General features: G+C 46.4%; 1 protein-coding gene across 1 annotated transcript; it reads right to left on the minus strand.

The window, feature by feature from the left end:
• Positions 1-2244: 2244 nt before the first annotated feature.
• On the minus strand, positions 2245-61494 carry LOC123356423 (scavenger receptor cysteine-rich type 1 protein M130-like). The gene is made up of 16 exons (XM_044999672.1): positions 61454-61494; positions 49407-49727; positions 38791-39105; positions 36839-37153; positions 33357-33674; positions 27522-27845; positions 26743-27045; positions 20964-21026; positions 20566-20877; positions 20184-20219; positions 19685-19822; positions 18719-18799; positions 15518-15601; positions 11669-11758; positions 8835-8987; positions 2245-2369 (listed from the first exon to the last, which is right to left on the minus strand). Exons 2-16 carry the CDS (start codon positions 49669-49671, stop codon positions 2245-2247), a joined length of 2922 nt encoding a protein of 973 aa, XP_044855607.1. The 5' UTR covers positions 49672-49727; positions 61454-61494.
• Positions 61495-114709: the final 53215 nt, after the last annotated feature.

Consider the following 114709-nt stretch of genomic DNA (forward strand, 5'->3'; position numbering starts at 1 on the left):
GTCCCCCACACCACAGGACCCAACTGTCATAGGCTTGAAGGTGCTGTGACCTGTTGCCTGGGATGGGTGACAAAACAACTTTTTGCCTCTGCTTATATCTTCTCAAAGTCCATTGACCCTGCTTCAAGAGGTAGGGAGGCTTTCTGAGGGCAGGTCTACACTATGGGGGAAAATCGATATAAGATACGCAACTTTAGCTATGTGAATAATGTAGCTGAAGTCGAAGTATCTGATATCGAATTACTTACCGTCCTCACGGCGCGGGATCGACGTCCACGGCTCCCCATGTCGACTCCGCTACCGCCGTTCGCGTTGGTGGAGTTACGGAGTCGACATGAGCGCGTTCGGGGATCGATATATTGCGTCTAGATGAGACGTGATATATCGATCCCCGAGAAATCGATTGCTACCCGCCGATACTGCAGGTAGTGAAGACATACCCTGAGAGTGTAGCCTCCATCCCCCATCAAGATGGTTAATTGGTCAATTCCCCCATGATGGCTTTGTCTACCTTGCTTGTAAATGTCCATTTCATTGTCTTAGGTCACACCTTGCTTAATTTACACTGGAGACACAGGCAAGCTGCAAAAACACATTCCTTTGTTTGAGAAAGGCAGCGCTTAGGCACAGTCTGCCTAACACATTTTAGAAATACATTTCCAGCACACATCTCAATTTCTTTATACAGCACCTGTACATACATCATGCCATTATATTAATGAGCAGCATGTTAGCAGTTTGCATAGAACATCTTACACAACACATTTTAGATACAGATTATATGAGTGAATGGGGACAATGAGTGTGTCTGGCCTCATGAGAGTTCTGGTATGGTGTGCCCTCTCTCTACTGGCTCCCTGGATCACAGGATGGAGGCAGAATGAACACACATGATGAAAGACAATAATGTCACTTAATTAAGGGCCTTCATTTTAGGTTTTTATTTTGTTTGAAATTTCTGGGGAATGCCTCAGTGTTTATCTCAAAAATTAAAAAAGGGCAGAAAATCAGTAGAAAAAATTAACTTGGCAGTTTTCTGGGGAAATATCAGGGAAATATGACTCTCTTCTCCTAGGATTTTTTTTGTCTATTTGTTTTTTAACTGTCAAGCCCCCCTCACCCTCTGTATGTTCTGAAATGTAAGCAGATACAGTTTTTTGTTTTCTACCCATTTTATCATATCATAACTACCTTTATTTTGCTTTGACTGCTGATGACAATCTGCACTGTAAAGCTGGTATTCTGTATGTGGTGTGTGGTGGGTGTGGGATTGACACCAGTACATACACCACCACTCAAGTTGTTCCAGTGCTTTTGACCTGGCTTCCCACTCTGGAAGGAGAGACGGTGGCATGGTAACCTGGGTCATCCAGGTTACCAAGCTACCATTTCTCCTAGAGCAGGGAGATGAAGTTCCAGCACATCTAAAATTTGGGTAAAAATTGTTAAAAACGGAATAACGATTTTTGTAAAACTCAGCAAATGTTTATTAAAAAATCAGTATAAACCAAAGATGAAGGTCCTTATACTTAATGCACTACTGAAAGATGCTCCAATGCTACAGTAATGGGCATGGTATATGAATTTGTATAGAGGAGAAGAGAAGAGGATGGGACGGGGGTATCTTTTAGCTGCTATCTAATTGTGTGTGTGCATTAAGGTTCCTATAAATAATGTCCATTTATCCTCCTGGATTTTAAAGGAAAGTCTGGAGTTTGGATGGCAAGTTAGGGCCATCTCTGAAGTTAGGATTATTCTGTTGCTGGGTTTTTAACCATTACCACACAAGGGACGGAATGTTCATTCTCCATCCAGCACCCTATTGAGCAACCTGAGGTGACATTTTGCAATTATTATTTTTTGGTGGTTCAGACTCCATCTCACTCTCTTACGATCCCTTATGCACCTTGTGAGAGAAGCATCATTCCTGGAATAAACTTTTAAAAAGGGTTCAATATGAAAAAGCAAAAATTCATGATGAAGAAAATATTAGGAATAAAAAAGCAGGACAAGTTCCAGGCAATCTGATCAATGAGAAATTACAGGGAAAGTCACAGACTCTGTCTCAGTCACACTTATATTTCTTGCAACTACATAAAACCCCAATATAAAAGGTGACTGAACTAGATCTATGGCAGGGACTATCTCTGATGCCCCCATACTCAGTTAGCATTTAAGAGAGAAAGAGTCTAATCATACAGCATTTACATCCTCACATGATATTTGATTGGAACTCAGTGATACTTATATTGATGTCTCAGGGATGCCAGCTTCAATGTCATCATAATCTGGGTCTCCAGGAGGCAGGAATGGGCTGTCTCTCTCAGTCCCTGAGGCCCCCTCATTTCTTAGGGAGTGCAGATTCCAATCTGAAAACATCAAAGGAGGCACATTACAGCCAATATATCTATTCTACACCTGTGTGCACTCACCTAACATGGGTGAGCATCCTATAGTATGGGCTGTGAATTATCCCCTCTGTTCCTCTGATTGGGATTCTGCCAAGTTTAATCCATTATGTCCCATAAAGAAAACATCTGGGAGTAGATTCTCTCCATGTTGAGAGCTGCTAGGTGCAGGGGAGAGATAGCTCAGTGGTTTGAACATTGGCCTGTTAAACCCAGGGTTGTGAGTTCAGCCCTTGAGGGAGCCACTTAGGGTAGGGAACTGGGGCAAAACCAGTATTTGGTCCTGCTAGTGAAGGCAGGGGACTGGACTCAGGGTCCCTTCCAGCTCTAGGAGATAAGATATCTCTATAATTAAGGTGTGGGAATGCCAGTGACTTGGTGACAACTCCTTGATGCTTCAGTAGAGGCTGCTCTAACTCCCGATGGTTGGCATAGTCCCTAAGGGGACATGTGCCAGGTGAGACTGGGTTGGGAGGAACATAATAAGAACATAAGAAAGGCTGTACCGGGTCAGACCAAAGGTCCATCTAGCCCAGTATCTGTCTAACGACAGTGGCCAATGCCAGGTGCCCCTGGGGGAGTGAACCTAACAGGCAATGATCAAGTGATCTCTCTCCTGCCATCCATCTCCATCCTCTGACGAACAGAGGCTAGGGACACCATTCTTACCCATCCTGGCTAATAGCCATTTATGGACTTAGCCACCATGAATTTATCCAGTCCCCTTTTAAACATTGTTATAGTCCTAGCCTTCACAACCTCCTCAGGTAAGGAGTTCCACAAGTTGACTGTGCACTGCGTGAAGAAGAACTTCCTTTTATTTGTTTTAAACCTGCTGCCTATTAATTTCATTTGGTGACCCCTAGTTCTTGTATTATGGGAATAAGTAAATAACTTTTCCTTATCCACTTTCTCAACATCACTCATGATTTTATATACCTCTATCATGTCCCCCCTTAGTCTTCTCTTTTCCAAACTGAAGAGTCCTAGCCTCTTTAATCTTTCCTCATATGGGACCCTCTCTAAACCCCTAATCATTTTAGTTGCCCTTTTCTGAACCTTTTCTAGTGCTAGAATATCTTTTTTGAGGTGAGGAGACCACATCTGAACACAGTATTCGAGATGTGGGCGTACCATGGATTTATATAAGGGCAATAATATATTCTCAGTCTTATTCTCTATCCCCTTTTTAATGATTCCTAACATCCTGTTTGCTTTTTTGACCGCCTCTGCACACTGCATGGACATCTTCAGAGAACTATCCACGATAACTCCAAGATCTTTTTCCTGACTCGTTGTAGCTAAATTAGCCCCCATCATGTTGTATGTATAGTTGGGGTTATTTTTTACAATGTGCATTACTTTACATTTATCCACATTAAATTTCATTTGCCATTTTGTTGCCCAATCACTTAGTTTTGTGAGATCTTTTTGAAGTTCTTCACAATCTGCTTTGGTCTTAACTATCTTGAGTAGTTTAGTATCATCTGCAAACTTTGCCACCTCACTGTTTACCCCTTTCTCCAGATCATTTATGAATAAATTGAATAGGATTGGTCCTAGGACTGACCCTTGGGGAACACCACTAGTTACCCCTCTCCATTCTGAGAATTTACCATTAATTCCTACCCTTTGTTCCCTGTCTTTTAACCAGTTCTCAATCCATGAAAGGACCTTCCCTTTTATCCCATGACAGCTTAATTTACGTAAGAGCCTTTGGTGAGGGACCTTGTCAAAGGCTTTCTGGAAATCTAAGTACACTACGTCCACCGGATCCCCCTTGTCCACATGTTTGTTGACCCCTTCAAAGAACTCTAATAGATTAGTAAGACACGATTTCCCTTTACAGAAACCATGTTGACTATTGCTCAAGAGTTTATGTTTTTCTATGTGTCTGACAATTTTATTTTTTACTATTGTTTCAACTAATTTGCCCGGTACCGACGTTAGACTTACCGGTCTGTAATTGCCGGGATCACCCCTAGAGCCCTTTTTAAATATTGGCGTTACATTAGCTAACTTCCAGTCATTGGGTACCGAAGCCGATTTAAAGGACAGGTTACAAACCTTAGTTAATAGTTCCGCAACTTCACATTTGAGTTCTTTCAGAACTCTTGGGTGAATGCCATCTGGTCCCGGTGACTTGTTAATGTTGAGTTTATCAATTAATTCCAAAACCTCCTCTAGTGACACTTCAATCTGTGACAGTTTCTCAGATTTGTCACCTACAAAAGCCAGCTCAGGTTTGGGAATCTCCCTAACATCCTCAGCCATGAAGACTGAAGCAAAGAATCCATTTAGTTTCTCCGCAATGACTTTATCATCTTTAAGCGCTCCTTTTGTATTTTCATCGTCAAGGGGCCCCACTGGTTGTTTAGCAGACTTCCTGCTTCTGATGTACTTAAAAAACATTTTATTATTACCTTTGGAGTTTTTGGCTAGCCGTTCTTCAAACTCCTCTTTGGCTTTTCTTATTACACTCTTGCACTTAAGTTGGCAGTGTTTGTGCTCCTTTCTATTTGCCTCACTAGGATTTGACTTCCACTTTTTAAAGGAAGTCTTTTTATCTCTCACAGCTTCTTTTACATAGTTGTTAAGCCACGGTGGCTCTTTTTTAGTTCTTTTACTGTTTTTCTTAATTTGGGGTATACATTGAAGTTGGGCCTCTATTATGGTGTCTTTAAAAAGGGCCCACGCAACTTGCAGGGATTTCACTTTACTCACTGTACCTTTTAACTTTTGTCTAACTAACCCCCTCATTTTTGTATAGTTCCCCCTTTTGAAATTAAGGGCCACAGTGTTGGGCAGTTGAGGTGTTCTTCCCACCACAGGGATGTTGAACGCTATTGTATTATGGTCACTATTTCCAAGCGGTCCTGCTATAGTTACCTCTTGGACTAGCTCCTGCGCTCCACTCAGGATTAAATCTAGAGTCGCCTCTCCCCTTGTGGGTTCCCGTACCAGCTGCTCCATGAAGCAGTCATTTAAAGTATCGAGAAATTTTATCTCTGCATTTCGTCCTGAAGTGAAATGTTCCCAGTCAATATGGGGATAATTGAAATCCCCCACTATTATTGGGTTCTTAATTTTGATAGCCTCTCTAATTTCCCTTAGCATTTCATCATCACTATTACTGTCCTGGTCAGGTGGTCGATAATAGATCCCTACTGTTATATTTTTACTAGAGCATGACATTTCTATCCATAGAGACTCTATGGAACCTGTGGATTCGCTTAAGATTTTAACTTCATTTGAATCTACACTTTCTTTAACATATAGTGCCACTCCTCCCCCTGCACGGCCTGTTCTGTCCTTCCGATATATTTTGTACCCTGGAACGATTGTGTCCCATTGATTGCTCTCAGTCCACCAGGTTTCTGTGATGCCTATTATATCTATATCCTCCTTTATCACAAGGCACTCTAGTTCACCCATCTTATTATTTAGACTTCTGGCATTTGTGTACAAGCACTTTAAAAACTTGTCCCTGTTTATTAGCCTGCCTTTTTCTGATGTGCCAGATTCTTTTTTATGTGACTGTTTATCATCTGATCCAGCCCTTACATTATACTTCTCATTATATATTCCTCTGCTCCTGACTATAACCTGGAGATTCTCTATCATCAGACTCTCCCCTAAGAGAAGCCTGTGTCCGATCCACACGCTCCTCTGCAGCAGTCGGCTTTCCCCCATCTCCTAGTTTAAAAACTGCTCTACAACCTTTTTAATGTTTAGTGCCAGCAGTCTGGTTCCACTTTGGTTTAGGTGGAGCCCATCTCTCCTGTATAGGCTCCTCCCATCCCAGAAGTTTCCCCAGTTCCTAATGAACGTGAACCCCTCCTCTCTACACCATCGTCTCATCCACGCGTTGAGACCCTGAAGCTCTGCCTGCCTACCTGGCCCTGCGCGTGGAACTGGGAGCATTTCTGAAAATGCCACCATAGAGGTCCTGGATTTCAGTCTCTTCCCTAGCAGCCTAAATTTGGCTTCCAGGACATCTCTCCTACCCTTCCCTATGTCATTGGTACCTACATGTACCACGACCACCGGCTCCTCCCCAGCACTACACATAAGTCTATCTAGGAGAGGAGCAGGGCAGGGCCCCTACCCCAGGGGACATGCAGGAGCAAGGAACCCAAAAGGGGAGGATGTCATAGAGTTCATCCTGCCCACACATTTGCATGTTATTCTCATCAAGTACAATGAAATGCACATTTCATCCCAACCCACTATTCCTCTGAGGTGCAAAGTGGGAGCTCAGGTACAATTGGGTCCATATGCATTTTGAAGACAGTGATTTCAAACCTGAAGCCAGGCCACTAACTAACCCCATTGCAGGGCCCTGCTCTTCCCATTACCATCCAGGGCACTGCCACCTTGTTTGGGCCCTGATCCTGCAAATCCATTCATGTAACTTTGCTGATCTGGACAGTCCCACTGAAGTTGGCACTAGGGTGGGGCTTGCAGGGGCTATAGCCACCCCAAAATTTGTCTTAGTATCCCCATAACCACCCAGTTGACTAGTTCTGAAGGCAGAGTGGAGAGAGTGGTGGCTGCTGGCTGGGTGCCCAGCTCCAGCAGCAGCAGGCAAGTAAGCCCGGGCCGGGTGCCGGGGTGCCCAACAGCAGCCCCCAGCCCATGTCCCTGCCTGCCGAGATGCCTCATCCAGGGCAGGTGGACAGTCCAGGGCTCCTCACAGTGGCCTAGACTGACCTGCTCTGGCCCAGGCTCCTAGGCCCCACCCCCCAAGGGCTCTGTTAGCCTGGAGCCAGGTCCCTCTGCCTGGACAGCTTTTAATAGCTGCAATCAGCCAGTGCCTGTCATTGCCTGGCTCTGGCTTCCAGCCTGCAACCTGGGCAGGGGGCAGGGCCACAGAGGGGGGTGGGACCTCAGGGTGAGGAGGAGCACAGCCCCCCCACCCCTCCCCATTTTCTGTCTGGCCCACCTCAGTCCCCTCACCAGGAAGAGGCTGGTGTCACCCTTGAGTCAGTGAGAATATTCATGTGATGAGAGTGACAAGTGGGCTCCAGTGTTTGCAGGATTAGGGCCTTAGCTAGGGATCATCATTTAACAGTGTTTAGCGGAACTCAGGGTGGGGATACAGCTGAGAAGGTTAGTTTAACAATAGCTGTATTTTAGTGAAGTGACAGTGACCTCTAGTGGTCAGTAGAGGCTGTTCCAGGTTATTTGCTCAGCAACCCTTTCAGCAATTTCTATCTCAAATGTGTCCATGCACAGAGCTCTACAAGGAGAGGAGACTCCTCACAACCATCGCTTTGGCCAGCGACACTTCTTTGCTGCATAACCCACATCCCTCCCCAGAGATTGTTCCTGTGGGTCACTGGGAAACACAGATATTTCCAGCACTGCCATCTCCAAGTGTTTGGAAATCGGGAGTAAGGCTTCAAATATTATGAGATTGGCTTAAAAATCTTGAGATTCAAACAAACATTTTGGTGTCCTTTTGGTTTCTGTTTGTCTTCTGGTTCCTAAGCCTTTAGGTTAAACTTGGTTCATGATCCGAGGCTTCTTTCTGCAACCATGAGGGCTAGAAAACTTCCTTTCTTAAACTGAAAGCTGAGATTCCATGTAACCATCTAAGTCTAGGAGCTGAGTCTTTTAGCAAATATCGGGAAAGTCTACACTAGAAACTTAAGATGGCCTATTTTAGGTCACTTACGCCACCACAGTAATTCCTGCAATGGTTCATGTACACACTGCCCTCCTTCTGCCCGTTGTGTGGGTCCTCACCAAGAGCTCTTCCACGGACTTAAGAGGGGAAGTGTAGGGGGTTGAGAGCCGTGCAGCTCCCCGTGAGGAGCCTGGCTACCCCATATCTCTTGGCTCCCCTCTGCTGTGAGCCAGATCCCCGCTCCCTGCTGCCAGGAGTGTGGCTGGCCCCCTGGGTTCCTGGTGTGGAGCTCTGTGCCCGTAGTCTGGGTGGCTCTGTGCCTGTAGTCCCAGGCAGCAGCCCAGCTGGGAGTGGGGAGCCAGGCAGATGCAGCCGGGCTGGGAGTAGGGAGCAGGGGACCCTGGCAGGCACCGCCCAGCTCTGAGTGGGGAACAGGGTGAGTGTAGCCTGGTTGGGAGCCCACTCCCAACCCTCTTTTTTGTTAATTTCATGGCTCTAGCATGCATCCATGAAATTGACAAGAATGACAGCCAACAGCTGATGTAAGTAAGGCAGTGTCTACACAGACATTTTGTCACCCTAACTGCACTGACATAAGCCCCAGGCCTCTCGTGGGGGTGGAGTTATGATGTTGGTGTAGTAGGGCACTTACATCAGCAGGAGCAAGGTTGTAGTGTGTACAGTGTCAGAATTAGGTCAATGTAAGCTGCCTTACAAGTCTGTAGTGTAGACCAAGCTATAATGAGACTAGCAATCAAACTGCAAGAATTGCAACAGGGCTTTTCCCCACTCACCTCTCTGTAAATCCCTGTTCCTGTCACTCTCCCGAGGGGCTAAAGTAACTTCTCGGGCACACTGCCCTGAACCAGGATCATCTTCAGGGTCAAAAACTTCTCTGACATCGTCATAACTATCCCCAGGGACATCTCCAGGCAAGGCATGGCCCTCTGAAACAGAGAAGAGACCTTCCACTGAATAGAGAAATATATTTTACACCAGGTAAGAAGGGCCCTGAGGTCCCACAATGATAAGAGATCAAAAGTTCCCTTCTCCCCTGCAACCTCAGTGTCAGAGGAATTTTATACAGGTCACATTTATTTGACACATTTTAAGGACTTGATGTGTCTGTAAATTGCTAGACAGAACCTAAAGCAGAAACCCAGGTGGGGATGTGGGAGATCTGGAAAGAGGTGGCTGGGGGTAGGGTCTATGTCAGAGGAAGATTTCTTCACTGTAATTTGTTGTTATACTAATTATATATCAATTAGTAATTAGTAACAGATAAATGACACTTTAATTTGTTCTATCACCCATTTCGTACATTTTCAAATATGGTAAAAATCTTGTTTTGTTCCATTTCCCTGAACTAGTCTGGCCCATAAACCACCCTCAATCTGCAGTCTCTGGAAGTTGCATCACCAGTTCAGGACAAGATATGGGTATGTGTGTGAAATCTGTACATCCCTTCTCCTATATCACAGTGCATGTGAAACTCACATCTAGATCAGTGGACTCAGCACAGGCAGGAATGGTGGAGAGGGACCGTTACCGCCGATTAGAGGGCTGAGCTCAGAGAGATTGTCCCCTAATATTGTGAGTAACGTTAGTGCATATGAAAGTGAGGGCCAGGAATCAGTGACTAGAATCGGGCAGCATGAGCAGGGGGAGAACAAGCTTCTCCTAGAGTCATGAGGGTGAACAACCTCCTTCTAGAGTCACACTGGTTGGCTAATGTGCCTCTATTCCGACCTGCTTTGCTACTTCTTGGTCCTCTCAGTGCATCTCTGGACTAAACCAGTGCACACAGCCATGCTTTATGGGAGAAGAGTTTGTCAAAGAGCTGCTTGCAGAAGGCTTGATCCTGTGAAGTGCTGAGCACTCTGAGCTCCCATTGATTAACATAAGAACATAAGAAAGGCCGTACCAGGTCAGACGAAAGGTCCATCTAGCCCAGTATCTGTCTACTGACAGTGGCCAATGCCAGGTGCCCCAGAGGGAGTGAACCTAACAGGCAATGATCAAGTGATCTCTCTCCTGCCATCCATCTCCATCCTCTGACAAACAGAGGCTAGGGACACCATTCTTACCCATCCTGGCTAATAGCCATTTATGGACTTAGCCTCCATGAATTTATCCAGTCCCCTTTTAAACATTGTTATAGTCCTAGCCTTCACAACCTCCTCAGGTAAGGAGTTCCACAAGTTGACTGTGCGCTGCGTGAAGAAGAACTTCCTTTTATTTGTTTTAAACCTGCTGCCTATTAATTTCATTTGGTGACCCCTAGTTCTTGTATTATGGGAATAAGTACATAACTTTTCCTTATCCACTTTCTCAACATCACTCATGATTTTATATATCTCTACCATGTCCCCCCTTAGTCTTCTCTTTTCCAAGCTGAAGAGTCCTAGCCTCTTTAATCTTTCCTCGTATGGGACCCTCTCTAAACCCCTAATCATTTTAGTTGCCCTTTTCTGAACCTTTTCTAGTGCTAGAATATCTTTTTTGAGGTGAGGAGACCACATCTGTACCAGTATTCGAGATGTGGGCGTACCATGGATTTATATAAGGGCAATAATATATTCTCAGTCTTATTCTCTATCCCCTTTTTAATGATTCCTAACATCCTGTTTGCTTTTTTGACTGCTCCTGCACACTGCATGGACGTCTTCAGAGAACTATCCACCATGACTCCAAGATCTCTTTCCTGATTAGTTGTAGCTAAATTAGCCCCCATCATACTGTATATATAGTTGGGGTTATTTTTTCCGATGTTCATTACTTTACATTTAACCACATTAAATTTCATTTGCCATTTTGTTGCCCAATCACTTAGTTTTGTGAGATCTTTTTGAAGTTCTTCACAATCTGCTTTGGTCTTAACTATCTTGAGTAGTTTAGTATCATCTGCAAACTTTGCCACCTCACTGTTTACCCCTTTCTCCAGATCATTTATGAATAAATTGAATAGGATTGGTCCTAGGACTGACCCTTGGGGAACACCACTAGTTACCCCTCTCCATTCTGAGAATTTACCATTAATTCCTACCCTTTGTTCCTTGTCCTTTAACCAGTTCTCGATCCATGAAAGGACCTTCCCTTTTATCCCATGACAGCTTAATTTACGTAAGAGCCTTTGGTGAGGGACCTTGTCAAAGGCTTTCTGGAAATCTAAGTACACTATGTCCACCGGATCCCCCTTGTCCACATGTTTGTTGACCCCTTCAAAGAACTCTAATAGATTAGTAAGACACGATTTCCCTTTACAGAAACCATGTTGACTATCGCTCAAGAGTTTATGTTTTTCTATGTGTCTGACAATTTTATTTTTTACTATTGTTTTAACTAATTTGCCCGGTACTGACGTTAGACTTACCGGTCTGTAATTGCCGGGATCACCCCTAGAGCCCTTTTTAAATATTGGTGTTACATTAGCTAACTTCCGGTCATTGGGTACCGAAGCCGATTTAAAGGACAGGTTACAAACCTTAGTTAGATTGCAGCAGGACTGAAGATGCTCAGCACCTTACAAGAGCAAACCCATAAAGCACAATTTTTGTCTCTACAAAGACAATATTATTAGCTTTTTCCTGGACTAACGTTGCTCCCAGAAGGCAGATTCACTCCTCACCTTGGTTGTCTGGAGTCTGGGGGTCATCATTCAATGCAGGCTCCTCCACGTTATCGTAATCCAACTGAGGCCCCTCAGGGGAAGCTCCCTCTGGAACAGCAAACACAACACTCAGCTCCCTCTGAACACACCCAGTTCCTGAGCAGGTTTCTAGTTCCCCATTAAGTGCCTATTGCATTGGAGTCCAGGCTATTTATCCTGGCATTTGTAGGAGAAGTCACAGGGTGATTAAGGAGAAAAGGGAAAGTCATGGACATTCTGTAAACTAGGAGTGGTGTCACTGTGACAGATTCCCCCCAGGGTGCCACCTGGAACTGGGGTACTACTGAGCCCTCTGACTCACCTGCCTGGGCTCCGTCTCACACTGTGTTGCTGTGACAAGCTGCAGACCCACTCCCAGTCCTACAATTCCACCAGCATTCACACAGGTAGGGACACACCCAGCTGCAGTTACATGCAGGCTCTCTGACCAGCCACTGTATGAACCAGCTGTGACGGTACCTCCCATAAGGCTTTATGGAAATATGCTTAGAATATGTTTTATGCTACATAAGCCAAGTAACATATCTCTGTAAGGGTTATGATCTACTGAATCTATTTATCCTATTTGTATGCATGTATCATTTTTGTATTCGAAGTTATGAATGTTATGAATGTTGGCTGTGTACTGGCTTGGTTTCTAAATAACCTTAGTACAGCATTTGCTCAGTTCCTGGAGAAAGGAATGTTGAAATTAAGTACCTAATCAAGAAACACTTAAAAGACAATGGATCTTGGAATGCTCCAATCCACATAAGAAGTCTACTTGAGGATGTTCAAGGTAGATTTTAAACAATGGATGCTACCTGTAAAAACTGTGAGTCATGCATGAACATGTGACTTGCCCAGGTGACTCCTAAACTCCATCTTGGAGCTGGACTTTGCATTGGAGTGAGGAGGGGGTCTCCACCCACAAGAGAAAGTCTATTTAAACCCTGGGGAGACCCCTCCATTTTGTCTTCAGCTGGCTAGAAGAGGAGCCGTCATGAAGAACCCCCTAACTACCACCTGAGCTGGAACAAGAGCTGTACCGGGGAAAGAATTGTGCCCGGGCCTGGAAGGGGTCCAGTCTGAGAAAAAAATTACTAAAGCATCTCTGAGGGTGAGATTATCTGTATTCAGTTTGATTAGACATAGATTTGTGCATTTTATTTTATTTTGCTTGGTGACTTACTTTGTTCTGTCCGTTACTACTTGGAACCACTTACATCCTACTTTCTGTATTTAATAAAATCACTTTTTACTTATTAATTAACTCAGAGTATGCATTAATACCTGGGGGAGCAAACAACTGTGCATCTCTCTCTATCAGTGTTATAGAGGGCGAACAATTTATGGGTTTACCCTGCATAAGCTTTATACAGGGTAAAATGGATTTATGTGGGTTTAGACCCATTGGGAGTTGAGCATCTGGGTGTTAAAGACAAGAATACTTTTGTGAGCTGTTTTCAGGTAAACCTGCAGCTTTTGGGGGAAGTAATTCAGACCGTGGGTCTGTGTTGGAGCAGATGGGAGTGTGTGGCTCAGCAAGACAGGGTGCTGGGGCCCCGAGCTGGCAGGGAAGGCAGGGGTAGAAGTAGTCTGGGCACATCGGGTGGCAGCTCCCAAGGGGGTTTATGTGATCCAACCCATCACACCAACAATAGAGAGACTACAACCAAAACAACTGCCAGCTTCCCAGTCTAGGACCCCAGAGCTGTATCGTCCTGCCCTGGTTAAAACCCCGACCAGTATTAATTTATTATCCAGTTTGCCTCCCCCTCAATGTGCAGAGGAAATGCAACAGCCTTTTCTCCTTGAGCTAAGATTTCCAAGCACTTCATTCCAACTCACTCATTTAGATAAAGAAAAAACAAGTTTACTAACTACAAAAGATAGATTTTAAGTGATTATATGGGATAACAAACAGATCAAATCAGATTACCTAGCAAATAAACAAAAATGCAAACTAAGCTTAACATACTAGAACAGGGATAGGCAATCTATGGCATGCATGCCAAAGGCAGCACACAAGTTGATTTTCAGTGGCACTCACACTGCCCGGGTCCTTGCCACCAGTCTGGGGGGCTCTGCATTTTAATTTAATTTTAAATGAAGCTTCTTAAACATTTTTAAAACCTTGTTTACTTTACGTACAATAGTTTAGTTATTTATGATAGACTTATAGAAAGAGACCTTCTAAAAATGTTAAAATGTATTACAGGCACGCAAAACCTTACATTAGCATGAACAAATGAAGACTCGCCACACCGCTTCTGAAAGGTTGCCGATCCCTGTACTAGAAGGATAGGATTTGACTTAACAATCTCTCATCCTGACTGATGATACAAGCAGGATAGCAGATTCTCAAGGTACAAGCTGCACTTGCTTTCCAGCTAGGAATCCCCAGGTTTTCATACACAGGCTAGAGATCCCTTTAGCCTGGGTCCAGCTCTTCCCCCAGTTCAGTCTTTTGTTCCTTTAGGAGTCTGCTTGTGTCAGGAGTGAAGAACCATGGAAGAACCATGTCACTTCTTGCCTGATACAGATTTAGCATATGGCAGGAGCCATATGTTTTAATCTTGGTTCCCAGGCCAGTTTGTGGAAAAATACTGACATCCCAAAATGGAGTCCAGTGTCACAGAAGAATCCCATGCACTGCTACAGACTAGGGACCGAATGGCTAGGAAGCAGTTCTGCAGAAAAGGACCTAGGGGTTACAGTGGACGAGAAGCTGGATATGAGTCAACAGTGTGCCCTTGTTGCCAAGAAGGCTAATAGCATTTTGGGCTGTATAAGTAGGGGCATTGCCAGCAGATCCAGGGACATGATCATTCCCCTCTATTCGACATTGGTGAGGCCTCATCTGGAGTACTGTGTCCAGTTTTGGGCCCCACACTACAAGAAGGATGTGGAAAAATTGGAGAAAGTCCAGCGGAGGGCAACAAAAATGTTTAGGGGCTAGAGCACATGACTTATGAGGAGAGACTGAGGGAACTGGGATTGTTTAGTCTGCAGAAGAGAAGAATGAGGGGTGATTTGATAGCTGCTTTCAACTACCTGAAAGGGGGTTCCAAAGAGGATGGCTCTAGACTGTTCTCAGTGGTAGCAGATGACAGAACAAGGAGTAATGGTCTCAAGTTGCAGTGGGGGAGGTTTAGGTTGGCTATTAGGAAAAACTTGTTCACTAGGAGGGTGGTGAAGCACTGGAATGGGTTACCTAGGGAGGTGGTGGAATCTCCTTCCTTAGAGATTTTTAAGGTCAGGCTTGACAAAGCCCTGGTTGAGATGATGTAGTTGGGAATTGGTCCTGCTTTGAGCAGGAGGTTGGACTAGATGACCTCCTGAGGTCCCTTCCAACCCTGATGATTCTATGATTCTAACTGAACTATATAAACATGGTGTAAAGTCTCCTAGTTTATATGGGCTACATTGTGATTTGGGCTTGTGTTCATGCCATAGAAGCAGATGGGTAAGACCATGGGCACAGATTAGGGTTTTGTTTAATGTTCAGTGCCAGATGTGAAATTCAGATTTTTCTATTGCAAGCAAATATTCCTGAGCCCCATTCCTTGCAGGTCCTCCCGCGGGGGAGGGTACCATGAACTGTACACAGGAAGGGCCAGAATTTGATCACATATTTCCATCACAGGGTTCATCAGAAATATTTGAAAGTCTGATTAAATCTGATCCCACCAGAAGGGATACAATCAGTGCTGGGCCATGAAATCGAGTGAAGGGAAATGACGGCCTTTACAGAAAGTGCCGTGGAAATTAAATTCTCCACCCAGATTTGAGTCTTTGTCTTTGTATGCCACCTTACCCCATTACCTTGTTCTGATCCAGAATCGTTTCCCCCTTCACTGTCCCCGGTGTAATACTGCAGTTTCATCACTGAGTCCTCTGCATAGGAGACTGGAGAGACAACAAATGAGATGTTATCACAGTGAGAACAGCTAAACTGACTGCTGGCTGATGCACCCGGGTCCTAGATCAGGATTTACAGCATCCATATATTCTAGGTATAGCTCTTCAACAGTTAAAGTGCAGCTTGTGGAGAAACTACGGTCTAACACAAGTTGTAGCTAAAATTAATATTAACACCATTTTTTTTTAAAAGCTATACAAATTGGTGAAAGAATTTCAAAATTGGTTTTTGCTCCTACTGAGTGAACCTGATAGTGTGAGAGTGAGATTGATAGAAAGAGAAGCTCTCACTCATATGTGTATTATATCAGGAAATTGCATCAGTCTGTATTCAAAAGTTGTGCTGTGTGGACCTCAGGTGCTCGTGATCTCCCTGCATTCCACAGGGATGTGTTTACTGTTCATACGTCACATTTGAATAGTTTTAGATTTAAGTTTTAACCCTACGTTAATTTTGTGGATAACAATGACATCTTCAGATTGTAAGAAACACAAGCAAGAAGAAAAAAAACAAAGTTTGAAGTCAGAATGGGAGGAAGATTTTGATTCACTGTTAAAGATGGCAAACCCCTGGGCCTTATCTGCAGTGCATTGCTCGGTCACTACAAAGCAAGCAACTTGAAAAGTCGTTATGAAATGAATCACAATAAATTTTCATCTAAATACCCTTCTGAATCAGAATTAAGGAAAAACAAGCTAGACACATTAAAAATACACCTAAACAGTCAACAGACACTACTTTCAGCGTTCAGTAAAGAAACTGACACAACGACCAAAGCTAGTTTTGTTATAGCATGGAATAGCACACATGCTCACTTGTGTGAACCCCTGTATAGTGCAAATGATTGGTTAGTGTTTTTGCATAGCTATGTTTTAAGTAAAATAATTGGTTAAGGCATAGATAAGAGAAATCCTTATTTTAACTACATAATGAGGGTCAAAAGACAAGCTTGTTGGAACTGAACTCTAGGATACAGCTCAAGACCTTTTAACCCTGCAGACCAGACCATGCAGAAGCCAGCGCACAGATGCCATGACCCTGACTGGCCATCAGGAGACGTCCGTCTGTTTTATTGGAACTGGAGAGCATACGATGCTTGGTGTGTGTATTCTGTTGATTTGTTGCTAATTGTTAATAAATTATTGTACATGTTTAAGGATATTGACTGTGTTCTGAATCCATCTGGAATGGTGTTAGCTCTGAGCCCACGGAAGGATAAAGTTGGGTCCCTTATGCCCTGAGTACCCATGAGGATCAGGGGAGCCCTATATTACGCTCTGACTATCCATGAGGATGGTAGGGGCGGAGTCATAAATTGTACAGGTAACACCACTTCTTAAAGCAAAATACTCCCTCTTCCCCTGTCATGAATATATGGGGAAGGGCAGCAACCTTTATGTATGCAGTAGCATAAAATCTCTCCTTGGCAGCTGTACTGGATTCCCTTATCTGTAAAGGGTTAAGCAGTTCAAATAACCTAGTTGGCACCTGACCAGAAGGACCAATAAAGAAAGAAGATACTTTCAAAGCTGGGGGGGAAGGATTTGTTTGTTGTTCTCTCTCCAGACAGAGGAAGAAGACAAGCAGGTACAATATCACCTGAAATATATACCAGGAATAATCCATCTAAAACCACAGAAACTGTGAGGACGGCAAGGAGATGTGTTAGGTTATTTCTTGTTTTGGCTTGTGAATTTCACTATGCTACAGAGGTAGTTTCATTCCTGTTTTTGTAACTGTGAAGCTGAGCCCAGAGGGGAATCCTCTGTGTTTTAAATCTTTTTATTACCCTGTAAAGTTACCTTCCATCCTGATTTTGCAGATGTGATTCTTTTACTTTTTCTTTACAATAAAAGATCTTCTTTTAAGAATCTGATTGATTTCAAGGTCCTAAAGACAAAGGGTCTGGTTGAGCTCATGTTGCTAAGTCAACTGGTTGGTATTTTAGTCTCAAGCCTCCCCAGGAATGGGGGTGAAGGGGCTTGTGGGGATATATGGCGGCGGGATAGGGACTCCAAGTGATCCTTCCCTGAATTTTTGTGTAAATCACTTGGTGGTGGCAGCAATATACCGTCCAAGGACAAGGAAAGAAATGTGTGCCTTGGAGAAGTTTTAACCTAAACTGGTAGAATACAAGCTTAGGGGGTCTTTCATGCAGGTCCCCACATCTGTACCCCAGAGTTCAGAGTTGGAGGGGAACCCTGACATCCCACCTTGTTGAAAGATTAGGCCCCTCGCCTCCCAGGATCACAGCCTGTGACCAACTGGATGCACTTACCATGCTCAAGAGAGCCTCACAATGTCCTAAACTGAGAGTAGCAACTGATTGATATTGAGTCAAAATGGCACAAAGGTTGAAAGGGCCGTGACTCAAAGTTACCCACATCTCCTGGGCTGATCTCTGTGATCCCAGGGCAGGAGGGAGCCAACCCAGCAGACCAGAGGCTGCGGTGGGAGGGGGGCACAGAACATCCCCTGCTCCAGCAGTTTTCAAAAGATGCTATAGCCTGGGCCCAGAGACAGTCACTTTGCTGACCCACAATTAGTTACACTCCAAGGCTACAAGATGGGCAGACGGGACTGGCTGTCCTGAGAATGGGGTCTAGCAGAGTCCGCTGGGGAGGGGACTCACCTGACCAGATGTGGATTACTGTTTTGTGGGGCCCTGAGCCAGAGCAAGCGGGAGTCCCTCTCCACTCTTTCTATCAGTAGTCCCCTGCCCCTGCATCTGGCGCTCCTGCCGAGAAGCAGGGTCAGGTTGTGGGGGCTTCTCCCTCTCCCTGGGAGGAGTGCTGGGCATGCAAACAGGGTGAGGCACGCCCCACACCCTGATCCCACTCCCTGGAAAGAGAGGCAGGCGGAGCAGGTCAGGGTGTGGGAGCACTGATTTTTCCAGGGCCCCCGAATTGGCTGGGGACCCTACACACAGGCCCCATTGGTCCAGTGGCTAATCCATCACTGCACCTATATGAGTTCAGTAACTGGTCTTTCCACAAGCCCAACGCCCACAGCAGTCCAGGGTTCACAGAGCTGGTGGCTGAGGATATCTAGCTGTGGGTCATGGCCTCAAGATGGAAAGCTCAGTAGGAATGAGACACACATACCTGAGTGACCCAATATCTGCTTCTCTCCCATCAGGTTATAATCAATCTCCTCATACACGGGATCTGAGGGTCTTGTGGCATCTGAAAAAAAAGGACAGTGTTTGCATAGGGTCATAGAAACTATAGATAGGAAACCCTATTAGATCATCCAGCCCTGAGCCCTGGGGCCAGTCCAGGACCGATCCCTACAGCACTTTCCCAATGCTCAGTCCAGCCTACATTTGAATGTGCCAGGTGACGGAGACCACGTCCCTTTCCACAACAACCCTTTGATGATGGTTCCCATGGGCTAATTCCCTGTCACAAGTGTCTCCTCATATATAGCCTAAAAATTTCCATTATACATTCATCTCATTAATCTTTGTTATTCTCTCTGGTATCACTTGAAATAATTCCTCTCCCAAACTGATGTTTACAGCTATGAGCAAAACAGCACTTATATATATATATACTTAGTACTTCTACACATGCTGCCTAGGGACTGTGTGGGCATTAACTAGTGAATGTTTTTGTGCTTTTTAAAAAATGAAAAATGCCAAATATTGGAATTGTCTTTGATTTTTTGACAATTATCACCCAAGCTCTTTTCCAGCATTTCTTCTTCCTTGAACCCTCCCTCCTACTGAGTCTCTCTGTTCAGTGTCCTCCCTCACACGCACTTTCTTGTACTTTCCCCTAACGTGATCTCTATTTTTTGCCAATATTTACCATCTCTCTAATCCCCTATTTTATTATTTCTCTGTCACCACTGCTCTCAAATTCACCCAGGTTAGTGTCATCTGAAAGTGTTATTGCTCTCCTGGTTATTTCTACAGCCAGATCATCAATGACAATATTAAATAAGACAGGACTTAGCATAGACCTGAGGTCTCCTCACAGCTCTGCCAATGCCCACAGCTCTCCACAGCTGCAGCTCCCCCTGCTACTGCAGAGACATTTCAGACAGTGACACTAATCAGGACCCACCTCTGTGCTGTGCCCTGGCCCTCTGCACCTGCACAACCAGAATGATTAACAGCAGACAGAGAAGGACCCCCAGGATAATGCAGATGACAACCGGCACCGTGACTCTCCCACTGTCGGTCAGAGGGCGGCGTGGGGGAGCTGGATGGAAATGAACATGCAACAGGGAGAGATTAATCTATGAGAGTCAGGGGGGCCCAGAGGAGCTCACCAGTGTCTGACTGAACCATCTAGGAAACAGGGTAATGGGCTGGGACACAGTCTGTGCACCATGGGCGCAGCTCACAGGATGCTGCTTAAATCATAGCCCTGGTAGCTAGAACCAATAGACAGGAATTATCCTGCTCAACATGGCCTGCAGCTCCCACCCGGGTGTCATTCACCCTTAGATTTCACACTCTGTGTAAAGAAGCTCATTTTCTCAGGCTGGAGGTTCCAGCTCATCCCCCTGTGAGCCTGGCACTAGGTAAATTTAACCCTTGATTGGAAGAGAATGTGTTACCTGTTGTAGCTGGTGAAGCTGTTGTTTCTGTCACACCTGCAAGGGGAAAAAGAAGGAGAGCTGGAGTGTGGAGTGAGGGGATGGTGACATGCTGTTACATGATTGTTCCTCTGACTCCCCATGTGCCTCTGCACATCACCTACATTTCACCCATGATATCTTCCTCAGAGCAGCACAGGCTTAGTGGCTTAGCCTGTGCTGGATAAAGGAAGTGACATGATCTGATGCCATAGCACATTAGAATACAAGAAGTCCCAACACATCCCATCCATTAAGGAAAAAGGAGGCCTGGTCTGTGGGCAGGAATGGGGACCCAGCTGCTGTGACACTTGCTCCCTCTTAAAAATTATATAATAAAGCAGAAACATCTCCTGTCACTTACCCGAGCAATTCACAGCAGCATCTTCCTTATGATCACAGTTACTCTCACCCCATGGCATGGCAGGACAGTCCCAGAGAGATGACTCTGTCCCTCTGCAGTTCACCTTCTCCACCCAGATGGGACCAGTCCCCTCGCCAAATGCAGTCTCGCCTGAGGCAGATACAGCAGATCCACAGCCCAGTTGTTTACACACAACGTTAGCATCTGCCATGTCCCAGCCGTCATCACAAACTGTTCCCCAGGAACCACGGTACCAAACCTCCACTCTGCCCGAGCATCCATTTCCTCCCATGACGCGTAACTTCTCCTGGCCTGGAAATGCAGAAACCTCACATGTTACTGGGACAGCTGGGAATGTCCTTAGGGACTGAGGAGGCGACACAGAGAGGCAGAGATACCTGTGCAGCTCGTAGAGTTCAGGCATTCAGCAAATGGATTCTGAGATGGTTTCCCTCTCCTACCTGTGGAGATAAAATGCTGAGGTGAATGGACTGGGCGCATGTGTGCTGCAGCACTTTATAAATTGTCCAAAACTAAAATCTGGTAATTTCGATAATTAGCTCTTCCAGTGTTTCTCTAGATTTTGAAGTCTTTGATCAGTTCCCAGCTGGCATGCATGTGTCTTTATGTAACTGGCAGGACAGTATATCTAAGGGTTTGTCTACACTTGAAATGCTACAATGGCACAGCTGCACCACTTCAGGTAATAACAAAATGTTTTTTAAGTACATCAGAAGCAGGAAACCTGCTAAACAAACAGTGGGGCCCCTGGACGATTGAGATACAAAAGGAGCACTTAAAGACGATAAAGTCATTGCGATGAATTCTTTGCTTCAGTCTTCACGGATGAGGATGTTAGGGAGATTTCCCAACCTGAGCCATCCTTTGTGGGTGACAAATCTGAGGAATTGTCACAGATTGAAGTGTCACTAGAGGAGGTTTTGAAATTAATTGATAAACTTAACAGTAACAAGTCACCAGGACCAGATGGCATTCACCCAAGAGTTCTGAAAGAACTTAAATGTGAAATTGCGGAACTATTAACTATGGTTTGTAACCTGTCCTTTAAGTCAGCTTCTGTACCCGATGACTGGAAGATAGCTAATGTCACGCTAATATTTAAAAAGGGCTCTAGAGGTGATCCCAGCAATTACAGACCGGTAAGTCTAACGTTGGTACTGGGCAAATTAGTTGAAACAATAGTAAAGAATAAAATTGTCAGACACATAGAAGAACATAAATTGTTGGGAAAAGTCAACATGGTTTCTGTAAAGGGAAATCGTGTCTTACTAATCTATTAGAGTTCCTTGAAGGGGTCAACAAACATGTGGACAAGGGGGATCCAGTGGACATATTGTACTTAGATGTCCAGAAAGCCTTTGACAAGGTCCCTCACCAAAGGCTCTTATGTAAATTAAGTTGTCATGGGATAAGAGGGAAGATCCTTTCATGGATTGAGAACTGGTTAAAAGACAAGGAACAAAGGGTAGGAATAAATGGTAAATTTTCAGAATGGAGAGGGGTAACTAGTGGTGTTCCCCAAGAATCAGTCCTAGGACCAATCCTATTCAATTTATTCATAAATGATCTGGAGAAAGGCGTAAACAGTGAGGTGGCAAAGTTTGCAGATGATACTAAACTGCTCAAGATAGTTAAGACCAAAACAGACTATGAGTCGGCAATGTGATGTGGCCGTTAAAAAAGCTAATGCGGTCTTGGGATGCATTAGGCGAGGTATTTCTAGTAGAGATAAGGAGGTGCTAGTCCCGTTATACAAGGCGTTGGTGAGACCTCATTTGGAGTACTGTGTGCAGTTTTGGTCTCCCATGTTTAAGAAGGATGAATTCAAACTGGAACGGGTACAAAGAAGGGCCACTAGAATGATCCGAGGAATGGAAAGCCTGTCGTATGAAAAGAGACTTGAGGAGCTCAGTTTGTTTTCCTTAACCAAAAGAAGGTTGAGAGGAGATATGATTGCTCTCTTTAAATATATCAGAGGGATAAATACCAGGGAGGGAGAGGAATTATTTCAGCTCAGTACTAATGTGGACACGAGAACAAATGGATATAAATTGGCAATCGGGAAGTTTAGGCTTGAAATTAGACGAAGATTTCTAACCATCAGGGGAGTGAAATTCTGGAACAGCCTACCGAGGGAAACAGTGGGGGTGAAGGACCTCTCTGGCTTTAAGTTTAAGCTTGATAAGTTTATGGAGGGTTTGATAGGATAACACTATTTAGTCAATAGGTCAATAACATGCCTTCACTGGTAATTAGTACCGAGGGTCAATGTTGGGATAGTGAAAGTCTTTTTCCCGAGTATCTGGCTGGAGAGTCTTGCCCGCATGCTCGGGGTTCAACTGATCGCCATATTTGGGGTCGGGAAGGAATTTTCCTCCAGGGTAGATTGGCAGTGGCCCTGGAGGTTTTTCGCCTTCCTCCGCAGCATGGGGCAGGGGTCGCTTGCTGGAGGATTACCTGCTACTTGAAGTCTTTAAACCAGGATTTGGGGACTGCAACAGCTGAGTCAAGGGAGAGAATTATTTCAAGAGTGGGTGGGTCAGCTTTTGTGGCCTGCATTTTGCGGGAGGTCAGACTAGATGATCATAATGGTCCCTTCTGATCTTAAGTTCTATGAACTTCAAAAAGATCTCACAAAACTAAAAGCAGCAAAGAATCCTGTGGCACCTTATAGACTAACAGACGTTTTGGAGCATGAGCTTTCGTGGGTGAATACCCACTTCGTCGGATGCAAGACTAAGTGATTGGGCAACAAAATGGCAAATGAAATTTAATGGGGATAAATGTAAAGTAATGAACATCGGAAAAAATAACCCCAACTATATATACAGTATGATGGGGGCTAATTTAGCTACAACTAATCAGGAAAGAGATCTTGGAGTCATGGTGGATAGTTCTCTGAAGACGTCCATGCAGTGTGCAGGAGCAGTCAAAAAAGCAAACAGGATGTTAGGAATCATTTAAAAAGGGATAGAGAGTAAGACAGGGAATATCTTATTGCCCTTATATAAATCCATAGTACGCCCACATCTTGAATACTGCATACAGATGTGGTCTCCTTATCTCAAAAAAGATATACTGGCACTAGAAAAGGTTCAGAAAAGGGCAACTAAAATGATTAGGGGTTTGGAACGGGTCCCATATGAGGAGAGATTTAAGAGGCTAGGACTTTTCAGCTTGGAAAAGAGGAGACTGGGGGGGATATGACAGAGGCATATAAAATCATGAGTGGAGTGGAGAAAGTTAATAAGGAAAAGTTATTTACTTTTTCCCATAATACAAGAACTAGAGGCCACCAAATGAAATTAATGGGCAGCAGGTTTAAAACAAATAAAAGGAGGTTCTTCTTCACACAGCGCACAGTCAACCTGTGGAACTCCTTGCCTGAGAAGGTTGTGAAGGCTAGGACTATAACAGTGTTAAAAAAGAACTAGATAAATTCATGGAGATTAAGTCCATTAATGGCTATTAGCCAGGATGGGTAAGGAATGGTGTCCCTAGCCTCTGTTTGTCAGAGGGTGGAGCTGGATGGCAGGAGAGAGGTCACTTGATCATTACCTGTTAGGTTCACTCCCTCTGGGGGCACCTGGCATTAGCCACTGTCGGTAGACCTTTGGGCGGACCCAGTATGGCCATTTTTGTGTTCATATGTTCAGTGTAGACACTAACTGTGCAGAAGGGAGGGGTTCTCAGTGTAGGTAATCCACATCCCCGACCTAGTGCTGTTTACATGGGATTTAGGTTGGCTTAATGACATCGCTCGGGGGTGTGGATTTCCCCTGCACAAATTAGCCGGGTCGACATAATTTTCTAGTGTAGACCAGCCTGGAATTTACTCCAGTTCCCCACTCAGACAGCATCATTGAATCCCCTGCACGGTGAATGGAATGTAAACAGACACATGAATTGAAATGCACCCTCACCCCTGCAGGAACCAATAGAAGAGGATTGTTAATTTTAAGAACAGCCTATATAGGAGTTGCAGGTCTGTACCTTCCTACACTGAGAGGCAGTGTATTGATACTGGTTATGGCACTAGACTAGGACTTAAAAGACCTGTGTTCTATCTTTGTCCCTGCCCTCAATCTGCTGTGTGACCTTGGGCAAGTTATTTCATCTCCATGTCCCTCTGCATCTCCTCCCATCTGTCTCGGCTGTAAACTTCTTATGGCAGTGCCTTTCTCAGTCTGTGTTATTACAATGCCTGGTGCATTGAGGCCTTGGGGACTTTAGGTGTTACAGTAATATAAATAATGCTTCAGACACGGATCTGTCGATGGACTTCACAGCCCAGACCTCTGATCATTATTCCCAGGAAGATTTTTAACCATAAAGCCACACTACTGCTGTTCTTTAGTCTACTCCTGAGGGAATTCTGCACCAAAATATTAAAAATTCTGCGCACAATATTTTAAAATTCTGCAAATTTTATTTGTCAAAATAACACTATATAATCATGCCAGTTTCAATTATTTTGGTAATTTATTTCAAAATATCTGTCAGCAAGTATGTCTGTAACAATACAGACACACAAAGATTCCCCCAGGAGTAGTGAGTTAAAGAAACCCTTATGACAACCCAGTTCCGGTTTCTCTGCCCCCTCGCCGCCCCCCAGACATTAACTGGGAGGCTAGACACCCACAACCCCTCTCCCCTTGGGCCCGCCACAGCCCTCCCCCAGCTAATACACCCAAACCCCCTACCACCCAGAGCCCAGCCGCAGGGGTCTCCTGGCCCAGATACCCGGACCTTCTCCCCCCCAAGCCCAGCCACAGTGGCCCCCCTTGCCAAGATACCCGCTCCCTCCCCACAGAGCTCAGCCATGCCCCCCCACAGCCCAGACACCTGCCCCTCCCTACCCTTCAGAGCCCAGGGATCCAGAGGGAGAAACAGCCTGATGCTCAGTCCCAGGATTGTGTGGAGTTTCCTATGTGCTGACATCTCCTTCCCTCAGAGTGTGCTGGGAACTGCAGCTCCTGGGAACTCTCTAGCTCCCTTCCCCTCCCGCCAGTAGTGTCTTCTATGTGCGAGCTGGGCTTTGCTGTGTCCAGTGGTCTCTAGTGGTGGCCAGCAGCACTGCAACCCATTTCTGCGGGGGGAAAGCCAATGCTGTATGCATAACATTAATTTCTGCAAAATTCTGCATTGTGCAGTGGTGCAGAATTTGCCCAGGAGTATTTAGTGGATAACTCTTACTGGATCTCACTAGGGGACTGATCCAATACCCATGGAAGTCAACAGGTGAAAAAGGTGGTCTTGAGGTTAAGGCATTGGCCTAGATTTGCAAGTCATTTGCCGCCAATGCCTTGTTATACTACAGACTCCTTGAGACAGTTTTTATGTCTGTTCTCTATCTATAAAATGGGGTCCATAATGCTTTCTGGAAAGCAGTGTTCTTGTGTGGGTGACACTTGAGTTTGCCACAGTAGACAGCAGGATTCTGATCCCAGTTTTTTTTCATACTCCACTGAAGTGGAGTATGAAACACTGCCTACTCACATTGGCAGTGAAGGGCTTGATTTGTTAATAGTGTTTACGTACCTACACGAGAAGATTTCTGAGAGCAGATAGCTTTTTAATCTAGTACACAAAGGCCTAACACGATCCAGTGGCTGCAAGGGGAAGCTAGACAAATTCAGAACAGTTTTTTTTAACAGTCACCATAATTAACCATTGAAACATTTTACCAAAGGCTGTGGTGGATTCTCCGTTACTTTAAGTCTTTAATTCAAGATGGGAGGTTTTTCTAAAAGACATGCTGTAGCTAAACCAGAATGTATAGGCTAGATGCAGAAATTACTCGTTAATACTCTATGGCCTGCAAGATTAGATTATTTTAGCAGGCTCTTCAGACCTTAAAATCTACAATTTGATTACTTCACTGGGTGTTGGATTAGGTCATAACTGATCATTCTGTGTAATGTGTATTTTTTAATAATTGATTTCCATGTTTGTTATTAACAGACTACATTCCTATCTCTATAACCTCAGAAACTGAAAATAAATTTGTGCCATTGCTGAGTATGTTAAAAGAATATAACTATTTATTTCATAAAATATAGTGAAAATATAAAATACCATAATTGTATCAAAACCAGTCAGCAAGTTAGACTTGTGTTTTGAGTGTTTATATAGTACAAATAGTTTACTATTTACCTTCACAAGAGATGTGGGTTTCTTGTCGTCTGTTACATGACTGCTGATTCCATGGATCTGACGGGCATTCCCACAGGGAACCGTGCTGCTTATCGCACCGAATACCATCCACCCAAGTGGGGCCAGAGCCTATTCCGTATGTAACATCTTTTTCAAGAATCCCACTGTCTCCGCAGTCCAAATGGTTGCATATAAGTGCCCTGGTGGCTTCATCCATAGGACTGTTGCAAACACTGCCCCATGTCCCATTGTAGAAAATTTCCAGCCGCCCAGCACAGTCACTGTCGCTCACCAGCCTCAGATCTGTGAACTCTAGAAGGAAATGCAGAAGTTGACTGTGACATTTTCTGATTCTGAAACACAATGTGGTTTGAAGGCTGAATCCCTGAGATTGCTAACAAACCTTCACATTCTTCTACAAAAGCAAGATTAATTTCATGAGTCAGAGAGACTTTTCTGGAGACCAGTGACAGACATATTAACAATGGAATTGTTATTTAAAATACATCATTCACCAACAGTTACACACAGTGTTACCCAACATCCATAATTTAATACATGTTCTAAAGCTAAGGTAATAATGCAATATTTCCAGTACCCCTTGATATTAACTGTTGTCAGTGTAGACTTTTTAATGGTGACCATTTCAGGTGGATAGATCAGGAAGAAAGACAGAGAAAGGGAAAGGGAGATAAACTTTCTGTTATCCTCATCTCTCTCCTCAAACACCCATATACTTCATTAAATCCCCTGGTAACCAAACTCATGAGATCATTCACAGAACAGACCTGAGCAGAGAACTCCTGCGTCCTCTTTATGTCTGCAGTTGTGCTGGTCCCAGCCCCCGGAAGGACACTCCCAGAGATCAGATTCATTCCCAGAGCAGTTCACATCATCCAGCCAGATCTGCCCAGATCCTTGCCCATAATGAGCAGAGACAGTTGCATTGATGGCACGTCCACATCCCAGTTGATTGCAAACAACATTAGAGTCTGGAAGGTCCCAGGAATCATCACAGACTGTTCCCCAAGTGCCATTGTAATAAATCTCCACTCTCCCAGCACAGCGACCTGGCCCATTCACCAGCCTGATCCGCCTGCACCCTACAAGGAGGAATCCCAGTGGGTAATATGTAATACAATGATAACTGAACAGCTTCCACACAAATCAATTACACTGCTCCAATAGATGAAATAGTCAAATGCTTTTAAAAATCTGTCTTTAACAAGAAACATAAAGAGAAGTCTGCAGAGTTAGAAAGTGATTAAGGCATGGCAAAGAGATCTTAAAAGTGCATAAGGGAATAAGGCTTAATCCCGAATGCTTTCTCCTAGGAGAAAGAACTAGCTGAGAGTTTGTGGATCTGCAGAATCAGTCGTGCCTTTAAAACTCAAATCTTTTCAAACATGTATTTGAAAATAAGCTTAGAGGGCATTCGAGGAATTATTAACTCACAAGTTTGCTTAAGTACTAATAATTATGTTTGTAAGTGCTGAAGAATTGGGAGGTACTAGCAGATTAGAGGAAAGCAAATATGGCACCAATTTATTTGAACAATTATGTAAGAAAGACAAGTGATCCTGATTACTACAGTCCTGTAATTCATATTCCTATCCTGAATCCAATGTAACCATAAGCCGTTAGCAGCTGAAATTTACAAAGAAACAAGTCATGCTAAGTACCTTATACTGCTTTTTAATAGCTATCACATCAATGGATGATAAGAATACAAAAGATCAGGGGTAGGCAACCTATGGCACACGTGCCGAAGGCTGATTTTCAGTGGCACTCGCACTGCCTGGGTCCTGGCCACTGGTGCGGGGGGCTCTGCATTTTAATTTAATTTTAAATGAAGCTTCTTAAACATTTTAAAAACATTATTTACTTTACATACAACAATCGTTTAGTTATATATTATAGACTTATAGAAAGAGACCTAAGGACGTTAAAATGTATTACTGGCACATGAAACCTTAAATTAGAGTGAATAAATGAAGACTTGGCACACCACTTCTGAAAGGTTGCCGACCCCTGCAATAGATGTAATAACTCTTCATTTTAGTAAAGCATGTGATAAAGTTTCTCACAAAATCAAGCTTTCAGCATTGAGCATTCTGACTTAGATATGATTTTGGCTAGGATGTGATCAGCTGCAGGGCTGAACACAAAATGTAATGATAAAATGGCACTGTGTTATGTATAGTGAAAGTCTCAGATTACACAAAACTGGGAGAGACTGTGAACACTGAAAAGTGACAAATCATAAGCAAAAATATAAAGCCCCATTCTATACTATTAACTTTTAAGTATAAATCCACACTAAAGTCAAAGGGGAATTGTGCTTATATCCTGATGACACTATATGGCAGGGGTGGCCAAACTGTGGCTCGCAAGACAAATGCAGCTCTTTTACCCTTAAATTATGGCTCGCAAGCCCCTTCCACCCTCCCTTCTCTGCCTACCAGACCTAGGCGGGCAGGGAGCTCGGGACCTCTGCCTTGCAGTGCAGTGGTGGGGTGGGAGATTCTGTCCAGCAGGGAGGCGGGTCTCAGGACCTCAGCCCTGTGGGGTGCACCTGCCAAGGCTCAGGGCTTCTGCAGGAGTGGGACTGAAGCCCCAAGCCCTGGCTTCTGGCAGGTGTGCTCTGGCTCTCGAACTTCTGAAGCCCATCGTGCAGTGTCTTGGTGGGCCAGTACGTTTAGCCACCCCTGCTATACGGCCCTTGGATAAGGAAATCAAAATGAGATTCAGTTCAGGAAAATGGAAGTGAATATGTCTGGGGAAAAATAATATGAAGCACATATAATCATTGGGATCAGCTGAGAGGGAGCAAAAGTGAAAGAGACCTAGTGGCAAGAAAGGAAAATAGAATAGATATGAGTCTGCAATCATGGGCAGCAAGTATCAAAGGCAGGGGGAGGCTGTGCCTCCCCAAACTACCTAGCGTGATTCTGCCCACACTCTGCCTCCAGGCCAGGCCCCCTCCTGCGGTTCGCAGTGCTCTGCCCTGGCTGTCCTAGGCTGACTGGCTGGTGCTGGGGCTGCGCTGCCCAGCGCACTGGGGCTGGGGGCGCTGCAGCCACACAGCCTGGCACTCTGGGGCTGGCTGCCTGGAGGTGCTGCAGCCACGCCACCCGGCTGCCTGGAGCACTGGGGCTGGGACCTTGCCCCCCCTGCTCCCTGGCCCTAGGGCTGGGTGTCACGGAGGGGTGCTCTGGGCTCCTGGGAGGGGTAGAAGAGAAGAGGCAGGGCCTTAGGTACAAGGGGAGGGAGAAAGGGGCCTTGGGCACAAGGGGAGAGGCTGGGGGCTAGCCTCCCCCAAAGGCCAGATCACCAGCCACCCACGTGTGCAATGTGATACAACTGCAAGAAACTAAGCTGTCTACTCTAGGCTGCATGCATAGAGGCATCATATTGGAGAGCAGAGTGGTTCCCAGTATGGTTCTGAGAAGAACTAGTTGAATTTTCAGACAGAAACATTTTCCATTGGAAAATGATGATTTGACAAAATTGCAACAATTGTATTGATTTTTTCAGTTTTAAATTAAAATTATCAAAATCTATTGTAATGCTGAAATGATTAATTTCTGCTTTATCATTTCTACTTTTATGTTACATTATGTCATATGACAATTATAATAAACATAAAAGTCAAGGCAATGGGGTCAAAACAAAATGTTTTAATTTTTCTGAAACAAAGTTTTGGAATTTTTGCTTGCATGAAATTTCAAATTTTAATTTTAATTTGGAGGGAAAAAATAAAAATTTCCCAGTTTCCTGTGGAATGGGAATTCTGGTTTCTGACCCACGAGTTCTGAGGAGCACACCCGTGACACTCCTGCCTGATCCTACTCCCTTGACACCATGAGGGGAAATGTGAAACAATCTAATGTCTTTAGAAATCTGTTTAATCTACTTTGGGACAGCAAATACCATTATGCATTAACCATAAATGTAAGTTATTGTGTGGTGTCATAAGATGTTAGGGACCTCACGAGATCATCTAGTCCAAGCCCCTGCTCAAAGCAGGGCCAATCCTCAGACAGATTTTTACTTCAGTTTCTTAAGTGGCCCCCTCAAGGATTAAACTTACAATCCTGGGTTTAACAGGCCAATGCCTCAAACCACTGAGCTATCCCTTCCCCTCCTGCTTTATCACTACAGGGCAGAGTTAAGATTGTCTATTTCCAGGGCTCTACTACCACTCAGGACAGGGCTCTCATCGGTGGGCTATGAGACATCCTGATGTGGGTCTCTCTCTCATTGACATTGTTCCACTTTAATTAAATAAATATAATTGGGCAGAGAAAGAATCATCTTATGCCTAGCATGCTCATCCTAGAGGCAGGTGATCTCTGTTCAAATCCCTCCTCCTCATCAGGGAAAAAGGGGACTTGAACTGGGGATTTTCCATATCCTAGGTGAGTGTGTTAACCACTGGGATAAATGTAGCACTCTGCCTTGTTGTTTCCTTCCTCCCTACACTCCCTTTTGCTGTTCATGGAGTTAGGTGTCCTCTGAGCATGTCTACCAGATCGGACTCTGGACCAGAGTTAGGCACAGAAATGCCTCTCTTCCCCCAGTTCCCGGAGCACAATCTGAGACTGGTGCCTCCCTGCAGCTCAGGCTTAGGGTACATCCACACTGGAATAAAAGACTTGTGACATGGCTGCAGCTGGCCTGTCTCTGTGAGAGGGGCAGAGTTTAGGACACACCCCTCTCACTAGCATCTCCCATTGACTAGTTTACAAGGCTCCCTGCCTAGTGAGCTGACTTTTGTGAGTCCCATTCTAAGGCTTCTATCTCACTCCCACTCACTGTATAGGGTGCCTAACTCAGGTGTTGTAAATCACATCATTCCTGTGATTTTCTAAGCTTTTAAAAGATACGTTTTGCAATGCCTACTTCCCTTTGTGGGTCCGGGCTTTAGTGATCTTTCTTTGAGCTCTAACATCTCTATTGTTTGCAACAGGTCTTGGCTATTCAGCAGAGGGAATCTTCTGTGGCTACAGTACTGCCTTTTCTTTGTCCCATGAAACTCTATTCAGATTTGGCTAAGATATACAGTGTTCAAATTGCCATTTCCCTTCTCTCAATTGAGTTCCTCAGGAAAATGTTGGCAGCCTGTCAAAATCACTGACCTTTCCCATGCCAGGCTAATACTATCATCAAAGCAACAGCAGCAGCATTCACTGTACTGTGACCAGCACAGTTACCAGAGCAGCTGTAGAGGGGGAAGAGAGCAGGGCTACTCCTCTGTAAATCCCCAAACCCAGCACTTGGCCTCAGTGGCCCATTTACCACCACACCCTAAACTCTGAGGGTAGAAGATGGGACTAGAACCCCAAGAACCTGGCTATGGAGTAGAAGAGACACATAATGGATTTCCCCCAGCCATCCTGCTTGCGCAGCACAGGGTCCAACAGAAAATCACACAAACTGGGGTAATATATGGAGTGGGAGTTCCCCCAATTTTGAAGGTGTGGGCGCGAGAGCCAGACTGGGCTGGATTTCCCCACAACCATCGTGCAGACCCAGCAACCCATCCCTACTCTTGGATAACAGCCTTCTCCTGCTGCTAGCTAATATTGTTAGTTCTGCAGGTTAAATAGTAGCAGCAGTCTGGGCTCTAGTCCGAAAGGTATGAAGTAGGGGTCAAATCCCACTGAGGAGTCACAGGGGGAGGTGAGTGGTAGGGGTGCATATAATAGAATTTGTTTTTACATTTCTCTTTTAGGAAATTTCACATAAAACTACATTTAAAAAAACATTATTTGAGTTGCAGATTCAAGCTATCAAAAGTTAGGAAATAGATTTACGTTTGCTAGTGCAACCTTAATATTGGCTCTTTGTGCATGTGCATTATGATACAGACGTGGAGTATGTGATCACATACTATTTTTTTCACAGAGCCCCTGCCTCATTCAGTGCACAGGCTGGATTGTGCAGAATTGCTGAATTGCTGCTTTGCATCGGCACTTAATTGCTAATGTAGTTATACTGTTGTTTCTGCATATAACACACATACTTTTACTGGAGACAGTCCATAATGTGAACCTCAAATCCATATCTGTTTGAGATCTCAGCACAAGGTGGGGGTGGAGGCAGGCCCAGGGGCGGCTCTACGTTTTTGGCCGCCCCAAGCAGTCATGCCCGGGAGGTGCCCCGGAGCCGCGGGAGCAGCGGACCTCCCGCGGGCATGACTGCGGAGGGTCCGCTGGTCATGCGGCTCGGCTGGACCTCCGGACGGTTCGCAGGTCCGGCGGTTCTGCTGGAGCTGCCGCAGGCATGCCTGCGGGAGGTCCAGCCGAGCCGCGGGACCAGCGAACCGTCCGCAGTCGTGCCTGCGGGAGGTCCACTGGAGCCGCGGGACGAGCGCCCCCTCCGCAGTCGTGCCTGCGGCAGGTCCGGTCGTCCCGGGGCTCCGGTGGACCTCCCGCAGGCATGACTGTGGCAGGTCCGCCGGCCCAGCCTGCCGCCCCCCCGGGAAAGGGCCGCCCCACGCGCGTGCTTGCCGCGCTGGGGTCTAGAGCCGGCCCTTGGCAGGCCCCAGGGTGGGTCATGTTCCTATTGGACAAGGACAGGCTGTTTGTAAAATGTTTACAGTAAGTCACCTGAGCAAACGACACCAGCATCCTCAGTAATTCCTGCCTGGGCTGTCCCAAATGCGGAGATGTTGCAGAGAGTCAGACGAGTCTCATTTCCTGAACACTGGACACTTCTCAGCCCCACAGGGCCTGTTCCTCGCTCAGACTTAGGGGGGTTATAAGCTTTCTCAGCAACTCCACACTGGAGCTGCCTGCACACCACACTGGCATCATTCATGTCCCACTGGTCATCCAGTACTCTGCCCCACACACCATGGAGGGAAATCTCAACTCTCCCATCGCACCGGCTCTCTCCATTCAGCAGTCTGAGTGATTCCGAATGACCTGGGCTCAGGAGAGATGGGAAATAGACTATGCACATTAGGAACAATACAAACTATAGTAGCTCAGTGAATTAAATGACCCATATTCAAATCATTGCATTGATACAGGCATCTGCATGTGTCACAAGGAGGTAGTTATCATGTATGGCAGTGGCGTGTGTGACACAGAGATCCCTTGGCAAAGGCTCCCCAGTCCTTTGAAATTCTGTCCTCAGACCTGACAAACTCACTACACCGAATACACATCTTGTAGGGAATTTATCCATAAGGGGTAACAGGTAAGTATCTACAGAAAGCTCATAACTTATCATGACTCAGAACCATTATGAGATGTATGTGCAGGTAACATTTAAGGAATCATGGAAGTATATTGAATGTAGACTTTACAGACTGTCAGGGCTTGGCTACACTTGAGAGTTGCAGCGCTGGTGGAGGCTTTCCAGCGCTGCAACTAGTAACTGTCCACACCCTCAAGGCACATCCAGCGCTGCAACTCCCTGGCTGCAGCGCTGGCCGTACACCTGGTCTGCTTGGGGAATAACTAGTGACAGCCCATTCAAGCAGGCAGGAGCTGTTGCCCCTCTCTGGTTAGCTGGTGAGATAGTGCAAGGCTCAGTTGCTCCATTCCCAGACTATCAATGGAAAACCATCAGAGACAACTGCAAACAATCAAAACCAATACAGAGGTAAAAAAGGAACAATACAACAGCAGGGAATCATCCTGCCTATGAATATAGACAAAAGACTGGTTCAGTATAACACAGAGTGGGAGAGGCATTCTGGATCCTGTCACTGAGGAGACACTTTTTGGAGCAGGGGTGTGTTTGTACAAGTTTGGATCCTGATTCCTGTGAAGCCAGACAGCACTGCAACAGACTTAACTTTTCCGGGAAACCTATTTTTTGGATAGGAAAGGTAACTGTTGATAAGTGTAGGCCTTAGGTTGTGTTTTATGATTTTATTTTATATTGTAGCCATTTGTTTTCATCACTCTCTCTTGTTTTTAGTGAACTTTCTTTCTTAAATACATTTTCTCCTGTTTTATTATAAGTGCTTACAAGTGCTGTGTGTTATACAGGAGTTTACATTAAAACCAGTAAACTGGAGCACATTGCACTTTTGGAGAATCTGGGACTTCTGTGAGTAGCCAGTGTCAGGGGCTGGATATCACAGGGGAATGATTCAAAGGGACTTGGAGACTAGGCTGCATCTCTTGTTAACCTGCAAGGCAAAGACATGGCTGACATAGCCCAGAGGAGAGTGTTTGAGTGACTAACAGGCTGGTGGTGTTAGGGATCTAACACCCATCCACCATGGACAAGGCAACCTCTTGCTAGAGGTATGAGGCCACTAGGTGCCCTGGGTTCCTCAAGAATCCTCACAGTTTGATCAGAGTGTATCCACAGTGTGCCCACAGTGCACAACAATACAGCTATTCTCTGCTGTAGACTATGGGGAGAAAAGTACAGCTTAGAACAGCCCTGAAACTGCTCTTAGTTATACCAGGGTCTGGGCAAGGCCCTACATGGCACCAGAATAAAGAATGTAAATGTGGCTTAAAGCTGCCTGCCCTACCACCAAAGTGCAGGAATGGAGTGACTGAGAATCAGGTTTATGGTCTCAGTGAGACTTAAATACCTTGAAGACAGAGAATGGCACCTGAGTAGGCAAGTGGGTGTTGTGATTTATCTGAGGCCTGGTCTACACTATGGGGGGGAGTTCGATCTAAGGTACGCAACTTCAGCTACGTGAATAGCGTAGCTGAAGTCGAATACCTTAGTTCGAATTACTTACCCGTCCTCACGCAGCAGGATCGACGTCCGCGGCTCCCCCGTCGACTCCGCCACCACCGTTCGCGGTGGTGGAGTTCCGGAGTCGATGGGAGCGCGTTCGGAGTTCGATATATCGCGTCTAGATGAGACGGGATATATCAAACTCCGAGAAATCGATGGCTACCTGCCGATATGGCGGGTAGTCTGGACGTACCCTAAGGGAGTTTGGCCAAGGGACATTAATGGCTTGTGGTGATTAAGGAAACAATCCAAGGTGCTCTGGAGAACAGTCACCAGTGAGTCTTTATGCCAAAATCTCTAGAAAGAATAGAAGAGAGAGAAAGAGAGGGCAAGAGTCACCCTCTTTATGATGGGGAAACTCTAGTACATGGTCCCACATAGTTTGTTTTGTTTGTTAGTCTTGATTTAAAAAAAAGAAATCAACTAATAGATCCAAAATATGGTGCGGTGGCAGCCACTGCACACTTACAGTTGGGACCGAGTTTCTTTTATAATTTTGGCCACCCTCCTAACTTATCCTAATAAAGGAGTATTGGCTTCTATGTTGCCCATTCAAATCAGTGGTAAAGGACCATTTTCACTGTCTAATTTAAAGAAAACCAGTTCAGGGTGCACCTTAAAGTACAAAGAGGTTCACCAGTCTAAAAATCATTTAATGTTTCATTGTTTTGTTTCTTGACAGAACAAGAAGCAATGGTCTTAATTTGCAGTGGGGGAGGTCTAGGTTGGATATTAGGAAACACTACTTCACTAGAAGGGTGGTGAAGCACTGGAATGGATTCCCTAGGGAGGTGGTGGAATCTCCTTCCTTAGAGGTTTTTAAGGTCAGGCTTGACAAAGACCTGGCTGGGATGATTTAGTTGGTGTTGGTCCTGCTTTGAGCAGGGGATTGGACTAGATGATTCACTCCGCATCATGAAGAGGAGCAGAGTTGAGGCTGGGGGGCTGACCTGAGGGGTGGCACCCAGGAGGAAACAGAACTGATGGGTGGTTGGGTGAGGACAGAACTATTTGCTGGGCAGGGGACAGGCAGATATAGGGGTGAGAGCTCCTGCAGCCGGGCCAAAATCATCTTACCCAGTACAGTGGGGCAGCCACTGGGGCACTCTCTGTACCAGTCTCATGAATTCTAGCTCTGTCCTAGCTGCTTCTTTCTGTTGGAGGCTAATGTTCCTACTCTTCTTGTTCAGTCTTAGTATCTTCCATGATAAATAGTCTAGTAGGCAATGTTGCTGAAGTTGGGAATACAGAGATTTCTATTTTATTGCATAATCCTTGATCCTAGATCATTCTTCCTCTCCCTGTGCTCTGGAGCGCAGTGATGGACACTGAGGGGCAGGTGTCATTAATCCAGCATTTCTGCTGCACTTACCTGAGCAAATCACACTGGCATCATTGTCATGTGGGCACGGAGATGCCCCCAGGGCAGTCACAGGGCAGTGGCCCAAATGGGGTTCAGTCCCTTTACAATGAAATGTGTCTGTCGAGACAAAGCCTGTTCCTTTCCCAAAATGCCCTCCTCCTGGAGCTGATACAGCAAACCCACAGTTGAGTTGATGACAGAGAACATTGGCATCTGATAGATCCCAGTGTGAGTCACAGACAGTTCCCCAGGCATCACGAACCTTGATCTCCACCCTCCCTGAGCACTCTGTGCTGCCATTCACCAGCTGGAGCCCTGTGAGCCCTGGGGAGAAGGGAGAAGGAGTTTAGAGAGCGAGCTTTGGAGCAATTTTATACTCAATTGCTGAGTATCATAGAATCATAGAATATCAGGGTTGAAAGGGACCTCAGGAGGTCATTTAGTCCAACCCCCTGCTGAAAGCAAGACCAATCCCCAACTTAATCATACCAGCAAAGGCTTTGTCAAGCCTGACCTTAAAAACCTCTAAGGAAGGAGATTCCACCACCTCACTAGGTAACGCATTCCAGTGCTTTACCACCTTCCTACTGAAAAAGTTTTTCCTAATAGCCAACCTAAACCTCCCCCATTGCAATTTGAGACCATTACTCCTTGTTCTGTCATCTGCTACCACTGAGAACACTCCAGATCCATCCTCTTTGGAACCCCCTTTCAGGTAGTTGAAAGCAGCTATCAAGTCCCCCCTCATTCATCTCTTCTGCAGACTAAATTATCCCAGTTCCCTCAGCCTCTACTCATAAGTCATGTGCTGCAGTCTCCTAATCATTTTTGTTGCCCTCCATTGGACTTTCTCCAATTCTTCCACATCCTTCTTGTAGCATGGGGCCCAAAACTGGACACAGTACTCCAGATGAGGCCTCACCAGTGTCGAATAGAGGGGAATGATCATGTCCCTCGATCTGCTGGCAATGCCCCTACTTATACAGCCCAAAATGCTATTAGCCTTCTTGGCAACAAGGGCACACTGTTGACTCATATCCAGCTTCTCATCCACTGTAACCCGCAGGGCCAGCTCCAGACCCCAGCGCGCCAAGCGCGCGCGTGGGGCGTCATTTTAAGGGGAGGGCGGCAGGCAGCTCCGGCGGACCTTCTGTAGTCATGCCTGCGGGAGGTCCACTGGAGCCCCGGGACGACCGGACCTCCCGCAGGCATGACTGCGGTGGGTGCGCTGGTCCCGCGGCTCGTGTGGACCTTCCGCAGGCATGACTGCGGAAGCTCCACCGTAGGTGTGGGACCAGCGGCATGTCTGCGGGAGGTCCCGCGGAGGCACGGGACCGGCGCCCGGCAGTGCGAGCGGCGCAGCGCGCCGCCTTGCTTGGGGCGGCGGAATTCATAGAGCCGCCCCGGTAACCCCTAAGTCCTTTTCTGCAGGACTGCTGCCTAGCCATTCGGTCCCTAGTCTGTAGCAGTGCATGGGATTCTTCCGTCCTAAGTACAGGACTCTGCACTTGTCCTTGTTGAACCTCATCAGATTTCTTTTGGCCCAATCCTCTAATTTGTCTAGGTCCCTCTGTATCCTATCCCTACCCTCCAGCATATCTCCTCCCAGTTTAGTGTCATCTGCAAACTTGCTGAGGGTGCAGTCCACACCATCCTCTAGATCGTTAATGAAGATATTGAACAAAACTGGCCCCAGGCCCTACCCTTGGGGCACTCCGCTTGATACCGGCTGCCAACTAGATATGGAGCCATTGATCACTACCCGTTGAGCCTGACAATCTAGGCAGCTTTCTGTACAGGAAGTCAGGGGTGATTGATCCCTTTCCTATTGTTTGAGTTTTACCAGAAGCTGATGGCACCCTATTTTCCCAGCTCCCTACAGAGTGACATTGTTTTATTGTTGCACCCTACTCTAGAATACACAACACTGGGGTTTTAAAGGCATCATGCTGAATTCTTACGTGAGCATATGGCACTGGCATCAGTTGCATGTGAGCATGTCTGATTCACATGTGATATCCTGGGACAGTACGCAAGGTGTGACTCATTCCCCACACACCGCAACTCTTCAGTCCAGATCAGCCCATGTCCTTCTCCAAAGTGAGCTCCTCCTGGGATAGATAAAGCTCTTCCACACTCTAATTCATTACAGATAACACTGGCAGCTTTGATATCAAAGTGTGCATCACAGAGTGTAGCCCATGTTTCACCATGTCTTATTTCCACACGTCCTGAGCAGGGATTGTCTCCTCCCACCAGCCGAGGCTGTGAGTAGCCTAGAGAATCATAGAATCATAGAATTCAAGATCAGAAGGGACCATTATGATCATCTAGTCTGACCTCCTGCAAGATGCAGGCCACATTAGCCGATCTACCCACTCTTTTAGCAAGCGACCCCTGCCCCATGCTTCGGAGGAAGGCGAAAAACCTCCAGGGACACTGCCAATCTGCCCTGGAGGAAAATTCCTTCCCGACCCCAAATATGGCGGTCAGCTGAACCCCGAGCATGCGGGCAAGACTCTCCAGCCATACCCTCTGAAAGAGGTTAAGAATATCATATCATTGACCCAATTTGACCCAATTAAGTACCAGTTTGGCACTTAATTGACCTATTGACTAAGCCCGTTATCCTATTATACCATCTCCTCCATAAACTTATCTAGCTTGATCTTAAAGTCATGGAGGTCCTTCGCCCCTACTGTTTCCCTCGGTAGGCTGTTCCAGTATTGCACTCCCCTGATGGTTAGAAACCTTCGTCTAATTTCAAGCCTAAATTTCCTGACTGACAATTTATATCCGTTTGTCCTCGTGTCTACATTAGCACTGAGCTGAAATAATTCCTCTCCTTCCCTGGTATTTATCCCTCTGATATATTTAAAGAGTGCAATCATATCTCCCCTTATCCTTCTTTTGGTTAAGGAAAACAAACCGAGCTCCTCAAGTCTCCTGTCATACGACAGGCCTTCCATTCCCCGGATCATTCTAGTGGCCCTTCTTTGTACCCGTTCCAGTTTTATCTCATCCTTCTTAAACATGGGAGACCAAAACTGCACACAATACTCCAAATGAGGTCTCACCAACGCCTTATATAACGGGACTAGCACTTCCTTATCCCTACTAGAAATACCCCGCCTAATGCAACCCAAGACCGCATTAGCTTTTTTAACGGCCACATCACATTGCCTACTCATAGTCATCCTACGATCAACCAGGACTCCCAGGTCCTTCTCCTCCTCCGTTACTTCCAACTGGTGCGTCCCTAGCTTATAACTAAAATTCTTGTTAGTCATCCCTAAATGCATAACCTTACACTTCTCACTATTGAATTTCATCCTGTTACTAATACTCCAGTTTACAAGGTCATCCAAATCTCCCTGGAGGATATCCCGATCCTTCTCCGAATTGGCAATACCTCCCAACTTGGTGTCGTCCGCAAACTTTATCAGCCCACTCCTACTCTTGGTTCCCAGGTCAGCAATAAATAGATTGAATAAAATAGGACCCAAAACCGAACCTTGAGGAACTCCACTGGTAACCCCCCTCCAACCCGACAGTTCCCCTTTCAGTACTACCCTCTGCAGTCTCCCCTTTAACCAACTCCTTATCCACCTCTGGATTTTCATTTCGATCCCCATCTTTTCCAATTTAACCAATAATTCCTCATGCGGTACCGTATCAAACGCCTTGCTGAAATCCAGATATATTAGATCCACCGCATTTCCCTTGTCTAAAAAATCTGTTACTTTCTCAAAGAAGGAGATCAGATTGGTTTGGCACGATCTACCTTTCGTAAATCCATGCTGTAATCTATCCCAGTTGTCATCGGCCTCCTGCTCCTTAACCACTCTCTCTTTCAAAATTTTTTCCATTACTTTGCATACTACAGATGTTAAACTAACAGGCCTGTAGTTACCCGGGTCACTTTTTTTCCCCTTCTTGAATATAGGAACTACATTAGCTAATCTCCAGTCCAACGGTACAATCCCTGAATTTAGAGATTTATTAAAAATCATCGCTAACGGGCTAGCAATATCACTCGCCAATTCCCTTAATATTCTAGGATGAAGATTATCCGGGCCCCCCGATTTACTTCCGTTAAGCTGTTCAAGTTTGGCCTCCACCTCAGATACCGTAATGTCTACCCCCATATCTTCATTCCCATCAGTCCCTCTATCACTATTCCTTAGCCCTTCATTAGCCTCATTAAAGACCGTGGCAAAATATTCATTCAGATATTGTGCCATTCCAAGATTATCCCTAATCTCCACTCCGTTTAAAGTTTTAAGCGGTCCCACTTCTTCCTTTTTGGTTTTCTTCCTATTTATATGGCTAAAAAACCTTTTGCTATTGGTTTTAATCCCCTTCGCTAGGTCCATCTCCACCCGTCGCTTTGCCTTTCTCACTGCATCCCTACACCCTCTGACCTCAATAAGGTAGGTTTCTTTGCTGATCCCTCCCATTTTCCACTCCCGGTACGCTTTCTGTTTTTTCTTAATGACCCCTCTAAGACGCTTGGTCATCCAGCTCGGTCTAAAACCGCTACCTACGAGCCGTTTTCCCTTTCTCGGGATACATGCCTCTGACAACTCCTGCAATTTCATCCTGAAGTAACCCCAGGCGTCATCTACCTTTAGATTCCTAAATATGTTGGTCCAGTCCACTTCCCTAACTAGTTGTCTTAATTTAGTAAAGTTAGCCCTTTTGAAATCGTAAACCCTAGTCTCAGATGCAATATTGATTATTCTCTCATTAATTTTGAAACGAATTAGCTCGTGATCACTTGAGCCAAGGTTGTCCCCTACAACTATTTCCTCAACAAGGTCCTCATTACTCACCAAAATCAGATCTAAAATGGCATCCCCCCTCGTTGGTTCAGCAACCACTTGATGGAGGAATTCATCAGCTATCACGTCTAGGAAAAGCTGAGCCCTATTGTTATTACTAGCATTTGTTTCCCAATCTATATCTGGGAAGTTAAAGTCTCCCATGATCAAGCAGTTCCTATTAGTGTTTACCTCCTTAAAAACATTAAAGAGCTCTCTATCCGTCTCCAAGCTAGATCCTGGCGGTCTATAGCACACCCCAATCACTATCCCGGGTGAGGCTCTGGTAGTTTTCTTCCCTAATGTGACCATTGCCCACACAGACTCCGTATTAACCATTGCATTGCTAGTTATTTCATTACATTTCACCTCATTATTGATATACAATGCTACTCCCCCACCTTTACCTTTGCATCGGTCTTTTCTAAACAGCACATACCCTTCCATACCTGTACTCCAGTCATGGCTATCGTTCCACCATGTTTCGGTTATTCCTACGATATCCGGTTTCAATTCTCGGACCAGGAGCTCCAGTTCCTCCATTTTATTACCTAAGCTTCTCGCATTGGTGAACAAACATCCTACCTTTTGCTGTTGGGCTCCTCTCACTCTTCTCACCCCGCTCGGTAGGGACACAGTACTACCAGTATGACCTGTCGATCTAGTATCTGTCCCCCCCCTCTTCCTTACACCTAACCGTCCCCCTCTGGCTATATCTGTTGTTATCTTCTTGTTCCCACTCCCAATGTATAAATTTGGCGTGGAGTGCACCAGGGCCTCTGAGTGCACTCCACACCTGTGAGTAGCCTAGAGAGTCAATCAATCCATCAGTGAATGTTAAACTTACACTCCATACTCGCTACTACACCTTTCAGTAGATAGACATGTTTTTCAAACTTTTTCATAACAATGTTTAGAAATCATGGATTATAACTATGAGTACATTAAAAAAAATTAAGTACCTGTAATTAAATATCTGTTCTTGAAATATGGACCTTTGTGTCACTATTTAGAAATGAACGCTACTGTCAGTGGTTTTTAACTAATTGTGAAGGATGTGAGAGAGGCCTGTATTATTTTATGAAGCTTTGCTTGTTTGCTTGTTGTGTTGTCTGCTACAGGATTACTAAGGGTACTACAAGAAGAGGTGTGTTCTTAATTCAGTTTAGCCAACTTGGGTTAAATAGGAGTGAGGACACACCAGTTCAGCTTTTAACTCAGGGCGGGTCTATACTACAAATGCTGCATCAGCACAACTGCACCGATGCAGCTGTAGTGCTTTGATGAAGACACTCTAAGCTGAAGGGAGAGAGCTCTCCTTTCAGCTTAGTTACGTCACCTCCACAAGAGGTGATAGCTACATCAGCAGGAGAAGCTCTCCCACCAACATAGCACTGTCTACACGGAGGGTTAAGGTCGGTATAACTAGGTCTCTCAGGGATGTGGATTTTTCACACCTACGAGTGATGTAGTTATACTTGTAGTATAGACCTGGCCTCAGATTAGCAGTTCAAATCAAGCCTAGGGCAGCCAGAGGTTGAATTTGAGCTGCTAACCTGAGTTAAAAGGCAAATTGCCATGTTTTCACTGATATTTTAATTAAAGTTAACTAATGGGGGCTAGCTAACCCATGTTAAGAATACACTTTTTTGCTGTCTATGCATACCCTGAGGGTTAAATCAGATCTGGATGGTTTGTTTCCACAAGAAACAAGACAGTGTTTTAGATAACTCATTTACTGATATTCAGAAGACCATACACCTGACAACACCTTTGAAGTTTTAACACTGTCCATGCTGCGATCAGCTTGTTGGCTAGTGAAGTGGGGGGAGATCCAGGTGGGAAACTGGAACAAATGCTTTGAAATGGATAAAAAGAGTGTTCCTGAAGAGCAGGCAGAGGAAGTGGTCAATTTACTGCTCTAGGGGAGCAAACTGGCACAGAGACAGGCCCTGGAGGATGGGTCTTAACTTTTAAGCAGCTGGACCTGCCTAAGCTTTAAGGGATATGCTAAGCTTTAGGTAAGATAGAAGCATATTTGTTGTGTAAAAACTTGTTTCTGCCTTATTCCTGCTGCTGCGATTAAATAATACTGATACAGAGGTAGTGGCAGTGAATAACTAGCTGGCTCTGTCCCTGATGTAAGGGCACTCTGCATTGGAGATATTCCCTGGGGGAGGATGCACTTGTCCTGTGGCCCCATGCTCCAGGTTACCTCTGCCACTAACCTGCTGTCTGACCTTGGACTACTCATTTCACCTTTCCAGGCCTCAGCTTTTTCCTCTCGTTTTTGTCTGTCTTTTCCATTCAGACTGTGAGGCAGAGACTAACTATTACTTTGCATTTGTACAGTGCCAGGTACACCGGGCTCTGATCTCATCTGGGGCCTCAAGAAGATATACAAGTAACTAATAATAACAACTGTGGAGTTGCTACCAACACCTTCATAATTGTGCTTTGGCTGTCAATTTGCCGTCTTTCACCATGAGCTACAACCTAAACTCCTGACTTTGTTCTTACTCAGTCCTTACTGAAAACAAAGCCAAAAGAAATTTTACCAGAGTAAAGACTGAGAAGAAAAACTGTATAAGGGCCTCAGGATTTGGCAATATGAATGGGTCTGAGCCTAACATCAGGGGAGGCAAACTTTAATTGCAAGAATGGGCATTATTTTAGGAGACAGAGAAGAACACTCCTCTCCCTAAGTGTGAATTGAGAGTGCAAATGTATTTATTATTATTATTAGGTTATGGTGGCACGTACGGTGTGCTAGATGCTTTCCAGACATTCTAGAAGGGAAGGTTCCTGCTACAGGGAGTACATCTTCCAAGGGCAGAGAGACAGGTACAGAAAGTTTAGGGGAAGAGGAGAAGAAATAGCGCAATTTTATACAAATTAAACAGATTCACTGGCGTCAGCATGGTATGTGAGATAATTAGTGTTGCCCACTCTCCCCACTGTACTGGGTAAGATGATTTCGGCCCCGGCTGCGGGAGCTCTCACCCCCGCATCTGCCTGTCCCCTGCCCAGCAAATAATTCTGTCCCGACCCAGCCACCCATCAGTTTTGTTCCTTCCCAGGTGCCACCCCTCAGTTCAGCTCCCCCAGCCTCAACTCTGATCCTCCAGGGACATCCGCCCCCTCCCAGGTCAGTGCCGCGGGGGGAAGCCAGCCTGTTGCTCACAGGAAGGGAGGGAAACGGCAGGGAAGAGCCGCCCTGAGCTGATGGCTCTTTGCTCCCCCACCCTCCAATGAAAATGGCTTCAGATTGCTGAAGGGAAAGGGGGAGGAAGAGAGCTCTGCCGGAAACAGTTATGATTGGTTGTTTTACCCCAGGAGGCAGGAAGTGGGGGCAGCCAGCCAATCAGAGGACTCAGGATGGAGCTTCTTGCCTCATTGTAGGACTGGGCCCCAGACCAGCCACAGTTATGTCACATGTGGAAAAACTTGCAAGAGTGGGCAACTCTGGGCTCTAAGAGGGACTAAATGTGGAGGGGGCAGGGCTCTTGCAGATGAGATCCTAGAGGCGATAGCATGAGCAGAGGGACATGTAGTGAAAGGGACAGCGATTTTAGAAAATAGAACATGGGTTTTTTTCTGCTTTGCCTTCTTGTTTCTGAGCCTTTAGGGGTCACTTGTTCAAACTTTTCAACCCACCCACAAAGGCTAGAAACTTCCTTTTAAAACTATGACACAAAACAAAATGGCAAGAGTTGGTACCACTGCAGCTGTGAGGAGAGAATGATATTTTTGGTCCCACCTCTCGCCTACAGCTCTAGCCGGCACAGAGGTTTTAGAATCTGAGCCTGGCCTATCAGAGCTGCTGGAGCCTGAATCTCCTCTTCCATCCATCTCACCTGTTTCTCTTTCTGGGATCCGCACCAGTTCATGCTTTGCCCATGTCTGGCTTTAGAGCATGAGTTGTGCAAAGGGTCCTGCCAGGCCAGGAGAGCACTGAGCTGCCAGCTTCCTGCTCACCCAGCAGCAGCACTAGCAGCTCACATGTTCCACAGAGTCCTGCAGGCGTTTATTTGTGTGTAACCCCCACTTACCGTTGCCAGCTCCTGGAGTTCAGGATTCAGCCTCTGGAGGGCCTTATCCTAAAGGACTACAGCTATAATGGCTACTAGAGCCCCCTGACCCCATTCCCAGCCTGCTTGGAGTTCGGGGTCGAGACAGAAGGAACTAAAAATCTTTGCCAAGGCCAACAGGGAGGCTTCTGCATGGGGGATCTGGAAGAGCAGTCCACTGAACCTATGACAAGCCACAGCTGCACAGTCCCAGCAACGAGGCAGACTGATTTTACACAGAGTTTTAGTTTGGAAGCTGGAATAGAGGCAGCACCAGCATCTGGAGAGAGAGATCCAGCCTGGGACTGGCTACCGATAGCCAACTGAGACTTTAGGAGGATTCCAGACCTGGGAATAGCAAGCCTGGTTGAATCCAGGACATAATTCTGCCCCATTCAGGGATGAAGAAAAGTTAAGGGGATTTTTGTGTAAGCTGTCCAGTGCTGCAGTGGTGAACACACTATACCAGGATACACAAACTTAGCATACTGTCTGCCTTGGGAAGGTGCCAGGCAGACAGTTGGGGTTTGGAGGAACTTATGAGTGTTAAATTCTGGAGAATAGGCTTACTTATTACTAGAGATGACCAGCAATTTTGCCACTCAAGTTACTGGTTTTATGGTAAGCATGAATGAGGGTGGGTGAGTATGAATGTTGTGCTGGGAGATTTGTGCTGATTTGTGCGGGTGGTGAATGAGGGGTGTGTGCTAAGGTGAGGAGTTGTGTGTGTTTGATGTTATTGTGTGTTCTGTGGGTGGTTGTGTTGATTTGTGCCTGGGTTGTGTTGTGCTGGGAAATCTGTGTTGATTTGTTTGGGTGTGTCAGTTTCCTTGGGGAGTTTGTGGTGAGTTGTATGGGTGGCAAATCAACCTTTGAAGAACAGTGGCATTTGGGCCAAGGAACCCACTACCTATGCTGTCCGTCTTGTATCACTGACTCATTACAACCAATTAAATTGTTGCATGAAAATTAGCTGTAGAGTAGGGGTGGTGATTGGTTGAGTTAACTCTATAATCACAATGGTCTAGGACTCTTGGCATGGCATAGATGGGTATGTTACTGTTACATTATATATAGATTAGTTAACCTTAACCTTTTCCTTTCCTTGATCCTAGTTTCCTGTTCACAATAAAGTTACCATCACGGCTATGCTGTTATTTTTTATGTGTCCTTCCTTTGCTGGGATTTGTTTTATTTACTCGATTGTCTCCTGTGCACTGGGCTTTATACTCCTTTCCAGGTAGTGGTATTAGCACTGATTTTCTCAAAGGACAGCACTCCTGTGTACCTGGTACAGTGAGCAGTCATCTGAGTGGTGCCACTAGGCACCAAGAAAAAGAACCCAGGACCCAACCTATGCGAGGAGAGGGGGAAAGCCACTCAAAATATTGGTGATAGTAAGTGCCAGGGAGAGAAAGGCCATACCTCAGGAGAGAGGCCACATGAGTTCATACAACATCAGGTGCCAATGTCTTTGTCTGTCACATTGTGTACTCAAAGAATATGTCTATGTCCAGCGGAGGGTGTATTGCACAGGAGACCCTTCCCATACTAGATGTAATTATGCAATTTTACTCAGCCCTTGCACAACCACAACAGTAATTTGGTGAATTCTGATCACTCCATTTTATGATAGATACTGATAAATCACAAAATGTTATAAGGAGTGAGACTATACAGACACACTGTGGACTGGGGGAAAGGGAAACTGTGGCCAAATGCACCCTGTAATCACACCCTACACTCTACTGTAATAATCTTTGTATAAAATATGCCTTCTGAGGTTTCATTTGGAAACTAATAACTCACTGGGCAATAATATCATGGTGAAATGTGTGTAGCATGATTATGTGTGAAGTTATGAAATCCCCCCTGTATGATGTTAAAGGGACATGTTCAAATTCCTGTGGTCCGATTAGGCACAACTGGTCAAGTAAGTCTTAAACAAAGGGATGTGCAGTTACCTCAATTTACATATAAGCTGTAAGCAGAGTCCTCAGACAGCAGAGGAGAAAAGAAAGGAGACAAAATCTGCATCTCAGAACACACAGGCGAAAAAAACAACATTAAGCCTCTTTCCTCACTAGACTCCATGTCTCCTTCTGCTCAGCTGGACAGAATTTTATGAGGGGGGCTGAACTATGTAAATTAAGGGCAAACACCCCTGGGTATCTCTCTTCCTATCCATCTCCCTGTTTGTACCTAAGAAGAAAAACAAACAGCCGTTGGACTTTGGGGGAGGGGTCCTGACCTGAAAAGTTTGGTCTGTAATGCTATCAGAAGTATGTGGTGAAGACTTGACTTTGAATCAAGTGTAGTTTGTTACATTAGGCACTACAAAGAGTTTTTTTTTAATTTTCTTGTAACCATTTCTAGCCTTTATGCCTCATTACCTGTACTCACTTAAAATCCATCTCTTTGTAGTTAATGAACTTGTTTTTTCTTTAATTGAATCTACTTCAGTGTGTTTAAGTTAAATTGTCTGGGTAACTCCATTGAAGGTGGCAAGTTGTTGTGTATTGATCCCTAAAAGAGACAATGGACCAAATATCTCTGGACTGTCCAAGAGAGGGCTTGACAGTACAGAACATACATTTTTGGGGAAAATCCATGACTGGGAGTGTGTTGGGGTCACCTTGCAGAAATACCAAGGCTGGTAAAAGCCAGAGTGTAACCCAAAAGTGGCTGGCAGTCTGCAGTTACACACATACAGTCAGGGTGTTACCTGCATGCTGGCAGGCTGTTGGTGAGCAGCCCAGGTGGGAGCTACTGCAGCAAGGTATTGTAAGGCCCCTCACTGGTCTGGATTGCACCCTGAATGTCACAGAAACTAATGAAAATATGAGAGTAAAAAGATCAGGGAGGAAGAAAGGAAACATGAATAGAAAAGGAAGAAGACAAGGAGCAATGGCCAAGAACTGGCCTGATTCTTCACTTCCATGCAGGTTGTGTCATCTATACCTGTACTCCATGACTACAGTATGAATGTATAATGCCAGGACTAGTCTGACAGAGTGATTTCCAGTTTGGTAGCATTTTACATTCATGCACAACATGCCCAAAAGTGAAAAATCAGGCTCTAAATTTCACTCTGGTAGTTGGGAATAAACACTGTGGGAGGTAACAGATAAACCATTAGATGAGTGACATGAGGTTAGACAAGACTCTAGTGGGAAATGCCTTGCATGACGCTGTAGTTGGATCTGGCTACTCTCTGCCACTAAAAGTTCTTATTGTCTGATACTTTCTAAGCTCTCAAATGGCTGCACAGAGAAAAGTATGAGTCTGTTTCCTTTGAAAACATTATAACTCAACAGGATTTTATGGGGCTTCCAGTATAGACTCTCCAATGCCATGGTGATAGGTGCAGTTTAAATATGTAGATAGAATAGCTTATAAAATATCAATTATTTCCCTAGTTTGGATATACAAAATAAATTCGAAACCCATAAAAGGAAAATGGAAAATGTGGCATTGAGACAACTGCAGTGAGATTAATAAAGGGGACTCTAAAGATATCTGGGTTGGGAATTACATAGGGATTTGCTCACTATAACATGAGAGTAATAATTTCAGGATGTGATCATATTTACCCACTTCTACATTAGTCTGTGGGAATGGAACAAACTCTGTATTCAATCCCTTTTTTCACATGGCACGTAGAAGGATGGGCTGATTTCTTACCTGAGCAGGTCACTCCAGCATGGAAAGGATGAGAGCATGTTGACTTTATAGTCAGGTTCTCAGATCTGCAGTCCCAGGTTGTTGACTCATTCCCATGACAAACATCTCCTACCACCAAGTATGGTGTGGAATCTTCTCCAAAGTGGGCAGCACTATGGACACTAACTGCAGAACCACATCCCAAGTGTTTGCAAGCTACTGCAGCATGTTTCATAGGTGAGACAGTATAACACACAATGAAGCTCAGTTCACCAGTCTTAATCATCACTCTCCCAGCACATGGGTTGCTTCCGCTGACCAGCTTTAGAACAGAAGTTCCACCTTCAAGTAGAATCAGGACAGAGTTATTGGAGAGAGCACTGAGCCACATCCTCATTATTATTACTAATGGACTGGTCAAATAGTATTTGAAGAATATAATACTGTAACTCCTCATTTAACATTGTAGTTATGTTCCTGAAAAATGCTACTTTAAGCAAAATGATTTTAAGTGAATCCAATTTCCCCATAAGAATTAATGTAAAAGGGGGTGGGGGGGATTTAGTGGTTAGGTTAAGTTCCAAGGAATTTTTTTTTCACCAGACAAAAGAATATATATAGTATAAGTTTTAAATACACAATTTAATACTGTACACAGGAATGATGAATGTGAAGCTTGGTTGAGGTGGTGGAGTCAGAGGGAGGGATATTTCCCAGGGAATGCCTTACTGCTAAATGATGAACTAGCACTTGGCTGAGCCCTCAAGGGTTAACACATTGTTGTTAATGTAGCCTCACACTCTACAAGGCAGCAGGGATGGAGGGAGGAGACACAGCATGGCAGAAAGAGACAGAGACACACACCATGTGTGTGTGTGAAAGAGAGAGAGACAGAGACACATACCGTGTGAGTGTGTGTGTGTGGGAAGACGGAGACACACACCACATGTGTGAGGGAAAGATAGAGACAAGCATTGCCCCTTTAAGTACTCTGCCTTTTTAAGTAGATCAGTAAGTTGAGCCAGCAGCTGCTGCCAGCAAGCTCCCTCTGTCCTGAGCCCTGTCGTGTCCACCCCTGCTCTGTGGAGATGGGGGGCAGGAGCAGGTAGCAGGGGGAAGGAGACACCCTGACATTAGCACCCTCTTTCCTCTGCCCCACCCAGGAAGTCGGAGCCTCCTGGGACCAGTTCCAAAGCAGAGGGCAGGAGCAGCACATGACAGTGGGGGGAGGGACAGCTGAACTATCTGGAAATTGATACCTGCTGGGCGGCTGCTGCACAGGGAACTTAGGGGAGCTAATAGGGGGGCAGCCAGTCCAACTTCGTTCCAAGCCCCCACCAGCTAGCTCCAATGGGCTGCATTGTTTGCATGCAGTGGACAAAGCCGGTGGCTGCCAAACAACGTTATAATAGAGCATTGCACAACTTTAAACAAGCATGTTCCCTAATTGATCATCAACGTGACAACGCTAAGTGAGGAGTTACTGTATTAAGCAAGGGTCAATAGTTTATGGCTTTGTGAATCAATCACACACCAATGCTGTGAATTTTGACCATATTCAATGTTCTAAAGTAGTCTCTGATAACAACAGGTGAACAAAGGCTGATTAGGAGTCATATAGAAATCCTCCAATGTTATTTGGATTTGCTAGTCAGACTCCCAAATAATTCACGTAAGTCACATCATTGTGTTTCTGGTCCCTTATTGTTTCAGGTCCCTAAACAATCCATTGCAGCTTGGTTGTGTCAGAATGAGATGGACAAGAGGAAAGAAGCACCTGTAAAGAGTGTTTCTGCTCCAGGAGCTCTTAGATAAGTAGCTGCCATATTGTATTATTAACTAGGATAGGAGATTTAAAAAAAAATCTTTTAGGAATAGATTGTATCACTTTGATGCATGTTGAGTAGCAGCTTACTCCATTGATTTCAGTGGGACTACTCACAGAATAAGGTACTACTCACTGTGAGTAAGATCATCCAAATCTGGTTCACTGTGCCTGAATGTGCACAAACCGGAGCTTTCTGTGCCTTTGCATTTGAACTTCAGATTTCAAAATAGCTGCAATCGTTCCTTAGCATGACACTCTGCGGTGGGCAGGGCAAGGATGGTTCCTATTAGAGTCTGTGATTTGCCCCAATTGTAACTGTAAGTTTTGGTTTTTGTTCTGAAAATTTATTTAATAAATTCAAACAGAGAGAGAGGAGGAAGTCCCGTTCTCAATATAGTGGAATCCCTCTCATCATGTATTCTTGCTACAAACCAGAAGAGGGCTTTAACTCATATCCAAACAGATTTATTGACTATAAAGATAGATTCTAAGTGTTAGAATCTATCATTATAGTTAATAAATCTGTTTGTTTATTATACCTGAAGGAATGCATTTTGTTTGAAGCATGTTAGAAGCTACCCTTGGGATAACAAGCCTGGTACATATAAATTTCTTTGTTAAATTGACAAACATAGAATCATAGAATCATAGAATCTCAGGGTTGGAAGGGACCTCAGGAGGTCATCTAGTCCAACCCCCTGCTCAAAGCAGGACCAAACCCAACTAAATCATCCCAGCCAGGGCTTTGTCAAGCCTGACCATAAAGACTTCTAAGGAAGGAGATTCCACCACCTCCCTAGGTAACACATTCCAGTTCCTCACCACCCTACTAGAGAAAAAGTTTTTCCTAATGTCCAACCTAAACCTCCCCCTCTTCAACTTGAGACCATTACTCCTTGTTCTGTCATCTTCTACCACTGAGAACAGTCTAGATCCATCCTCCTTGGAACCCCCTTTCAGGTAGTTGAAAGCAGCTATCAAATCCCCCCTCATTCTTCTCTTCTGCAGGCTAACCAATCCCAGTTCCCTCAGCCTCTCCTCATAAGTCATGTGCTCCAGCCCCCTAATCATTTTTGTTGCCCTCCGCTGGACTCTTTCCAATTTATCCACATCCTTCTTGTAGTGTGGGGCCCAAAACTGGACACAGTACTCCAAATGAGGCCTCACCAGTGCTGAGTAGAGGGGAATGATCACATCCCTCGACCTGCTGGAAATGCCCCTACTTATACAACCCAAAATGCCATTAGCCTTCTTGGCAACAAGGGCACACTGCTGACTCATATTCAGCTTTTCGTCCACCGTAACCCCTAGGTCCTTTTCTGCAGAACTGCTGCCCAGCCATTCGGTCCCTAGTCTGTAGCAGTGTATGGGATTCTTCCGTCCTAAATGCAGGACTCTGCACTTGTCCTTGTTGAACCTCATCAGATTTCTTTTGGCCCAATCCTCTAATTTGTCTAGGTCCCTCTGTATCCTATCCCTACCCTCCAGCGTATCAACCACTCCTCCCAGTTTAGTGTCATCTGCAAACTTGCTGAGGGTGCAGTCCACACCATCCTCCAGATCGTTAATGAAGATATTGAACAAAACCGGCCCCAGCACCGACCCTTGGGGCACTCCACTTGATACCAGCTGCCAACTAGACATGGAACCATTGATCACTACCCGTTGACCCCGACCATCTAGCCAGTTTTCTATCCACCTTACCGTCCATTCATCCAGACCATACTTCTTTAACTTGCAGGCAAGAATACTGTGGGACACTGTATCAAAAGCTTTGCTAAAGTCTAGAAATAGCACATCCACTGCTTTCCCCTCATCCACAGAGCCGGTTATCTCATCATAGAAGGCAATTAGATTAGTCAGGCATGACTTGCCCTTGGTGAATCCATGCTGACTGTTCCTGATCACTTTCCCCTCCTTTAAGTGGTTCAGAAGTGATTCCTTGAGGACCTGCTCCATGATTTTTCCAGGGACTGAGGTGAGACTGACCGGCCTGTAGTTCCCTGGATCTTCCTTCTTCCCTTTTTTAAAGATGGGCACTACATTAGCTTTTTTCCAGTCATCCGGGACCTCCCCCGATCGCCATGATTTTTCAAAGATAATGGCCAATGGCTCTGCAATCTCATCGGCCAACTCCTTTAGCACCCTCAGATGCAGCGCATCCGGCCCCATGGACTTGTGCTCGTCCAGCTTTTCTAAATAGTCCTGAACTACTTCTTTCTCCACAGAGAGCTGGTCACCTCCTCCCCTTACCGTGCTGGAGAGTGCAGCTGTCTGGGAGCTGACCTCGTCTGTGAAGACAGAGGCAAAAAAAGCATTGAGTACACTAGCTTTCTCCACATCCTCTGTCACTAGGTTCCCTCCCTCATTCAGCAAGGGGCCCACACTTTCCTTGACTTTCTTCTTGTTGCTAACATACCAGAAGAAACCCTTCTTGTTACTCCTAACATCTCCGGCTAGTTGCAACTCCAAGTGTGATTTGGCCTTCCTAATTTCACTTCTGCATGCCTGAGCAATACTTTTATACTCCTCCCTGGTTATTTGTCCAATCTTCCACTTCTTGTAAGCTGTTTTTTTGTGTTTAAGACGAGCAAGGATTTCACTGTTAAGCCAAGCTGGTCGCCTGCCATATTTACTTTTCTTCCTACACATCGGGATGGTTTGTTCCTGCAACCTCAATAAGGATTCTTTAAAATACAGCCAGCTTTCCTCGACTCCTTTCCCCGTCATGTTATTCTCCCAGGGGACCTTGCCCATCAGTTCCCTGAGGGAGTCGAAGTCTGCTTTTCTGAAGTCCAGAGTCTCTGTTCTACTGCTCTCCTTTCTTCCTGGTGTTAGGATCCTGAACTCGACCTTCTCATGGTCACTGCCTCCCAGGTTCCCATCCACTATTGCTTCCTCTACTATTTCTTCCCTGTTTGTGAGCAGCAGGTCAAGAAGAGCTTTCCCCCTAGTTGGTTCCTCCAGCACTTGCACCAGGAAATTGTCCCCTACACTTTCCAGAAACTTCCTGGATTGTCTGTGCACCGCTGTATTGCTCTCCCAGCAGATATTGCGGTGATTAAAGACACCCATGAGAACCAGGGCCTGTGATCTAGCAACTTCTGTTAGTTGCTGGAAGAAAGCCTCGTCCACCTCATCCCCCTGGTCTGGTGGTCTGTAGCAGACTCCCACCATGACATTACCCTTGTTGTTCATACTTCTAAATTTAATCCAGAGACTCTCAGGTTTTTCTGCAGTTTCATACTGGAGCTCTGAGCAGTCATACTGCTCTCTTACATACAACGCAACTCCCCCACCTTTTCTGCCCTGCCTATCCTTCCTGAACAGTTTATATCCATCCATGACAGTACTCCAGTCATGTGAGTTATCCCACCAAGTCTCTGTTATTCCAATTACATCATAATTCCTTGACTGTGCCAGGACTTCTAGTTCTCCCTGCTTGTTCCCCAGGCTTCTTGCAGTTGTGTATAGGCATGTAAGATAACTCATATAAGCTTTCAGCGTCCAGCAGATATAACTGGACACTACAAAATGAAGGTTCCTAGGATTGTGTCTGGGATTGGAGATATTGGCTAGTGTCATTTGCTTGCAATGGGAAGCAGTTTACGTGCCAGAGGCTGTGCGTGAACAGCTCAGTAGTGAGGGTTCTCTCAGCAGAGCAGGGTAAGGCTGGCTCCTAGAGTCAAGGATTGGAGTGACTTGGCAGATCACTGGTCTGGATAACACCAGAGGGGAACATCACAGGCTCTCTCCTATTTCTCTCTGTTGGTCATTAATACTTTAACTGAGTATTCAAGGCCAGCTGGGTGTCTGCCTTCTGTTGTTAACATAAGTCTTGTCCCAGGTGTACAAATGAATACGGCCATTATTGCTGGCTGCAGCAGTAGCACACACAAAGGGTCAGATTTTCATTGGCCTTTGCATAGCTACACAAGGGGGCAGTAAGGGGACAAAAGTACAAGTATAGGAAAGTACAATTGCAATCCATAGACTTCCTCCATGTTCTCCCAAGGACACATATTGTCCAAAAGGGAGGGCAAAGAGGAGGCCCTGCTCTTCTTCTACACTGGCCCTAAGAACAGAACAGACTCAACAGGGGTAGTAGACTCCACCATTGTAAAGGAGAAAGCAGTTGGCTTGCTTACCCAAAAAGGCTGTGCACGTCCCCCAACGCAGATACATGCCTAAGAGGCACATTTACCTGATAACAAGAAAGGTAACCAGTCTGCCAGAGAGGGAGGGAGGGAGGTTTCTGCTGCCAAAAAAACTCAGTTTTGGCCCTTTTCAGAATACAGGGACTCTCCTAACATGGGCATCCCCAGCAGAGGTGTACTGTTCTCCCCTCCCTCTCTCCCTTCTTCCCTCATCCACTTCACCTTAACCAGACAAATCTGTGAGCACTTGCCTTCAGGAACCTCTGGTAAGAAAGACCCAGCTTGTTTTAAGAAACAAGCAGAAAAATGAAGTCAGTCACTGGGATGATTCTGTTGCATATGAAGGATGTGGCAAGTGCTTGTTAGGTGCGGGATTCCCAGGGTTGAGGAAGGGGTCCCAGAGCCCAGTCATGTACCTCTGCACAAATACTAGCCCTGCCTCCTAGAGGGGTCAGAGTTAACCCCTTGAACAAGCATCACACTTATCAATAGAACAATGCTTTTATCTAACCCAGGTAAAGCCAGGAGTAAAGACCCAGGTCAGGATCTCTAGAAGGGGTTACACAGACTCTCAGACACACAGCCCTGCTATGCTCCTCCAGTGTCTGGCTAGACACACAAAGACCCTCTGCCCCATGCCAGTGCAACCCCCTGATTTCCCCAACACACACCACCAAATGGGTCAGTCCAACCTGTCCATGCATGGTGAACTCCAAATGGTACATCTTGCTGTGTGGTGTCAGCATTCCTGTCAACTCCAGGGCTGTGTGTCTGTAAGGCTTCCCTTTTGCAAGCAACAGTGCAGCAACTGGTTCTCCTCCAAGCAGCTTCTCATTCAGACTTTGCACCCGTGCGCGCTCGTATCTCTCTACCCCAGCTCAGTGCTATTGCTCCCCAGCTCTTCCTTTGTTCTTCCTCCAAATCTTCGTTGACCCATGTGACATTGTTGACATAAACTGTGACCATATAGATCATTGTTGCGACCACTGTTACAATCCCTGGGAAGCTAATATGAGGGGGCAAGGAGTACAGGAGAGATGGCTTTATTTTAAAGAAGACTTATTGAGGGTGCAGGAACAAACCATCCAAAAGTATAGAAAGAATAGCAAATATGTCAGGCGACCAGCTTGGCTTAACAGTGAAATCCTTGCTGATCTTAAACACAGAAAGCAAGCTTACAAGAAGTGGAAATTTGGACAGATGATTAGGGAAGAGTATAAAAATATTGCTAGAGCATGCAGGGGTGTAATCAGGAAGGCCAAGGCACAATTGGAGTTGCAGCTAGCAAGGGATGTGAAGGGTAACAAGAAGGGTTTCTACAGGTATGTTAGCAACAAGAAGAAGGTCAGGGAAAGTGTGGGATCCTTACTGAATAGGGCAAGTGATGTAGTGACAGATGCTCAGTGGTTTGAGCATTAGCTTGCTAAACCCAGGGTTGTGAGTTCAATCCTTGAGGGGGCCACTTAGGAATCAGGTGCAAAAATTGGTACTTTGTCCTGCGAGTGAAGGTTGGGGGCTGGACTTGATGACCTTTCAAGGTCCCTTCCACTTCTAGGAAATTGGCATATCTATTATGATGTGGAAAAAGCTGAAGTACTCAAAGCTTTTTTTGCCTCGGTCTTCACAGACAAGGTCAGCTCCCAGACTGCTGCATTGGGCAGCAGAGTATGGGGAGGAAGTGAGCAGCCCTCAGTAGTGAAAGAACAGGTTAAGGACTATTTAGAAAAGCTGGACGTGCACAAGTCCATGAGTCCATATCTAATGCATCCCAGGGTGCTGAGGGAGTTGACTGATGTGATTGCAGAACCATTGGCCATTATCTTTGAAAATTCATGGCGATTGGGGGAGGTCCTGTATGATTGGAAAAAGGGAAATACAGTGCCCATATTTTAAAATGGGAAGAAAGAGAACGTGGGGAACTACAGACCGGTCAGTCTCACTACAGTCCCTTGCAAAATCATGGAGCAGGTCCTCAAGGAATCCATTTTGAAGGACTTGGAGGACAGGAAGGTGATCAGGAATAGTCAACATGGATTCACCAAGGGCGAATCATGCCTGACCAACTTGATTACCTTCTATGATGAGATAACTGGCTTTGTGGATATGGGGAAAATGGTGGATGTGATATATCTTGACTTTAGCAAATCTTTTGATATGGTCTCCCACAGTATTCTTGCCAGTAAGTTAAAGAAGTATGGATTGGATGAATTGACTATAAGGTGGATAGAAAGCTGGCTAGATTGTCAGGCTCAGTGGGTAGTGATCAACAGCTCAATATCTAGTTGGCAGCCAGTATCAAGCAGAGTGCCCCAGGGGTCGGTCCGGGGGCCAGTTTTGTTCAACATCTTCATTAATGATCTGGATGATGGGATGAATTGCACCCTCAGCAAGTTTGCAGATGACACTAACCTGTGGGGAGAGGTAGATACGCTGGAGAGTAGGGAGAGGGTCCAGACAGACCTAGACAAATTGGAGGATAGGACCAAAAGAAATCTGATGAGGTTCAACAAGGACAAGTGCAGAGTCCTGCACTTAGGACAGAAGAATCCCATGCACCGCTACAGGCTGGGGACCGACTAGCTAAGCAGCAGTTCTGCGGAAAAGGACCTGGGGATTACAGTGGATGAGAAGCTGGATATGAGTCAGCAGTATGCCCTCATTGCCAAGAAGGCCAACAGCATATTGGGCTGTATGAGTAGGAGCATTGCCAGCAGATTGAGGGAAGTGATTACTCCCCTCTATTCGGCACTGGTGAGGCCACACCTGGAGTATTGTGTAGAGTTTTGGTCCCCCCACTACAGAAGGGATGTGGACAAATTGGAGAGAGTCCAGCAGGGTGCAACAAAAATGATTAGGGGGCTGAGATACATGAGTTATGAGGAGAGGCTGAGGGACCTGGGGTTATTTAGTCTGCAGAAGAGAAGAGTGAGGGGGAATTTGATGGCAACCTTCAACTACCTGAAGGGAGTTCCAAAGAGGATGGAGCTAGACTGTTCTCAGTGGTGGCAGAGGACAGAACAAGGAGCAATGGTCTCAAGTTGCAGTAGGGGAAGTCTAGGTTGGATATTAGGAAATAATATTTCACTAGGAGGGTGGTGAAGCACTGGAATGAGTTACTTAGGGAGGTGGTGGAATCTCCATCCTTAGAGGTGTGGAGGCCAAGAATTAATTAATGAAGGTTTGAAGGGATCTTAATGTATGTTAGCTAACTTAGCAGACGTTAAGATGTGACCCTGCATGCTGTAAGATATGTGGTACAGAGAGAATTGTGTGAAGAGTCATTACGACCTTGTGAATTGCAGTCTTGTTTTCTGTTCTAGTATTGCAGACAAATAAGATAGCGAATAGGCTTATGTATAAACAAATGCAAATGTTTATCTTCAATGTCTCCAAGGTTTGCTAGCCACTGTCTGTAACAAGGTATAAATAATTGCTATGATTGTTTACTAATGGAGAGAGATCCGTCCGGGACCCAGTCCCTATGACACTCTCTCCCTCTTGTGTTCACTAGAGAAATAAATAAAGTATTTTGATTTTGCTGCACCCAAACAAAAAGCGAGAACTAAGTTTTTCTTCGACAATTTGGGGGCTCGTCCGGGATGGCAACGCCCACGGACACACAGACGGCTGCTACGGATCGTTCCCCTTCGAACCCCATGGCGCCAGAGGTAAGAGACCTTTTGAAATCTCTATTGGGGTATCGGAGGAGGACTGTCTGTGGGGGACGTCTGTTTCTGCTGGGCTCACGCCATCTGAACTTATTGACTGTGCAGCAGGATCAAATGCAGAGTGGTATTGGGGAGAGGCCCCAATAAGGTTAGTTTATAGCAGTACTGGGAACTGCTGAGTTGGCCAACAGGTAATGCATAAGGTAATGCATTAGAATGCACCGGTGCTGAGGGGTTTTTACCGCCTCAAGAGGGGTTGTCATACCGCCTCATGGTATTGGTCCGGACCAGGTAACGATGCATCTTGGTTAAAAAAAAAAAAAAAAAAATTTCAAAAGAGATAAAAAGGTTAAAAAAGGGTTAAATAGAGGAAAAGAGGCCTTGGTGTGTGTGTGTGTACACCAGTGTGAGTGATCGTTATCGGAAGACGCCCAGACTGCCCTGTGAAGCGGAAGCTAATGATCAGGACTGCTCTAACGCAAGCCCGGTAACTAGTGGATCTTTAGGAGATCCGACCCACGGTGGGCTGACTCAGCTTGGCATAGTCCGGCGAGGAAGCTGCCTGGGTCTAGGAGTGTGTGAACCCATCCTCCCTCCCCTTTCCCTTCTGTGTGGGCTACTGACAATCTGATCGTCTCCCTGGAAGCAATTAGAGTACGCGGCTTTATCTCCCAGAGACTAGCCGACGCTCTTTGCTGAAAGGAGGTGTAAGAGGGTCGTAGTCTTTCTTGTGAGTCTCTCCTGTATGTGAGTACCCTGTAGGGAGGGATTCTTAGATTCTGATCCGCTTCGACAGAGGTTTTTAAGGCCCGGCTTGACAAAGCTGTGGCTGGGATGATTTAGTTGCTGTTGGTCCTGCTTTGAGCAGAGGATTGGTCTAGATGACCGCCTGAGGTCTCTTCCAACCCTAATATTTTATGAGTCTATGATTTGCAGCAAATGTTGTACAAAGGTTGTTTTGTGAGGTGTCTATGAAAAAGTTATGATTTGCTGGTTATGATTATGCTATCTGTATGTGTGTATCATTTTTGTATTTGAAGTTATGAATATTGGCTATGTACTTGTATCTCAATGTGTAGCATTAGTGAAGCATTTGGTCAGTTTCTTGAGAAAGGAATTTGCAGATTAAGTGACCAATCAAGAAACACTTAACTGACAATGGACCTTGGGAGACTGCAATCCACATGAAAAGTCTTCCTGGGATGCTCAAGGTAGCATGTGAGCAATGGCTGATCTCCCTGTAAATAACTGAGTCATGCATGGACATGTGACTTGCCCATGTGGCTACAAACTCCATCTTATTGCTGTGATCTTGTACAAGAGAAAAAACTGATTTCTGCCCACAAGAGAAAGAATATAAAAGGCCCTGGAAACCCCTCCATTTTGTCTTCAATACGGCTTCTTACTTCTGGAGGAACCTTGCTACAAACTGAAGCTCTGAACAAAGCACTCTGGTGATACTACTGATAAGAAAGAAATAGATTTTGAAGGAGGAAGAGGAGATGATGATGACAAAACTAGCACAGGGCCATGGGTCTTGTCTTTGCTTTCCACCAGCTACACAGGGGCAGCCCTAGACTAACTGCCAGTAACTGGCACCCTACGGGAACCATGCAATCGGCGCCCTCCACCCCAAAGCCCCAAGGGCAGATCTAAGCTGAGGTTTTTGGTAAACTGGGAAACATTTTGCCCCTTTTTTTCCTTTTAATCTTTTTTAAGCATTTTTTTAAAACAGAGGCTTAATTATTTGGTTTGTCCGTCCTTCCATCTGTCCAACTGTAGTGAGGCGGCCTGGCTCCCAGCCGCGCCTGAGAGGGCCGAGCCAGAACAGCTGCTGAAGTGGGCGGAGCCACCGCTGCCTGTCCCCACCCCCTGGAAGTCAAGGGGCAGGACAGGAAGTATAAAGGCCCGGCCCCAGCGCTCAGTTGCTGCCCGGCGGCTGGAGAGGACAGACACTACTGACCGAGCTCCTGTTGGACCGAGCCTGCCCCGAGCCCGGTACCCTGAGGAGGACTGGCCGGGCCTTCCCCGAGCCCGGTACCCTGAGGAGCTGCCTGAGCTTCCCCTCGCCCAGTGCCCTGAGGAGCAGCCCGACCTACCCAGCGCTCAGTACCTGGAGGAGCCCATGGTGTGGGACCTGGCGGAGGATGCTGGGGATATACAGGTACCAATGGAGAGGGAGATTGGAAGTGGCCCGGGGGTAGCCGACCCCAGTCTGGCTGCAGCAGACCCCGAGCCAATGTCATTGTGTTGCGGCCAGGATCCCCGCTGACCCAGCAGCAGACTGACTGCCGCTGTTAGGGCCTCGGGCTGGGACACAGTGGAGTGGGTGGGCCTGTGTCCCCTCTGCCACCCCATTCCCTGGTGGCAGTCTACCCCTCACACCAATGCTTAGGCGTAGGAGCCTGGACTTACCTTAGTGAACTGCTTGCTGCCCCCGCCCTGACCCAGGGCCTGGACTTATATACTGCTAGTCTGCTCAGCCCCTGCCTAAGGGTCTGAGCCCCTGAACTGCTGTTTGTTTGCTCAGCCCCTGCCTGAGGGTCTGAGCCCCTGAACTGCTGTTTGTTTGCTCAGCCCCTGCCTGAGGGTCTGAGCCCAGAACTACTGTCTGTTGCCCGCCCTGACCTAGGCTTTGGGCTTAAATTACTGAACTGTTTACTCAGCCCCTGCCTGCGGGTCTGATCCCTAAACTGTCGCTTGTTGCCCCCTGTAGTGAGGCGGCTTGGCTCCCAGCCGCACCTGAGAGGGCTGAGCTCCCACGCTGGACCCTTACACGTGGTGCCTTCTCTGAGGAGTTCCGCCCAGGATGTGGGCGCGAGCTCTCGACACCAGTGAGAAGGGGGCCGGGGAATAGAGACCTCCCTCCCGAGAGATGGATCTGTCCCGGCTCTTGGCCCTTGTGGCGGAGCACCAGGAGCGACAGCAGGCGGCCCAGTTGCAGCAGCAACAGGAGCAGCAGGCCGCCCAGCTCCAACAGCAGCAGCAGCTCGTCGAGCAGCTAGGAACCCAACAGCATCAGCTGATTCAAGACCTGGTTACCCAGCACCAGGATTTCCAGTGGCAATGTATCCAGCAGCTCGCGGCAGCGCTGGCCCGACCTGGGGAACCCCAGCCGTGAGGCACAGCAAGGGCTCCGTGGTCCAGCCCCCCGATCCTGCTGACGAAGATGGGACCTGGCGACGACCCCGAAGCCTTTCTCGTCACGTTCAAGTGGGTGGTGGTTGTCGCGGGATGGGCCCAGGACCAATGGGCTTCCATAGGCCTGTCTGCGGAGGCAGCCCAGGATTACAGCCAGATAAAGGCCGCGATTCTGGACGCCCTGGATGAGAGTCCAGAGACTTTCCGACAGCAATTTAGAAGCCTGGCCTATCCCACCGGGGCCTGGCCTCGGATGGTGGCCCAGGAACTCCGGGAGACCTGCAAGCGGTGGTAGCAGCCCGAACGCCGAACGTCGGAGGAGCTAATGGAGCAGGTGGTACTGGAGCAGTTCACCCATGTTCTCCCACCGCGAGGAAGAGCCTGGGTCCTCCGCCATAGGCCGGCGACACTGGCCGCCGCCGTTACATTAATGGAAGACTTCCTCGCGGCTGAAGCGCCGATGGGTCCGGCTGTCCGAGCAGCCCCACCGGGGACGGAGCTCCCTAACCCCAAGAAGAAGGGGGCGCTCACCCAGACGGACTTACGAGTTTCCTCCTGGGGGCCAGAGGCCCGGACCCGTGCTGCGGCGGCACCCGTGCGACCCGCTCGGACCCCGGCTCCCGCAGCACGAGGGGACTACCGGAGCCCTCCTGGAGGCAACCCTGGGACCCGGCCACGGACGGGATGGGCAGACCTGGGGCCCTGTTTCTCCTGCAGGGAGTATGGCCATCTACAGCGGGACTGCCTGAGACTAGAGTGTACCTTTGGCCAGGTCTGCTCAGGGGAAGCCCGTGCCCATCGTTCACAAGCAGCCAAAATCACCGTGCCTGTGGTTATTGAGGGGTACCCGACCGTGGCCCTCCTCAATTTGGGCTGCGGACAGACGCTGGTCCGCCAACACTTAGGTCCCCAGGCTGACGCCCGCCTGGGGAAGATTCGGCTGCAGTGCATACACGGAGACATACGGCCCTACCCGAGCACCCAGGCCCAACTGACAATTGATGGGGTCACCCGACCGATGGTAGTGGGACTCGCTCCGCGACTGGCATACCCCGGTGATCCTGGGTCGGGACTGGCCCGAGTTTCCAGCAGTCTTACGCCGCCACACCGAGGGCAGCCCGTGGGTCACGCCAGCCTTGGAATGGGAGGCCCCAGGGGCCGAGAAAAACGAGAGGGAAGCCCCCGACCCTACCAACCCGACAGGAGAACCAGAGGACACTTCCCTGGAGCAGTGGAGGATCCCTCGACCCCCATGGATTTTGCTGGGATCAAAGGGCCAACCCCACACTCAAGCAGGCATACGAACAGCTGGCCACTGTGGATGGGACTGTCCTCGACCCACATTGAGCGGCACAGTGGCCACACTTTGAGCTGCAGCAGAAGCGCCTGTATCAGGTCGAGAGGGACCCCCACATGGGGGATACCCAGACCCAACTCCTTGTGCCCCGGTGTCTTCGGCGGCCGGTCATGAAGCTGGCCCACAACGTCCCGGCAGCCGGACACCTTAGGTCACGAGAAGACTCTGGCCCAGATACTGAGGTGCTTCTTCTGGTCGGGGGTACACCAGGAGGTAAAGAATAACTGCAACTCCTGCCCGGATTGCCAGTTGGCCGCCCCAGCGCGAACTCCCAAGGTGCCTCTGGTCCCGATGCCTTTAATCGAGACCCCCTTCGAGCGCGTGGCCATGGACCTGGTGGGGCCTCTCCCCAAGAGCAGTGCGGGGTTTCAGTACATCTTAGTTATGTTGGACTATGCTACCCGGTTTCCCAAGGCAATCCCCCTCTGGAACATCACAGCCCGCACCATCGCAGGTGAGCTGGTGAAGGTCTTTGCCCGCGTCGGCCTGCCCCGGGAGATCCTCACAGATCAGGGGACCAACTTTACTTCGCGGCTGCTATGGCAGGTGTGTGAACTCCTGGGACTCAAGCAACTGCGGACATCAGTCTATCATCCCCAGACCGATGGGTTGGTCGAAAGATTCAACCGGACCCTGAAAGACATGCTGCGTAGGTTCCCCCAGGAGGACCTCCACCGATGGGACCAGCTACTTCCACCCTTGCTCCTGGTGGTACGGGAAGTCCCCCAGTCGTCGACCAAGTTCTCACCATTCGAACTGCTGTACGGCCGCCGGCCCCAGGGCCTATTGGACCTAATGAGGGAAACTTGGGAGCAAGCCCCATCACCGGCCCAGGGCCTCTTAAAGTACGTGCTCCAGCTCCTTAAGTGGGGGGGGGCCCTGGCGCGAGAGAATTTGAAAGCCGCCCAAGAAGCGCAGGCCCAGACTTATAACCGGGACGCACAGACTCGTGACTTTCAACCCGGAGATCGGGTATTACTCCTCCTTCCCTCCAGCGAATCGAAGATTCTGGCTCGGTGGCAAGGGCCGTATGAGGTGGTCCGGAAGGTGGGCCCAGTTACATATGAGATCAACCAGCCCGACCGACGAAAGAAGATACAGCAGTACCATGTAAACCTCCTCAAGCCCTGGCGGGAACGAGAAGGTCTTCTGATTAACCCCTACCTGCCGGAACCCGAGCTAGGACCCCAGGTAACCCATACCGAGGACCCTGAGGGACACCAGCTTGGGGAGACCCTAACAGAGGACCAACTCAAGCAGACCCGGTGCCTCCTACAAGCCTTCTCCCTCACCTTTACAGCCCAACCAGGATACACCACCCTGGTATATCATAAGATTCAGACTGAGCCTGGGGTGGTGATCCGGGGCGCGACCAGGCCCTTGCTGTATCACCGGAGACGGGTCGTTGATGAGGAGGTACAGGCTATGCTGGACTTGGGGGGTGATTGAACCCTCGCAAAGCGAGTGGCGTAGCCCAGTAGTGCTGGTACCGAAGCCCGATGGCTCACAACAGTTCTGCATCGACTTCAGGCGCGTTAATGCCATCTCCAAGTTCGTCGCATATCCCATGCCTCGGATAGATGAGCTGTTGGCCCGGTTAGGAGAGGCCCGCTATATCACCACCCTTGACCTAAGCAAGGGGTACTGGCAGATTCCCCTGGAACCAGCCTCCAGGGAGAAGACCACGTTCGCCACCCCTATGGGCCTGTACCAATTTACCTGGATGCCCTTCGGCCCCAGCCACGTTTCTGCACCTGATGGACCGCCTCCTCCAATCCCATCAGGACTACACTGCAGCCTATCTGGATGACGTGGCCATTTACAGTCCTCAGTGGGAGAACCACCTAGAAAGGGTCGCAGCCGTCCTGAGGTCCCTGCGGGCGGCCGGGTTAATGGCCAACCCTAAGAAGTGCCGCATTGGTTGGCAAGAAACCACCTACCTGGGGTACACTATCAGACATGGACAGGTAAAACCTCTCATAGGCAAGGTCCAGGCCATCGCAACCTGCCCCCCGCCAGCCACGAAACGCCAGGTACGCCAGTTTCTGGGGCTGGCGGGGTATTATCGACGGTTCATTCCCCAATTAGCGGCGATTAACGCCCCCTTAACTGGGCTCCTGACTAAGGATAGCCCACAGCAGGTGAAATGGACCCGCGAGTGTGACGAGGCCTTCCAAACACTCAAAACAAGCCTCTGCCGTGAGCCGGTCTTGTATAGCCCTGATTTTAACCAGACATTTGTCCTGCAGACAGATGCCTCGGAGGTGGGGCTCGGGACTGTCCTCTCCCAAGAGGTAGATGGGGAAGAGCATCCAGTCCTTTCCATCAGCCAGAAGCTGTTCCCCCGAGAGAAAAACTATACGGTGGTTGAAAAGGAAGCCCTTGCAACGAAGTGGGCTTGTGATGCCCTGCGGTATTACCTCCTGGGAGCCCCGTTCACCTTGGTCACCACCGCCGCCGCCGCCCTCCAGTGGTTGGCCCGCATGAAGGACCATAATATGCGGCTGCAGCAGTGGTACTTGGTGCTGCAGCCCTATGCCTTCACCGTTCGCCATAGGGCCGGGAAGGACCACACAAACGTGGACTTCCTTTCCTGCCTGGGGGGTATGGAAGGGTCTGGCTCCGCTGCACAGGAGCCAGCCTTGAGGGGGGGGCGTGTAGTAAGGCGGCCTGGCTCCCAGCCGCGCCTGAGAGGGCCGAACCAGAACAGCCGCCGAAGTGGGCGGAGCCACCGCCTCCTGTCCCCGCCCCCTGGAAGTCAAGGGGCGGGACAGGAAGTATAAAGGCCCAGCCCCAGCGTTCAGTTGACCGCTGGCCGCTGGAGAGGACAGACGCTGGTGCCGGAGCTCCCGCTGTGCCGAGCCTTCCCCGGGCCCAGTATCCTGAGGAGCTGCCTGAGCTTCCCAGAGCCCGGTACCCTGAGGAGCAGCCCGACCTACACAGCGCTCAGTACCTGGAGGAGCCCATGGTGTGGGACCCAGCGGAGGATGCTGGGGATATACAGGTACCAATGGAGGGGGAGATTGGAAGTGGCCCGGGGGTAGCTGACCCCAGTCTGGCTGCAGCAGACCCCGAGCCAATGTCATTGTGTTGCGGCCAGGATCCCCGCTGACCCAGCAGCAGACTGACTGCCGCTGTTAGGGCCTCGGGCTGGGACACAGTGGAGTGGGTGGGCCTGTGTTCCCTCTGCCACCCCATTCCCTGGTGGCAGTCTACCCCTCACACCAATGCTTAGGCGTAGGAGCCTGGACTTACCTTAGTGAACTGCTTGCTGCCCCCGCCCTGACCCAGGGCCTGGACTTATAGACTGCTAGTCTGCTCAGCCCCTGCCTAAGGGTCTGAGCCCCTGAACTGCTGTTTGTTTGCTCAGCCCCTGCCTGAGGGTCTGAGCCCCTGAACTGCTGTTTGTTTGCTCAGCCCCTGCCTGAGGGTCTGAGCCCAGAACTACTGTCTGTTGCCCGCCCTGACCTAGGCTTTGGGCTTAAATTACTGAACTGTTTACTCAGCCCCTGCCTGCGGGTCTGATCCCTAAACTGTCGCTTGTTGCCCCCTGTAGTGAGGCGGCCTGGCTCCTAGCTGCACCTGAGAGGGCCGAGCCCCCACACTGGACCCTTACACCAACCAGTTTCTGAGATCAGATAAAATGAAGACACGACATTTTCAGAATAGATTTGTACATGACAGCTAAAAATGTTAATTGTAATTTTTATTATTACAAATCCAAAATCATCCATTATGCTATCCTGCTTTAACTGCCATTACCATCACATACAATATAGAAAGAAATAAGAAAACTCTTCAATGAACTTTAATCTATATTTACAAAATACTCTGCTGGCCTAAACAGTGAGGTGGCAAAGTTTGCAGATGATACTAAACTACTCAAGATAGTTAAGACCAAAGCAGATTGTGAAGAACTTCAAAAAGATCTCACAAAACTAAGTGATTGGGCAACAAAATGGCAAATGAAATTTAATGTGGATAAATGTAAAGTAATGCACATTGGAAAAAATAACCCCAACTATACATACAACAAGATGGGGGCTAATTTAGCTACAACGAGTCAGGAAAAAGATCTTGGAGTTATCATGGATAGTTCTCTGAAGATGTCCACGCAGTGTGCAGAGGCGGTCAAAAAAGCAAACAGGATGTTAGGAATCATTAAAAAGGGGATAGAGAATAAGACTGAGAATATATTATTGCCCTTATATAAATCCATGGTACGCCCACATCTCGAATACTGTGTACAGATGTGGTCTCACCTCAAAAAAGATATTCTAGCACTAGAAAAGGTTCAGAAAAGAGCAACTAAAATGATTAGGGGTTTAGAGAGGGTCCCATATGAGGAAAGATTAAAGAGGCTAGGACTCTTCAGTTTGGAAAAGAAAAGACTAAGGGGGGACATGATAGAGGTATATAAAATCATGAGTGATGTTGAGAAAGTGGATAAGGAAAAGTTATGTACTTATTCCCATAATACAAGAACTAGGGGTCACCAAATGAAATTAATAGGCAGCAGGTTTAAAACAAATAAAAGGAAGTTCTTCTTCACGCAGCGCACAGTCAACTTGTGGAACTCCTTACCTGAGGAGGTTGTGAAGGCTAGGACTATAACAATGTTTAAAAGGGGACTGGATAAATTCATGGTGGCTAAGTCCATAAATGGCTATTAGCCAGGATGGGTAAGAATGGTGTCCCTAGCCTCTGTTCATCAGAGGATGGAGATGGATGACAGGAGAGAGATCACTTGATCATTGCCTGTTAGGTTCACTCCCTCAGGGGCACCTGGCATTGGCCACTGTCGGTAGACAGATACTGGGCTAGATGGACCTTTGGTCTGACCCGGTACGGCCTTTCTTATGTTCTTATGTTCTTATGTTCTCTGACTAAAAAAAACTATGTGCTCTTAAAACGTGACTTTTCTTGCTTTAAGTTTTGAAAATTCTGTCACTAGTTCTTTTAGATCCAGTTTTCCAGCTATTACATGCTCTATTGACATTGTGGCAAGTCCAACAAGTCTCTCGCACCTTTGTTGAATGCAGATACATTTTTATCAATTTTAACTTTGAGAAGCTATGTTCCCCACTAGCTACAGAAACAGGAAAGTTAAAAGAATGCATAGAGCTATAAAAATGTTTGGAAAACCAGGGCCACCCAGAGGATTCCGGGGCCCCCGGGTCTTCGGCGGCGGGGGCCCCCCGCTTCGGCGGTAAGTCAGCGGTGGGGGGTCCTTCCGTTCCGGGACCCACTGCCAAAGTGCCCCAAAGACCCATGGCGGGGACCCCCCGCCGCCGAATTACCGCCGAAGCGGGACCCGCCGCCGAAGTGCAGCCCCCACCGTGGGTCTTCGGGGCACTTCGGCGGCGGGTCCCGGAACGGAAGAACCCCCCCCCCGCCGAATGACCGCCGAAGCGGGACCCGCCGCCCAAGTGCAGCCCCCACCGCGGGTCTTCAGGGCACTTCGGCGGCAGGTCCCGGAACGGAAGGACCCCCCACCGCCGCTGAATTACCGCCGAAGACCCGACTGCACTCCAGCGGCGGGTCCTGCTTCGGAAGTAATTCGGCGGCAGGGGAGTCCTTCTATCCCGGAGAGGAAGGACCCCCCTACCAGCGAAGAAGCTCCAGGGACCCGGGCCTCGCGAGAGTTTTCCAGGGCCCCCGGAGCGAGTGAAGGACCCTGCTCCAGGGGCCCCGAAAAACTCTTGTGGGGGCCCCTGCTGGGCCCGGGGCCTGGGGCAAATTGCCCCACTTGCCCCCCCCCCCTCTGGGTGGCCCTGTGGAAAACTGTCTGAGTTTATTTTCACAAACAAACTTCAGTACTTCTTCAGGAGTGGAATGTTTCTTAAGTCATCTCAAAAAAGCCTGAAGCTCACTACACAAATCTGTAGCATCAATGTCTTTTGAATTTTCATGAGTCAATACCAACTTCAGTTTTATACAAAATTCTCTTATCTGTTTTGCTGTTTTCTTTTGCAAGCTGTGGATATCATATAGAAAGCCAAATATTGACTCTAGCTGCTGCATCTGTTGAAATCTTTCGTCAACCGAGTGAATAACAGTATCAAGGACTGTGAAGTAGAAATTCACTTTGAACCTTTGTTTTCAGTTCTGAATGGGTGTGTCTCATCCTTCATATGAAAACTGCTGTTTCTTTTGCCAAATGCAAACTGGCTCTAGTTCAAATTCTGTTGGAAAGTCTATTTCTTGAGCAAGCTTAAGAGACTCTACCAGTGTTCTTTAAAACCCTTCATCACTTCTGAATTCCTCCAGGATGTTTTTAGTTTGCTGCAGTTTTTCAATAGCAGAATGTACATTCAAGTTCTTCTCCTGTAGCTGCTTACTAGTGAGGTTAATCTCGAAAAGGATATTATGCCACAAAATGAGTGAAGTCACAAATTTGAACTTGGAAAGGCCATTTGCAAGAGCTTCTTCATCTGAACGTGCCATATTGCCAGATGATCCAGTAAAGGCAGTATTATCAGAAATTTTAATTAAGGCATCATAAATGTTTCCAAGTTCATAGCAAAGGGGCTTCAAAGCATCAGTGTGACTCTCCATCTTTTCTGACTAAGTGGTTTCACAGTTAGAGAATTCACATGGTGAGTCAGAATGTCCCAACAGCATGTTGAGCCTGAGAAAAACACATAAACACGGTACACCAAGTCAGAGAAACTGTTTGCCTCCAAATAGCATATAGCAGCATCATTGACAACCACATTCAGAGAATGTGCAAGGAACGAAAAAGGCCCTAGGATTGATTTCCATCATTCTCCTTTGCACACCATTGTCTATACCCTTCATATTACTCCCATTACACTGCTCTAGAGCCAAAATGCTTCTGAAATAAATGTAGTCAAACTTTACTAATTCTGGGTCACTGAGAACGAAAATGATGCTTAAAATTGTTGATTGGCTCTAGTTTTTCTGTTTAGCCAAAGTGAGCAGAGATGCCTCGTACCTGTGTGAACAGTGCAGATAACTTCTGCTATGTTTGTGGTGAAGTGACTTTTGCATCACAAAAGCGCAGTATAACCACTATGGTTAAGAAAGCCTATCACCTTTATTTTGGCTGCAAAATTGGAGATCAGGACAAGAGGTGGGCCCCACACATATGCTGCAACACTTGTGCAACAAATCTTCGCCAGAGGTTGAACAGGAAAAGGAAAGCTATGCCTTTTGCAGTGCCAATGATTTGGAGAGAGCCAACAGATCATACCAGCAATTGTTACTTCTGCCTGGTGCCTCCAGCTGGGAAAGGTGTGTCAAAGAAGAAAAAGTGGACTGTGCATTATCCAAACATTCCATCAGCTATACGCCCAGTACCCCACGGAGAAGGACTGCCGGTATCTGATGCACCAGAATCATTTTCACTTGAGTCAGACGAGGAAGAGGATGAAACTTCTGTTCCTGAACCATCAATGTCACAGGACCCACATTTTCTCCCATCCTCCTCCTCTGAACCACACCTCATAACACAAGGTGAACTGAATGACCTTGTCAGGGATTTGGAACTACCCAAGAGTAAGGCAGAGCTGTTGGGCTCCACACTACAGCAGTGGAATCTCCTGGCAGGTGATGTTAGAGTTTCCATGTTCCATGACCGTCAAAAGGATCTTGTCCCATTCTTCTTCATGGAAGGTGATCTTGTAGCCTGCAACAACATCAATGGTGTGATGGCAGCCCTCAACATCGTTCACGATCCAGATGAGTGGAGACTGTTCATTGATTCATCAAAGACGAGTCTTAAAGCTGTTTTACTGCATAATGGCAATGTTTTGCCATCAATTCCAGTTGGTCATGCAGTCCATATGAAGGAAACCTATGACAACATGAAACAACTTTTGAGGTGCATAAACTATGACCAACATCAGTGGCAGCTTTGTGGCGATTTGAAGGTTGTTGCTCTCTTGCTTGGTCTGCAGACTGGATACACAAAGTACTGCTGTTTTCTCTGCGAATGGGATAGTCGTGCAAGAGATTCCCACTACATCAAGAAAGATTGGCCACTCCGACAGTCATTGGAGCCTGGGAGGAAAAGTGTTCAGCATCCACCACTTGTTGAATCAAGGAAGATTTTGTTACCACCCTTACACATCAAGCTGGGTCTGATGGAGAACTTTGTCAAGGCCATTGACAAAACACAAGCAGCTTTCAAGTACCTCCGTGGAAAATTTCCAAGGTTAAGTGAAGCTAAGATAAAGGAAGGTGTCTTTGTTGGTCCTCAGATTTGTGAACTTCTTCGAGATGATGCATTTGACCATGCACTGCGTGGCAAGGAAAAGATGGCATGGAAAGCCTTCCAGTTAGTGGCAATAAATTTTCTCGGAAACAACAAGGCAGACAACTACAGGTTGTTGGTGGAAAACCTCCTCAAGGCATACAAAAGCCTTGGTTGCAACATGTCACTAAAGATACATTTTTTGCACTCTCATCTAGATTTTTTTCCACCGAACTGCGGAGCAGTGAGCGACGAGCATGGCGAGCGATTTCACCAGGACATTGCAACAATGGAGAAACGCTATCAGGGCAAATGAAGCCCATCAATGCTTGCAGACTATTGCTGGACAGTGACAAGAGATGCTCTATTTAATGAATACAAGAGACAAGCCAAGAAGCGCCAAGTAGACACTAAATAGGACTAAACTATGTACATAATAGTTTTTTGCCTTTTGTTTCATAATAAATTTTAGTTATATAACCCTTTTGCTGATTTTTTAAAGTGTTACATAAACAGGACAGGTGAAATATTATCATGTAAAGCAACCATAAACACATGAAAAGACCTAGGTTTACAATTTATGATTAAACTCTACTATCTACACAATATACATAGACATAAAATGTAAAAACTTAAATATCTTAGAAACAGTAGCCAATCAGTTGTTTTAATTGTCATATTTGAATTCAGCACATCAAAATACATAATAAATACCACATTTTATCTCTGAAGCAGACGACTTCTCAAAAATTGTAGACCAGTGTTATCATAGCCTTGGCCACATAAGTTTTCAACAGATAATGACATTGTTTCAAACTCTTGTAGAATAGTTTCAGTCATAAATGCTCCAGTCATCTCCTTCAGTGGTATGAAACCCAAAAAATGTTCCATTATGCACACTTCAACATTATCTTCATCTGCAGACTTTTCCATATCCACAAAACAAATTATCATCATAATTTGTTCCACATGACTCACATCTGGTGTACAGTCCAGTATTATTGAAAAATATTTTGCAGAATGGGCAGCTTCTACAATTTTTTTTTAATTACATTTGCTAGAATTTGAATCAGTTCATTCTGCGTATTTTTTCCTAAGTAATGAACCTGGATTTCATGATCGATTATTTTACGTAGATGCTCCTTCATGACTGGATCAAACAAAGCTAGGTATTCAACAGATTTTAAAACATTTCCATTACCTGGAGTGTATAATTTTTCTTTTCTACCGCTGCTGTAGAATGCTAAATTTTGCCCATCAAGAACTCTCACTAAAGCAATCAGACGCTCTAATATTTGTTGCCAATATTCTTCTTTTTCCTTGATCACACGTAAATTTTCTTCATGGATAGTTTTTCCTTTTTTCAATCATAATTCAAGTTCTTTCCAATTTTGAAAACATTCTAAATGTTCTGTACTTCTTTCATGTGAAGAGAGAATTGAAGATATGTTTTTCCAGTCCTTCGAACCGTTTTCAGTAAGTGATATACCAATTGCTTGATTTCTAAACAATTTGCAGCAAAAGCAAAACACAGAGTCCTTCGACACTGAATATTGTAACCAGTTTCGATGAATTTCTTCCTCATTAATGAGTGTCCTCTTGTATTTTCCCTTATTTCCATCCTCAGGGAAGGGAAATTCATGAACTTGTTCGGGTCCATGTTCCACGAGAATTTGCCGCACACTGTCATAACATCTAGGCCATTAAGCTGGGTCCCCATACTGTAACTTGTTTGTAACCTCCTCATTCTTTCTTCCTTCTACTTCATTTACTTCAATTTCTGCCAGTCTCTCTAAATTTTCTCCACTTCCATATCAGTCTGATGCTGTGAGCTGCCTTCATCTAGAAGTAAGTTTTTGTCATCTTGAGGTTTTCAAACTGCTTTTTTGTGGATGTGAGCTACCCTCATCTCAAAGTAATATACCTTCACCTCGATGTTCCAAACTGCTTCCATGTGGATGTGAGCTAACCTCCTCTCCAAGTAAAATTCCTTCATCTGGATGCTGTGAACTGCTTCCATCTTTATTTCGATTAAAGAAAAGAGATTTCAGGAAGGATCCCTGCTGTTTTGCTTGGTCCTTTTCCTTCTCAGCCTTTCATTTATGATACTCAGCTCCTGAGGGTTTTCTTTTTCCTCTTTCTGCCATGGGGCAATTGAATATTGTTATGTACTAACTGTGCTACCAACTGAAAGCATTATAGCAGGACAGCTGACACACCACATGGTTGGTGATTTAAACCATATTGCAGCCATCCCAACATGTCACTGCCTAAAGGTTCAATGATTAGTAATATACACTCACTTACCCATTAAAACAGTTAGTTACAGAGTTTACATGGAAACAAAATGACCGTTTTTGACGTTATAACCCGACACCGGTTGTTTGGAAAGTAATCCCCTTCCTCATGGTTATCCGCTTGGAGTGTAACATTATCACTTTTGTAGTCTATTAAGCATTAACACTGTTACTTTTCTTTTATTGACCTTATTTATTACATGTGAACCAGTTATAACAAAGAAAATTTCATAATTATACAGCCCGATAATAACACTAAGGTTTAACAGCACTTAAAGATACTCACATTTTGGATTTATAATGCTGAAAGACGTTATTCTTTATTCTTTGGCACCAAGAAACACAATTTTCCACAGTATTCACTCGATTCTTAACCATCTACCTGTCATGTGTGTTAAAATGACTGTTTGACATCTCCACTCTACACGAATTTCTGGTTATGCGACGTTGATGTATATTCAAGTTAGGTGTCACTAGCGTTGCAGCTCTTGCCGCTGGCAGATGTGTTTCACTATGGCTGAGTTATTGCTTATCAAAATTGGGGAGTGGGTCATGTTGACCCTACATCACAAATTGAAAAAAAATTGCTAAAATATTATTTATTTTTGCAGTAAATAAAATATTTGACATATTAATAAAGTCTCAGAAATGTAAAGAAATGAATTCAAGTATCAGAGGGATAGCCGTGTTAGTCTGGATCTGTAAAAGCAGCGAAGAATCCTGTGGCACCTTATAGACTAACAGACGTTTTAGAGCATGAGCTTTCGTGGGTGAATACCCACTTGCATCCGACGAAGTGGGTATTCACCCACGAAAGCTCATGCTCTAAAACTTCTGTTAGTCTATAAGGTGCCACAAGAAATGAATTATAATTCATATTCCCTCAGTATGCACATGGGAATTGAAATAATGACATCTTTGTTATTTTATTTGTACTTTTTTCATTTTTTTTTCATTTGATTTTTTTCCTTGAATTTGACGCCTCATTTAACTTGGAACCCTAGGCGACCCCTAGTTTGCCTATACAGATGGGCCACCCCTGCAGCTACATGAGCATTCTGTTGAAGCCAAGTCCTTCTGAATGATGAAGGAATATCTGCAGGACAGTAAGAAAGCAGTATCTACAGGCTGATCAAATACTAAAAAATGAAGTTGGTGAATTATTCGCATATTGATTCAATCATATCTCAGCTCCTTAGTAATGTCAACTTCAGGAACATTCAGAAATCTAAGCAGACACTCTGGTGACCTTCCCCAGACCTGGTGAAGACCTCTGAGAAGCATAAAAGCTTGTATCTTCCACCAACAGAAGTTGGTCCAATAAAAGATGTTAGGATCCTGGGGCTAGGGAGGGTGTGGAGTATGTGATCCATTGTGGAGGGAAGAGAGTTACTAGTTATTAGAAAATTGGTGTAAATTTGTGAATTTGACTCCCTATCTAACTCTGTCTATTCTAGCCTAGTGTAGGCTTTTCTATAGTACCTATAATTGCAGCAGCTATACACTACCTCTCCTACTCCTACCTGCTAGGTCACCAAGGCCCAGTATAGATTGTCTGGAGACTAGAGCCTTGGTCATATTAGTTCATACACATGAATTCAAAGTTGAACACAAATATCTGAACAAATCTTCTAATGTCTTTCTGACACAAGGTAGGTAAGATGAGGTTTAATCCCTTACTGTTTCAGTCAGTCCTGTACCTTCCAGCACCCATACTCCCTTCTTGTTTTTGCATTTGTTGTCCCACATACTCAGTTGTGTTCTGGGCCTTGTGGTCCCTCCCCTCAAGCGAGGGGTCCAACATTTAGTTTTGGGTGGGCCTAGGCTCATCCTTTCATTTTTTCCAAGAAAAAATTATTGTGGGCTGGAAATATACAAGTGGCAGGATGGCTGGTTTCTTACCTACACAGGTCACTCCAGCATAGTTTCAGGATTTGATCATATTTACCCACTTCTACATTAGTTTGCAGGAATGGAACAAGCTCTGGATTCAATCCCTTTTCTCTCATGCCAAGTAGCAGGGTGGCTGATTTCTTACCTAAGCAGGTTACTCCAGAATAGGAAGGATGAGAGCATGTTGACTCTGTATTTGGATTTTCCAGTATGCAGTCCCAGATTGTTGATTGATAACATACATCTCCTACCATCAAGTATGGTCTGGAATCTTCTCCAAAATGGCCAGCATTATGGACACCACCTGGCTCGCTACATCTCAAATGTTGGCAGATTTCTGCAGCACGCGAAGCAGTAAAACACAGTTTCATCCACTGACCGTTATGTTCAGTCTCCACTCTCCCAACACATGGGTTGCTTCCGTTGAACAGTCTGAGATCAGCAGCTCCACCTTCAAACACAAACAGGACAGAATTACCAAAGAGAGCACTGAGCCACATGCCCATCATTATTATGAATGGAGCTGGTCAAATAATATTCAACAAATATAATATTTGGCAAATAGCAGTGGTTTATGCTTTGTGAATATTTTGCAAACCAAGTCCCAATGTTTTTTCTAAAATATTCTATATTCTCTATTTCAAAATATTTCATTGGCACTAGATGGAGATGGTAAAATTGTTAATAATGATATAAAAAAGGCAGGAGTGTTCAATAAATATTTTTGTTGTATATTGAAAACAATCAATATATTGTAGTCATATCACATGAGGATGATGAAATACCATCCATGACAGTACTCCAGTCATGTGATTTATCCCACCAAGTCTCTGTTATTCCAATCACATCATAGTTCCTTGACTGTGCCATCATCATCGTGGCTTTGAAGTAAAACCTTCTATTTCCTAAGCACCCCCAATAATTAGCTGCATGGATTAGAATAAGGCAACTACTCATCTCCCCCTAGTTACAGGTAATTGACTACAAACTTTAAAGAGAAATAAAGACAATGATATTGTTACATTCACGGTTCATCTAAATTTTAACATTTCCTTTTGATCTCTGAATTAACAGAACATAGTGACAGACAGGAGCCATCTGGTTACATTGTTAACCTCTAACAAGATACAGGTAAACATTTTCTAATTCTCTATCAATACAAGTCTACATTTCAAAGCTCAAGTTTATCTAATATGGAATGGCCCTAATTACCATTTACATTCTTTTAATATGTCTCTAAAGGTTGAATTTGGGTTATGTACCCTGCTAGTTGCTTAACCATTTTTTACTCAGTGTCACCGGTTGATACAAGTAACTGTAAATGTAAGATACTTAGATGTTTGATTTAGTATTGTACATCATTCTGATGAAAAATGAAACAAAATAGTGACCTTAAAGGTCTGTTACTGCCTTGAAATTAGTTTAGACACAAAGAAATTCTGGCTGATGCATATCTACCAATGACTGTTAGGCCATTCCTTTCTGCTATTCAAAAAGGGTGGCTGGCAGATATGGTCAAATCATACTTTAATACATTTAATACATGCTACGTTATCTTATTAGTCTTTATTTTTTATTTTAAATTATACAAAATACAAACAATAAATTCTACTTCTACATATTCACCTTTGCATCCCTCAAGAACAATTCTTGAGTGGGTCATATTTTATACAATTTTATACAATTGTACAATTTTATAAAATTGCTTTATATACTGTTTATATAATGTTTATATACACACACTGAGTGACAATTTGGTCTTGTGCTTGTAATTTAATAAACTGTTTTTGTTTAGTTTAACAGCATATATAACACATTTTTAGCAAGCAAACACAGGACAATATTAATATTAATACAACTTGTAATAGGTGAAACATAACAAACAATATGCTTTTAGAGCTCGGGGACCAGCTTTTAAAAATGTACTGTTAGGGTTTTTTTAGATTCAGCAATTTTTAGCATGTTTTTATTTGCATGTAATATTTGAATGACACACTTCTTTATATTTTTCTGTGTTTGTTGTAAAAACTAAGTCACCTTTGTTTTTGACAAATGATTAGTTAGATTGTGCCAATTTAGGCCAAGGGTAACCGGAGGTGGTTATAGTGCATTGTGCTTTTTTCATTTTTGGTAAATACGTTTGATTGCTAGTCTGTAATACACGGGCATTATATTTACAGTTATTTACTAGGGATTGGCTAGTATTTGCATTTTTTACATTTTTTTTTAGGATGTAACACATATACATTGTTGTACAAAACATGTGTTGCATTTTTAGTTTGTTTTACACACATTTTTAATTATGTGTTTTTGCTACATGGTTTTGTGGTGATAGGTAGGGATAAACACACCCATTTTTGAGGGCTTTATTTTGTATACCATTGTTTAATATATTTTTTTAAGCTTGTTGTCCCATAACCCATAATTTTATGGTCAATTTTGGGAGCGGGCTTTTTTTATATTTTTGTTTTTATAGATTGTTGTTGACTAATTTTAATAATAATTTTATTTAATAACGAATTAGGCTTAACTATGCTGGAAACATATTGCTTTGATTTATATTTGTAGGTGTTAAATAAGGACTCTTCCGTTGTTTTAAAAGATGCGTTAATACCCAAACATTTGTAGATATTATTTAAAACATTTTGTGTTTACAATAATTTGTATTTTAGTACATTTTATGGCTAAGGCAACTTTATTTTTTAATTTTATTTGTTGTTTATATAGCAGCTAGGAGGTGGTGTTTAGCCATTTTATGTTGCTTTTAGGATTTTTAGATTTATTTATATTAAATTTACAGTATTATTACAGTGAATGAGACTATTTTGCAGTTGTGACAAGAAACCTAATTTATTTTTAATTACTTTTAGGTTTATAGTATTTATAATTTTTTATTTAATTTTAACTTTTAAATATGGTGTTTATTACATTTTGTTTTGTTTTGTTATTGGAGCGTTCATGTGTTTTTATTTAGGCTGTTAAAATAGGAAGGGAGTAGGGGGAACATTTGGGTTTTAATTTAGACACGGTTAACTGAGTTTAATTTATACCTATTTTTATTTTTAACTAATAGTAGATTTAATAGGACTTTTACTGGATTACTTTGAGATACAAACAATTTTTTTTTATTTTAATTGGGGTAACTTTTTGAATGCAGTTTTTGGTTTAGTTTTTGGTGCATGTGTTTGGGAACCATAGTTTTAATTTATTATTTGGTATTGGACAGTATCCCACAATAACTGTTAGTATTGTTTTTGTTTTAACAGGCTTATTGTATTGATATGATAAATGTGGGTAGCTGGAACTTTAGGTTGTATTTTTGTAGGGACCATTTATTTTAACCCCTACTTTTTAGTGGTTTGGTATTTTTGTGGTGTTTATAAAGTGAACCTTAAGTTTTACGCTTTTTTAAGGCATACTTTGGGGTATTTATAAAGGATTTTAAGAGTTGGCTAGTATTTTTATTATCCCATTTTATGAGGTTTACTGGATTATGGGTAGGAATTTATGATTGGTTGGTGGGGAGTGATTTTTTTTTTAAATATTGGCTTATAAGGAGGGCTGCATTTTTTATGATTGCTTTAATTATTTGGACAGTAAAAGTTTTTAGAAGCAGATATAGGCAGACCTTACACTGGAGTTTTATTTTTTGTGGACTGATATTGTGGTGGTTAAGCAGTGCTTTGTGCTTAGGTTTTGGGATTATTTCTTATTTTGCTTTTTGGGCAAAGAATTTAAACTTTATTATTAATGTAAACAATTAAATTTATGAAACATGTACCCATTCTGTTTTTTATTTTTTTTAATGCGGTATACCAATGGGCTAAGGCGGTTTACTATGGAGTAAGGGCCTAATTATTTTGATTTTAATGAGTGACCCCTATTTTTTTATTTTAAGGCACATGACTCGGGTTTTTTGTTTTTTATAAGGCTGCCTTTGTGGGCCTTTGTTTTTGAATTTTGTTGTTTATGTGTTTGATGGCTTGATTAACCCTATACTGGAGAGTGGTTGTATTTTTTTGTAGCTGTTTGAGCTATTGAAAATAATTATGCTGGGTTATATTACAGCTTTTTTTTTTTTATTTTGAACCAGGTAACTAGGATTAATTATTAGGCACATTGGATGTCCAAACAGAATTTGGAAGAGTTGGATTTTTGTTCTTAGTTTATTACTGCTGCAGATGGCAGCCAAAATTAGAGGCAGTTTATTTGACCAGTCTTTTTTTGTGTTGTTTACTATTTTTTGGAGCACTTTATTAATAGTGTGATTCATGTGCTTTGCTTGGCCTGAGGACTGAGGCCGGTACCGGTATGGTATATGGAGCTTTTCTTTAATTCCCAAGGCTTCTATTATTGTTGCAAAGATTTTTTTTATAAAGGCTCCCCCATTGTTAGAATCTATTATTTTGGGGGTGCTATATTTATATATACTACTTTATTAAAAAAAATTTGGCCATTACCCTGGTGCTATTATTTTTAGTAGGAAATGCTTGTACCCCTCCTGAAAAGGAATCAGTTATTACCAATAAATACTGGATTTTTTTTTTAACTTTTTGGCAATTTATTAATTAAATTAATTTGAACCCTGTGCTAAGGCCCAAGCCTTCGTTGATGCATTATGGGTTGCCAGTGTGTAGGACGAGCCTTGTCCCAAGCACACCACACACAATTTTGCACCCATGATTTAACATTCTTTTTTATACACTTTCATTTTGCTATTTGCCTTAGCCTTTTAAAATTTGTGTTTACTTTTTTATGCATAAACTGATGTGCTACATTAAGTAACTTTTGTTTTTGTTTTCTTTTGGAACTTGGTTAGGTTGGTCTGTATTGCCATTTGCTGGCTTAGTTGTGTGAACTCAGACATATTTATTTATTTATTTTTGGTTACAACTACTATGTTATGCTGTTGGGCTTTTGTATTTACCCAATTATTCCAGGTTGCTTTTATACCTGTTTTTTTACTGTGTGCCTTTATATGTTGCACCATTAACTGTTTAGGGTTTTTTGTTACCCACTGGTAAATGCATTTTTATTTTGTTGAATATGCAATATTTTGTATTTGCTGCTTTTTACCCGTTTTTATACCAATCGTGTATTTAAAACTGTATTCCCGTCACACAAAAATTATTGATAGCATAAATATACACAGGCTGTGGGGAATTTTTATATTGCTTTAAAAACTGATAAATCGTGTAGAGCTCGGCATGCTGGGCCGATTCATAGTTTAAATGCTTTAAAATGACTTTTTCTTAAAGTTAATGGCAGCGTATTTTACACACTTTTTTTTACTACCATTACACTTTTATTAGAAAATCAAATGTTCTTTTTTTGGCCCATAGTGTTTAATTCTTTTAGTGGGGGTGCCTTTACCAACAGGGGCTGCCTCAAGCATGGCGTCATGCCGCTGGGGGTGCTCTGCTGGTCGCCGGTCCCGTGGCTCCGGTGGACCTCCTGCAGGCATGCCTGCGGGAGGTCCACCGAAGCCGTGGAACTAGCAGACCCTCCGCAGGCAGAGCGCTCCCCGTGGCATGCTGCCCCAAGCACGCGCTTGGCGTGCTGGGGCCTGGAGCCGCCCCTGTTTACCAAGGCAAATTTTTGCTCCAGAATGACCTCTGGACATTTATGTTGTTGTTTTTTTTCTTTTAGGGCATGTGTTAGCATGTCCGGCTTGGACACTGTCTTTGTGGTCACCCCTTTGTTAACTAAAGTAAGCATCCATTGAGCCATTCGGGTGTTAGACACGGTCACAGGGATTAACATTTATTTTTGCTTTTTGTAATTTTTTGGATTTATATGCTATAGGCCCTAGCTTTTTATTATTATTATTATTATTATTTTGTAATAGTGCAGCAGCTAAGGCCATGTTATTAGCAGGGCCGGCTCCAGACCCCAGCATGCAGGCACGTTGGCAAGAGGTCCCCCAGCCGCCGTGCTTGGGGCGGCTAAATTCCTAGAGCCGCCCCTGATTATTAGCCACCAAACGAATAACAAAAGGCTGTGATTCATTAGGGAAACACAGGGCTGGAACTGTGAGAGCACTTTGTTTTAGCAGGGTTAAAGCGGAGTTTTGTCTTTTTTATTTTTATTTTCTTTTGTTTTATAGCAGTTTTTATAATGGATGAGTTATTTTAGCATATTTATAAATGTGTGGCTTTAGTAGTACTTTTAAAGAGTGGACTTCAGTAGAGGCCAGCATTTTTACTAGTGCCTTTACCTTCCTTTAATTTACTTTTTTTCTTGTTGTTGTTTAATGACTATGCCCAGGTATGTTTTTGGTTTGCCCCCTGCTGCTTTAGTGTTCGCCAGGCTATCCAGTGAACTTTATTTTCCGTGTGCCCACCTCCCTCCTTTGATTGCTGGGAGGAGGCTGTCTCATATTGCCGGAGGTCTGGATATAACCGATCTCCTTGGGCTTCCCTACCCACGGAAGCAGCCTGTAGTATATCAAGTTGCAATGCAAAAGAAAACAATCATGGCATTCTTTTACTTATTTTAAAATGCTAAACTTGCAACAAAGTGGTGACCTCAAAGGTCTGTTACTATCTTGAATGCAGTCCAGACACAAATGACTTCTGGCTGATGGATCTCTACCAATGGTTATTAGCCATTCCTTTCTGCTATTCCAAAAACAAAACAAAAAAAGCTAACAAAATATAATCAAATCATACATCAATACATTTAATACATGCTGTATTATTATCTTATTAGTCTTTTTTATTTTAAATTATACAAAATACAAACAATAAATTCTACTACTATACCCAAACTGGCATCATCCTCCATAAGGCATTGGCAGTGCAAGCTCCTGGAGCTGCGACCATCCATTTACTTCTCTAAGACACCATGCACCACTACTTTGTGCTGTGCTGGTAATTTTGTTGTAGTGAAACTATATGAATTGTTATTAAAATATAGAAAATATAGCAAATAATGACAACAAATGTTTATGGAATGGACTGGGTTTTAGATTTTGTACTTCAAAAAAATCTAAGAGCTTCCGGGGGCCTGTGGTCCCTGGCCCTACCCGATGAAAACGCTCCTTCCCTCTCCAAAAAATCTGTGGTACATTTTCCCCCCAATAATACTGAGGAATTGTTTCAACTGTATCCCCATCATAAGAATCTCTTGTCCATTAATTGCCACCATATGACATATCTTGGTGTCTCCATGGACACATATAAGGGATGTTGAACTTACGGGTTGTTATGTTTCAACCAGGGGCGGCCTCCAGGCACCAGCACGCCAAGCGTATGCCTGGGGCGGCAAGCTACGGGGGGCGCTCTGCCGGTCGCCGCAAGGGCGGCAGGTAGGTTGCCTTCGGCGACATGCCTGCAGAGGGTCTGCTGGTCTCGCAGCTTCGGCGGACCTCCTGCAGGCACGCTGCCAAATCCGCGGGACTGGGGACGTCCCACAGGCAAGCCGCCAAAGACAGCCTGCTTGCCGTGCTTGGGTGGCAAAATACCTAGAGACGCCTCTGGTTTCAACAAATGTCCTTGAAACAGAGTTCGGTGACTTCCCTGAATCTACCAAGGCTTTTACCACCTTCCCCTACTGAGCTACTAGTTTAGAAGTGAAGATCCCCACACTTGACAAGGAAGAGTTGCCAGCTTTCCCCCCTGTGCATCTCTACAATTGGAAACAATGGTTGCAAACAGCATTGGTGTTACAAGAGATTAGGGTGACCAGATAGCAAGTGAAAAATCTGGATGGGGTGGGAGGTAATAGATGCCTATGTAAGACAAAGCCCTGAATATTGGGACTGTCCCTATAAAATCAGGACAACTTGTTCATGAGTGGAATCCGTGGCCACCTTCTCTTTCTGTAGGGTATGCGTTATGCCCGTTGAAGCTACTGGGATTTGCTCCACTCTGCAGGGAGAATAGGGTCCCGTGGTTTCACATGAAGCATCGCCCATAGCATGTCAGTCTGGTTACCCAGGAATCCCAGTGGAATGCTTTGCTGTTTCTCTTTTGTAAAATTTCACTTTTATCATGGGATCAAACTCCAGCTAATTCTGTTTAATTTCTTGGGAAGTTCACATTAGCTGCTCCAGAAAATTCCTTGCTCTAAAATCCCCAGCTCCTACCCTCCCAGGCACAGAGCCGTTGCAGAGCTATCTGTGATCTGTACATACCAGGTGTGATACCACGGTTTGCTCTAGCAATGCATTTGAGGTTTCTAAAATCTGATTCTCATCTTCAACTTCACTGGTTTATACTTCAGCTCCAGAACAGCAGTGTCTCACACTGCAGCAACTCACAGACATATGCTGCTACTGGACAGTTTAATGGCCCAACACGTGGATCATTCAAACCCTGCTGAAATTGGCCCAACACATTTAACACACACAGCACAGTAGCATTATTTTAAATTGTATGGACTGTGCACATGGAATTATTCACATGTTCTATGCAGAGGCACAGAGCTGGACCAGGGGGATAAGGCTAGAGTTCACAATACAGAGACCTTCCCCCTGGTCTTTTTTTAATTCTTTTGGCTTGTTTGTTTATCAGGAACTTTTAAGCATTGAAGCCATTAGTGTCACTAAAACCAACTCTGGGCTCCCAGTGCTACAAGAATGGGAGAATTTATAAAGTACTCAAAATCAAATAATCTTTGATTATTGCACATGTATAACCTCTCTCTCTAAGAATCATGCACGGGAGATAATCAGAGACAAATTTAGTTTAACTCTTGCCCTTTGTCTCATTGACTTCTGGAATAAAACCCTGTTTCTAGTGGAACTGAAACTGACTTCCTAGTTCCAGTCTGCCCAGCTCAGTAAGTGAAATAGCAGGCACTTACCCATGGTGACCTGAAGAAAGAGGAGAAGCAGCTGAGTGGCGAGATGTCCCTTCATTGCCATCCTGACCCCCGTCTCCTACTGACAGTGCCCTCGCTGCACCTACACACCCTGCCAGGGCTCCTCTGTGTCTGACAAGTGACAACAAAGCAGTAGCAGGGAAATATATAGATTCAGATGCTGGCATCAGCTGCCAGAACGAACCAATAGAAACTATATTCATCTTTTTAGACATTATCCGAGAGTTTATCTAAAACTTTATGTACCCAGAACATCCAATACAATTCTAAAACTCCGGCTGTAACCATATATGAGTGACGAGTCTGCTTCTGATGTCATGTTTACTTCAATCTCGGATCATCATGTAACCACCCTCCTTAGCACAGGACAGATCAGTGTGAAAAATGATTCTGCCTTATTAGGCAAATAAATGCAGAGCCTCAAATGCTGCTCATTGTATAAACCTATTAGAAAATTTGAGGGGGAAAAAACCTCTAAAATTCAATCCCACAAGCTGGGCGGGTCCAATTGCAGCCATGCCACTAGAGCTGGAATGTTACCACTGAGATCAATGGTATCAGAAACACAGAGAACAAGCCCTGCTCCTATTGTGGAACACAAACAGCTCAGGGCTTCCTGAGTGGAGCAGGAGCATGGGTGCATTGGTAGTAGGAGTGTGTCGTAGAGCTTCCTTCTTCAGATGTAACCTTCAGTGGCTGCAGTCTTGTAGGCTTGTGCTGAGTGCACACTGATTGGGTGAAGAGTAGAGCTGGTCTGGGATTTTCCAGTGAAGCAGGGGTTGGGGTTTTCTGGTCAGAAAATGCTGATTAATCAGCAACGAAATGTTTTACAGCAATGTCTCAGTTTTGATGAACTTCTGACCAAACACAAGCACTTTCCAATGGAACCCTGTCTGGTTTGCTACCAGCTTGTCAGACAGGCTGGCTCCAGGGCCGTCCCACCATGAGGAAGTCAGGAACCCCAGGATCCAAGGCTCAGGGGGACCCTGTCATGCAGACTGCCCTGGGGCCAGATATCCCAGGCCTTCCAGGTTCCCCTGAGCCCCAGCTAAACTGGGAGTCTGGGAGCTTTGGTTCAAGCCAGGGCTTTCAGGTTGTCCAGTCGGCTCTCGGAGAGCCAGGCATCTAGAAGCCCTAGAAGCCATGGATGACCCGGAAGCCTCAGACACGGGGCTCCCAGGCTTAACTTCCATTACACATTTCCAAATCAGCTTCTTTTTTTAGATTTTTTTCCTTTCGTGGGAAATTTAAACTTTTTGTTCAGAAATATAACGATTTATTTTCAGGATTTGGGAATTTCCCATGGAATGGAAATTCAGACTTTTGACCACGTTCGTTATCAATGACCATCCCTGGAGCTGTAGTGTAGTTTGCAGCCTTCTCCAGGACTCTCAGTGCAGGCCAGGATTTAGGGCTGTCCTGAGCGGAAACTCTAGGCAGCACAAGCTGCATTAGTCCGTCTGGCAGCTGGAGACAAAGCCAGGGTCCTGTCTGATTGCATCAGTCTAACTAGACCTTCTGTTGTGTAGTCAGTGCAACTGACTCTCATCTCTCCTGTACCGAGAAGAGCTCTATACTGGCCATAAGGACATGAGGCCCCCCCAGGTGGAGACATCAGCAAATTAATCAAGAAAACAACTGCCTCCATCCTGTGGAAAATTGGCTTGGGGAAGGGCCATTCACATGTAAAAGTCAACTTGAAGAAGTCCAAATGTGACTCACTGGCTGGCACGCCCCCTTGTGGCTGGGCCTGGCATAGCAGGCACTCGACAGCTGGTGTACACCACTGCTGCTGAGGCCCTGCCGTGATCGGCTGCTCTTTGGACTCAGCCCTCCAGCCACATCAATGAGGGAACCCTCACAACTCCGGTAGTGATGGGGGGCTTGTTCACAAATCCTGGTTTCCCATCTAGATCAGCGTTCCCTTCCACCCTGGGTGCAGCGCAATGGGGGCCTGGCATGATCCCTGTTTGGGGCCCCCAGACCACAGCGAGGACCCTCAGAGTCTGTCACCTCTTCCCGCAGCTCCACCCATCTGGGGAAGCTCCTTCAGTCTTTTTTCCCCAACTAAGGCCTGATGGAACGGGCTGCTGGGCCCTCTCCCCTCTGCAACACACTGGAGGCTCCGTGCTCCTTGTTTCAGGCCTGACCTGAGCTGAGCTCAGGGGCCCACGGTCCTGCTTGGAAGGAGCAAAGCTGGGGGAGGCAGGCAATGAAAATGGTCTCTAGGACTGAGCAGAACCAGGGACAATATCCTCCCCTCAGAGGGGCTGGGGACTCCTGCAGGAAATGCTCTCAGGAGTCCAAGGCGCCTTGGAAGAGTCTGTTCCTGGGAATAAGACAAGGGTGGCACAAAGAGAAAGAGAGTCGTGGTGCCAGGGCTGGGATCCAGGGATGGGGAACTCCCAGCCACTCCATGCACTGGGGCCCAGATCTCCATCCCTAGTGCCCCAGTTGCCCAGGAGGGGGTGGTTATTACCTCCATGTGGGGCAAGTCTCCTGCCTCAGCACACTCAGTGTGACGGGAAAAGGTCCTCTGGCCTCACTACTCCCTGATCCAAGCCATCTGCAGGCTGCATCTGTGCAGGGGGCTGGGATAGAGCCCAGCACCTGCAACCCAGAGTGAGGGGGGAAAGGACAGAGATTCTTCCCTGCCCAGAGACTCATAGAAGGGCCCAGGGGCAGGAGGGCAGAGGAGAAATGCCTTCGGGGCCGGGCAGCCTTGAGGGGAAGGTGCTACAGGGGGAGAACTTAAAGATCAGTGCCCAGCTCTCCTGCAGGACCAGGGTTACCTGGGCCAGTCCATTGACTGTCTACCTCAACTCCCCCTGTTAAATGGGGTGACACATCCCTGCCCCCAGGGCTAGAGGAGGTTCATTCTTGTTGTGAGGGGCTCACATACTCTGGGGATGGGTTGGGTCTGGGGTAGGGGAGGAGACAGGAGTTTGCCCCCTAGAAGTGACCTTTCCACTTCTGCCTGCCGGTGTGTGACCTTGACCCCAAAGATTCATGACCCATACCCAGGATAGGGACACCCAGGAGCTGCTGTGCTAGGACCCCATCTCCTTGTTGGGGAGTTTCTCAGTTGGGATAAAATCCCCCCACACAGAGGAGGTGGGTGTCTCTCTGGAGCAGGGTATGGGGCATGGCTCCCTAAATGCCCTTGCCCCCTCCCCAGCTCTAGAGGCCTTGGTGAGGTTGAAGTAGTGACTATGAGGACAATTCCTCCCCAGCACCTCAGAGTCTGTTGCAGAGAAGGGTCTATTCCCCCAGGAACCTCTTGTATCTCAGGGTCTTCCTAAGAAGAAGCCATTAGTGCTCACTTGAACCATGGCCAATGCAAGCTGTGGGGGTTGCGCCTGAGGGCATGGACAGTGCACGGAGACCGGCCAGTTCTGGGAGCCACCTGAAGTAAGCACCGCCCAGCTGGAGCCTGCATCCTGAACCCCCTCCTGCACCACAATCCCCTGCCCCAGCCTTGAAACCCCTCCTGCACCCAAACTCCCTCCCAGAGGCTGCACCCCACACCCCCTCCTGCCCCGCAACCCCCTGCCCCAGCCCTGAGACCCTCCTGCACCCAAACCCCTCATCCCTGGCCCCACCCAGAGCCCACACCCCCAGCCAGAGCCTTCACCCCAACCTCCTGCCCCATCCCAGTGAAAGTGAATGTGGGTGGGGAAGAGTGAGCGACAGAGGGAGGGGGGGTGGACTGAGTGGGGGGGGGCTTTGGAGAAGGGGTGGGGCAGGAGGCGGGGCAAGGGAGTTTGGTTTTGTGTGATTAGAAAGTTAGCAACCCTAGCAGAGAGACTGAAGACAACTCACTGCCAGGAGTTCCTAGGACAAGCTGCTCCCAAAGTCCCCACTCGCCATCCCCAGTGCTGTGATCCCAGGGGGCCCATCCTTACAGAGCTGTGGGGTCAATAACAAGGGCCTTCAGTTGATTTGCACAAGTAGCTCCCTACTCTAGCCCAGGCAACAACCCCTCCCAGGCTAGAGACTGAACAGAACCCAGGAGTCCAGGCTGCCATTATTGGAGCAAGGGCCTGGGAGTCAGGACTCCTGGGTTCTATTACTGGGTTTCTTATTGTCTTGTGGGATGTTGGGAAAGTCATTCCCCCTCTCTGTGGCTCAGTTCCCAGGAGCAAAATAGGGACCTAATACTTACCCACTACTGCAAAGTGCTGTGAGATTTACCCAGTAAGATCTGCTCTGTCAGTGCTAGGCAGTATTTGATCAGTAAAGGTTAGATCCAAATTCCCAAAGCGAGGAGTGTTTGGAGCTGGGGGTTTCAGTTCAGCCTGGTATAAAGAGAGAGGCCCAACCATGGCATTTGGATCAAGAAGGATCAGCCCTTCCTGGGTAGGAAGATGAGCTAATAGAGCTTTCTATCTCTAGTATCTACGATTCCAGGTCTATGAGGCCAGACTGAGATTCACATCACAAAGGCACCCAATGACCGGAAACCCCACAACAATTTCCAGTCCAGTTAGCAACAGAGCATCTAAATCCAAGAGAAAATGAAAGGCAGCAGGAGACAGAGAATCCCTGGGAAATTCCAGTCCTTGATTCCAAACCCAAGATGTTTTATTGTCTCTGGATGGTGACAGCAGGAAATGAATCTGGATTTGTGCCCCAAACAGCAATCCTCCATTGTCCTTCTGAACTCCAAGGACTTTAACATTTATTACCTCAGTAAGTTGCACTACTGCCAGGAGGTAGAGAAGTGTGTATATCCCCATTGGACAGATGGGGAAACTGAGGTATGAGATGGTACCCAAGGTGATGGCAGAGCCAGAAAAAGAAGCCGATAGCCATGATTCCTGCTCTAACCAAGAGACCACAATCCCCCCAAAGCCAAAACTCAGGAGTCCTGACTCCTAGATCCCTGGTGTAATCATTACACCTGACCTCCATCACAAGCTGTGAAAAAGCCTGTGTTCCCAACAGTCCATCCTCTGTAGCCCTTTCCATTTCTTATAAGCAGAGCATGTTGAAATGGCTGCCCAGACACTCTGGAATGAACTGTCACTGCCCCCACCCCTGGGCAGGGCCGCCCGGGGGGGTGGGGGGGCAGGGCCACCCAGAGGGGGAGGCAAGTAGGGCAATTTGCCCCAGGCTCTGGGCTCCACAGGGGCCCCCAAGAGAATGGCTGAGGCTCCTGCCCCAGCCCGACCTGACCCCGTCTCCGCCCCTCTCCCGGAGCCTCAGCGCATCCAGGACCCTTTACCCCGGGGCTCTGAGCGGGAAGGAGCTCAGGCCCCGCCGGAGCCAGGCTGCACCGCTGTTCAGGGACAGCCCTGGATGCGACGTGCTGAGGCTCCGGGTGAGGGGGGAGCCGGGGGTAAGGGGCCAAGGCCAGGGCCGGGGGGATTGGCTAAGGTGCAGGGAGTCTCGGGGACAGTCAGGGCACAGGGAAGGGGCAGAGGTTGGAGGGGCGGTCAGGGGACAGGGAATGAGGGCGTTGGATTGTGGGTGTTCTGGGGGTCTGTCAGGACTCACCGGGGGGTGGATAGGGGTTGGGGCAGTCAGGGCACAGGGAGGAGGGGTGGGGTCCTGGGGTGTGGTGGTGTCTCTGGGGGATGGTGAGGGGACAAGGAGCAGGATGAGTCGGGGATTCTGAGGGGGGCAGTTGGGGGGGCAGGAAGTGGGTGGGGGTCGGATGGGGGCAGGGCCAGGCTGTTTGGGAGGCACAGCCTTCCCTACCCTGAAGCTCATTCAGCAGTTTGAGGCTTGCAGAAGAGCCAAGCTGTTAGCTTTTCCATTAGGGCTACCAGCCCTTTCACTTCTCAAATGCCAAATTATTGTCTATATTTAATTTCAGTGTCATAGGGAGATTCATGTCAGAGGAGGGTGGCTTCATTTAAAATTAGCCACTGGGAGAGGGATCACCTGAGAAGAGCAATATCCTTCCCAACCCTATGAAGGGAGACCCCCCTCCTCTGCATTCCCTGAGGCTCCAGAGGGTTAATTCAGTGGTTCTCAAACTTTCGTCCTGGTGACCTCTTTCACATAGTAAACCTCTGAGTGCGACCCCCCCCCTTATAAATTGAAAACACTTTTTATATATTTAACACTATTATAAATTCTGGAGGCAAAGCGGGGTTTACTTTTTTTTACTAATTCCCTGACAGCTCGCGACCCCCAGTAATAACCTTGTGACCCCCTGAGGGGTCCTGACCCCCAGTTTGAGAACCCCTGAGTTAATTTAATTTTAGCACCCTGTGTCCATTCACATGCATGTGCTATTTTGAGCATTTCAGTTTTCACAACATGGTCTCATCCCAGATTCTGGAACAAGCTCAAATGCTCAGTTTGTGAAGTATGTACATAAGCTATACTAAAGAGAAACCCACAGTAACCATCTCCAGTTTGTGAGGGACCCCATGGAGCCAGTCTCTAGGAAACAGATAAAGGCATGGAGGTTAAGTCCATTAATGGCTATTAGCCAGGATGGGTAAGGAATGGTGTCCCTAGCCTCTGTTTGTCAGAGAGTGGAGATGGATGGCAGGAGAGAGATCACTTGACCATTACCTGTTAGGTTCACTCCCTTTGGGGCACTTGGCATTGGCCATTGTCGGTAGACAGGATACTGGGCTGGATGGACTTTTGGTTTGACCCAGTATGGCTGTTCTTATGTTCTAACCTAAATGAACCCAAAGTTATAGAGACGGATATGAGTTAAGGAAGCCAGCAGAGTATCAGAAACCTGGAAAAATCTCTGACTGGATGGGCTCAGGCATTTGGTCACAAGCTGAGGTGGTTCAAAAGTTTTGGATTTTTTTTAAGCAGATTTTTTTTATTGTTTCTTTAAACAATCAAACACAGCAAGCAGCAAATATTTGGCCACACGCTTCTGAAACCCCAAACCATATTCAGGTTTTGGCAGACTAATTTCAGCTTTTCAATTAAAAAAAACACAACAAATTTTGAAGGAAAGCAGACATTGTCCGTGATTTTTTTCTGCTTTTTAAAAACCCTTAGTTTTCTAACCAAAAAAAGTTTTGACGGAAAATATTTGTCCAACTCTTTTAATGAGCTTTAGTGCCTTTTAGCACTAGCTGATGCTGAGAACCAGTGATACTTTGTAAAGAAGTTTTCTCAAAACTGGGTTTGGGCTGAGATGCGGAAGGTTTATTATTCTCCCATGACGGGGAGCAAGTGGGGCAATTGGCCTGGGGCCCCACAGGGGCCCCCATGAGAATACAGTATTGCAATTTTTTTTATGGAAGGGGACCCTGAAATTGCTTTGCCTCAGGCCCTGTGAATCCTCTGGGCGGCCCTGCCCCCCTGGGGAGGATTGTTGTCCCTGATTTACCCATGAAGAAACTAAGCCAGAGATAAGTGAAGATATGAGTCTAAGGTCAAATGGCCACTCAGTGACAGAGTTCAGAGCAGAATTCAGGAGTCCTACCTTCCCTGTGTACACTGTGCCCAACCTCGCAGAGGACTAATCCTACATTTCATACTAACCAACACAGCTCAAATATATATTGAATGCTCCCAATATAGTGCTCACAAACCAAGAACTGTTCATAGGAATTATTCAGCAAGTATTTTGGAAAAAAAAAAAAGAATAAATTCTACCCACAATTGCCAGTTAAAATTCTAACTTGATCCACTTCACTCTTTCTCTCAGGGCCTTGGAGTATATCAGCATTTTCGATTCTTGGGCATATTTCACAGACTCTTTTCCCCTTTGTTTCTTCTGCCCATATTTCCTGCCATTCTTCTCTTAACTCATTTTTAAACTCCAGTTTACTAATTTGCTTGTACACCTCCGATATATTGGTATCTTTGTAATTTTTCCACAGTATTTTCTCCAGCTTTCACTTTTTGTCTTTTTATAGTCCTTTGTGTAACTATCTTACTTCTTTTATATTTCATTAAGTCCTCATTATTCATTGTACTTTTTGCAATCTAATATGGCTTATTCCTTTCCATAATTTCCATTTTACTCTCCTTAGTCTAGCACAGTAAACATTTTCTATCCTTAGGATAAGAGTGTACTCTAGGTATAGCTAGGCTTGCTGCCTTTATAATTCCCTTTGTGATATCTCTGTTGAACTCTTCAATAGTCTTACTTATACACTGCTCATTTACATATTCAACACTTAAAGAGTTCCCAATTAGCTTTTTTTAGATTTCAAGTAGGGACACAGTCATCGCCTTCAATATTATCCTTTCCTTGGCATATAATGAGTGTTGGGAAGTGGTCCCTTCCCATGCCCTACTCTTTATAGATTTCCCAGCTACATCTTCTTCCCAGGTCTAGACAGGAGAAACTTCCATCAGCTACATTTAACCAGGAAGTTGCTCCAGCATTCGGAATTACTAAATTATTTTCATTGGCAAATTGCTCTAGACAGTTTCTGGGTTTTTTCCTACTTTCCCACAATCTGTTATGATTGTTTAGATCTCCACATGCAATATACGGGCTCCTAAGTACTCATCATGAGGTCCTTTACTTGCCTAGGTCTGTATTTCTGGCATGTTTCACCAGTTCTAATGTTTTTTTTCTATGCTTGCATCCATTTGAGGCTAATATAAAACATCTCTAACCCTCCTTTTACGTTTTCCTGTTCTGAAGTGTCCTTTGTGTATCCTATTTAACTTATCTTGCTGTAATGCTTTTGGACAGAGGTGAAAGTAAGCCGGTACAGTGCGGTACGGCATACCAGTAAGAGCCGGTAAACATCTAACCACACCGGCAGGTCTACTGATGAGGGGGGCCAAAAGGGGCAGCTTTCCTGGGGCCGGGCAATTTAAAAGGGCCTGGGGCTCCTTTAAATCACTGCCGGAGTCCCGGGGTAGCACCAGCAGCAGTGGTGTCTGGGAGTCCTGGGCCCTTTAAATCGCCGCCAGGATGGGCAGCGCTGAAGGGCTGGCCAGGGGAGTCTGACCCCAGCCCCAGCCCTTCTGCCCGAGGCCCCACCCCTTCCAGTTGAGCCACCACCACCCCCCCCAGCTTGCTCAGGACCTCGGCCACCCTACGTACCAGTAAGTCCCTCAAGTTACTTTCACCCCTGCTTTTGGAACAATTAGTCTGGTGCCCTTGAACAGATTTCCATCTATTAAAGAAAGATCTCCTTCAAACGGATAGTATGGACTGGGTGTGTAGTGCCCAGGCCACTCTGTGCATATAGTATGGATGACTCTTTGCTAAGTCTTATCCTCACCTGTGGCTTTGGCAATTTCAGTCCACATTCTGTCTGTGACTGGGAATATTTTCTTATGAGGTTCACATATACATCATGTCCAATTCCTCTTTAAATTCCTGCCTAAGGACTGCATTCCTGCATAGTGGGTCTATTGGGCTCAGTCAACTATATCTTATAGTTTGCTGACAACTTTTCAGTCCCCTTAAAGACTTCTTAGAACTGATCCTCAGTGTGTGTGATCCCCTGCCCCTCTAAAGAGTACACTGACTTTATAAGGCCCAGGGTCTGACAGATTTTCAACCCTAGCATTGGTACCCTTTTCCCTTGCACAATTACAAACATCGTTCTTTCTACATTGCCTTTTACCTTTTCTTCAAGCTCACATACACCAACAGGGGGAATCAGCTCCCCACTGTAAGCTCTGAGCTTTACCTGTTTTTATTCAACGAGCTATGCTTTTTTCTTTAAGTCCTGCTATCCCAGGCCTAGTGACAAGATTGCACACGGGCCAGTGAGTCCCCAAATACTCCTAAATCCCCAGGCAGCATCCATAATAAGAAGCACCTTTATCCATTCATGTGTGTTTAGCTACATCACTGCAACAATTTGTCTGTGAGATGGACACATCACAGTAGTCCACGGCTTTGTGATCTTCTCATGAGTTACCTTCCTGGGCTGTACATGGGCATACTGCAGACTTACATTTATCTTCTTTCTCGCAAGTGCTATCTGTCATAAGACCATAGCACACCAGTTCTTTGATATCTGCATTGGCTTCTTCTCCATAGCAGGTATGATTCAAGGTGTTTCTCTATAAACCCTTCTGTAGTTTGAGTCCTAGATAAATCAAGGACCCACCTCTCTCCCTTTGTGACATCTGAGATCCTCCCACTCACTTTTCCTGGATTTGGATGTCTGAGGGCAGGGTGCGCCCAGGGAACAGAGCAAAGCTCCAGTGCTTATTCCTCACACTGGTGGGATAAATCCTGATTTGCTGACCCACAGGACAGAATCAGGCCCCTTGTTTACTCACATGTTTACCTGACATGCTGCTAGTGGGGCCTGTGAAGGTCTGTCTGCTGCGACAAGAGTCTCAGTGGATTATTATTTGTTAAATAATTTATATTCTCTTAATTCCTGGGTCTGCCCCCAAGACCAGGCATTTGGTGCATTTTATAAATTTGAAATGAAGTAAATAAATGCAAAGGCTTCCTTGGCAATCTGTGGGGATGTTTGTCCAGTGATCTTGATTCACACACACGGGAAGCTATGAAACAACACAGGTGGAATAAAACACCCAGAGCCAGAGATATTGCCTCAGGCATTTAAAAATAAAGTCCCAAATATTCCCCCTCAAGTTGTGATCACGCTCCTGAACATGTAGATTTTAGGTGAAGAAACCACAGCACATGGCAGCTTGCCAACATGAGACATGATCTCCCTCCGGCAGAACCCAATCCAGGAAGAAAGTGGTTTTTCTCCTTCCGCTCATTTCCCCCATTCAGTGTCACTTCTAGTAAAACACCGTATAAGCTACAAATCTTCAATACACTGGTTTAATGAGTTTGTGGGCATCCTGGGGATATGGCCACCCTGACCCCCTATCCCAGCACTTTAGTAGCTAATGAGATCCACAGAGATCTCTCTAATTGTGGGGACTGAGGGCCAGGTGGTTCAGGTAGGTTTAGTCCATTTAGGAGCAGACAGGGGAGGGAAAGTGGGACTTTGAGGAACAGAGGCCCCTGGGGTTCTGACAGGCATGTTGGAGGAGATGTGTCAGGAGGCAGGAGCTTCAAGTTTGCAAGGCAATTTTATAGCAGCTGAGGTGGGCTATAGGGCGTGTTCTCCCAGGGGCCAGGTGAACTGGATCAAACTGATCTGGTTAAGTATCAGAGCAAAGCAGGTAATTAGAAGAATAGCCAGAATTTTCCTGAGGGGCCGGGGTGGCTCATTTAGAGGTATCCCTGGGGCTGAGCACATCATAGGGGGACAGAAAGTGTGAGAGTCTCCCTGGGGTTGTCACATTCACCTAAAACGCTCGTTCAGAAATGAATTTTGTGCCCAGTGTCTCTGGGTCAGCAGCTAGTTTCCCTCTATGCTGGGAAAAGGGGGACTCAATGGCATATCACAGATCCCCCCTTCCTCAGGGGCACAGATGGAAGCTCCCCCATTGCACAGAGTTATGGGGGATTTCCCTTCTTGGGACTATCATCTGCCTGAGCCCCCATCAGCCCCGGCCTCCTCTCACCACTCTTAAGCCTGGTCTACACTAGGACTTTAATTCGAATTTATCAGCGTTAATTCGAACTAACCGCTCAACCGTCCACACCAGGAAGCCATTTAATTCGAACTAGAGGGCTCTTTAGTTCGAATTTGGTACTCCACCCCGGCAGGTGGAGTAACGCTAAATTCGACACGGCTAGCTCGAATTAGGCTTGGTGTGGATGCTAATCGAACTTAGTAGCTCCGGGAGCTATCCCACACTGCACCACTCTGTTGACGCTCTGGACAGCAGCCCGAGCTTGGATTCTCTGCCCAGCCACACAGGAAATGACCCGCGAAAATTTGAATTCATTTTCCTGTCTGGGCGGTTTGAATCTGACGTTCTGGTTGCACATCGGGGCGAGCTCCGCAGCACCGGCAGCAATGCAGAGCTCTCCAGCAGAGGAGTTCATGTAATCTCTGAATAGAAAGAGGGACCCGGCATAGACTGACCGGGAACTCTTCGATCTGATCGGTGTGGGGGGCGAGTAGTCTGTGCTTTCGGAGCTGCGCTCCAACAAACGGAATGCAAAGACCTACGAGAAGGTCTCCAAAGCCATGATACAGACAGAGGATACAGCCGTCATGCAACGCAGCGCCGCGTGAAAATCAAGGACCCCAGACAAGCCTACCAAAAAATCAAAGCGGCCAACGGACGCTACGGAGCCTGCCACCACTGCCCCACCAGTGACCATGGACTCTGATGATGGGACAGTGTCGACGGACAGTTCCTCGACGATGTTCACGGACGGGGAAGATGAGGAAGGGTTTGTGGAGGACGAGGCAGGCGATAGCGCTTACATCGCTGGTTTCCCCGACAGCCAGGATCTCTTCATCACCGTCACGGAGATCCCCTACCAACCCTCCCCGGCCAGGAACCCGGATCCTGAATCAGGGGTAGGATCAGTCGGTAAGTGCTTTAACCATGTTAACTTTTATTCTTAATATAACAGGAATCTGAAGTGTGTGAAAAGGAGGTCTCTGTATATATGGTGATAGAACAGAAATCCTCCTGGGAGATCTCCACGAAGCTCTCCTGCCGTTAATCGATAAGCATCAGCAGGAGGTTCCTGGGGAGAGCTGCCTTATTGGGTGCTCCGTGATAGCACACTTTTCCGCGCGAGGCTTTCATGCGGTATTCAGGGAGCACTGCCTCCCAGAGCACGGCTGCATAGGTCCGTGGTTCGTGCTAGATTTCACGCAGCATGCGCTCTCTATCTCCTTCAGTGCCCGTCCTCACGGTGATCTCGCTCGGAGACTCCTGCATCTAAGTAGGGGAAGAAATGTTACGTTACGCCTGGTCCAAAGTATTTTTAATAAATAAACGGACAGACGGCATAGCACAGACTCAGCACGCAGCTGCGTGACGAGCGTAACGGAAAGCCAAAGAATCAAATGGACGCTCATGGAGGGAGGGGGGAACGAGGACGCAAGGTATCCCACAGTTCCTGCTGTCTCCGAAAAGCATTTGCATTCTTGGCTGATCTCCAAATGCTTCTAGGGTCAAACACAGTGTCCGCGGTGGGTCGGGGCATAGCTCGGCAATTTACGCACCCCCCCCCGACCCCCAGAAGTTAAAGGCAAAACAATCCTCTGTTGACTCTTTTACATGTCACCGTATCTGTACTGAATGCTGCAGATAGACGCAATGGTGCAGCACTCAACACCAACATCCTTGCTCCCCCCACGCTATGGATGGCTGATGGTACAATACGATGGAAATCCATCCTCATCATCAGCCTATTGGCACATGGGGCAGTGCAAAAGGACTGGTAACCATAACGACCATACCAACTTGTTTGGGACAGGTCGGTCAAGGCCGCCTGTTGCTAATTTTTCATGGTAGATGGTGCAGTATGGCTGGTAACCGTCCTCATCATTGCAACAGGGGGCTGAGCTCCATCAGCACCCACCCTTCATTGTAAAGAAAAGATTCAATTGCCCCTGGACTAGCAGAGGGATGAGTGGCTCCCTCCTCCACACCCCTTAATGTCATCTCTGGACTATCATTGCAGCTGGAGGCTTCCTTCCACTCATTTCTCACAAACGACTACCTGTGTCTTATTCATGCATTCTATATTACTTCATCACACAAGTGGGGGGACAATAGTATTGGAACCCAGGAAGGCTGGGGGAAGAACGGAATGAACAGCTGGGGTTGTTTCAGGAGCACACCCTGTGAATAGCGTTCAGCTCAAAATTTATGCAGGATTGGACAGAGAGCAGCTGTGGTCTCTGGTTGTATGATACAGTGGTTCTCTAGTACACTTGCCCATAATCTAGGCAGGACTGATTCTATTTTTAGATACCCAAAAAGGAGGGATTGACTCGGGGAGTCATTCCCAAATTTTGCTTTTGCGCCCCTGGCTGATCGACCAGGGGCACTTATGACAGCACCAAATGGCGCAGTGCAAAAGGACAGGTAACCATGACCATCTTATTACCGTCTTCTTACCAGTTCATGGTATGGTAGACGGTGCAGTATGCATGGTAACCATCGCTGCTGTCATGCAAAAGCATAAGCATGCTGCTGTGTAGCGCTGCTGGTCCGCCTCTGTCAGCGGCATCCAGTACACATACGGTGACATACACAAAAGGCAAAATAGGGTCCATTGTTGCCACGCTATGGCGTGTGCCAGGGCATTTCATGGAAAACGTGCTCGAAATGATTGTCTGCCGTTGCTTTCCCGGAGGAAGGAATGACTGGCGACATGTACCCAGAATCCACCGCGCAAATGATTTGTGCAACAGCAGGCACAGGGGTCTCAACAAAAAATTCACAGAGACAGCCTAGACTCAGTTAATTGTTCGCAAAAAAGTATCATTGCAAGGAATTAACTAACTGTTTCCCATCTCACAGCTTCCACTGTCTCCAGACCTTCCACAGCATCCACCTCGCAGAGGCTGGCGAAGATTAGGCAGCGAAAGAAAAAGACAAGGGACACGATTTTCGATGAATGTGTGGGCTGCTACCTAGCCGAGGCGGACCAGCAGAGGCAGTGGAGGGAGAAAGTCTCTCTGTACCAGCGCTCACACAGCGAATGGGAGGAGAGGTGGCGTGAGGAACACAAGCAGGCGACTCAAGCAATGCTTGTACTACTGAGGGAGCAAATGGACACGCTCCGGCGACTTGTGTATGTTCTGCAGGACCGCTGCAGGACAGAGCCCCCGGCAGTATCTCTGCAACCGCCCTCCCCCGCCACAAAGTCACATACCCCCCTCACCCTAAATAACCAGGAGGATGCCCGCCCTGGGCCGTGAATACTGTCACTGCACCCCAGCAGAGTGCTCAAGTAACCAAAAGCTCTCATACCCTACGTTTGCATAAGTCCTTCCCTTCCGGACTCAAACAAGTCCCAATCCCAGTCCCATCCCATAACTGTGTACTTAAGTAATAAAAATACTTTGCTGTTAAGTACTGTTTCCGTCATGTTTCTTCACTGAAGACTGTGTTTGAATGGGGTGCGTGGGGAAGTGCGTTGCTAATTGCATAGGACAGGCACCTTTCGCAGGGTACAGACACGGGGGCCGGATCAGCAGCGGGTAACACACACAGTGCAGTCAGCAGGCACCGTGGTCGGTATGGGAGGTGGTTTCCAGGTTCTGTGTGGGCGGTGGGGATGTGACTTTTTAGCGGGGGAGGGCGGGTACAGATCTTATACAGCGGTCCTTGTCGTGGACCGCTGAGTCACGCAGCATAGGAATCTGTATCCGTCCTCCTCCGCCACAAGGCCACATAGGCCCCCGCACACAGAATCCCAAAAAGGAGGGATGGCAGGCTCCGTTGAAACAAGCAGTCCAGCAATGCGGACCGCTGTAGGAGCAGGAGCCTGTCATTCCTTGAGTTTAGAGGCGGTCTTTACATCAGCGCACACCCTACCCACCGCAGTCTGCGTTCCAGTTTCGACCCTTTAACGAAAAGTCATGAATAAAGAAACCTCTCCTCAGTAACAGTGTGACATGTATTTTATTTTTACACGTGTCTTGGAAGTGGAGGAAACGGGGAGAACGGGGTATTTAACTGAAGAGGAGAGTCAACAGTAACTGGGTAAAGAAACAGGGGCAGGTTCAGCTTCTCTGTAAAGAAACTGAACAGTCACAGGTCACGCTGCTCGCTGCTCGCTGGTATTTAAAGAGTTCCTTGTCGCTGTCCCAGGCGCCTGTATAGGGCTTCATGAGCAAGTGCATTAGCGGGCAGGCTGGGTCACCGAGGATCACTATAGGCAAATGCACATCCACAACAGTTATTTCGTGGTACGGGAAGAAACTACCTTCCAGCAGGCGTCTGAGCAGCCCACAGTTCCTGAGAACACACGCATCAGGAACCTTGCCCGGCCATACGACGTTCATGTTGGTAAAAAGGCCCCTATGGTCCCCCAGTGCTTGCAGAACCATTGAAAAGTAGCCCAATTTCTCAGCAGCTGAATGTGGAAGAGGTGGACGATAAAGTGCGAGGAGGAGAAAACGGCGAGGATCGCAGCGGGCTCCATGCTTGCAGTGCTGTGGCGTCCACGCTGTCACTGACCAGAAAAGTGCACGAACCGATTGCCCGCAGGCGCTTTCAGGGAGGGAGGGAGTGAGGGCGTGATTGACGGTTCAATGACGACAGTTACCCAAAACCACCCTCGACACATTTTTTCCCCCAGCAGGCATTGGGGGCTCTACCCAGCATTCCAATGGGCAGCGGGGACTGCGGGAACTGTGGGATAGCTTCCCACAGTGCACCGCTTCCAAAGTCGACGCCGGCCCCGTGAATGTGGACTCAGAAGTTCGAATTAGTGTATTTAGTATGGATACACAAATTCGACTTCATAAGGTCGAATCCACAAATTCGAATTAAGTAGATTCGAAATAGTCCTGTAGTGTAGACAAGGCCTTAGTCCCCACCGCAGGGCCAGGAGTCTCCATCTGGATCAGTGGCATGTGTCACTCCAGTAGCTCTCCATTGTGAACTCAGCCTCCCCCACAATTGCAGAAACTCAGCAGCCCAGCCTCGTTCAGCAGCTCCATGCAGGGTTGGGGCAGCCCAGGTGGGGTCCAAAGTAGATGATCCAGCACATAATGCCTGCACCATGGAGCTGCCCAGCCAAGGGAGGAACTGGGGGCTGCCAGGGCTCTGGAGGGGGTTTCCATGCCACTCTAGGGGGCTCGAGCCCTGGACAGAGTAGGCAGACTTATTCAGCCTCTGCCCTGAAACCTGATTGTATTGATGGGCAGCCCCAGCAAGGGGCCCTGAGTCCTATTAGCCTGAAATGGACAGTTTCTTCCCAGGGAGAAGGCAGCCTGGACCAAATCAGTGTATTATTATTACATCCCTGGACCTCTCCCCTGCCCCCACCAGAGAGATCAGGACAGTGAATTTATAGCAGCGTCTCTGGCAGTGGTTCTCAAACTTTTGTATTGGTGATCCCTTTCACACAGCAAACCTATGAGTGCGACCCCCCCTCATAAATTAAAAACACTTTTTTCATATTTAACACTATTATAAATGCTGATGGCGAAGCAGGATTTCGGGGTGGAGGCTGACAGCTCGTGACCTCCCCGTGTAATATCCTTGCAGCCCCCTGAGGGGTCATGGCCCCCAGTTTCAGAACCCCTGGTCTATGCAAAACAGGAGGCAGGGGTTAGTTGGCAAGTCCCACATCCCACACTGGCTGCCATCAAAAACACACTTGGAGGGTTCTCATAATGAGAAACAATCTGCTGCTTCAGAAACATGACTGATGGGCTCCAGACTAGTTTGCTGAATCCATGGGGAGCAGTGCCATGTCAGCAGGAGACAAATGCCCCATCTCCTCAGGCTGTGTTTGGACCCCATCACTCTGTTTTAATGACCTGATGGGTCATCATGGGGGTATGGCCACTCTGCCCCTGCAGCCATGTTCCCTGGGTCCATGGGATGGCCACTAACAACTTGCCTCCAGGGAAAGGTTCCCTTTGGAACAGTTTGCACTTTGCAGGGGGAGCTGTAGGTTTGTTCAGCAGAGCTGCTCTAGCACATTCCTCAGCCTTTCCAGAGCTACCTCTATGGTTCCTGCTTGGACCAGGATGTTCTCCAAGTGCACTTGACGGTCAGCAGGTGGTGGATTCCCCAAGGCGGCTCCATTAATGATAATGATATCTTCATTAATGATCTAGAGGATGGTGTGGACTGCACACTCAGCAAGTTTGCAGATGACACTAAACTGGGAGGAGTGAAAGATACGCTTGAGGGTAGGGATAGGATACAGAGAGACCTAGACAAATTAGAGGACTGGGACAAAAGAAATCTGATGAGGTTCAACAAGGACAAGTGCAGAGTCCTGCATTTAGGATGGAAGAATCCTATGCACTGCTACAGATTAGGGACCGAGCGGCTAGGCAACAGTTCTGCAGAAAAGGACCTAGGGATTACAATGGACAAGAAGCTGGATATGAGTCAACAGTGTGCCCTTGTTGCCAAGAAGACTAACGGCATTTTGGGCTGCATTAGTAGGAGCATTGCAGCAGATCAAGGGACCTGATCATTCCCCTCTAATCGGCATTGGTGAGGCCTCATCTGGAGTACTGTGTCCAGTTTTGGGCCCCTCACAACAAGAAGGATGTGGAAAAATTGCAGAGTCCAGTGGAGGGCAACAAAAATGATTAGGGATCTGTAGCACATGACTTATGAGAAGAGGCTAAGGGAACTGGGATTGTTTAATCAGCAGAAGAGAAGAATGAGGGGGGATTTGATAGCTGTTTTCAATTACCTGAAAGGGGGTTCCAAAGAGGATGGATCTAGACTGTTCTCAGTGGTAGCAGATGACAGAACAAAGTATAATGGTCTCAAGTTGCAGTGCGGGAGATTTAGGCTGGATGTTAGGAAAAACTTTTTCACTCAGAGAGTGGTGAAGCACTGGAATGGGTTACCTAGGGAGGTGGTGAAATCTCCTTCCTTGGAGGTTTTTAAGGTCAGGCTTGACAAAACCCTGGCTGGGATGATTTAGTTGGGAACTGGTCCTGCTTTGAGCAGGAGTTTGGACTAGATACCTCCTGAGGTCCCTTCCAACCCTGGTATTCTATGATTCTATGGAGTTAGGTCAAATGTAACCACATTAGGTCGATTTAAAAATGATCACATCCACACAACGAACCCCGTTCCGTCGACCTAAAGGGCTCTTAAAATCGACTTCTGTACTCCTCCCCAGCGAGGGGAGTAGTGCTAAATTGACCCTGCTGGGTCGAATTTCGGGTAGTGCAGATTCAAATTGATGGTATTGGCCTCCGGGAGCTATCCCAGAGTGCTCCATTGTGACCGCTCTGGACAGCACTTTGAACTATGAAGCACTAGCCAGCTACACATGAAAAGCCCCGGGAACTTTTGAATTTCATTTCCTGTTTGGTCAGCATGGTGAACTCAGCAGCACTCAGCAGCACAGGTGACCATGCAGTCCCAGAATCACAAACGAGCTCCAGCATGGAGTGAACGGGAGACACTGGATCTGATTGCTGTATGGGGAGAAGAATCTGTGCAGGCAGAACTCTGATCCAAAAGAATAAATGCTAATATATTTGCCAAAATCTCACAGGGCATGTTGGACAGAGGCTACACCAGGGACACCCAGCAGTCCCGCGTGAAAGTTAAGGAGCTCAGGGAAGCCTACGAAAAGACAAAGGACGCAAATGGTCACTCCGGGTCAGAGCCTCATACATGCCGCTTCTATGAACAGCTGCATGCCATTCTAGTGGGGGACACTACTACTATCCCACCACTGTCCATTGATACCTGCAAGGGGGGGGGGAGTCTCACGGAACACGGAGAAGGATTTTGCAGATGAGGAAGAGGAGGATGAGGAGGAGGAGAAGAATGTGCAGCAGGCAAGTGGTGGATCGGTTCTCCCCGGCAGCCAGGAACTTTTCATCACCCTAGAGCCAAGAGCCTCCCAAGGCGGGATCCCCAACCCCAACTCTGGTGAGTGCACATTTGTACTTACAGTATAGGGTTTAAAAGCAATAGTGTTCATGGTCACTTGGTTGAAATAGGGGAATTTTTGTAAGAGAACAATGAAAGGATCCCGTCCATGCTGGGCAATTTGCACTTGGCTAAAAGGGATCATCCCGGAGACTAGCTGTGAGGGGAGGGGAGAAGAGATCATCCCAGAGAATAGCCACGGGGTGGGGTGGGGGTAGGTGTGTGCTGCACATCTACCCAAATACTGCACCCCCTCCTTTTAAATGTGAAACCCAACCCATTGCTTCCTCTGGGAAAGGTGGGTGCTGCAGTTTGAAAACATTCCCACATGTTATGAAGGCGTAAGAAGCCAACCCAATTTTACTCACCCTTTTTATCTCCTCCCAGGTGCAAATGTTTCTATGCTCCTCCTATCATCTCCGTCTCTGCGATTATCGCAGATTAGAAGTTGAAAAAATGCACTCATGGTGACATGTTTTCCGAGGTGATGCAGTCCTCCCACACTGATAGGGCACAGCTCAATGCATGGAGGCATTCAGTGGCAGAGGCCAAAAAAGAATTGAGTGAGCGGAGGCAGGACACGATGCTGAGGCTAATGGGGGAGCAAGCAGACATGCTGAAGCATCTGTTGGGGGAGCAAACGGACATGATGAAGCTTGTGTTGGAGTTGCAGGGAAGCCAACAAGAGTACTGCTGCATCCACTGTATAACTGCCTATCCTCTTCCACATGTTCCACAGCCTCCTCACCCAGATGCCCAAAAACACGGGAGCGCTGCAGGGGGGAGGCTCTGGGCACCTAGTGTGGCTACAATAAATAATGTGGCCTTGTCCTTCCTCCTCCCCTCCCCTACCCAGGCTACCTTGTCCGCTATCGAATTTTTTTTTAATTATTAAAGAAAGAATGCATGGTTTCAAAACAATACCTACTTTATTTCGAAGGAGGAGTAGGGTGGTGTCATAATCGGACACCAGGCAATTTGCTTCAACCTCCCACCCCACCATAAACGTCTCCCCCTTACTCTCACAGATATTGTGCAGCACACTGCAAGCAGCAATAACAATGGGAATGTTGATTGCGCTGAGGTCTGACCTAGCCAGCAAACAGCACCAGCAAGCTTTTAAAGGTCCAAATGCACATTCTACCACCATTCTGCACTTGCTCAGCCTATAGTTGAACTGCTCCTTACTACTGTCCAGGCTTCCTGTGTAAGACTTCATGAGCCATGGGAGCAAGGGGTAGGCTGATAACTATTGGCATTTCAACATCCCCAATGGTAATTTTCTGGTCTGGGAAGTAAGTCCCCTCTTGCAGCTGCTTGAACAGACCAGAGTTCCTAAAGATGCAAGCGTCGTGCACCTTTCCTGGCCATCCCACATTGATGTCAGTGAAACATCCCTTGTGATCCACCAGTGCTTGCAGCACCATTGAGAAGTACTCCTTGCAGTTTATGTACTGGTTGGCAAGGTGGTCCGGTGCCAAGATGGGGATATGCATTCCGTCTATCGCACCACCACAGTTAGGGAACCTCATTGCAGCAAAGCCATCCACTATGACCTGCACATTTCCCAGAGTTACTACCCTTGATAAGAGAACGTCAATGGTTTCATTGGCTACTTGGATCACAGCAGCCCCCAAAGTAGACTTCCCCACTCCAAACTGATTCCCGACTGACTGGTCGCAGTCAGGCGTTGCAAGCTTCCACAGGGCTATTGTCACTCACTTCTCAACTGTCAGGGCAGCTCTCATCTTTGTATTCCTGCACTTCAGGGTGGGGGAAAGCAACTCACAGAGTTCCAGGAAAGTGGCCTTATGCATGCAAAAATTTCACGGCCACTGTGAATCATCCCATACTTGCTACACTATGCAGTCCCACCAGTCTGTGCTTGTTTGCCTGGCCCAGAATCAGCGTTCCACTGTATCAACCAGCCCCAGTGCTGCCATGATGGCCCGATTGCCATAGCCCGTGCTTTCAGGAACATCTGTGTCCATGCCCTCATCAAAATCCTCCTCGTGCTGGCATCTCTTAGGCCAGTTCTGCATATACTCAAGGATAATGCGTGAGGTGTTTACAATGTTCGCAACAGCAGCGGTGACGGTGAGCTGAGTAGGCTCCATGCTTGCCATGGTATGGCATCTGCAGGCGAGCAGGAGAGCAGAGTTGCAGCGGAAGCGGTGGATGACGATGGTTAGCACCACGCAGATTTCTGACAACTTGGAGAAATTTGCTATGGACACTGTGCTCATTTACAAGAGCAGGAGAGCAGAGTTGCAGAGGAAGCTGTGGATGATGACAATTAGCAGCTAGTTATCTTAGGTGCCTGTACACAAACACAAGCAGGAAGAATTGGAAATCCTGGCACAGTCAAGCAACTATGATATGATTGGAATAACAGAGACTTGGTGGGGTAACTCTCATGACTGGAGCACTGTCATGGATGGGTATAAACTGTTCAGGAAGGACAGGCCGGGGAGAAAAGTTGGAGTAGTTGCACTGTATGTAAGAGAGCAGTATGATTGCTCAGAGCTCCAGTATGAAACTGGAGAAAAGCCTGTTGAGAGTCTTTGGGTTAAGTTTAGAGGCGAGAGCAACAAGGGGGATGTCGTGGTGGCGTCAGCTATAGCCCACCATACCAGGAGGATGAGGTAGATGAGGCTTTCTTCGGACAACTAACGGAAGTTTCCAGATCACAGGCCCTGGTTCTCATGGGGGACTTCAATCACCCTGGAAGAACAATACAGCAGTGCAAAGACAATCCAGGAAGTTTATGGAGAGTGTTGGGGACAATTTTCTGGTGCAAGTGCTGGAGGAACCAACTAGGGGCAGAGCTCTTCTTGACCTGCTGCTCACAAACAGGGAAGAATTGGTAGGGGAAGTAGAAGTGGGTGGCAACCTGGGCAGCAGTGATCATGAGATGGTTGAGTTCAGGATCCCTGACAAAAGGAAGAAAGGAGAGCTGGCTGAATTTTAAAGAAGCCTTATTGAGGGCGCAGGAACAAACCATCCCAATGTGCAGAAAGAATAGCAAATATGGCAGGCGACAAGCTTGGCTTAACAGAGAAATCTTCGGTGAGCTTAATGACAAAAAGGAAGCCTACAAGAAGTGGAAACTTGGACAGATGACTGCGGGGGAGGGGTATAAAAATATTGCTCAAGCACGCAGGGGTGTAATCGGGAAGGCCAAAGCACAATTGGAGTTGCAGCTAGCAGAGTATGTGAAGGGTAACAAGAAGGGTTTATACAGGTATGTTAGCAACAAGAAGGTGGTCAAGGAAAGTGTGGGACTCTTACTGAACGGAAGAGGCAACCTAGAGACGGATATATGGAAAAAGCTGAAGTACTCATGCTTTTTTGCCTCGGTTTTCACAGACAAGGTCAGCTCCCAGACTGCTGCACTGGGCAGCACAGTATGGGGAGGAGGTGAGCAGCACTCAGTGATGGAACAACAGGTTAAGGACTGTTTGGAAAAGCTTTACATGCACAAGTCCATGGGGCCAGATGCAATGCATCTGAGGGTGCTGTGGGAGTTGGCTGATGTGATTGCAGAGCCATTGGCCATTATCTTTGAAAACTCATGGCGATCGAGGGAGGTCCCAGACAATTGAGAAAAGGCAAATATAGTGCCCTGTGACAAAGTTCCTCTTCTACCTTGGTGGGTCCCGCGCTTCTTGGCGGATTGGCTCACCTCAGTGATCTTCCCTCTGGTGGAGCTCACAGTCTGGGTCAACTCCTCCTGTGTCTGATCAGGAGTAGTGAGGTTTGGGGGGAACCCGGGCCCACCCTCTACTCCGGGTTCCAGGCCAGCGCCCTGTGGATTGCAGCTGTCTATAGTGCCTCCTGTAACAGCTGCATGACAGCTACAAATCCCTGGGCTACTTCCCCATGGCCTCCTCCAAACACCTTTTTATCCTCACCACTGGACCTTCCTGCTGGTGTCTGATAATGCTTGATTGTATGATAATTCCTCAATCCTCCAGCAGCACACCCTCTCAGTCTCAGCTCCTTGTGCCTCTTGCTCCCAGCTCCTCACACACACTTCTCTCCTCTGGCTCCACCTCTCCTGACTGGAGTGAGCTCCCTTTTTAAACCAGGTGCCCTGATTAGCCTGCCTTGATTGGCTGCAGGTGTTCTAATCAGTGTAGCTATCTCCACTGCCTTCTAGAAAGATCTTAATTGGCCCCAGGTGCCTTGATTAACCTGGAGCAACTGCCATTTGGTTACCACGGTGCTAGGGATTTGTTTAGCCTGGGGCTAACATACCTGCTCCTCAGAACTTTAATGTAGCCATCTGGCCTTGCCCCATCACTTGCCCATTTTGAAAAAGGGAAGAAGGAGAATCCAGGGAACTACAGACCCGTCAGCCTAACCTCAGTCCATGGAAAAATCATGGAGCAGGCCCTCAAGGAATCCATTCTGAAGCACTTGGAGGAGAGGAAGGTGATCAGGAACAGTCAACATGGATTCACCAAGAGCAAGTCATGCTCGACCAACCTGATTTAGTTAGTGTTGGTCCTGCTTTGAGCAGGGGGTTGGACTAGATGACTTCCTGAGGTCTCGTCCAACCCTGATATTCAATGATTCAATGAAGTGAGTTTAGTTTTCTGTGCTCTGCCTGTTTTGTTTCTTGTCTCCATTTCCCTGGCTGGGGCTTTTCCTGACCCCTTCCCAGAGCTTTTTCTGCTCTCCCCTTTCAGCCCCACCCTACTCAGCGCTTGCGGTGAGGGACTGAAACTCTCCCTTCCCACAATGGAAATGCTTCATTTATTCCTTGCTTTTCTCCCCATCCCTTTGTTTTCTCCTCTCTGTAGAGGGGGATTATGTCACTTTTGACACAAGAGTTATGTGATTTTAATGTAACTCCACAGTGACTGACATGCAAATGTGTCTGTCCTCAGGCACTAAGGAGAGTTGGCCTTATTATAGAATCATAGAATCTCAGGGTTGGAAGGGACCTCAGGAGGTCATCTAGTCCAACCTCCTGCTCAAAGCAGGACCAAACCCAACTAAATCATCCCAGCCCGGGCTTTGTCAAACCTGACCTTAAAAACCTCTAAGGAAGGAGATTCTACCACCTCCCTAGGTAACCCATTCCAGTTCTTCACCACCCTACTAGTGAAAAAGTTTTTCTAATGTCCAACCTAAACCTCGCCCTTTGCAACTTGAGACCATTACTCCTTTTTCTGTCATCTTCTACCACTGAGAACAGTCTAGATCCATCCTCTTTGGAACCCCCTTTCAGGTAGTTGAAAGCAACTATCAAATCCCCCCTCATTCTTCTCTTCTGCAGACTAAACAATCCCAGTTCCTTCAGCCTCTTCTCATAAGTCATGTGCTCCAGCCCCCTAATCATTTTTGTTGCCCTCCGCTGGACTCTCTCCAATTTATCCACATTCTTCTTTCAGTATGGGGCCCAAAACTGGACACAGTACTCCAAATGAGGCCTCACCAATGCTGAATAGAGGGGAATGTTCACATCCCACAATCTGCTGGAAATGCCCCTACTTATACAACCCAAAATGCCATTAGCCTTCTTGGCAACAAGGGCACACTGTTGACTCATATTCAGCTTTTCGTCCATCGTAACCCCTAGGTCCTTTTCTGCAGAACTGCTGCCCAGCCATTCGGTCCCAAGTCTGTAGCAGTGCATGGGATTCTGCCATCCTAAGTGGAGGACTCTGCACTTGTCCTTGTTGAACCTCATCAGATTTCTTTTGTCCCAATCCTCTAATTTGTCTAGGTCCCTCTGTATCCTATCCCTACCCTCCAGCGTATCAACCACTCCTCCCAGTTTAGTGTCTTCTGCAAATTTGCTAAGGGTGCAGTCCACACCATCCTCTAGATCGTTAATGAAGATATTGAACAAAACCAGCCCCAGCACCGATCCTTGGGGCACTCCACTTGATACCGGCTGCCAACTAGACATGGAACCATTGATCACTACCCGTTGAGCCCGACCATCTAGCCAGTTTTCTATCCACCTTACCGTCCATTCATCCAGCCCATACTTCTTTAACTTGCTGGCAAGAATACTGTGGGAGACTGTGGGTATGTCTACACTACAAGAGTAGTTCGATTCAACTTAAGTTGAATTTGTGGAATCGACCTTACGAAGTCGAATTTCTGTATCCACACTAAGGACACTAATTCGACTTTGTGAGTCCACACTAACGGGGCAAGCGTCTACATTGGAAGCGGTGCACTGTGGGAAGCTATCCCACAGTTCCCGCAGTCCCTGCTGCCCATTGGAATGCTGGGTAGAGCCCCCAATGCCTGCTGGGGGAAAAAATGTGTCGAGGGTGGTTTTGGGTAACTGTCATCATTGAACCGTCAATCCCGCCCTCCCTCCCTGAAAGCACCTGCGGGCAATCTGTTCGTGCACTTTTCTGGTCAGTGACAGCGCGGACACCACAGCACTGCGAGAATGGAGCCGGCTGCAGTTATGGCCGTTGTCAACTCCTCGCACCTTATCATCCACCTCTTCCACAGTCAGCTGCTGAGAAATCGGGCTACTTTTCAATGGTGCTGCAAGCACTGGTGGACCATAGGGGACGTTTTACCAACATCAACGTCGGGTGGCCGGGCAAGGTTCATGACGCGCGTGTTTTCAGGAACTCTGGTCTGTTTAGATGCCTGCAGGAAGGTAGTTTCTTCCCGGACCACAAAATAACTGTTGGGGATGTGCTGATACCTATAGTGATCCTCGGGGACCCAGCCTACCCGCTAATGCCCTGGCTCATGAAGCCCTATACAGGCGCTTTGGACACTGACAAGGAACTCTTCAACTACCGGCTGAGCAAGTGCAGAATGGTGGTGGAGTGTGCTTTTGGACGTCTCAAGGGGAGATGGCGAAGCTTACTGACTGGCTCGGGTCTCAGCGAAACCATTATCCCCATTGTTATTGCAGCTTGCTGTGTGCTCCACAATCTCAGTGAGAGCAAGGGGGAGACCTTTATGGCTGGATGGGAGGTTGAGGCAAATCGCCGGGCTGCTGATTACGCTCAGCCTGACACCCGTGCGATTAGAGGAGCCCAGCGGGAAGCGCTGTGCATCCGGGAGGCTTTGAAACCTAGGTTCCTCAGCGAGCAGCGTGACCTGTGACTGTTCAGTTTCTTTACAGAGAAGCTGAACCTGCCCCTGTTTCTTTACCCAGTTACTGTTGACTATCCTCTGCAATTACATACCCCGTTCACCCCGTTTCCCCCACTTCCAAAACACGTGTAAAAATAAAATACATGTTCCATTGTTACTTAACAAAGGTTTCTTTATTAATGACTTTGCGTTAAAGGGTTGAAACTGGGACGCAGACTGTGCTGGGTAGGGTGTGCGGTGATGTAAAGACTGCCTCTAAACTCGAGGAATGACAGGCTCCTGCTCCTAGAGCGGTCCGCAGTGCCGGACTGGTTGTTTCCACGGAGCCTGCCATCCCTCCTTTTTGGGACTCTGTGTGCAGGGGCTATGTGACCTTGTTGCGGAGGAGGACGGATACAGATTCCTCTGCTTCGTGGCTCTGTGGTCCAGGACAAGGACCGCTGCATAAGATCTGTAACCGCCCTCCCCCGCTACAAAGTCACGTACCCCCCACCCACACAGAACCTGGAAACCACCTCCCATACCAACCAGGGTGCCTACTGACTGCACTGTGTGTGTGACCTGCTGCTGATCCTGCCCCCGTGTCTGTACCCTAGCACAGACTCCTCGCCCCACACACCGATCAGATCCAAGACTTTCCGATCAGTCCATGCTGGGGCCCTCTTTCTATTCTGAGATTGCATGGACTCCTCTGCTGGAGAGCTCTGCATCGTTGCCGGTGCTGCTGAGCTCACCCCGATGTCCAACCAGGAAATGAGATTCAAACTGGCCAGACAGGAAAAGGAATTCAAATTTTCCCGGGGCTTTTCCTGTGTGGCTAGTCAGAACATCCAAGCTCGGACTGCTGTCCAGAGCGTCAACAGAGTGGTGCACTGTGGGATAGCTCCCGGAGCTACTAAGGTCGATTTCCGTCCACACCTAGCCTAATTCGACATAGCCATGTCGAATTTGGCGCTACTCCCCTCGTCGAGGAGGAGTACAGAATTCGAAGTAAAGAGCCCTCTAGATCGAACTAATTAGCTTCCTGGTGTGGACGGGTGCACGGTTAAGTCGAATTAACGCTGCTAAATTCGACATAAACTCCTAGTGTAGACCAGGCCTGTATCAAAAGCTTTGCTAAAGTCCAGAAATAGCACATCCACTGCTTTCCCCTCATCCACAGAGCCGGTTATCTCATCATAGAAGGCAATTAGGTTAGTCAGGCATGACTTGCCCTTGGTGAATCCATGCTGACTGTTCCTGATCACTTTCCCCTCCTTTAAGTGGTTCAGAATTGATTCCTTGAGGACCTGTTCCATGATTTTTCCAGGGACTGAGGTGAGACTGACTGGCCTGTAGTTCCCTGGATCTTCCTTCTTCCCTTTTTTAAAGATGGGCACTACATTAGCTTTTTTCCAGTCATCCGGGACTTCCCCCGATCACCATGATTTTGGTTACAATGAATGAGGAACTACCTCCTGTCCTTGGAGGGACTCTGAGACACTAATGATAATAACCAGGCAGGGGCAGCTCCAGACCCCAGCATGCCAAGCGCATGTTTGGGGCGGCATGCTGCGGGGGGGCACTCTGCCGGTCGCCGGAAGGGCGGCAGGCGGCTCCGGTGGACCTCCCGCAGGCGTGCCACCAGAGCCACGGGGCCGGCAGCCAGCAGAGCACTCCCCGCGGCAGCCAGCAGAGCACTCCCCGCGGCATGCCGCCCTGCTTGGGGCGGCGAAATGTCTAGAGCCGCCCCTGTAACCAGGTCACCAGTGTGGGTTGAAGTTCAGCCCTAGCAGTGACTGCAGGGCTATGAGCACAGAGGGCTCATTTCGCCACAGCGCTATGTGTGGGCAGCTGACCTGTTGTAAGGAGAGTGTAAAGGAAAGGAAATTCTGAATAAAATTTGTTTTAGAAAAATCAAAATGTTTCTATTTAATTTATCCAAAATAAAATGGAGCAGTTGGCTTCTCTGACTCCTTGGGACACCTTGCACTTCCCCAGAATGCTCCTAGGGCATCAGTTTCAAACTGATTTGAAGCAAAAATATTTCTTTTGAGACAACATTTGACAATTTTCATTTTGTTTTATTTTCTAAAGCCAAAATGATGAACTGAAAAGACATTTTAAGTTGAAATGAAATTGAAATGAAAATTGTCATTTTAATCTTTTCTGTGGGATTTTTCATCAGAATTTTTCATCAGAATTGATATTTTATGATAGAAAAATTTCATTTGATAAGCCCATACATTTTGGAGGGAAACCTTTCCCCACAAACAGTTTCAACCAGCTCTAATTAGGCCCTGAGGAGAAAGGTGACATGCCTTGGCATAATAGCGATGGATGTTCTAGATTTACACCACCACCATACACATGTTGAAAGGAATCTTCTGTCACTTCGGCATTCTGGAGGAAATAATCACTGACAATGGGCCCTTTTTAAAGACACATGGGCCCTTTTTAAAGACACCATAATAGAGGCCCAACTTCAATGTATACCTCAAATTAAGGAACACAGTAAAAGAACTAAAAAAGAGCCACTGTGGCTTAACAACCATGTAAAAGAAGCAGTGAGAGATAAAAAGACTTCCTTTAAAAAGTGGAAGTCAAATCCTAGTGAGGCAAATAGAAAGGAGCACAAACACTGCCAACTTAAGTGCAAGAGTGTAATAAGAAAAGCCAAAGAGGAGTTTGAAGAACGGCTAGCCAAAAACTCCAAAGGTAATAACAAAATGTTTTTAAGTACATCAGCAGCAGGAAGCCTGCTAAACAACCAGTGGGGCCCCTTGACGATCAAAATACAAAAGGAGCGCTTAAAGACGATAAAGTCATTGCGGAGAAACTAAATGGATTCTTTGCTTCAGTCTTCACGGCTGAGGATGTTAGGGAGATTCCCAAACCTGAGCTGGCTTTTGTAGGTGACAAATCTGAGGAACTGTCACAGATTGAAGTGTCACTAGAGGAGGTTTTGGAATTAATTGATAAACTCAACATTAACAAGTCACCGGGACCAGATGGCATTCACCCAAGAGTTCTGAAAGAACTCAAACGTGAAGTTGCGGAACTATTAACTAAGGTTTGTAACCTTTCCTTTAAATCGGCTTTGGTACCCAATGACTGGAAGTTAGCTAATGTAATGCCAATATTTAAAAAGGGCTCTAGAGGTGATCCCGGCAATTACAGACCGGTAAGTCTAACGTCGGTACCGGGCAAATTAGTTGAAACAATAGTTAAGAATAAAATTGTCAGACACATAGAAAAACATAAACTGTTGAGCAATAGTCAACATGGTTTCTGTAAAGGGAAATCGTGTCTTACTAATCTATTAGAGTTCTTTGAAGGGGTAAACAAATAAGTGGACAAGGGGGATCCGGTGGACGTAGTGTACTTAGATTTCCAGAAAGCCTTTGACAAGGTCCCTCACCAAAGGGTGTTACGTAAATTAAGCTGTCATGGGATAAAAGGGAAGGTCCTTTCATGGATTGAGAACTGGTTAAAAGACAGGGAACAAAGGGTAGGAA

Source organism: Mauremys mutica, chromosome 1 (assembly GCF_020497125.1).
Source record: "Mauremys mutica isolate MM-2020 ecotype Southern chromosome 1, ASM2049712v1, whole genome shotgun sequence".
Lineage (NCBI taxonomy): Eukaryota > Metazoa > Chordata > Testudines > Geoemydidae > Mauremys > Mauremys mutica.

Coding starts and splice junctions, on each gene's coding strand:
- LOC123356423 (XM_044999672.1), bottom strand. CDS start 49,671: ATGATTAAGACTGGTGAACTGAGCTTCATTGTGTGTTATACTGTCTCA. Junction 21,027..26,742: donor AACCCACATCTCTTGTGAAG/GTAAATAGTAAA, acceptor TTATCTCCACAG/GTAGGAGAGGGAAACCATCT. Junction 18,800..19,684: donor GGCCAGGGCACAGCACAGAG/GTGGGTCCTGAT, acceptor CTTTTTTTTCAG/ATGCCACAAGACCCTCAGAT.